This window comes from the organism of the source record quoted next, unplaced genomic scaffold (assembly GCF_019419815.1).
Source record: "Pyrus x bretschneideri cultivar Hongxiangsu unplaced genomic scaffold, Pyrus_bretschneideri_v1 Contig13, whole genome shotgun sequence".
Taxonomy (NCBI): domain Eukaryota; kingdom Viridiplantae; phylum Streptophyta; class Magnoliopsida; order Rosales; family Rosaceae; genus Pyrus; species Pyrus x bretschneideri.
The window spans coordinates 5,566,793-5,708,749 of record NW_025999424.1 but is presented as its reverse complement, the minus strand read 5'-3'; the positions used below and the strand labels follow the sequence as shown (position 1 = coordinate 5,708,749).

General features: G+C 36.0%; 14 protein-coding genes, 2 long non-coding RNA genes and 3 pseudogenes across 28 annotated transcripts; 15 read left to right on the top strand and 4 right to left on the bottom strand.

Moving 5' to 3' along the window:
• Positions 1-1,346: 1,346 nt before the first annotated feature.
• LOC103941967 (cytochrome b6-f complex iron-sulfur subunit, chloroplastic-like) lies at positions 1,347-3,738 on the top strand. Its single transcript, NM_001302291.1, is given in 5 exon segments — positions 1,347-1,385; positions 1,550-1,791; positions 2,589-2,706; positions 2,938-3,120; positions 3,419-3,738. Coding segments are annotated over 5 exon segments (684 nt in total). The 3' UTR covers positions 3,521-3,738.
• A 2,397-nt stretch (positions 3,739-6,135) lies between these two features.
• On the top strand, positions 6,136-10,147 carry LOC103941978 (equilibrative nucleotide transporter 3). 2 transcript variants are annotated; one of them, XM_009352185.2, is made up of 10 exons: positions 6,136-6,552; positions 7,582-7,662; positions 7,783-7,887; positions 8,061-8,216; positions 8,323-8,466; positions 8,576-8,681; positions 8,784-8,959; positions 9,053-9,213; positions 9,561-9,819; positions 9,902-10,147. In XM_009352185.2, exons 2-10 carry the CDS (start codon positions 7,621-7,623, stop codon positions 10,007-10,009), a joined length of 1,257 nt encoding a protein of 418 aa, XP_009350460.1. In that variant the 5' UTR covers positions 6,136-6,552; positions 7,582-7,620; the 3' UTR covers positions 10,010-10,147. The 2 variants fall into 2 exon arrangements, with proteins under 2 accessions (XP_009350460.1, XP_009350452.1); XM_009352177.2 differs by having other exon boundaries at positions 6,137-6,552; positions 7,596-7,662.
• Positions 10,148-11,285: 1,138 nt separating this feature from the next.
• LOC103941994 (uncharacterized GPI-anchored protein At4g28100-like) lies at positions 11,286-12,986 on the bottom strand. Its single transcript, XM_009352193.3, has 2 exons — positions 11,917-12,986; positions 11,286-11,831 (listed from the first exon to the last, which is right to left on the bottom strand). Exons 1-2 carry the CDS (start codon positions 12,565-12,567, stop codon positions 11,496-11,498), a joined length of 987 nt encoding a protein of 328 aa, XP_009350468.2. The 5' UTR covers positions 12,568-12,986; the 3' UTR covers positions 11,286-11,495.
• Positions 12,987-25,262: 12,276 nt separating this feature from the next.
• On the top strand, positions 25,263-27,487 carry LOC103928182. 2 transcript variants are annotated; one of them, XR_007256296.1, is made up of 5 exons: positions 25,263-25,505; positions 25,926-26,042; positions 26,505-26,613; positions 26,945-27,138; positions 27,289-27,487. It is a non-coding gene; the product is annotated as an uncharacterized LOC103928182 (long non-coding RNA). The 2 variants fall into 2 exon arrangements; XR_001951405.2 differs by having other exon boundaries at positions 25,265-25,505; positions 27,284-27,487.
• Positions 27,488-28,197: 710 nt separating this feature from the next.
• Positions 28,198-30,190, bottom strand: LOC103942001 (transcription factor MYB41-like). 2 transcript variants are annotated; one of them, XM_048579120.1, is made up of 4 exons: positions 29,587-30,190; positions 29,341-29,470; positions 28,580-29,184; positions 28,198-28,450 (listed from the first exon to the last, which is right to left on the bottom strand). In XM_048579120.1, the coding sequence occupies exons 1-4, from the start codon at positions 29,717-29,719 to the stop codon at positions 28,344-28,346; spliced, it is 975 nt and encodes a 324-aa protein (XP_048435077.1). In that variant the 5' UTR covers positions 29,720-30,190; the 3' UTR covers positions 28,198-28,343. The 2 variants fall into 2 exon arrangements, with proteins under 2 accessions (XP_048435077.1, XP_009350479.2); XM_009352204.3 differs by having other exon boundaries at positions 28,198-29,184; positions 29,587-30,189.
• Positions 30,191-35,572: 5,382 nt separating this feature from the next.
• LOC125475008 lies at positions 35,573-38,481 on the bottom strand (annotated as a pseudogene).
• A 1,663-nt stretch (positions 38,482-40,144) lies between these two features.
• On the top strand, positions 40,145-44,689 carry LOC103942056 (diacylglycerol kinase 5). Of its 2 annotated transcripts, none has more exons than XM_018646128.2 (13): positions 40,145-40,485; positions 40,837-41,046; positions 41,166-41,288; positions 41,390-41,518; positions 42,004-42,089; positions 42,399-42,522; positions 42,816-42,864; positions 43,076-43,158; positions 43,365-43,432; positions 43,524-43,604; positions 43,737-43,818; positions 43,932-44,048; positions 44,143-44,689. In XM_018646128.2, exons 1-13 carry the CDS (start codon positions 40,483-40,485, stop codon positions 44,464-44,466), a joined length of 1,479 nt encoding a protein of 492 aa, XP_018501644.2. In that variant the 5' UTR covers positions 40,145-40,482; the 3' UTR covers positions 44,467-44,689. The 2 variants fall into 2 exon arrangements, with proteins under 2 accessions (XP_018501644.2, XP_048435076.1); XM_048579119.1 differs by having other exon boundaries at positions 40,145-40,600.
• Positions 44,690-44,767: 78 nt separating this feature from the next.
• LOC103942051 (protein THYLAKOID FORMATION1, chloroplastic) lies at positions 44,768-47,402 on the bottom strand. The gene is made up of 5 exons (XM_009352246.3): positions 47,204-47,402; positions 46,345-46,612; positions 45,755-45,971; positions 45,472-45,587; positions 44,768-45,179 (listed from the first exon to the last, which is right to left on the bottom strand). The coding sequence occupies exons 1-5, from the start codon at positions 47,400-47,402 to the stop codon at positions 45,086-45,088; spliced, it is 894 nt and encodes a 297-aa protein (XP_009350521.1). The 3' UTR covers positions 44,768-45,085.
• Positions 47,403-54,707: 7,305 nt separating this feature from the next.
• Positions 54,708-55,289, top strand: LOC103942041. Its single transcript, XM_009352237.3, has one exon. It carries the CDS (start codon positions 54,834-54,836, stop codon positions 55,098-55,100), a length of 267 nt encoding a protein of 88 aa, XP_009350512.1. The 5' UTR covers positions 54,708-54,833; the 3' UTR covers positions 55,101-55,289.
• Positions 55,290-58,414: 3,125 nt separating this feature from the next.
• Positions 58,415-58,902, top strand: LOC103942030. The gene has a single exon (XM_009352228.3). It carries the CDS (start codon positions 58,489-58,491, stop codon positions 58,759-58,761), a length of 273 nt encoding a protein of 90 aa, XP_009350503.1. The 5' UTR covers positions 58,415-58,488; the 3' UTR covers positions 58,762-58,902.
• A 1,544-nt stretch (positions 58,903-60,446) lies between these two features.
• On the top strand, positions 60,447-60,978 carry LOC103942011. The gene has a single exon (XM_009352215.3). The coding sequence runs from the start codon at positions 60,471-60,473 to the stop codon at positions 60,741-60,743; it is 273 nt and encodes a 90-aa protein (XP_009350490.2). The 5' UTR covers positions 60,447-60,470; the 3' UTR covers positions 60,744-60,978.
• Positions 60,979-68,909: 7,931 nt separating this feature from the next.
• On the top strand, positions 68,910-69,485 carry LOC103942971. Its single transcript, XM_048579117.1, has one exon. It carries the CDS (start codon positions 69,000-69,002, stop codon positions 69,279-69,281), a length of 282 nt encoding a protein of 93 aa, XP_048435074.1. The 5' UTR covers positions 68,910-68,999; the 3' UTR covers positions 69,282-69,485.
• Positions 69,486-70,396: 911 nt separating this feature from the next.
• On the top strand, positions 70,397-86,811 carry LOC125468119. Its single transcript, XM_048579116.1, has 2 exons — positions 70,397-70,813; positions 86,578-86,811. The coding sequence occupies exon 1, from the start codon at positions 70,457-70,459 to the stop codon at positions 70,811-70,813; it is 357 nt and encodes a 118-aa protein (XP_048435073.1). The 5' UTR covers positions 70,397-70,456; the 3' UTR covers positions 86,578-86,811.
• On the top strand, positions 86,167-86,811 carry LOC103942064. The gene has a single exon (XM_009352266.3). It carries the CDS (start codon positions 86,221-86,223, stop codon positions 86,575-86,577), a length of 357 nt encoding a protein of 118 aa, XP_009350541.2. The 5' UTR covers positions 86,167-86,220; the 3' UTR covers positions 86,578-86,811.
• Positions 86,812-106,037: 19,226 nt separating this feature from the next.
• On the top strand, positions 106,038-106,608 carry LOC103942084. Its single transcript, XM_009352290.3, has one exon. It carries the CDS (start codon positions 106,115-106,117, stop codon positions 106,385-106,387), a length of 273 nt encoding a protein of 90 aa, XP_009350565.2. The 5' UTR covers positions 106,038-106,114; the 3' UTR covers positions 106,388-106,608.
• Positions 106,609-116,272: 9,664 nt separating this feature from the next.
• On the top strand, positions 116,273-119,345 carry LOC103942110 (vesicle-associated protein 4-2). Its single transcript, XM_009352321.3, has 7 exons — positions 116,273-116,860; positions 117,602-117,672; positions 117,893-117,974; positions 118,107-118,228; positions 118,689-118,766; positions 118,875-118,994; positions 119,108-119,345. The coding sequence occupies exons 1-7, from the start codon at positions 116,587-116,589 to the stop codon at positions 119,165-119,167; spliced, it is 807 nt and encodes a 268-aa protein (XP_009350596.2). The 5' UTR covers positions 116,273-116,586; the 3' UTR covers positions 119,168-119,345.
• A 9,042-nt stretch (positions 119,346-128,387) lies between these two features.
• LOC125474890 lies at positions 128,388-131,556 on the top strand. 9 transcript variants are annotated; one of them, XR_007256295.1, is made up of 9 exons: positions 128,653-128,780; positions 128,887-128,960; positions 129,188-129,256; positions 129,474-129,697; positions 129,795-129,835; positions 130,015-130,109; positions 130,396-130,504; positions 130,584-130,673; positions 131,542-131,556. It is a non-coding gene; the product is annotated as an uncharacterized LOC125474890 (long non-coding RNA). The 9 variants fall into 9 exon arrangements; XR_007256291.1 differs by lacking the exon at positions 131,542-131,556 and adding an exon at positions 131,013-131,189; XR_007256294.1 differs by lacking the exons at positions 128,653-128,780; positions 130,396-130,504; positions 130,584-130,673; positions 131,542-131,556 and adding exons at positions 128,388-128,415; positions 130,177-130,322 and having other exon boundaries at positions 130,009-130,109.
• An 832-nt stretch (positions 131,557-132,388) lies between these two features.
• LOC125475061 lies at positions 132,389-132,508 on the top strand (annotated as a pseudogene).
• A 4,861-nt stretch (positions 132,509-137,369) lies between these two features.
• Positions 137,370-137,489, top strand: LOC125475064 (annotated as a pseudogene).
• The last annotated feature ends 4,468 nt before the right edge of the window (positions 137,490-141,957 follow it).

Sequence of the window (141,957 nt, the reverse complement as noted above, 5' to 3'; positions counted from 1 at the left end):
TTAGGTCCAAAAATATAGATGATTTTTAGGAGTGAGTCCAGTTATCTAATTAAATGTTTTTATTTCTTTTATACTCATTTTATATTTTTTAAAAATATCAAAAATCAATTAAAAATCTTCTAATATTATGCATTTTTCAACTCCAAAAAATCTAATTAATATCTTACAACAACAAAAACTAATATACTAACATAAATTATCTACAAAACATTCTACCTTAACTCAAGAAACAAATATATGAATATATATTATACCTATAAGCGAGATATGAAACATAACTAAAAGGTAGGAAAAAACATAATATACCTATAAGCAAGACACGTTAATTTGTGACACGTTGATTATAAAAAAGAATCTGTCATATAGATACATAAAAATAATTAACTCAAGTAACAAATATATGAATATATATTATACCTATAAGCGATATATGAAACCTAACTAAAAGGTAGGAAAAAACATAATATACCTATAAGCAAGACACATTAATTTGTGACACGTTGATTATAAAAAAGAATCTATCATATAGATACATAAAAATAATTAACCTGTGATATAGGTTGATTATAAAAATTAAAAATAAAATCTATAAATGGGGTTTAAAGCAGGAGGAAGAACAATAAATAATAAAAAATAAAAATAAAAAGAAATAATCAAAGAGATAATTATGAAGAAATTTGATTTTTATAATAAATCTTATCATTGAATAGATAATTATTGATAATAAAATAAAATTTAAGGAATTGGACCTATTTTAATAAATTGGAGTATTCCTACCATTGGCTAAAAAAATTGGACTTATATCAAGTTTTCCCTAAAAAAAATATGCCTCCTTCTTCATCACAACCCCAGTGAGTTCAACTTCTGTCTCCACCACTATTTTGTATGATGACCAATCAATGAATTAACAAGAACGCAACACGAATATAAATGGTTAAACTCAAACCTGACCCCATTGCCACCATACTTCGAAACTTTTGGAAAGGCAAAAAAGTGAAAAGCAAAAATTTCCGTTCTCAGGGCAAAGCCCAAAGCCAAACCACTAATAGCCCAATACTACAATTCGCAATCTTTGTTGACAAATATATTTATAGCCCATCCCAATCTTGGGTAAGTCGGCCCATCATTGCTGTTTTTTAATTTTTCAAAAGAGTCGTCAATTTATGTTATTTGAAAGTTTATTGTATAGAGAGGAGGGGAAAAAGGAAAATTCTTGATCATGAACATGTGGTTATGTGGCGCCCTTTTGGCCATGCGCCTTATCCACCAATGGCTGTGGTCGTTACAAAACCATACTTCACACAAAAAAGAAGCTAACAGTTCTGTCTCCAAGCAATCTCGTTCCAATGGCTTCCTCTACTCTTTCTCCTGCTACCACTTCCCAGGTAATAAAACCAAAAACCAACTCTCCTATTGCTTACTTGACCATTGATTAGTACTGATTGATCTCTTTTAATTGATTTCCCTGACGTGGGTTTGGAGGGTTAAGGCCAGGATTAATGAAAAATCAGCTTTTGTTGTGTTTGATTTATTTATTTGTTTATTTCAGCTATGCTCCAGCAAGAGTGCAATGTTTTCATCAGCGCAGGGCTTTGCCGTGAAGGGCAAGAGGACACAGATGATGGGAAATGGGAAGGGAATGAGAGTCACGTGCCAGGCAGCCAGTATTTCTGCTGATAGAGTGCCAGACATGGAGAAGAGGAAGCTTATGAATCTGCTTCTTCTGGGTGCCATCTCACTTCCCAGTGGCTTCATGCTGGTTCCTTATGCCACGTTCTTTGCCCCACCTGGGTGAGTTTTCTTCCTTCCCACCTTACCCTTTTCCCAATTTTTAGTTTTTCTTAAACAAGACGATATATATATACTAAACTATTCTAATTTAAGAAGATGTGGTTGAACTGTAGCTAATTGACATAACTCATGTCTACTTTTTGCCCCTTTCTTTCATTTAAGTATTTGTGTCGATTGGTGGTGGTACTTGTTATTGGGGTTTTCATTGTATTTGGATTATATCTTGTATATCATATTGAACCGTTGAACTCATTAAGACCAATCCAAATGCGGCTTAGGATTCACTTCAAAGGTTTCATTGATTTTTGCGTTAATGTATTTTCATAAGCTATTAGTCTCATTGGTCCACTGATATCGACTGAGCTTTGCTTAGCTGCAAGAAGTCTATTTTTTCTTCAAATGTTTTACAGCCAAAGTAGAAGTTATAGAACCTCTATATGGAACCACGTCTTGAATGTTAAAAGTTGAACTGATCCCCCATTGAGAAGTTGATACCAAATAGAAAACAATAATGTCATTTAGACACGCCAAACTAACAACATTTGTTGAGACACTGTCTAAATAGCATTCATTACCCAAGAGAGAAACTCCTTTCTTCTCGCACTATATGAGTTTTTTCTTCACCACTGAACTGTTCAATAAGAACTCTTGATTTCTATTAGTGAGTGTTTGTTAGGATGTGAGTGAACAATCATGTTATATCCCAATGGTCATCATACTCACAGTAGTGTATTGGCATGAAATAATTTATCCATAGCTCTTTGATATGGCTACGATTGCTTGGAAAAACATTATAGCTCCGGTTCCGGCTCTGCTGGTCAAGTTGCTAAGGATGCTCTCGGAAACGACGTGATTGCAGCTGAATGGCTTAAGACTCATGGCCCTGGTGACAGGACCCTCACACAAGGATTGAAGGTACTGATACATGTCACTGATGAAGCTCAATATCTTAGATTATCATATCCTCATTTCAATTTGTATTAAAAGTACAAGTCTGACTTCCAATACAATCAGCAGCATTATGGGATTATGACCTAATGATACTTTTTGTTGTGGTCAACCATTCTGAAAATCGAATTGAGAAATTTGGGATGTATATTATTAGAAGGTATTAAATTATCTCGGATTGTTTGCTGTGCTTGTCAGGGTGATCCTACATACCTTGTTGTGGAGAAAGATAAAACTCTTGCCACGTACGGAATCAATGCCGTCTGCACTCACCTTGGCTGTGTCGTGCCATTTAACAAGGCGGAAAACAAGTTCTTATGCCCTTGCCATGGATCCCAGTACAATGACCAAGGAAGGGTTGTCAGAGGACCTGCTCCTTTGGTGAGTTCATTTAGACTTTTATTGACTCTTGCTAGTTTAAATTCTTTTTCTTGAAGATATATTAACCAAGTATGTACCGAGCTTGGTAGCGTAGGGTTGTAACTAAGTAAGGCGTTAAAGTGATTGGTTTTATGATGAAGGCTAACCGAGTATACAAAATTGCTATGTCCACAACGGTTTTTAAAGCTGCAATATGCATATATTTATGTCGAGTGCTGCATAATACATACGATAAAAGTCTGTTTCTTTACCTCCTTTCTGAAATAACCAATCTTTGAAATTTTACTTGCTGGAACAGTCTCTGGCGTTGGCTCATGCCGATATTGATGACGGGAAGGTGGTGTTTGTTCCATGGGTTGAAACCGACTTCAGAACCGGCGAAGATCCATGGTGGTCTTAAACATCACAAAGCAACTCTTATGAAAATATGTAATTTGAATTGTTTCGCTATATCTTTCTTCGTTCATAAACAACCTGTGTCATAAGGTTACTCTTTGCTGAATTTGAAGCATTTATTTGTGTCCAAGGAGGACCTAATTTTTTGCCATTTTCTGTTCTTCTCTTCTTTATGTATTAATACTGGCTTTTGCAAAACCTGTTGTATTGTATTGTCTTGTAGTTGATGGTTCCATTGCGTATGGGAATTAAGATCTCTAAGGGTTGTGAGGATGGGAACTTCTTTAATTATCGTGCACTAATCGTGACAAAATTCTATCTCCGTCACTGACTGCAAATGTGTCGTATTAAGTTAAGTCGCATAAAAATTTATTTATAATTTGTTGAAATACCAGATTCAAATTGCTGTATTATTTGACAATTCATATAAGTGACGCATTTTAATTTGAAGAGCTCAGTTTTTATCCAATGCAGAATTTAGACCAATTAAATGAAGCAACATAGACAATGTTGAACAACTATATAACTTTGTCCAACTTGAACACCACCACTAACCAAATTTATGTCTTCATACATGATGGCGACATAGCTTTGAACAACCATATAACCTTGTCCAACCTGCCCAACGATTTCAAATCAGGGGTCGGAATTTACGAAACCCTCGAACATTTAGCCAGTCGGACGTCCGACCTAATGTGACTCTGAAGATTTGTGATACCATAACTACGTGACATCAGTCATGGTTTTAGACTATCTTTAAAGGAGATGTTAAATATGTCAAATAGGAGACGTCCGACCTAATGTGACTCTGAAGATTTGTGATACCATAACTACGTGACACCAGTCATGGTTTTAGACTATCTCCAAAGGAGATGTTAAATATGTCAAATAGGATTAAAAGATATTTAGGTGTTCTTCAATAGATATGTCATATATGATGTGGCATGTGAGTCATTGGACTCTTTGCTTTCTAACTGCATTTTTTTTACAGCAAACAAAGAATAAGTCAAATATATTTAATTGAATTTTTTAATACATGGGTCCCATTAACAACCAATAAAATAAAAACTACAATTAATTTTGATTGTTTTTTAATAGTTAATGTAACTCTAGGCCCAATAAAATAATAAAATAAATATTTGACACATCCATTAGAAAAGAAGAGAATTTAGCACTTGTATTCAATTTGTCATATTAGTCATCAAATAAAATTTTGACATATTATATTTGACATCTCCTTTGGAGATGCTCTTGACATGAACCTCCGGCCAGTAGTCATCCCGTGTTTAGATAAAGCCAACAACTCTCCAATAAAGATAGGATTCATATGATAGTGAGTCATATTTCTATTATAGAGATAATACAAATGTGATATGTAGTATTATTCAGATAAAATAGAATCACGTCAACATATGATAAATGTAGCATTACTTAGATAAAGTGCAACCATGTCGACCTGATACCACATCAGCCTCCACCACCTTATGATGCAACTCGGGAGACAAAGCGAAAACCGGGTAATTACTCGTGGGAATAGACCTAATGTTCGACGGAAATATCCCGGCTAATCAAGGAGAAGTTATGAATGAATTTTGGAGTTACTCTCGATGATGGTGTACTTGGCTTTCCGATTGTGAAGGTGAAGACGGTGGTGTCGACTAATGCAATAGTTGGTAAATGTTGAAATCCAAGTGCGTTAGAGCTTTTCTTACCACCCCGAAGTCTTGTCCCAAGTGATCTTCTTGAGATTTTTTTTATTTTTTATTTTTATTTTATTTTTATTTCTTTTATTTTTTTATCGAGGTCGATATCACTAGCGTATTTCTTTCGGTTTGCCATTTTCTAAAGACAATATTTTATCATTTTTAGCGCTAGTATTTGTACGACATTTGATTTATGTCCAATAATATTTAATCAGGCAGCATGTCTTTAAAATAAGACGTAATTTTAGTTTTTAATATTAAGCAATGGTCTCTCAACTTTAATTCAATTGGAGCAATGGTCTCTCTACTAAAAATCAATGACCATTGGTCTCTTAACTCATAAAAACGTGTAGTTATGATCATTTTCGTTAACTCCGTCAGAATTTCATTAAAATGAGTTATGTTGGAAAGACCACTGCTAAAATTGAGTTAAAATTGAGGAACCATTGCTCTAATTGGGTTAAAATTGAGAGATAATTTCTCCAGTTGGGTTAAAGTTGAGGAATCATTACTACAATTTTTCGTATTTGGTTTTCCATATTTGCCCCTCAATTTAGCTTCATGTGCGTAGCACATGACTCATTTTGATGGAAATTCTAACGGAGTTGAAGAAAAAGACCATAGCTACACGTTTTGAGGAGTTAAAGGACTAATAGTCATGAATTTTCAGTTAAAGAATTATTACTTCAATTAGGTTAAAATTGAGGAACCGCTGCTATAATTTTCTTTGTACTATTTTATGATGTCTAATAAAGCATCTAATCAATAATAAAGAAAATAGAATATTACCAATGTGCACGTGGAAGTGACGAAGGAGAAACAGACGCCGTGGCGGCAGAGTCAACACCCCCTAAATTGTTAACACTTGCGTCCCTTTTCAGGAGAGTTTCACTCGTTTCTGTCCTTTTATAGACCCAAACAACTGGCTATGAACGTCCAGTCCTATTCAAATTCAAACTTTTACAGTTCTTTTTTCTTTTATTTCTTAATTTTCTGCGACTATTGAGAATCTGAGATGTTTTCGGGTGAAACAAAAACGGGTTGAGATTTGATTTTGTTTATGGATTGAATTGGACTGGATTATTATTTCATTGTGATTCCTGAATCCTCACGACCTTGTTGAATGCGGTGCAACTCCGGATGCCACAAAGCCAGAAAAAAGTTGAACAAACATAGGATTTGAGTTTTACGCGTGCAACCAAACATCCGCGAGTTCTTATTTCTGGGTTTGCACAGTAGCCGACGGCTAAAGTTGGAATCTTCATCGAAAAGGGTCCTCTCACACTCACAGTCCAATCCATACATATCCTATCCTACCCACCATCTTCTAATAGTAAGTTTCTATCTCTCTCTCCTTTTGTGGATAAATCTTTGGTTTTGCATGTTTATGAAAGATAATGATGAAGGAAAGTCAAATGTGATCGCTTGGGTTTTTTGTTTCTTCTTGCATCATAGGATTCAAATTTTATACGTTGGGAATATCATATATTGTTTGTTCTTGCGAACAGATATTTATATCTAAATTAATCTAATTTACGGTTTGAACATGAACGTGTAAGAGTGGTGACACATCGCCCTATTCAACGGAGGTGGATTTTCTACCTCCCATTTCCATACTCTTCTCATGCCCTCCTGTGATGTATGGTCACGATTAAACCACGTCAACATTTTATATTAATTTTTTATAGAAATAATAAAACAAAAAGTAATAAAAATATAAAATATTGACGTGATCACACAAATAGGAGGGCATGATGAGAGTATGGAAATAGGGGGCAGACATTCCACCTCCCTATTCAAGGAACCCAACTCCTATCTTATAATGAATCTTCTGGCGAAAAGTCTACAACTTCATTTTTAACGTTCGAACTAATTTATAGATACAAGGTGGACAAATTATGTACTTAAATGTCTAATGCCTTGTCTGGTTGAATCTAAGAAAATCTTAATCATTGAAGGGAGAAATTTTTTCCTGTGATGAGAACACGATCTGGTACACAAAGTGCTATAATACAAGTAGTTGAAAATTTTTCTTTTTAAGTATCTAACCACTTGTATTATGATACTCGGTGTACCGTGTTCCCGGCTAACTGAAATCTCTTCATTGAAGTGGGGTTGACTCTGATTATTGTAGCGACAGATTCACAGTAGGACTTTATTTCTAAGTCTTATTTTATGTACTCAAGAAATTTAATGATTTGCTAATGACAAGATTGAGCAGAAAGTTCGTGGCCAGAGCAGAAAAATTTAAGAGGAATAGCCGAAGATCATCAATTTAAACTAGCCATTAATAAATAATTTCCAAAAAACGACTTCTAATCACGTGGGTTATTATGTATTGGTGTGCTAATTTGCCATAAAGGCGTCGCTTTGTAGGGAAGCTGGTTGAAAGGAAGCAGTCATGGCAGGCATTGATGTGAATGCGCCCCCTCCAAATCTTGAGGTTTGTTGCCCCTTCTTTTGTTTCCTTTACGCTAGCACGAATTTGCACCCAAATTCGAATCCCTCTCGCTTAAATTAGCGTGGAACCAATTTCTAATATGGATGTGTTCTCTAATTGTAGGGGAAGTATGCTGCAATGTTAGTGTGTTGGCTTCTTGGAAATGGATGCCTCTTTTCATGGAACAGCATGCTCACAATTCAAGATTACTATGTTAACTTGTTCCCGGTAACTGCCTGAAGAAATCATTTTTTGTTCTCACTGTTCCTGTTAGTTCATAATCTCCTGTATTTGCTTTTGAATTATGTGACAGTAGGCAGTGTGTTTGGACAGTTTGTTACCTTTGAAGTTGGATAAATCCCTCGGGTTTGTTTCTTTTTTTTCTTTTTTTCCCGCTGCAGCGGTACCATCCCTCGAGGGTACTTACACTGGTATACCAGCCATTCGCGCTTTTAACGATCTTTGCACTGTCATACCATGAGGCGAAGATCAATACTAGGAAGCGAAACCTATTTGGATACATTCTGTTTTTCCTAAGTTCTCTGTTGGTGCTCGTTGTAAGTTCCCATCAAATCTTCAAAGACTATAATTTTTAGTGTACTTCTTAATTTCACAATGTTAGCATTGGTTTAAGTCTCTAAAATGTTCTTGATTCTGGCACAGTTGGATTTAGCTACATCAGGGAAAGGAGGTTTTGGAACTTTTATCGGAATTTGTGCAATTAGCGCTGCCTTTGGAATTGCAGATGCTCATGTGCAAGGTGGAATGGTTGGAGACCTCTCTTTCATGCCAGTTGAGCTCATCCAAGTCAGTATTGTCTTTCCACAATTTCATGTTCGATGCTTAATATTTGTTTTCCTTTGTGTTTTCGAAATTGTTATCAGTTTCTGAGTTTCTCTTGTTTCAAACTTTTCAGTCTTTCCTTGCTGGTTCGGCTGCATCAGGAGCTCTAACCTCTGCTTTGAGGCTGATTACAAAGGCGGCATTTGAGAATTCCCAAAATGGTCTTCGAAAGGGAGCCAGTAGGTTCAAAGTTCTCAGTTTTTCATATTTTGTTGAACATTTTACTGTTTTCTTTTGGATCTCTTACTATAGGCTGTTTATTTTTTCACTGTCCACTGCAGTTTTGTTCTTCGCCATCTCTTCATTCTTCGAGCTTCTCTGCGTTCTCCTCTATGCTTTTTCCTTTCCAAAGCTGCCAATTGTTAAGTACTATCGCTCAAAGGCAGCTTCCGAAGGATCTAAAACTGTTTCAGCTGACCTTGCTGCCGGTGGCATCCAAAAATTGCCAGAAGCAACAGTATGTTATTCTGTCCAATACTTGCTTAAAAAGTTTCCCAAGCATTCATGTTCTAATGTTAGACAAAAAAAAAAACGCTGCAATGTGATGCAGGATGTGGAAAATCGAAAAGAACCTGACCGACTTGGGAACAAACAGCTATTGCTTCAAAACATTGATTATGCACTTGGCATGTTTCTAATCTATACGCTCACTCTGTCAATTTTCCCCGGATTCTTATCAGAAGACACTGGATCTCACAGTTTGGGAACATGGTATGTACTGAACACAATCTATCACATGACATGTTTGCGCCTTGGATCTTACCAATACTCCCTGAACTTATGTCTCCCCTTCGGTTTTCAATCTCAACTTTCGTTAGCTTTCCCACCTTGAATGGACGAAAGTACCTCTCAGTTTACAAAAAAAATTGACAGATTTGGAGCATACCGGAACCTATTAAATGATCAGGGAGCCTCAGAACAAACTGAAAGTTAAAGAGGCAAATTGGAATAGGGAACTGAGTTTAGAGGCATTGTTAAAATTTTCCCTTTGCCTTAATGTTCCATTCACTTCCCGCTCAGAGTACGCTTACATGAGTGTTCGTACTTTTGTTTGTCAGGTATGCGCTCGTTTTGATTACAATGTACAATGTGTGTGATCTCATCGGAAGATACATTCCGCTAGTGAAATTCCTGAAGATGGAATCGCGCAGAGGGCTCATGATCGTGATTCTTTCACGCTTCTTACTTGTCCCGTGTTTCTATTTCACGGCCAAGTATGGTGACCAAGGCTGGATGATCATGCTCACATCCTTCTTAGGTTTAACCAACGGTTACCTCACTGTCTGCGTCCTCACTTCAGCACCTAAGGGCTACAAGGTTTGTGCACTTCAATTTACTTAAACCTAACAGTTTTTTCGAGTTGAAAGCAAAGACTCATCGGAGTTTTTTGGGTTTGCAGGGGCCGGAGCAAAATGCTTTGGGAAATCTTCTGGTGATGTTCTTGCTTGGAGGTATATTTGCAGGGGTGACACTTGACTGGTTGTGGCTTATAGGGAAGGGCTGGTAAGGGATGGATATGATACTACTTAGGTGATTTGAAGATTGTGATTTTCTGTTGGTCAAGTTTTACAGGGCAAAATAATGGATTTATAATTTTTTTAGTTTGGTGATTCATTAAATAATGAGGAAGAAAAATATTTTTTGATATCGATCATGTCAACCCCTAGTTCAACCTTCCTGCAATTTCGGATTTCCGTCGAACTCATTCACTTTTTTATTATGTGACAAGCGGAAGACTACTCTTATCATTCTATGCGACTAAACCCATCAGAAATCAATTTTTCTTCGTAATTACATGGAATTAACGAGAACACGCTTGTCACATGACAATTATTCAATAGAAGAGCGAATGGATTTGCCATTTTCACACAATTTGCGGTTTGTTTGGTTAACTAAGAAATGTTTAATGCAAGTGGAGATTGCACAAAGATGAAATAACTTAGAGCATTTGTGCAAAATTTACCAAACAAGCTAAATCAAACCCAACCAAACCAAAATTAACCCGAACACGATTCTCAATGCGAACACAAAAACAATTATCCAATGGAGGAGCAAGACAATGATACATCCGCAATTCGTTCCCTGTAACATGTGAAACTGTATTTTAATAGTCCAGATTCCAAAAACAATTTATTAATTAATCCATTTCTATTACTTCCTCAAGTTACAGTGTCCTGGGTTTTATAATCCGAAACTGTTAGGTCCAAAATTTTGCATTTACTATTCGACCAACATCCTCAGTTTTGGGGAGTTTCTATGTTATAAATGAGCCTTGGGCACCCCCAAATGATTTACCATTAATGCAACTCCAGAAATTCCCACCACCCATGAATCTAATCAATCAAATAGAATATTATCACCCTCGGATTGGATAGCCCGAGTCCCAAACCCATCTGTTTACTTTATTTTCTTACCATAGATGTACTCCAAAAAAAAAAAAAAAAAAAAACAAATATGCTAAGTAGAAGGCAGTGTCCTAAACCCGTTTATTTACCTTATTTTCCCTCCATTCACGTGAGTGACTAGACCCTCGCAATGCTTGCGGCCAAAAACAAGACCATGCTTGAAGAGACTTGTATAGAAGAGAAATGTCAAAGAGACGGTACCTTAAACCGACCGCTACACATCACCACATGTTTTAACTTTTCACACAACTTCACGTGATTAGTTTAAAACACTGTCAGTTTAGCATTCTCGTTTCATATAAGTTATTTTTGCGTAAATGACTTAAAACACCAACCCAGAACCACTGCAGATTGCTGTGGCATCCTGTGTCTACCGTATTGGAAGTGAATCTCTCCCCATGTGAGGAACGAATTATTACTCACTACAATTTTGACTACAATTTCGAAACCGAGCTGAAATCTACAGGGGGCAAAATGACAAAAACAACCCAACAGCCCCGTCTTGTCCACTTGCGTCACGTGACCCGACACGACAGGGTGTCAGGGACTACCCAAAAAATGGGCAAAACCTCACACACCCGGATTCCCCTAAACAAACAGAGACGCCCAAATGATCAGAGGGAGAATCGGTAACAACAAGATGGACGGCGGCGATGCGGCGAAACCTTGCCCGTTCTCGATCTGCAGCGAATCCACGGCCAGCGGCATGTTCTCCTGGTCCGGGCTACACGTGTTCTCGTGCGGCGGGTGCGCGCTGTACATTATGGCGCGCAGCACGGCCGAAACGGTCGGAATGTACGCCGTTTTGTTCCGGGCGAGGAGCCATGTCAGCCCCATTAGCTGGCAGTCAAGGTTGAACATCTTGTTCGCTCTCTCGCTCGTGCTCCTGTCCCCCGCCGTTCCGTTCTTGCTCCCTCCCTTGAGCTGTAATTACGCTCAAGTCACAGGGCATTCTTGTAATCTAAAAAGGGGGAAAATTCGTATTGAAATATGAAAAGACGAAACTGACCTTCTGGAGAGCGCCCAGGCACTTGGTGCATCCAGAGTACGAAGAGTTGCGACAGTTCTTCTCGAGATTCCTGACGGCGGCGGTGGGGGTGGCGTTGTGAAATCCTCGCGACACGTTGAAGGCGGCGGGGCAGCTCAAGGAGCCGATCTGGTGGAGCCGGATTCCGCAGAAGCACAGAACCGCGTCGCAGCTGGCGTTGGGCTGAGGAATCCTAATGTTCCGGCTGACGAGCGAGGACTGCAGCGAGTTGACGCACTTCTGCGAGTCGTCCGGCATCATCGGCTGGTCGGGCACCGCCGACGGAGCCGTATCCGACGAGGGGAGCTCGAGGGCTGATCCGGCGTGGGCGGCGAAGAGCCAGGCGGCTAAAACAGGGCAGCACCGGCTCCGGTCGAGGTCTCGGCCGCATGCTTGGCTGACGCCGCCGAAGAGCTCCGCGGAGAGGTCGAGGTGGCAGGTTTGGGTCTGGGTTTGGGACGGGAGGGCCGGGATGGTGTTGGGGCTGGAGTATTCCCCCGGTTTGAGCGGCTGGGGGTGACCGGTCACTGGTTCGGCGAGTAGACCGGCGAGGGAAATATGAAAGCTGGATATTAATAAGAGGAGGAGGAGGAGGAAAAATGTGAGAGTGGAGGTGGGAAGAAATGATGACATTTTGGGAGTAAAGTAAGCTTGTTTTGGAGAAAAATGATGAAAGGTGAGGACTTTGAAATCTGGTTTTGTTTTTTGTTTGAGAAAGGTGACAACTTTATGGTGGTGTTTTTTGAATTATGAAATGGAAAAAGTTGGAGAAAAGAAAAAAAACAAAGTAAAGGGAAGAGATTCTGAAAATATTCAGAGCAGAAGAAAAGGCTGCACTTTCTCTCTCCTCAAACCCTAAGCCACAAACTTTGAACAGAAATTAGAGTGAGAAATGAAATTAGTAAAAAGCCAGATGGAAAGATTGGTTTTTTTCATCTTTTTCTTCTCTCTCTCTCTTTCTGTAGAAGTGGGAGTTTTATCTCTCTAGAAATGGTGTGATGTGATGTCGATGGGGATTATGATCCAGATGAAAAGGAACCGTGACCTCTCGAATTACGCAGAGAGACGCTCCGTGTACTGTGTGTGTGGAGTTTCACGAAGTAAAGTGGGCACTCATAATACAGTAGTTTATAACTACTTTTGGGTTCAATAATTTTATAAAAACTAAAGGGCAATGAGGGTCCGTGAAAAATAGAAGATATTCGTTTGGGGGAACCCGAGAGAGAGAGAGAGAGAGAGAGAGAGAGGTTTTTAAGTACTAGTGCTGGGTTTTTGTATGATAAGAAAAGGCTGTATAAAGATTTGGAAGGATGTAGTGTCATTTTCCTTTTTTCATTCTCTATCCTCTTCAAACACTGATAGGAGGATTCTCCCCCCTCATTCCTCCCCTGCCATTCCCTTCTCTTTTCTTCTTTGTTGTGTTACGCATGTGAAGATTATTAAGCAAATTTATGAGAACGACGATGCAATTCAAAAATTATTTTCAATCTTTCTAGCAACTCTGAAATTTTCGAGATAACTGCCAAATTTTCTTATGGCTTCAAGATCGACATGAGAAGCCAACCTTGACTGCCATGTATAACGAGGAAGGTAAATGGTGGTCTGAACATGAGTAGAAAAGAGCAAGGATTGTTGAACAAAAATAAGAAAAAATAAAATGAAGCTCAGTAAATATGTGGCACAACTTCAAGCCATTAAATATGATGAACTTTGTCAAAATTTCAGTGTTTAACTTGATAACATAGTTCATCTATTTGTTGCATGTCATTAGACGACTAAATGATTAAACTTGAGTTTGATTTACACTCTATGTTTGAGAAATATTTACCATCTGGAAAGAAGAAAAAAACAGGGTCTTTGTCTAAAGAAATGCCTTGAGAAAATGCAGATATGTAAATTATAGAATCTTTTAACTAGATAATACTTTGGGGTGTGCTATCCACACACTCCTTTTTACTTCTCACACACCCCTTGTTAATTTCTGTTCGTTGATCTTCTTCAATTCATCCAACCCGACGGTTAAAAATCAAAAAGCTGTGGGAGAAGTAAAAAGGGATGTATGGATATCACACCCCTAATACTTTTTTGGTTAATTTTTTTTAAGTAGAGTTGTTCTTTAAATGCTGACGTAGAAAACAAATGGGTTGAATCATAACACTACAAGTGAGAAAGTCAAGTACGAAAAAATGTGAATTTTCAAATAAAATATTGCTAACATTCCTCGTTTTAATATTGGTAATTTGGGTATACTAGTGTACCTCAACTCTATACCATGTCAATGCATAACATATATTGTTGAATTAATGACTGAATATGCATTAACGTTTTTTAGAATTTCAATGAGTGGATTAATTCGAGCCACTTACGACACTGATGTATGGTAGCATAACTCCTGAAGCAAAGATTTCCTCTGTTGCTACGTAAGGTCATAAGGAGATAAACTTGTATACATTGTGTGCATTCTCCTTTTCTCCCTCTCTCTCTCTCATCATGACTGAATATAGAGATAGGAATAGATTGGATATGTATCTGGTATTCTCGTGCCAAGTTAGTCACAAGCCTAATTAGTCATATTTTCATATTATTCATATATAATTATAAATGGGCAATTAACATGGCCCAAGGTTAATAACATGCAGCTAAAAAAAAAGATAAAGGTGCAAAAAGAAAAGAGAAAAGAGGGAAAGAGAGTTATGTATATTGAAACTTGTGCATGAAAAAGGAAAGCAAATTGAGCAGTTTCGGTGTTGGAAAGGAAGGGCATCGTTCTAGGGATTTGACCGTTTCTATGATGAACTCATTCAATCAAGCAGCATATGCGTGACCTTAAGCGTGTGATAGTAACTGGTTCATTTACTGGGTAACAGCTCCTCTTCCGACCCAAGTCGTGTGTGCCTGTGGTACAGCCAAACTTTTTCCACATACATTATTTTTCTAAAGATAACATAAAATAATATAAATTGCTCAGAGAGAGAGAGAGAGAGAGAGAGAGAGAGAGAGAGAGAGAGAGAGAGAGAGGGGAAGGGAAACATTACACTGCAGTTCACATGGAAATCGAACGCCCACCCACCAAACTTTCAAAGAGTGTTTGTATCAATTTTTCTTGGGTAATTTTACCATTTCATAAATGTAGATGCAAATTTTTGTTTTTCCTTAATTAATGAATCTGCACCTGCAAAATAATAACACCTGCAAATTTTCGCCTTTACTCGTAGGCTGCCGATTAAACTTGAGCCGGATTATGCAGCTGCTTATCCCATTCTGCTATGCTACCTACTCCAATATGAGGTGGAGGATGCTCCTTGCGGGCCTAACCGCGTATGAACACTTCGCCTAGAAGGTTGTCCATGTTGATTATTGGAGTGTGGCCCTAAACATAAATGTATGCTCGTCCGGGGGCCTAAATGAGAGTGCACGCTCCTCCACGCGCTAAGATGAGAGTCTACGCTAGTCGAAGGGCTGCTTGCTGGGATGCCATTGGAGAGAAATGTCATCGCCTGCCCTTGTCCTACTCCGGGATGCCTCGTCTGGGGCACGCTGCATATCGGTGCGTTGCCAGAGCTGACTCACCAAGGTAGTCTGCTGCGTGAGGGTGCTTGTGAGTTTGGCGACTTGTCGAGATATGTGTTGTTCGCCATTTAGAATGGAAGAGTTGGGATGGTAGACGTCTGCTTAAGTTGTGGAAGTGTAATGGACTCTAGGTGCAAAGCTTGAGCTAACATGGGTCAGATTTGCAGTAAGGTGGGGTAAAAATACCCTTGGTTCAACCGTCGACCTTGGAATCTAAATTTGGGCTGGTTGAACTGGTATGGGACTATGTTGGACCGTCTGGAGGGTTGTGGGAGCAGGTCGGGCGTATGGGCGTTAGGCCACCTCGGTTGGCATGGCTTGGACTGCCTCGGTCTAGGCAGTTGGCATCCAAGTGAAGGTGGCAAACGCCAAAAGTTGATGCCGAGGACAAGCAGCTGTTTGGGTCTGCGCCTGTTGGCTACTTGCATCGTGGGCCTCCTACCCTAGGGTTTCCTCGTGTTGAGTGGAGGTTGTCCCGTGGGCCACTACAGCGGCGGTTGCCGCTGTTGGCATAGCCACGGTAGCTCGTGGTGGCAAAGGTGCAGTCTTTGCCGTGGTAAACCTTGAAGAACGACGGCGTGGAGCCACGTCGCGATCTCCACCGGTTGGGCCATGTCCTTCAACATAGGAGGTCTCATTGGTTGTGGTTTCTGAATTTCCTGACATTGTAGTCGTGGATCTACGAACGAAGAAAGTTGAAAGCAAGAGTCTTCTTCAAGCCTTCGAATCAGAACTCTCAATGAAAGCACCAATTTGCGGATGCAAATTTTTGCATTTCCTTGATTGACGAATCTGCACCTGCAAAATAATAACATCTAAGATTAAGGTCAAAAGCCTCACGCGCCCACGATAAATGGAGGGACTTTGGTCGAAGAGTCTTTAATACCAAAGTTAGAATTCTGAAAATAATGTGTTTTGAGTGTTTGTGGGAAGCAAAAAACCTCTTTAGGGGTAGCTAAAGTTTCCCCAAATTTTGGAGATAAATGGAGTATTTATAAGATAAATGGAGGAGATGGGCCAGCCCTCTAGGGTTTAGATGTGGCTGGCCCTTGGGTGGAATTTGGTTGAGAATATTCTAAGATATTTGTGTGAATAAATATCTTAGAATAATTAGGTAAATATCCTAAATAAATGGGATTAGGATAACTTACTTGAAAGATGTCTTCTTTGATTAGGAGCACATTTATGATAAGAATAAGGGATTATTATATCATAAATACCCTTAATTTTTCCTACGGGCAGAGGTGCCTTGAGCAGTCGTTGATCACTACCTGCTCTACCTCAGCTGCGCGTGGTGAATGAGGTTGATCCTTGCTCACTTAATAAGGACAATCTTGTCTTTCTTCGGAAATAATTCACGTGTCAGCTCCGTGATGTTTTGGATTATTTTTTACTCCACAATGAAGTCCAATGATTATTGGTCACTTATTTTAAGTTGTTGGATTAACGGTTAAAATGAGTCGGAGTTGAGTGCCTGTACTCAAGAAAAATAAATTTTGTACATATAAGCAAAAAGAAAAACTGTAAAATGTCTCAAAATGGTGTCCGTTTAATTCATATATAATACTTGACTTTCGTACATATGAAGTTATCGTGCTAACAAATCACAATTTGATATGTGTATAAAAATTATCATTTCTAATTTTAACGAACTATTTTTACATATATTTCATACTCTAATTTGCAGATAACGAAACAAATGAGTCAAATAATGTTCATTCAACTAAGCTAGGGTTAATAACCTAAAAAAAATATTTCTAGGATTAAAAGTGAAATTTCCTTTCCACAGAGGACAAATTAGCACAACCCCAAGTAGGTTCCAACTCACGGAAGAGATAAAAGACTGTAGAGATTATACATACGAGGGAAAAGCAACAGTCCAAACCACAAATGAAAAAATATTAACTTGTTACTAACACAAGACAAACATAAAAGGGCCAATCAAGCAAAAATTATTCCGACCAAAAGTTCCTTTGGGAAAAGCTAATCCTCTCTCGTATGCCCCCACAGACTTTCTTTACCTGCATTTTAATAACTTTGATTTGTTAAAGCTTTAAGCCTTTTATTTTTAGAAAAATTAATTAAAATAATTTGAAAACTTTAAGTTTTAACGTTAAAAGTAAAATAAAGGGTAAAGTAAATAGTACAATGATTGACTTTTTAATATAAAAATATGATTTTTCGTTAAAGTAAACAGTACTGGATCTTTTCATTAAAGTTTTTTTTTTTTTTTTTTTTTTTAACCTCCTTTGGGCGTTGGGATGGGTCTTCGCCAAAGACTCGTTGGGTCCTCCCATTTGAAAATTATTGTGTAGAGAATACTACAACTGCACAACGTAGGGTATCAGTAACAAACCACTTCGTCTTAAAGAAAACAAATGGGCGTAGCTCTTTGAGTCAAGATTATTATACAAGAAGATTAGGTTTAAAAGCAAAAAGAAGATTCTTGCAAAGTTAGCTTATTGGTATTGGAGATTCAAAAGCAGCAGAGAAAAAGCGTAAAAGGTTTAATCATGGTGTTGCATGGATCAGGATTCTCTTATTAGCAAAGGATGAGAATCCTTTTGACTAAACCTATTGGATCGTTGAAATTTTATCCAACGGTTATAATTATTATAATTTTTAGAGAAACCCCTTATTTATAGTCATTAGATAAAATTTCAACGATCCAATAAATTTGATCAGGAGGATCCTCACCTTTTGCTCAGAAGAGGATCTTGATCCGTGTTGCATATCTAGACAATGGGGTCAAGTCTTAATTTGTACAGTATACTCCTAGTAGTAGTACGGTTGTTGTCGGGTATTCGCATGCTGTACGAAAAGGAAAGGCATGGTGTCTTGTATTTCTGCTCCTCTCTAAGCTTAGCTTTCAGGAGATCATCCTAGCCATAAGAATAAGTGTGTGTATATTGTCACATGGAAGTGATTTTAACACATTGTTTTTCTCCTTTTTCACAGTTGCATAGTGTTGCATAAGAATAAATCGATGTTTCAATATCATTTTTCATTGGCATAATAAAAAGTTAGTACTATTCACACATTTTTTTTATCTTCCATAGATTCTTGTTAATTTTTATTCATTGATTTTTCAATTCATTTGATTCGATAGTCAAAAATTGAAAGAGGTGTGTGAAATGTAAAAATAGGTATGTTGATAGCACTACCCAATAACAAACCTTCAAGAGTGGGATCCTTTCATTGGATATGAGGTGGTTGATTGACAGGTGCAGGGTCGGCCCTGGCCTAGTAATGTCCAATGTCACATCCCGAGCGGGACCACTTCCCGGGCCCGTTCCACCACCGTAGCACGATATTGTCCGTTTTGGGCCCCGACCACGCCCTCACGGTTTTGTTTCTGGGAACTCACACGAGAACTTCCTGATGGGTCACCCATCCTAGGAATGCTCTCACACGCTACTCGCTTAACTTCGGAGTTCCAATGGAACCCAAAGCCAGTGAGCTCTCAAAAGGCCTCTTGCTAGGTAGAGATGAGAATATACATATAAGGATCACTCCCCTGAGCGATGTGGGATGTCACAATCCACCCCCCTTAGGGGCCCGACATCCTCGTCGGCACACCACAGCCAGGGTTATGCTCTGATACCAAATTGTCACATCTCGGCCTGGGCGGGACCACTTCCCTGGCCCGTTCCACCACCGTAGCACGATATTGTTCGCTTTGGGCCCCGACCACGCCCTCACGGTTTTGTTTCTGGGAACTCACACGAGAACTTCCTGATGGGTCACCCATCCTAGGAATGCTCTCGCGCGCTACTCGCTTAACTTCGGAGTTCCAATGGAACCCAAAGCCAGTGAGCTCCCAAAAGGCCTCTTGCTAGGTAGAGATGAGAATATACATATAAGGATCACTCCCCTGGACGATGTGGGATGTCACATCCAAGGCCTCACCAAAATTACTAGGGTGATATATTCATATATGTTTTCCTAAGAGTATAAATTTATAAAATTTGGTTAAATAATCAATAAGTTTAACTAGAATTAGTGGTTTCTATTGCTTAAAATTAATTAGGAGGTCGCGGGTTTGACACACTATGTGTGTTTATCTACTTTACAATTTTTACAAATTGTTTTCATAAGAGTATAAATTTATAAAATTTGGCCAAAAGATTAGAAAGTGTAATCAAAAGTGGTGGTTTATGCAATTTAAAATTAACCAGGAGGTCCTGGTTTCAAAATACTATGTTTGCTTTTTTATTTTCAAATTTCTACTAATTTTTTTTCATAAGAGTATGAATTTATAAAATTTGGTTAAATAATCAAAAAGCTTAACTAGAAGCAGTAGTTTTTGTTGTTTAAAATTAACGAGAGGACCTAACCTCGAAATACTATGTGCATATTTATTCTTTCCAATTTTTTTGAACTTCTGTTTCATTATTAATTTCTTTTTAATTACTAGAGTAGCTATGTGGGTTACAATTTTACTTTTAAGCCATTCATCTTCAAGTCTAACCTTCAACAAAGACTAATTAATGTAGACCAGATTTTTAGACCAAATTTGCAAATCATATTATGTGTCACCAATAGGTTTAATTTAGTGCTCATACAATGCTCATACAATGCTTACATATATATATATATATATATATATATATATATGTGTATGTGTGTGTGTGTGTGTGTGTGTGTGTGTGTGTCAATTAAAGGGTAAAAAATATGATTAATTTTTTTTAGTCCCACATTGACAAGGAAACAACTCAAGATTTATATAAAAACACTTTAAAAATTCAGATAGAAGGAAAACAAAACTCATCATCTATCTACTTGTAAACCCAAGGTTTTTTAGTTCCCTTCTCTCAATAAAAAATAAATTAGTTTTCTGTATTTCTAAATTATTGAGTTTTAAGTGTTTTTCTAAGCATAATCTTATGAGTTAAAAATTTCTTATATGAAGTTAGGACACATTTTTGGCCGTTGCCCTGGACCTCAAAAATCTTGTAACCGACACTGGATAGGTGATGTGTTGTCAAAACAAAGGTTGTCTCACATCCTACTCAACAAATTCTCATTCATGCACCGAGCATGTAAAGTTGTAGACATCATAATATCAAATGTAGCCAAGTGAGAGATCTAAGGTTTAGTTCTCACCAAAGACGAATTTGAATCATATTATTGCTAGCCACTCTCCCCCCCTCCCAACTCCCCCCACACCCTTAATGTAGAAATATTTTTTTTTCAAAAAAAAAAAAAAAAAATTATCGATTGTACACTACATCATCAAATCCAAATTATAATTAGATTTAAAAGGAGTTAATTTCAATTCGATACCCTAAACTTTATCCAATAAGACATGTTAGTACCTGCCTCTTGGATTAACAGTTTAGTACCCGGTACGTTGTGAAATTTTGACAAGCCGACTACGGCTTTAGATTGATCGTTATAAATTTTATTAAGTGATGACGTGTCAAACAAATTGAATGAAGAAAAAAGAACTGAGTAACATTTAGCAACTTTAAAATGGGCCTCTTCAAGCTAGACTGGGGTAAATGAGCAGGTTGGGCAAAGGCTGATGCCAGCACTGGTCCTCCTACTTTACTATCCTAATCCGACCAATTTTCAAGCTTTAACAAGCCTCTTTCTCACCCCTGTTGAAGTAGCTTTTTTGTTATCTATTTTTATATATCTTTCCCCTTGCGATCCAATTAAAGTCTCCTTGCATGTAAGTTTCGTCCAGTTCCCTCTCAGCTCTTTCCCGTAAAAATGGATAATATTTTTTTGGGTAGTGTAGAATATAAAAATATAAGTATAGGCTTTCTTCCAATATAAACTCCCTGGGCAAGAGTAATATAAGGCAAGTAAGTTATAGGTGTAAAGCCAACAAATCTCTTACCTATCCTTCGCCCTCTTCTTGTTTAGTAGAGTCATTTTCATCCCCCTTAACGCGAGTTATAGTGCCCTGTAATCGAGTTGGATTCCCTTTTTGGTTCCATTCTTCCTATTGGCTGAGTAGTTTAAAGTGTAAATTGCAAACAAAATAGCTAACAAGTCAGTGTAAGAAAGAGAGTGAGTGGGATAATCAATAGAAAATATCCATTCATTCGGACTCCCAGTAAGAAAACGTATTCATATTGCTTTATATTGGGCCATAGCTAGCAACTCACTGTACCATGCACGTTCACCCCGGAAGGATACCCTTTGTCTATGTCAGCCAAACCAGATGGGACGAGACTAGTCCGGTCAAGAGATATAAGATGATCATCTAGCTATAGCTCTTATTATCTTAGTTGCTTTTTAGTCTTCACATGAAAGGTGCTATTAACTAGAAATAAGATTAGTACAAGCAAGACTTTCATTTTCCTATTGTTATCCCAAGAGCACATTCTACTTGAGAATAGTTAGTAAGACTAATTTGAGTAAGCAAGTCCAGTGCTATCGGTTACAAGTGCCTCTTTCGCCATCACCCATGGTACCAGTTCATATTTGGTTACCCGAAACTCATATAGAGAATAGAACTTGAACGAGGCCTTCCCGACTTTACCATCTCAAGCAAGCCTGAACGACCTTACTATCTCAACCCTGACTGACGACTAGCTTTACTTGATAGAGTTGCCTTCCATGCCCGGTTAAGTTCACCTTTAGGGGAAAAGGCCTTTCCTTGCCTTACCGGACAGTAAGAATTTAATTGCCGTGAAAACAAAACAGAAGTACTACTTTGGATATGCTATGATTCGCATCTCTCATTAAACTTTTATAATACAATTGATGTCCTACTCTTTTAGTTTTAGCTTTCTTCATTGAGTAAAAGGAAATTAGCCTTTCAAACAGAAGGCATATGATAGCTCATTCCTAGACTTATTCATATCGTAAGAGAGAGAGAGAACCTCCTATGCCCAAAGACTCCCATGCTTTCCATCGGTCAACAACCAACCACGACTCACTATAATTCTTCACTACTCGTACAGGAAGGTAAGAAAAACTTGCTTTTCTGGAGGGAATCAAAATGACGTAAATCCCAATTTTATGACCCAGGAACATATTTTGCTATTACAAGTAGAAAAAGAATTACAACTCGAAAAGGAAAAGCAACTAGAAAAGGAAAAACTATTAAAACTAGAAAAGCTATTAAAATTACAACTAGAAAAGAAATTAAAAGTAAAAATAGAATTACAACTCAAAAAGGAGAAACTCTTAGTGGAAGGCCTTGTGCATGTTAAACACGCCCCCCACTCCATCACTGTCATCACATACATTATAGCTTCTGTTTTTTCTTTTCTAGCCAACAAAAAAATAGTTTTATTGACCCATATGTGCACTTTTTCTACACAAAAATGGAACACGTGAAAAATAAAATTAAGAATCGACCAATCAAATCAAACCGCCAATGCTAATTTTGCACTGATTCGCCCACTGGTTTTTTCGTCCACTATTTTTGACCTAGACATATTCGTTTTGAGTTTTTTGCTTATGGGGCAATAAATGTGTCATGCTTTGCTTGGTTGTTTTGAGTTTTTTTTTTTTTTTTTTTTTTGTCGGTGGATTTTTGTTAGATTGGATGTTAGATTAGCCATTGATAAAGTTCGAACTCATGATGTTATGTAAGGATTCAGTTCATTTCCACCACTGTTATAAAGGGTCGCTTGCAAGAACAAATTTGAGTTCATATCCTTTAAAAAATATATTAAATGTATCGGATATTCGTTAATTTTGCCCCCACTTCAAGTGGGCGAAAACTCATTGTTTGAAGAGTAATGTTAGAGAGACTAAATTTGCAAACTAAATGATATGTCACCAATAAGAATAAACATGTTTATCAACGTTTAAGTAATAAACCAATCATCAACTTCCATATCTTTTAGTTTTCAAAATTTTACTTACAAATTTAATTTCCCTATCATTACTCTCGTTTGAAATATTACAAGGATAGTGACCGATAGCAATTATCGTTTGCTTGACTGGAACAAATTAAATGTACCTTTTCTATTGTCGTGAAGAAAATGAAAAGATGACTGCGAGCGTTTTGAAGTCAAAAGTCTCGCTTTCTCTGTGTGAATTAAGAAGATAATTAAGCACGAGGTGATGGAGGTTCAACTAATCTCATAGCCCACTTTTCAATCTTAAACAAGTTAATCAATTTGAACCACATTATTGTTAACTTATTGTGAGGCTAGTCCACCCCCTCCTTCTTAATGTAGATAATATCGTTTGTCAAAAAAAAAAAAAAAAAAAGTCATTTTGTGGCATGCTTACTTATAAAGAACGAATTTGTAAAGAATGAGAGCTTGTTTAGAATATGCTTTTAAATGACTGAAAACGCTTTTAGAGAAAATATTATCATGTCCTAAAGCACTTGAAATGCTTCTGCAAGAAGCACATAACTGGTGTTTTTTTTGTAGAAAGCACTTTAAGTGTTTTTCCAAGATTAAAGACTTAGAAGTAGATTGAAGCACGAAATGTGTGTAGCTGCTCTCTTGACCAAATTGAAAACAAGAAGCTTCATTGTCTTCCATTCGGCCAAGAAAAGAAGGTAAAATTTCTTCTTCCAGATCAATCATTCATGGTCATCGTTTACTAGGCAGCTGGTGGAAAGAACTCAATAACAAACAATCGTTATCAGAGTTCTACCAAAGTTACATTTATATGCTGCTAATTATGCAAATGCGTAGATATATTAGACGAATAAATGAAGAACAGATAAAAAGGGAAATATACTTGTGTTTGCCTTTTGTTGATTTGAGTTGTAATTACAAAATTAGGAATGCAGAACTTGTCTCAACTCTCCCTACCAATCACAGCCAATTTACAAGATCCAGCAATAAAAATGTGCCAAACCAAAGCCGCTCGGATTAGTACCATCGGAGAATAGAGTACCGTACCACAAGATAAATTACAACTTATATCCAATGTTTTACTCACTGAGACATTTTGTGATAAAACCCAACATCTATCGGGTTCTGCAGGTGGTTAAGTTAGGATAATATTAGTGTAATTCTGAGCCGTTGGCTTAACTGTAAATTCTTAACAAATTAATACTACCCAAGTGGTGAGTGCGGGTACAAAAATGAGTTACAATTAGGTTGGAATAAGGGGTTTTTTTGGTAGTTAATTGATTTATTTACTAGATCTGGAGTTATAAATTTGGTTTGTTCAGTTAGAATTTCCCTATATGTTTCTTTGTTTACTAGTTTTCCAATTCTTTGTAGGATTTGGAATGTTAGGATCGCTTCCTTTATAATTACTCATTTTATCAACTAGTTTTCCAATTCTATGTAGTTTTCCTCTTTCTTTTAGCCAATAATATAAACTTCAAAGTTTGCAATTAGTTTGCTTATTTCTCTCTTTAATTTGCTAACATGATTCCCTTACAATGTAACAAATGGGTTTTGTTTTATTAAGTTGGTAATCAACATAAACTAAGAAAAGGAAAAATAAAGGATCACTACAAAAAAAAAGGGCTTTGGATACAAAATTAAGGGCACAAATAATTATTTTGTGGGTATAGAACAAATTTTACACACAAAAAATTGTATTTGTTTCCTCTTCTATAAGGGCACCAACTAATGTGCTCATTCTCTACAAAGTTGGCACAAATAATTTTCTCTCTCAACTTTTTCAAAACAATGGATTCAAATATATTTATTTGTGTCTATATATTACTTCAAAAGACACAATTAATTTTTTTTATTATTTTTTTCTAAGACTTATGACTCACACCTTACTTTCTCTCCCTCTCTTTAACCCACCGACACCCTTAACCAATCCACACCCCATTCTCTCTCTCTCTCTCTCTCTCTCCCTCCTTCCCTTAACCCACCCACCACACACTCTCTCTCCCCTCCTTAACCCACCCACACCCACTTCTCTCTTCCATCCGTTTCTCTCTTTACCAAATGGATTACTTTGGTCTCAAACATATATATTAATCCTTAATCCTCAGTCTTCACTTCGTGAATTCGTCCCCTGAATCGCGATTCCACCCACAGTCCACACCACCTTGCCCGAATCGAGCTCTCAGTCTTAGTCCTCACTCCTCCTCACTCCACAAGGTAAGAATATCATGCAATAAACTCAACCAAAGTTCATGGATATTGTTTTATTTTGAATCTGGTTAGTGATTTTGAATATGGGTTATGAATCAGAGCTTTTGAAAATGGTCTCTGAATTAGGGATTTTGGATTAGGGTCTCTCTATACCTCTCTCTCTCTCTCACTCCTCTCATATCTGGGTTTTTCCTTTGTTTTTTTTTTCTTTGAAAAACACCAACACCACCCATGCATCATATTTGAGTTCGTGTTTTTTCGTTTCGAGTTTATATCTTATGAGATCTGACATGTATATTTTGTATCTCGCCTTGTTGCTTATGGATTTGAGTTTTGAAATTATTTTACATTTTTTTTTCATACTTGCCCGTTGCATGCAATTTTGGATATGAATATGATGGATTTTTGGTTATTTCATACTGTGAGGTTTCTCGGTGACTGGTTTGGTCGACCCGATCCAACTCATATTGGAGCAGTTTAGAGCCTTGTTCACTCTGTCTCTGCAACCTCAAAGGCCCTGGCCTTGTCACGCCCCCATTGCCGGTTCGTATTCTTTATTTGTATGGAAGAATTTCATATCTATTATTATATTTACGGAGCCATGTTGCTTAGAATTTTAGGATTTTGGATCTTCAATTTTTGGAAAAGCGTAAGTTTTTTTTTATTGATTTATTAGGAGTTGTCTTGATTCCACCCCTCCCCCAATAATTATTTATTCGTTTTTTGACTTTTCTTTTATGGTGTGGTAGCATTGAAAGAAGAGGATTTAGTAATTGGATCTAGGTAGAGATGAAATCAGAAGTGAAATACAAAAAAATGTATTCAAATGTGAAGTTCTTAAGGTGCTAATGTTTAATCATGTTAGTACAAGTTTCATCATGGAAAATGTAATATCGTTATACTGTCTATGCTAACTTAAACAAATATTTACCAGGTATGTGATTAAAATAAGCAACTCACTTTGGCCATAAATAATATACATACTTATATATTTCTGTGATTCAGGTGAGTCAGGTGACCATGAGCTGAATGTATTATCTCCAACCCAAAAATTGCTTTTACAACCCGAAGTGAGGAATTTGAATCTTTGAGATGGCAGATCTGGAACTTGTAGGTATTGATTTTAATTAACTCTGTGTAGGTATAATTTTGGACTGATTGTGTTTTGAATTCGACTATATTTGTGTTGGCTTCTGATGAATATAGTAGTCTATGTTAGCTGAGTGAGTCTTTTCTCACTGGCATCAAGCTAGAGATTATGTCGGTCTTCAACAGTTTTTGGCCATGGTCGCTGTTAATAGCATTAATTCCATTTGGTCAATTTCTATGGTTTGTTACAAAATGTACCCTGGTCTTTGTGTTGGAATACTAGAATCAAAATGAAGATGATAATATTTCTGCACCAAATCTGAACCTTGAGCAATTAGCCATGTAATCTTATGCAGAGTGTGATGAGTCTGAACAATGTAGTAATGCACAGTCAGTTGTTATGGAGGGTGGACTTATTTTTGATGAGGAATATTTGTATACTTTCCGCATCCATTGTTGGTTGTTCTGGAGGGTGGAGTTGTTATATAAGAATCATCTTAAAGCAAGTGGTGGAAAGACCCTTGAAGCAAATAAGAGTCCTCCCACAAAGGTATTCCCTTCTTACCTTCTTTATCCCTTCATTTTCTTTGCTCCTGTAAAGTGTGTGGTTTTTCTTTTTCTTTGCATTTGTTATTCATGACTTCTGTGAGAGTCCATATATTGCATGTCATCTGATTAATTCGTTTATGGAGCAGCAAAGATTTGATGAGGTGCAAGGCCTGCTGGGAAGATGCATCTATCCAAAAATGTTTGCTTTCAAGTTTTTTTTTTCTTTGGGTATTAGAGAGAAAATATGTAACACAACAATATATGTTTGTGAGATTCATAAAGTGAAAGTTGGTTTCATGGTTGTAGGCATTCTTCATTTCGTGAAAATTTAAATTTTTGCATTTCCTCAATTTAGATTCAATTTTTCAAATTTTGATTTTTTTTATTAATTAATTCATGTTGGCACAATTACAATATAAGTGCCAACATAGTTGGAAAAGCTGATTTGAAAAGTTGTCAGAACGGGGCACAAATGGGCCATTATTTGTGCTGGCCTCTCTGGCACAAACACCCCTATTGTGCCCTTTTAGAAATGATGACGCCCATAGAGGGCACAGACATAGAGATAGTAGCTGCATTGTTGCTATTGGTCTATGAGCACAATTGTCAGTGCTTTTTGGCCTCAAAGGGCACAGATAATTTATTGTGTGCAATGCTCATTTTTCTTGTAGTGGATCCAGTACTACTGTACGTAGAGATGTTGGAGATAGTATCGAATGAGAATTTAGAAATCTTCAAAGCAAGAAAATCAAAGTGCTTTCTCATTTGCTTCTCTGTAATACATTTGACTTTGTAATTGATGGTCCTACTGCCCACACTACAGATACCAACAAGATAATAGTACCCAATAATAACAGATGAACTCTCAAAAAAGTACACATTTATATATAAGATTAATTTGAAAAAATATTATCTATAGTTTGGCAAAGAAAATGATAACATTATATATGCTTATACTTTCGTCGTCGTGCATGGAAGAACCCTAGTTAGTAATTAATGCGCATGCAAGCCCTACCTTTTGATCGATATCTAATATATATATAGGAAACTGCTATTTTAATTAGTACGTACAAAAAACAAAGACTGTAGTATTAATTAACAATGAAAAAAGAATTTCAGTATCAACATCAACTACAAGAAAAAACAAAACTACAAACACAAAGTACAAGATTATTAAGCCTAGCTACGAGCTACCACCAAGAGATTTTAGATGATATCACTGATGTCCAAAGTACCCTCTGGGATTTCAAACTTTAACCAGCTGCTGCAATAGCTTTCCTTCTCATCCTCTGTGCTGCTGTTTATGTATGTACCTGATGAATTCAAAGGAGTCGGGCTTGAATAAGGCGTTGACATAACTGAATCGAAGCTGAAATCGTGGTTCTTGTTGTAGTTAAAAGATTGGAAATATGAATTTTCCGGATAATCAGGACTAGGGTTACCAGAAGTAGTACTGCAAGGCACATAGTTTGGTTGGGAGACCGCTGTTTGATGATGATCGGCACTCAAATTCGGAGGGACTATGTTTTCTTGGGAAAGGGGGCAGCTCAAGTTGGTCATGTTTGGTGAGTAACCTTTCACATTGATCTGTTGCATCAGATGTTTTGCCATGTCAGCAGAAAAGTCTCCCCCTTGGATAAGATTTTGAAACTGATCATTGGATTGTAAAGGTGGGAGAACTTGATTATTTTGTTCCTGAGAATTGGAAATCTGGTTTTGATGGAGATTATAATTTTGGGAACACATTTCCGGGTTTTCTTGTTTGATTGATAACAGACTTGTTGCTAGCCTTAACATTTCTGGATTAACAAGTGGTTGTTGCTGCTGGGTACAATTCAACAAGTTTGACAAATTGAGTAGTGCAGCAGCTGGGTTGTTGCACACATATGAGCTGAGAATTGAGGACAGATCAAGAAGATCGATGCGTGGAGCATGAGTCACGGGATCAATTCCCATTCGAAGGAGCCTTTTTCGGATGTGCGTGTTCCAGTAGTTTTTTATTTCATTGTCTGTCCTTCCTGGCAAGCGAGCAGCAATAGCTGACCACCTAACATTATTGGAAAAAGAAAATTGATCAGAAGACGTAATATAATTATTAATTACAAATCATTTTGATTTTGGGAGGTCAGAAATCCTAAAATACTTCAACAACTTGTTTAGCGATTTGTACGGTTAATTAAATTTCAATTAAACATAAGCTTACTTGTTTCCAAGGATGCTATGTAGTTGGATTATAGTCTCTTCTTCTTCAAAGGAGAACCTTCCTCTCTTTATATCAGGTCTCAGGTAGTTAGTCCATCTGAGGCGGCAACTCTTCCCGCATCTCTGGAGTCCTATACAATTTTCCATAACAAATCATTAATTAAATTGATAGTTCAAATCTCATCGATGACAGTTTGTTTATTATTAACAAAAGAAAAAAAAACTGTTTGATGAACATTGTGTATACCTGCATTCTTTGGAAGGTTTCTCCAATTTCCAGGTCCATGCTTCTGAATATAATTCACTAGCATGGCATCTTCTTCGGTTGTCCATGGACCTTTCTTGAGTCCATTTTTATCACAGCAAGGAGCTCTTCCCATATTTGCAGTGGTACAACTGATTCTGTTATCTAACTTGATGTGGAGGTGGAGAGATGAGTTTCCAAAAGTACTTACTAGGATAGAAAAGGGTACTTTGTGACTTTAGAATCAGAAAGTAGTTTAAGTTGCTGATCAAAAGGGAAAGATGAGGCCTTTATATAATGGAAAGGGGTGAAGTTTCAGAAACATTTTTGAAGTCAAAAGGGATTTGGCGCCGGCCTGAGGACACATGTCCATTTATCTGCAGTACAGGGAATATGAATGCAATATGTATAATATTTAGTTATGGATCATAAGCCCACGTTAAAAAAATAAATAGAAAAAGAAAAAAAAAAAAAAGAATGAACCCAAGTAAATTAAGGGAATCATGCTTGGATATAATTGTGCCCGAGAAGTCACAGCAGATAATACTACAAACTACGCTGTTGGGGTTGACCTTTTTTTGTTTTTCTCCATCATTAAACCCTAATCTTGTAGCTTGTTAAAGCAGTACTCATGAAAAGGATAGGACGGTAAGGTTGTTAGATCTGCTGATCAACAACAAGAAAAGCTTGATCGACCTTCTGTTTTTTGCAATTTCGTGTTTCATTAAGTGTTTGATCCTTTTCTATCAACTTTCTGATTCTGAGATTACTTGCTCATGAAGGCTAGGAAGCCAAAGCTTATTAACTTTATTTACGTCGGGCTATCATCAGCATGGTCAATGATGCTAGCTCCTAGATCCACAATTATTTATGTCTAATTAATCAAAATACATTTTTATTTGTTGTGTTAAAATACATTATATAAATGAAAGGGAAGAAAGCGAAACCTTTGATCGATGTTGTGTTTTTTTTCATGATAATATTGAATATTTTGACCATCTTTTAAAACATTGTCATTTATTTCTAAAAGTGCAGTTAATTTCTTGATTGGTTGGAATCTACTATGAATAATTGAAAATAACTTCTCTACTTGGTCCTACAACAATTGACAAAATTTCAGTTGTATGTTGACATATTTAGGAACATACGGTAATGTTTGCCATGTTTTAAGATTGATTGATTGGAGCCCAACCTTTTTGTGTGTTTCGTTAACCAAAGAAAACAGAAAGAAAAAGAACTACATTCCAACAATTTGTGTCCATACTCTCCTATCACTATACTCGAAAAAACCAACATGCATGCATTTGTATCTCTTCGTCTCTATTTCTCTATGGAATCTACATATGTATGCCATTTTTGTCGTACGGGTAGAAGAAATTTGAACTTATTGTTAAAATTTCTCTACATTTGAAACTTATTGCTCTTGTTGGCTATAATATACTTACAATTAGATGATAAATCAACATTCTATTTTTACATATGACGGACTATAGGTGACAACAAATCCATATATTGAGAAAAGTTTTGGCAAAAAAAATGATAAATCTTGAAAACTCGCAAGTGATGATCTATTTGGATGAATAGAGTGTTCCTCTTCAACTCACTGTATTTAGTTTCAAACCCTCTAATTCTTGTAATATAGATGAATTGAGTTCAAGTTATCTTATTATTTGTGAAAATAAAGTCTTGAAATTAAAAGTTAAAGATGAGTTGAAGATGATGTGTCGTCTTTGTTTACACATGTTACACCTCGTTGCTAACTTTCCAAGCTGGAACGTATTCTAAAACGCACCATTACGATGAAGCCACATAGCAAGGTGTACTTCCTACTTTCCAACAATAAAGTCAACCCATATCAAAGCCATCTCAAAACTGACAAATGTCCTCTGTGCGTAAAGTTTCTGTCATCTGCGCGCAGTAGCATTGTAAGGGCAAGGTACTCTCTCTCCATCTGCAAAATCAAATGAGTCATTGAAAATCAGGTGCTACAGTCCATCCACCTCTATCTAACATTACCCGAATTGGTCAAATACTATCTTATAATATTTATCTACTAAGATTTTGCATCGAGAGGTCAAAATGCTGCTGCAGCTTTCTTGCTTGTTTCACTTTGCTTTGCAATTTTCACTATCTTTCTTCTTTCTTCCCAAAAGAGAAAATCTAGAAGAATATGAATATCGATCTGCTGTTTTTCTACCCCTTAAAATATTCGTATGTAACTATATAAGGATCATTTGTTTCAAATATATGATATCAGCTGTTGAATTTCAAAGAAGAAGCTGCTAGTTCAATTCAGCTCATACTTTATAATAAAATAATTTTAAGCAAATCATAATTTTATCTTTGTCCCCTGTTTGGTGTCTATTAGACATACATGTTAGCCATCACTTGATTTAATTTTTATTTAGATTAGAGGTCCATCAAGCTTTCAATCACACGTTTATGGCCGTAGACACGTGCCCGAAACTGTTTCATCAATTTGGCCAGATCATGCATACCTATGTATCATAAATCCATATCTGTGGTCGTGGAAAGTTTTCCAAGTCGTCCTTCGTCACTATATTTGCTTTCAAGAGTTTACGATCATGAACTTGATGCATGCCTTATACTAGACGTACACATTATACCAGTTTAGGTAATTACTTGTCAAAAATCTAGGGTTGGTAAATTACTATATAAAATTTGGTAGTTAATTAATTGTATCGTATGATCGTTGATAGCTAACTTTTGTTGATGTGTGGCCTCCAAAATTCCCAACAAACTTTGAATATATATCAACTGGTTCTCCTTATCTTGTATCTTCTGAGGGCATGATCGATTTAGGGTTTTTAAATGAAAAATGTGATCTAAGTTTTGTGGACGTAATAGAATCACAGGTCGATCCCTGAATTTTCTATACATCCATGCACATTAGTTATAAGTAGTTGCTGTGTATGACAGTATGAAATCTACAATTGTATACTACAAATTTGAGGATTGAATAATTACAGACTAATATACAGAGAATCTGCATGAAGAGTTGACCCCCCTCATGAGGCCTCAGCTGTTGTCACTTGTAAACACGTGGATTAGAATTGTGGTACCAAAATTGTATGCGATGCATGGCAAAATTACACGCAACTGATCGACGTTAGTGGTTGTTCTGGTGTTGATCAACCTTTTTAATTTTGTTTTTTGTTGGCCACCGTGCTGTTCCTTCAAATATATTGTGATGATGTGGACAGTGAGATCATGGATATATAATTGATTATATTAATGCATGGGATCAGTGGTGTGGGAAAATCCGAGTATTAATATAATAATATGTATGGGATATGGGGCCTTGCAAATTATTAATTGATTAAGAAAATGTATGAGATGCATGGGATTGTATTTTAATCTCTCATTATTGTCTTTCACATAATTCCTTCTATTTTTTTTATTTGCTTCAATATGGTCGCACTTTTATCGACTTTTTCTTTTGTTTTTTGGTTTCCATAGTGGCATGCTGAATGAATGGAAGCTGGTCTGTGTCCAACCTCTTTTTTGTTTTCCTTCACTAGGCTCTGTCTTAATAATTGGTTAAACTAATTAAGCTAAAATATATATATATATATATATATTTTTTTTTTTTTTTTGAACAAACAACATTAACTAAGTTCAAATATTAGAGAGCAAAGATTTAGTATTTTATTATGCATGTAGCATCTGAAGCCTTTTTTTGTCCGAAATATTTCAGAAATTGGTCAAAATGATTATTTTACAAGTCTCAATGAAATTATTCGGTTTTCACATACTTTCAATATCAAATCGTTTAGTGAATACTTGATTGTTATGTCACCGGTAATTAATGTAGGACAAGATATAGGTCAATGCCGACAAAAAAAATAAAAAATAAAAAAGTTTCAATTTCTAGAAAAGAAGAATTAAAGTGGAAATACTAGGTTCAATCGATATGACGACAAAAAATATTCTACTGTTAGAATTGAGCGTATAACAAGTCAGCTTGGAATAAATTTCGGATCCCTCTACTCGTGTTGCGTCAATTGGCAATCAATCGTGGGATCAGCAACACCCTAAGCGACTTTTTTTTTTATGTTTAATTTACTATTATTAAGGGGGAGGGAGGAGAGTTCGAGCCTATTACATTAATTTAGGAGAGGGGATGTTTCAAACCCGGGATGCATGGGTATAAACTCAACACCCTATCCACTAGGATATTGGACCATATGCAACCGACGTTTGTAAGGGAGTACGAAATATTGAAGATGAACACGGTATGAGATTCACTCACAATCGACGTCATCTATTGATGTTGAAGATATTTCTATTTTCCTGGGAAGTGATTCCATTGAAGATTTTCTCTTGTGGGTCTTTCAAGACACAACAAATTCCGGAAAGGAGGATGGTGAAAATGGTTGCTTCTTGTTTAGATGGTGATGTGCGGTTATGGTCTAGGCAACAACTAGGTAAAAATTCTATCAAAACTTGGCGTTGGTTGAAACAACTAAGGGTTAAATAATTCTTTCTCAAATTCTATAAATTGTATTTACAAATGATGGGTAAAGCGATCATTAGAAAAGAAACTAAAATGATGGAGACTGATATTTCATCATGCCAAGAAATGGTGGAGGTCAAGGTGGAAGAAAAAGAAAAGTAATTTGGCTTGTTGAGAATCTTGTTGTAGGAGAATGATCTCCCAAAACATGACAACTCAACAAGGGGAGACTCAAATATTCAAGGTATGGGTGATTCTAAATGTTATGGCTATGAAGAATCAACAATCTAATAAATTGGAGTTAAATTCCATTGTTGACCAAACAAGAACATTGGGGAAGGAAAAATATTTTGATTATTGATTGGCATATTTTAATCTTGTTTATGGAATTAATTTTGTGATTATTTCACCTAAGTATACTGAAAGTTGGGGTTTCTCGAGTTGAAGAATTTATTTGCTTTACAAGGGAGTTGTAGTCTACTGCTATCAAGATCGTTTCAAGTAGAGGAATCAGATGTAAGACAAGATATGGGTCAAATCTGATGGAGAAATGTAAAGAAAATAAAATGTTTCAAATTTTGAAAAAAAAAGCTAAAGTTGGAAAATATTGGATTCAATCAATATGGTCACAAAAAAGGCAGCAAGAAATATTCTGGTGTCAGAATTGGATGCTCGTTTTATAAGAGAATTGCGAGCAGAACAAGACTCATGATTATATTGGGGGCCCCTTTGTTAAGGCCATCCGAAGATTTAGACTTCTAAAACTACAAAATAAAGTTTGTAATAAATTTCAGACTTTTTAAATTTTCATCTAAATTCATGTTGTTTAATTTCCCAAGGCTCCTGAGCTTCCCCAGTGTAGTGCTTATGTCTTTTTAAGTCGATTTGTAATTCATCTTTCAATCATTAACCAAACAAACTTTTTGATATTTCTCTCAAAAACTGGATGGACTCCAGAATTCATCTTTCAATCGTCAATATTTAATATTGGTAAGCAAAAATTGAGAGTTAAATTATAATCATTTTAGCCAATTTTTCAATATATTTCATTAAGAACATGCAGAGTCAAGGCATCAGAAACAAGCCTCAATTCAAGCGTATTAAGGTCCACAAAAAAGGAATCCAGAGGTGCTAAAATAGTCATAGAAGCATAGAACCCACAATTAGGCCTATCAAATAACAAACCAGAAAACATAAGGCAATGACCCTAAACATTAAGCCCAACAAAGAGGCATAAAAACCCTCATCCTAGCAGCCATTGCTATGAAGACCGTCGCATCAACCACCATGAGGCACTAACGGCAGCACCATAACAGCGCCAAGCCCCCATATATATATATATAAAAACCCTAAGAAAGCAAAACCCAAGAACCAGACTCCATTCAAGGAGATGATCCAAAAGGATCATGCTCAAATGCCCCCAAGAAATATTGCATGACTGATTATTTTTTTGTACCTCTGTCACACACTAAAATTTCTCTCAAATGTAAATGAAATTAAAGCATCCATATTTTAGCAGAAAATTCGCAGACCTTGTTCAAACAAAGAAGTAAATGCATCCATTGTAGCCCTTGGTAGCGCCAAACCAACCTCAATGCCATCCTCCTCCTCATCTCCACTCACTGCAAGAGAAAAAACTGTTGAATTAACAAAGTGAACCACCTCCACTTTCTTTACTCTTCCCCATCCAAAATCAGCCCATAAACTCCCAACGTTGGCGATCTAGCAATGGCTACACCACTTTCTGCTACAACTAACTTCCCTTGAGACGGAACCATCCTCTTTAACCCTTCAAGATGTCCATTTTTCATTGCACCCTCCAAGGCCTTCACGGCCTTAACAATCCCATACTCCGCCACTATCTCTCGCTTTTTCTCTGCGACATAACATGCTGACAAGCAGTTTCCGAAATAGGTGATGGGCACTGGACTTTGAAAGAGGCCTCGGATATCTGCTGCAAACCTTATGCGTAAGAGGTCATCACCCTTCATTGAAGTCATCGCGGTTTCTCTACCATCTAGTGCCTTCATCAAGCATACCCACACAAAACCACATGTGACCACAAATTTTTTCAACCGCTTTGGGGTTCGTTCATTGCAATTCTTGCATTGAGTCAAGACAAACTGTTTCAGGGCTTGAATATTTTCTCTTCCTAGTACAAATGTTGCACGAAAATTGTATACGAAAATGGAAGAAGGCTTGCCCTTGCCATGATTTTTCCATGTTGATCTAAAACCGATGTATTGATTGAACAAAATCGGCTCATAATCTTTTGGAGTTCTAATCAAATCTCTATCATAGATAGGAGGTGATTCACTGATTCATGTATACAAGATAAGTCTCCTCCTGACTTTTAAACGGAAGCCCAACATTTCATGAAATGATTAGCAGTCCGTCCATCCACAACATGGCTATACGCTATGGAAATGCATAAGCCAGAGTTTGGGAAAATTGTTGCTTGTAATGCAAGAATAGGAAGTACAAATGTGGTTGTCATTGGAATTGGAATAAGAGTCCAAATTATTAAAATTGGGCAAATGGGGAACAAGGTGATGGAATTCTTGGATATGTCTTGCTTGGTTGCCTATAAGATGGGTGAAGTTGGCAGTGGACTCAACAATGGTGAATTTGACAGAAGACTCATTGGCAGCGTAGTGGATGTAAGGTGATGAGTCAATATTATATTACATATTTTACTCTATTCTTAGTATAATTTGGTAATTATTTTGGTAGAATTTTGATACTTTGCTTTATATTTTTAATATAGGACATTCGACTTCTTCTGGAGCGAAATATGATCAAATGGATGAATTTTGGAGTAATTCAAATTAGCAGACGTTCGTGTGTCTCTTGGCTTGTTCGTATCAAAATTTGGGATTTTTCTACCAAGCGGTTATTTTCTGGCGATTTATTAAAAGAGCAATGCGCGTTGCTGGAAAGTGACGTTTTTGGAGCCTAAGATGATCTTGGATGGGTTCGTAGCCTTCTAGAGAAGTGTTCAGAATAGTCCAAGCTTTAAATCCAGCTATTTTGGATTAGTTTTGGAGCTGATTTGGGTCTAAAACGTGGCTGTGCAGATTTTTGGGTGAATTTACCAAGTCAATTTAGGATTATGTTTTCCATTTTATTTCGATTTAGTTGGTTTCCTAGTTTGATTCTAAAACCTTTTACTAGGAGGATTTTAATTAGAGTAGTATAAATAAGCCTTTTTGGCCAGCCATAGCTAGAAGGCACGCAAGATTTGAGGGGCTAAAGCTTAAGAGATTTCAAGACTTATACTTTTAGGTGTTTTCATCCTTTCTATATTTTAATACAATTATGTTGATTTTAATTATGAGTATGCGTAGCTAATTTTCTTTTGCTAGGGCAAAACCATGAGCCTTAGTATGAATATGTAATTTTTATTTAATTGCTTATGATATTATGCATGCATGCTTTGAATTATTAATCACTGAGTTTTAAACTGTCTTTGTGTCTTAATGATTCGCAACAATTATGATGTTTAGATAAGTAATTGGATGCAATTCAGTTGGAATGTCACCAGGGAATTGGGTATTGCTTCTAGTGATTGATAGTTGTAATTTCACCTACAACGAATGCCACGTCGTAGGGGTTGCATAGTTTTTCAAAAGGTTTTCACAAAACATAATGAGTCATGCATGTTTATATTTGATCTGAATGCCGCAGACGGATTGCATGTTTGATATACGTTCTAGCTTGAATGCCACAAGTAGAATATGCATAAGGAAAACCTATCCTTCAAAGTTGCATGAATAATTCATAAGTAATTAGTAAATCTACATAGGATTGTTAAGGGGATGGTGGAACCATAGTGCCCTTCCAAATTTGTTTCTCAAAACCTTCTCTCTTTGGTTTGTTTCCTTTTTAATTGGTTATTAGTTGCTTTCCCTAAATTACTTTTATTAAAATTCGTTTATGTTATTTTTAAATTCAAAATCAACATTTTCCAATCTTTGTTTGCAAATAATTAATTAAATAAAATTTTGGTTTTTCATAATTTGTTTTAAATAATCCCTACGGAGAACGACCTTACTTGAGCCGTATTATACTACAATAACCTTGTTCTCTTGCAAGTATTTTGTGTGATTTTAACCTCTTTGCGCAGATACCTAAAAATCCTATCATAGGGCATGGAGGGAGGAGGGGGACAAGTGAGGTTTCCAGAGAGCGGGAAGAAGTGCTGGAGAGTGTGGGAGAGAGAGTGTTTAAGTGATGGAAGGAGAATTTGTACGAAATGATGAGATGGGTGAGGGGATTCATAGAAGTAGAGTCGTTGGACAGGTTTGTAGCAAGCCAGGCCAAGGTATGTCCAAAAATGTGAGGGGAAGAGAGGTTGTGGGAACTGAATCTTTTGGTGGAGAGACCTTGCATTGCTCTAGGATCTTAAATGTGCAAGCCATTAGACTAGCTTAGCTAACAATACTACAAATCAAAGTAATAAAGGGTTATTGTTCACCCAAAAAAAAAAAGAGTAGAAATATTTATAAACACAAGTTTCATCTTGCCAAGATAACATGAATTGCATAAATTCTTGATTTCATATTGTGTCATGGGAATCAAATGACAGTCAAATTATGGAAGTGGTTTGGTTGGTACAAATATATACCCTATATTTAAGGTCACGTATGTTTAATGCCTTTCAAACTTCATATGTGTAATGGGAGTGCTTTCATAGTCAAGGATGGAGGGATTGGATTGCAGATATTAAACGTGGTTAAGGTAATGCATTGGTAATTGCCTCCTCATCATGTCTGATTTGACTCCACCAGCGTAGTGGGATCAACTCCATCAGCTTCACCAAGTTGGTTGGCACGAACCTTCATCAACATTCGCCTTCACCGTGCGCTGATTTTTTGCTTGAGTGCATTTATCTTTGTTTTATGAAAACTTTAACGAAAAACTCTTGTTACTGTTTATTTTAACGGAAAACCTTATTTTTACACTAAAAAATCAATCCCGATACTATTAACTTTACCATTTATTTTGTCCTTATAGTTATAACTCAAAGTTTTCAAGCTATTTTTATTAGTTTTCCTTTATTTTTTTAGTTGACACGCTATGTTTACCTCCATTTAGCTAATTAAGAGGTTCTAAACAAACACTATGTGCCACTCGTACTGGTAACAAATCAATTAGATGGTTTGAGCAGATGGAGATAGTGACGAACAAGGTTCTTAAAAATGTTAGGCATTAGTCAGGTGACGGATTGGGGTTTAGCGTCTAGAAGGTTAGGCGGGTGCCTAGGTGGACTAGGCGGGTTTAAGTAAATAAATTATATTTCGTGTAAATAGTGCCTGTTTATACCTAATATATATATATATATATATATATAATTTTATCATAAACTACAAAATAAAATGACATATATATTATGAAGTATTAGAACATAATGAAAACATGGAGAACAAGCATATAATGTGTGTTCATTTAAATATTCAAAAAGTCTCTTACAATTTATTGAAAAAATAAAATGAAAAATGAAAGTTATATATTTTCTCTCTAGGTGAGTTGTTACTTAGGTGGGTCTGCACGGGTGTCTCAATAGGTCCAGACGCTCTTTATTAATTTTCAAACGCCTAGACATTAATCAGAACAGTGACCAGCCATCTAGCGCTTAGGTTTCGTCTAGACGGCGCTATGGGAGAATTTTTAGAAGAGTAGTGACGAAGTAACATAACTTGATGAAACTTCAAAACATGCGACATTGCAAGCTATCACTTTTGTTTTGTTTTTTTTGTTTTTGTAACATTACACTCACGAATGTGCAAATGTGTTCGCATTTATTTAATCTTTTAAATGATAAAATTTGAAATATGACTTAAAAATTAGGACATTCGAATCGTTCGCATACAATTGTGGACAATTCCGTTGGTAGTAGTACACTGTATAAACGTGTTCACCCAAAAGGTAACTTACTTTGTCAAGTATTGGGTGGGAATCTTAGTGGGAAAAATGAGCAAAGTTATTGGCCCCACCAAAAATTCCAAGTGGAATCCAATCCGACACGTCAGACCACAAATGAATCACAATGTCACATTCACAACGATTGGAGAAGCACAGAGGATTCCCCTATCGGACTTTTCCCCCACTCGTTCAAATCGACATGTAGATAATAAAAGATCGAGCGGTAAATTCCAATCCAAGAAACTTTCCCTGCCCTTCCTCCCGCAATAATTTCGAACACGTTTCAATGGCTGCGGTCACGCTTCGCGTTTTCTACGACGAAATAAAAATCTTCTGAGCTCACGAACCAGTCAACTATTCCGCGTTTCCTCTGCACTTTTGGGTTCATCCTTTTCGATCCGAAAGCCTTCTGGAAATCCGAGATTTCATCGACTTACCGCCCGCAGATCCAGTTTCTGGGTAGTTTATATACCCTTTTCTTCTAGCTTATTTGGATCATGGTTAGAGGCTCACTCTACTCAACTCACTAGATAAATTTTCCATTTTTTTGTACTTTTCATTTGCCAAAATTGAATATCCAGCACTTTTCTGATTGTATTTCCAAATGGGTTTTCTGTGAGTAAATTTTTGTGCCATTTGATATATGTTTATCCTGCAAAGACTGAATCTTTCAACTTGTTTATCACTACCAATGAAAAAAAAATTCCTTTTTTCCTTGGATTAATCACTAATGAAATTGCATGGTATTGGATTAGTTTTGTGAAATTTTGTATTTTGGGAGGACACGAATTCAAATTGGTTGTAGAAAACTGCTCTTTTCGCGGTTACTGATTATAATTTTTGTAATGCAGATAAGAGGCATACTGGCAAATTCTCACTTCGGGGAGGATTTCTTGAAGGATTTCAGAATTCCTAAGTATGTACTAGTGCCTGAATCAAAGAGTGAAAATGTTGCTGATGTACCGCAGTGTCCGGTTTTAGTGTTTATCAACTCCAAAAGCGGTGGCCAGCTTGGTGGGAATCTTCTTGTAACATACCGTTCCCTTCTAAACGAAAATCAGGTACTTTCTATAGGGTTGAATGTTGTTAGATTTCTTGTTTTGAATATTTGGTTGAATATAACGTTTGGGTTTTAGTTCGAAGTTTTTATGAACCTGACCTTGAACTAACTAATTTTTAGGTTTATGATTTGGGGCAAGAGGCTCCTGATAAGGTGCTGAGCCGAATCTATGCGAATCTTGAAATGCTCAAGCACAATGGGGATGAATTCGCTACAAAGATTCAGGAGAGATTGAGAATCATTGTGAGTTGAATTAAATCAACATTAATGGTGTGAATTTTCTATTTTTCATGACCTCGTGTGATGTTACCCTTTCATGTTTCTGACATGAATTGCCCCTCTAGGTTGCAGGTGGTGATGGAACTGCTGGTTGGCTTCTTGGAGTTGTTTCTGATCTCAGATTATCTCATTCGCCGCCAATAGCAACAGTACCTCTGGGAACTGGAAACAATCTTCCTTTTGCATTTGGATGGGTAAGGAATTTCCTGTCCTGATGGCTTCGTGGTCTTAAAATGGATATTTCATATTTGGAAGACTGGTTGAGTTGTACTGCATGCAAATTACAATATGCTTTGACATTATGCAGGCAGACGGTAGTTACAACTTTGATTGCTCTCATCTCTTTTTAAGACTTGTACTTTTTTCCCTTGTCTTTCTTAACTGTGAAGCGAGGCAAATCATGTACAATCTGAGTCAAGTAACTTCTGTGTATATACGTGTTTGTTATATTTTTATATCAGTAGTTCTTTTTTCATTGATATTATATATATGTGTGTGTGTGTGTGTGTGTGTGTGTGTGTGTGTATTTGTGTATATCAGTAAATTGAGGAGAAAACTTCTCCATTTTATCATTGAAGTTTAAATGTTATATGTAATTTGTGATTGTCATGGTAGTAAGAAATGCAGCAATTGATTGCTAGAATCGTGCATGCATGACGTGCTGTTTGCTAATATACAGGGGAAGAAGAATCCTGGGACAGATGCTCAATCTGTGAAGCATTTTTTGGACCAAGTAAAGAGAGCCAAGGAAATGAAAATAGACAGGTGAGACAGTCATCATTGTTTCCTTTCACATCTTAAACTTTGTAAATTCACCATCTGTAGATTCACAGCCCTGTTTCTAGATGTATCAAATGATCAGATCTCATCATTTTAAATCTACTCTTTATTGTTCGTATATCTTAGATTTACCTGTTTCCATATGATGGAGTGATGAATCATTATGACTAATTTGTTCACCCTTTTTCTTGTTAGGTCATTAGTGCATTTTATTTGTAGTTTTAACCAGCTGCCTCTCATTTTTCCCGTAAATAAAAGTTCTAGTTTTATTTTTCCTTCTTTATTCTGATATAGCTGGCACATTCTCATGAGGATGAGGACACCAAAAGAAGGTCCGTGTGATCCCATTGCGCCTCTTGACCTACCACATTCTTTGCATGCATTTGGCCGTGTCTCTGATTCAAATGAGCTGAACGTGGTAATTATCACTATTCTCAATATAGTAGAGTTCTGACTTATCTGGCTCATTAGCCAAAAGAACCAGTCTCAGGGATTAGCAGACAGATAGAATCAGCTATTGCTAAGTCAAGCTTCAGGAGCTGGGCCCGCTTGCTATTGGTGGCTGATTTTTTCTTTGCAAAACTAAGCTCCATGTCAAAATGTTACTTTAAATGATTGCATTACTTTTGTTAAGCTCAAAGCTCTTCTCTTTCTTGTTAGATACAAACTTTTGGGGACATTTTATAGGCACAAACTTTCGGTGTTTTGCAGGAAGGCTGCCATACCTTTCGTGGGGGATTTTGGAACTACTTCAGTATGGGTAGGAGTTCTTCCCTTGGAGTCCTGTCAAGTATTTTTGAACATAAATCTGCAAAGCTATCTTAATCATTCTAGTAAATCTCTCCTTTTGTCAGTCCATTTAAGTCCCACCGTTGTACATTCAAAATAAGCCGATTAATTGTTTATCAATATCTTCTCTCACTCAACTGTGTTTTCTGAAATGAACTCTACATGTTTGTGGTTGTGTTTAGGAATGGATGCTCAAGTATCATATGCGTTTCATACCGAGCGAAAGCTGCATCCCGAAAAGTTCAAAAATCAGTTAACCAATCAGGTATTTAGTTTCTGCAAAACCCAATTGTGTTAATGGACATCACATAGTAAACGAATGAAAACTATTTTGATCTTGTAACAAATTCATAATAATAACATAAGCTAAAAGGTTGCTTGTTTGTTGATCAGGGTATTCTAGCTCATTTTTATCTGTGTCATATACAGTAAACTATGCTTACTCCTGTGTCTTTTTAATTCTAAATACAGGCTACTTATGCAAAGATTACCCATTCACAAGGCTGGTTTTCTTCTTCTCCTTCTCAATCTACTTCATGGTGAGCATCTAGAGAGTTGCCCGTCCAGCAGGGAATCGCTTTCTAAAACATTCTTTACTGAATGTGAAGTTTATTATCTCTCTTGATATAGGAACATAGCGATAGCGGAGTTCGCAAAGGTGAAGATCATGAAAAACCATGGCCAATGGGAAGATCTCCAAATTCCTCCAAAGTACATTGCTTGCTCAATGCAAATTTCTTTGCACTGCTTGTTTCCCCCCGTTTTCTCTCCGGACCTTGATGTATTTACGTTTGATTTCCCCTTGCAATTATGTCTTATTAAACTTTCTGTTTCTATGTCCAGTATCAAGTCAATTGTGATCCTCAATTTGCCTAGCTTTTCTGGTGGATTTAATCCTTGGGGAGTCCCGGCTAGGAGGCATAATGTTAGTTCACTACACTCCCCCTTTCCTCCTTTTGTTTTAGATAAATAGTTGAAATACTCTTTATATTGGTATTTCTCAAATCTAACATATTTTGGTGGATTATGACTTTACAGGGAGGTTTTGCTCCAGCATATGTAGACGATGGTCTTGTTGAAGTTGTTGGATTTCGAGATGCATGGCATGGGCTTGTTTTGCTTGCGCCGAAGGGACATGGGACTCGTCTTGCCCAGGTATTTGATCAAGAAGCTGGATTTATGTTCATAAATCAACTGTACCGTCCAGCAGTGGGTATTTACACACTATTATATTTTTTATCAATGATAGGCCCACCGTATTCGCTTTGAGTTTCACAAGGGTGTAATTGATCATACGTACATGAGGATCGATGGGGAACCCTGGAAGCAACCCCTCCCAGTCGATGATGAAACTATCATGGTTGAAATATCTCACCTTCACCAGGTGAACATTCTTGCTCGACATGGCTGCAGGTCTAAAGGCGTTCACAATCCTGAGTCACATAGCAGCGAGGGAAATGAGGAAGAGGATTGGGATGATGAAGAAACTCGTGAATCGGCAGAGTATAAGAAGTTTGGTGCAGCAGACACCTTTAAGCTCCCGGAAGAGATTGATATTACGCACCTCAGTTAACTTCTTATTGAGTAATTTGTTTCTCAGTCCCGTCCAAATCCCCTTGTGAAAGTGAGATTTCTTTTGGAATTTCGTAACATTTCTAGCAGGAAGCCATGGAAGATCTTTCTATCAGTATTGTATTGTGACGGGTTGCTTTCTAGGGTTCCTACTTAGCAACCCCACTGTTATCTAGCTGTGCAGGATTGATTTATGTGAATGAATGCAAATAATTATTCTCAAACCCAATAGCATTGAATTAAATCGAGAATTGGCGACTGCGCTGACGCCATTTTTGTTGTTGTCTTGAGAAAGACAGAGAGACAATGAGAAATTTAGCTTTACTATGGGGAACTCGATCCAAATTTTGCACATCGAGAATTGTAGTTACAAGCTATAATACACTTCTTTTACGTAAAACTTAAAGATAATTGATGAGAAACAAGCATGTAAGATATGTCGGTACATAGGCTGTTGCTGGATCACCACTGCAAGCAATACACTAAAACTGCAAACGTACAAGCTGATGAACGGTACTTGCCCAAGTGTAAAAACTCCAACTCTACCTAAAAAACCTTAAAGATTTGGGGATCTTCAGCTTCGGGGAGAGTGATCAGCTTTGAAGGAGCCACCACTTCGATTACTGGCTAACGTGGTTATAGTCCCCCAAACATTTCGCAACTGTTTCACTGGCCTTCTGTGTTTCCACCCGTTCCTCTCTTTTCTTCTTCTCCCTGAAAGCCAAATTCAATGCATTCAAATATGATTGAAAGTAAGCACAAAAGCTTATCCGTCCTTGAATCATAAACTCCTACTAAGCTATAGATAATCGAACTGGAGCTATGAAATTTAATGTTAGATGGTATAGGGGATCAACCGGTTTGATGTTAATTTGTCAATTTGTGGATGTCGTCTGAATTGTGATTACGAAATCAGTCGATTTGAGGATTATTATCATGTCTATCTTATCTATCACATGTAATGCTATGAATTCATTAACTGCTGTGATCCTGAGGGATTTGTTACCTGGCCACATATTCCCTTAGCAATTCTTTGGCCTGAACCAGCTTGGAAAGCAGATTGCGGTACACATCAAGGTCCCGGTCCACACTTCTTTTGTCAATGTTTAAGGCTGCACATAACTGTTGAACAGAAACCAAAGTGTAAATGCTCAAACATTGCAACCATCATGCAGGACCATTCAATAATTTAATCCAAACAATCATTAACTCAAACAAGCTAGCAGTAACCTAATCACTTGGATGAATATCCATCGAGTTGCAATGTTCATAGGACTGGAAAGTCTAACCTTTTCTAACACTGTTGGTTCAGTTGCTTTTGCCACCTCAAGAAGACGAAAAAGCCCAATAGCAAAGAAACGACTGTAGCTAAAACTTTCTTTTCCTGCTGCCCTCTCTGCAATGTCCTTCAGTGCTGCCTCAACTTTTCCTTCTCTGGATGGAAACTCCACTAATGAACTGGAAGTTTGCGCCCGAGCCCACTCTTCCAACTTTTGTGCATCAATTCTGTAGTGCTTAGCATGGAAACTTATCTAGTAAAGATAGAGACTTTCTCAAACATATTAGAAAGAGATTGATCATATGTAAATTAGGATTCGTTTTCTTTTTCTAAAGCATCTTAAGCACATTATTTTATCAGTCAACCTTCTGCCATAAACTAGGAAATTCTGATGTAGAACTATGAAGTTTGTATGATTCTGATGACTGGAAAAGAAAATATCTTCTTAATGGGATTTTCCTTAGTTATCACAAAAAGGACTGCATCATTGCAATATCAGAGTCTCAATTTACATACCACATTGCTGCATTTGAAAAAGTTACGCAAGGCACTAGACAGAGAAAACGGATCCCTGAAGAAGAGAAAACACAAGTCACAAACCTGTATTGCTCTGGGTCCTCATTTAACGCTTTAACGTACGCTTGGAAGATTGCCACTCGATCCTCATCGCTGGGGTATCCATCCATGAGCTGATCGTATACAGTGACAAAACCAAGAGCGAACACAGGATCATACCGGTATGTCCTCTTGTACTTCATCAAATGTTGCTGCACAATCAGCTCCTGCAGGACACTGTTGTAAACGCTAGGGATTGGTCGCTTATACGCCTTCAAAAAATTCAACTTAGTATCCGCCACAGTCGGAATATCTGCAAATCAAGTAATCATACCACATAATGACCAAAAATGCTAAGCACAAAACTTTGACTAATAAAAACTCTGATTCAACTCAAACATAAAGAAAATAAAACGGAAAACCGGTGCTGAGCAGCTGAAGAATATGAACATTTAGCAATATAGTTAGCTTCATTAAGGACCCATTAGTCTTATTTCACATGATTACACAAAATGATTAGTGAAAATCCTTCATTTCCATATCTGTAAGTCAAAATTCCTACTTTTAACAAAAAAGACCATAATTTGCAGACAAAGGTTTAGCCATACTCCACCCTCTGCATCCATGTTCAAATACCGGCTCGTAGTTAAATGAATTTAGTGTAATTATCTTGTTGTTCGTCAAAAAACAAAAACGACCATAACTTGGAAAGAAAGAAAGTGCATTAAATATAATTAGATCGAACTTAATTATACTTTAAACATTGTTCAATGCACAATATTTTTAAAAATAAATCAAGCTTTGGCAGCAAACATATAAAATAAAGCTCCAGTCAAGTTCCTGAGAAAATGTAGCAAATTTAAACGATTAAATGGCACCAAACAAGTAACCAAGAAAAACCCACCTGACGACCCTGCCATGCAATGAACCACCATGCGAGAGCTCGAACTGGAAGCTCGAATTCCACCGTTATGGCTGGAAATGCTCGTACGGAATCGAAGGCCATCGGCGTTGGAAGCCAAATTCCGAGTGGACGAGACGACCGATTTTCTATCAGAGAATTGACTGAGTGCCGAGAAAGACAGAGCAGCAACAGCCGCCATTGGAGGGGGAGAGAGAGAATTTAGCGTTGAAAATTTTCCGGGAAAATTTTGAGCATGGTGGAGTGGGAGAGAAGATTTCGTGGGTTTTAGAATTTTAATTTATATATTAATTGTTGGTGAGAAGTGTGGGAGAGAAAGAGGTCCACGAAAGGAAGGGCTTATCCAGTGTTTGAAAGGATTTGTGAGCCAGTAGTTTTGTGAGAAGTGCCGTGTGGTGCACCTATACAAAACAGAAAATTGTAATGGGTTGAATTATTGGATTGGACCGGCCCGCTTTATTTTTTGGCAGACTGAGATTTTCGTTTCACTTTATGGGTCAATAAGTATGATTTAATTACTGTAGTTTAAGTAAAGTTTCACATTGATCTTTAATTGTTGCAACCTTCACTTGTAAATGAAATGTTTTAGGTTGGATTATCGTCAATGACGAATTTGAACCATATTATTGCTAGTCCGTTTGGTGTATTGTTTGTTAAAAAAAAAAAATGTTGTGATTTAGGTTTGTAGTTTAATAATTGTGTGATTGAAGGACAATGATTTTCTTAGAGTTTTTTTTGTAAGAAGTTAGCGAATTGAGAAGCGTGTGCGTTGTGTTACGACATTGAAAAGTCAAAATTAGAGATTGCGAAAAGAAAATAAAAAACACCAACCCACCTTTACATATGTCACATAACTAGTAGCGACCAACAAAACCACAATTAAGGTATTGTCCTCAAACAACAACAATTAATAAACTATAAAGATTGAAATCCCGAGAATTGAAACTACAACTGAAAGTGAAATTTTGCTCAAACTATAGGAACTAGAATCATATTTATTTATGGGAACTTTAACGAAAAGTTTCCGTTGCAATTTACTTTAACGAAAAATCATATTTTTACACTAAAAAGTCAATTTTGGTACTATTTATTTTATCTTTTATTTTGTTCTTATCGTTAAAACTCAATATTTTCAAACCATTTTTATTAGTTTTTCTATCTATTAATGAACACATTTTTTCTATATATGTTGCTCCCACAGACGTAGACATGGCTTACATTTATTCGCCAACTGGTCATCAATATAGATAGAGAATATGGTACAAATGGCATAGTTGTTTTTGAATAAGATATATGAGAATGCATGCATGAGTACATGACATAAATTTAAGTCTATGCATTATATGTAACAAATGATACATGATGATCATGAATGGCCCAATATTGTAGCAGATAGGCTGTTGGGTTTCTACGCATGCGTTCAGAGTTCAAAATCCCCTCCTCCTCTAAATTATTATAATAATTTCGAGCTTTCTCTTCTCTTCCTAATAGTAAAAAAAAAAAAAGGATGAATGGGGTGGAGTTGTGAAATCCCGTCCTTGGATTTCACTATTTAAAATTACGCATTTCGTATGTCATATTCGTATTCGTAGTTTTGATGCGTTTGTAGTTGCGGCGTATAAATTTCTCGATAAGTAAAATGATGAAAATGCCCTTAATGAACAAAAAAGAATTTTCGAGGATGTATTTGATCCTTTCATAATTTTTCAAATTTCTTTACATATTTGGATAGTACATGTCAATAGAAACGCGTGGCAGCAAACGGTTTGTAATTTGGAGTTATTAACAAACGAAGTTAGGGGCAAAATGGTAATTTAATTATTAATCTGGAAGGCTCCATATCTGTTGGAGAGTTGATATGTGCCACGTGTGTGGTTGTGATTGGAGACAGAAGAGAGAAATGAGGGAAATGAGGGAAATAAGGGGGAAACGGCCTAATCAGAAAAGGGGAAAAGATGGGACGAGAGAGAGGGGAGAGAAGCACGAAATCACCCCTAACCCATCTTCCTTGCGACCCGACCCGGCCGGAAACCATGAAATCCGATGGTTTTCTGGCCAATTTTCGACGAATTATGCTGGGACACCTCTTAGAATCAACTCCATGACCCTTCTTCTTGATTTTACACTCAAAACTTGATGAGTTTTCACTCAATTTGGCGAAGAACGGCGACGGGTGCGCTGAGGGTCCCGTGGCGGCGATCCGCCATTCCTGAAGCAAATTTTGTCAACTACCACCACCATTAAACTTCTCTCAACCTCAGGAACAAAGCCCATGCATTGGTTGAAGCGTTAGAGTTCGTTTTGGCATCGAATCGAGGACACCCATTTCTAGGGTTTTCGGCGAATCAAGAAGTTTTCAGGCCACTTCCCGGCATAATTGGACTTTGGCCCAGGTATGAAAATTTATCCCCTCATTGAGATCTACAATTCTATAAATTTTGGTAATTTTTGGAATTAGTTGATTTTTCCGGCGAGTCGGGGCAGCCACGGCTAGTGGGCCGATTCCATATGTGACTTCCGATTAAGAAAATACCATCGTTTGAACATAGTTTTGATAAAGGCCACCACTTGATCATTATATGCATCAACGATCCGACCGTTGGATTGATACCAAACTTTAATATGTTATTATACGTGGGAATCCGATGTACGGATATCTTCCCAAATTGAATTTCTAAGTTTGTAAAACCAAACGTTGACCGCTACTTGAATTGTGATTGACGAAGATCCGACCGTTGGATCATTCTGAATTTTAGGATATTGTTCTAGAAGATAAATGAGACTCTTGGAAAATTATAGATCGGAAATCAGTGAACGGATATTCTGGATCGAGTTACGTAGAGTTATGGACCCCACCGTTGACTGAAAGTTGACTTTTGGTTAGCTTGTCTAAAACTGCCTGAAATACTAAAATTAGTATTGCTAGGGACTCGGTGAGGCTTTGCGGACTTATCTCGGCAAGTGACTTTAATACATGTGATATAGTTATTACCCTGAAAACCTCCCATGCTAGTATACTTTGTGGATACAGCATATATTTCTAAATTATGTTTTATGTTAAATAATTGTTTTTATAAAGTTTGCCATCGATCTACTTTGTGAAATGTTATGTGACTTGCCTGATTGAATTGTTTATGAATTGTGTTTTAAAATATATATTTGAAATGTTTGAGAAACGTGAGGGTTAGTAGGGGACTGATACCTTAATTTCATGAGGTTAGGTGACACTGAGTTTGCACCATGTAGCAATGGTACATGGATAGTCCTGCTTGGTTAATCCGCGATGAGGGTCCATACTATTTATGGATCATGCTTGGTTAATTCGCGATGGGTGATCCTTATGGCTATACATACGTAGGGGTGATCATGTTTGGTTAATCCGCGATGGGTGATCACTGCCTAACAGTTCGTAGGTGTGACTCTGCTTGGTTAATCCGCGATGGGGGCCACTACCTACTTGGTTACCTTCTCAGGGGTGGTCCTGCTTGGTTAATCCATGATGGGGGGTCACTACCTACTTAATTACCTTCTCAAGGGTGGTCCTGCTTAGTTAATCCGCGATGGGGGGTCACTGCCTACTTGGTTACTTTCTTCAGGGTATCTCTGCTTGGTTAATCCGCTATGAGGGGCCACTTCCTGTTTGGTTACTTATGTAGGCTTCAGCCAAACTGTGTCCCTCTAGCCCTAGTTTTTAGTGTATTTATGAACGATAGTTTTTGAGAATCTTTGTGGTTGGAATTAGAAAAGTTGTTGGATGTCTAGGTGACTTATTCGGAGTTTTCAGTGACTTGACTATGATTTCCTAAAATAAGATTTTATATTTGAAGTTTATAAATCGTGATCGATGGTCTATTTTTATTGATTCATATATGTTGTATTATTGTCACTCACACGAGCTTTGCAGCTTATCCAAGTTCTTGTTACCCGGTGCACCATTTTCGTGGTGTAGGCACTGATTGTATAGATGAAAGGTCTAAGTAGATTACAAGCAGTCGCTTAGTATTTTTGGTTTCATTAAGTGGTCCGGAACCCTATGTTGTTGGATTTCGTTGAGTGGTCCAGAACCCCTACTCTTGCTCATTTCCATAAGGCTAATCCGACCCTAGATTCGAGTGAACATGAATTTCTCACAATAGATGTTGTGTTTATAAATTAGATTTATCAATTATTACTTGGAATCCAAGTAGGGATTTATGTAGGATTCCTTTATTAAATTTTGTGAATTGAAATGTGATCTTGTTGATTGATTAACATAGTTAAATGTTAATATCGTGCATCTTTGATTCTTTGGATTGATTAATTAGAGTGATTGTCGAATGACGTTGGATATGATTGTTATTACTATGATTAGATTCGTTGACCAATGTGGATAGAGAATAATATTGTGCTTCGTTGGTTTCTTTGAGATGTTGCATGCTATAAATTGTAGTATTATGTTGAAACATAGTGATTTATAAGATGGATGAAATGGAAATCTTGATTGTCATGTGGGTTTGTTTTGTAGCCTTGAATCTAATAATTCACGCTTGTCAAGTCCCAATAATTGATTGAGGAATGTTATGCCTTCCTATTAGAACGCATTGGGATAAATGTCTGAGTTTAGTGAATGATAACTACAAATGACTTGATCTCTTCATAGGGTACGTAGACAGTCTAACACTAAGGTTATATATAGCCATAAAGTATACAAAAATTATTACGCAATTCGAATCTTGATTTATGCTTTGTACATATCTCAGAGGCGAGGTCTATTGAATATACAGATATATAATGACGTCATGTGTCGATTCTGGACGTATATCGAGATCAAGGCATGACAGGAGTGGTAGTGAATCTAGTGATTACCTTCTAAAGTAGTGAGCAAAATCCAATACTTAAAAAGGAAGTTAAAGAAAGTGTGTTAGGTGTCAATCTTATCCCGTTGCAGAGCTAAACGTGTATATGCTAATCTTCCACCCATGTGATAATATGCCTTTCTTTGCTCCAATGTCGATGGAGGGAACGTGCACCCTATTGTTTTTTAGTTTCAGTCCACAACCATTTCCTTAATTAAACACCATAGGATCATATATTGTATACGAGAAGAGGAGCATAGCTTGGGAATCCATCAAAATAAACAAGCAAAGTGAGCGGAAAAAAAAAATGGTTTTATCTGTTGATTGCTATAAATTTGAAGCGAGTACGGAAACATAATGCCAAGTGGAACACCACAGTGCTGCTCCTTGATCCTCAATGTAATTAAATATTTGAATCACTCTCAATGTCATGTGGATTACTTTCCACTCGGCTTGCTACAGATAGCAAATCATATCTTTTTTTTACTTTTTAAAAGAGGGCCAGCTGGTGGGGAGATTTTCCAATGTGACTGATCGGAACACGAGGTGGTACATCACGTGTCACTATATAAATAATGGGATATGTATTCTAAAAAGTTAATAACTTAAAAAATAAAATTTCCAACCACTTATATAAAATCACGTGGTGTACTACCCGTGTTCTAGTAATGAAAAATTTCTCCAGCTGGTGCTTTTGCTACTGCAATCCACATTTATGGGGGTTGGAAAAACTTACAAGTCATATCTAATTATTAATTAGAATTACAGTTAAACTAAATTACTCCAGTAAAATTTTGCAGCTATTATATGCTAATGACCTTTTCTCTGCCTATATATGAAACTTGGTTTCCCAAGTTCTAAGCCACACCCCAACAACTAAAACACTACTTTCATTTGAAATGATTCAATTATCAGAAGCAATGCAAGGAAGAGGAAGCACTAATAGAGATCAAGCATCTAAAGGCAAGGCATGTCGCAAGGAATTGGCCACAGATTTTTCTGGTGCTGTAAACAAGAATAGTACCAGCAGCTGTGATCATCGGTGCAGGCTTAAACAGCAGGCTGAGGAATCTCTCCGGACTGTAATGTACTTGAGTTGTTGGGGTCCTAATACATGAGAGACGATGAGTCTAAATTACTATTCCTAATTACCTACTAATATATATCTGGAAATTCAACTCCCAATTATCCTTTGTTAATTAGCGTTTAATTAGACGGTCCATGCAGATGCGGTGATATGGTCATCGATCTGTATTACTAGTCCTTTTGTTTTCTAGTGTTAATAATATGTATAGCTAATTTTGTTGGATTAATTGTATGCATCAAGATCTTGATCTTCCCTCTTTCCCCGTGCAATGTTAAATATTATGTGTTTTTTATACGAGTTGCTATTGGTACTTTAAAAATGTCATCCTGCATCTCTATGTATAAATTTTCCTTTGTACTTTTATAAAAGTGAAGTACAAAATGACCTCTTTGGCGTCTCAAAACATTTCTTTTATATCATAAAGAAAGAGAGAAAATTTTGAAAGATGATGAAATGGGATGAAACAAATGACGGTTTTTAATTTAGTTCCTTTATTTCATTACCCTCCCATGCACAAGTTTGTATTTGTCAAGAACAAAATTGCAGAGTATGACAAGGCAAGTGTTTATATAATTAGTTATTTTGCCTTAACAAAAATTACATCCCATACGTGGGCTTGAATCCAAAACTCTCTCTTTCCAAGGAAGAAAGCTCAACTGCATAGTTCTAGCATAATAAGGAGGAGATGGTATACATTACATGCACGGTATACATATAGCTATTTTAGTACTGTAACGCGATCCGTCTCTCTTCCACTTCAACCTTCTTCGTCACGGCATCATAGATGGTAGGGAACCTTATTTCAGAAGACTTGTGATGATGATTAGGCATGATTGATGTTGCCTAGCTTCTTCTAATTTTTACAAAATTTGTTAATTTATTCCAAGAATGTGGCTTTTCGGATCATGTTAAACGGGTTTTGGTTAAATTTTGGGTTTCTTGATTGAAGTAATGGCTACTAGCTTTTAGAGTTCAAAAAGTACTGATGATATATAGATGAGTTTAAATTTGTAAATAATGTGATCACCAAGTGACATTTCATTTTCATCTTAAATTGTGTGGGGATGATGTTGATTGATTCTAACAACAAATAAGTGAAGTTATGGCCGCAACTTGATCGAGCAGAGGCAAGTATAGGATTATTGAAACCGTAATTTGAAAAGGGCAAAACGGATCAAGTTGGTACGAAGCATAACGATAAGATTATTTTGTTTCCTTCTTTTCGATAAGATGAAAACGGATCCGGTACACAACGTACAGTAGCACGAAATGGGTTGTATTCGTACTTATCAGGCACGCCATACTGAACGATGGAGATAAGACCATAACCACTAGAATATACAGCAGGGATGAATGGGTGCATGATGGCATGATAGCACGCAACTGAGACAAATAAGCTGAGATCAAAATATTGGGGTCCTCCTTCGGTTACTATTTTGATCAAATTTTGCAAAAACAAGGTGCAAGACCCCTGGTTTCTTCACTGAAAACCACTGCATAATTTGTCACTTCATATGTAAAAAACTTAAAAGGACAAAGCCAGCTTCCTGAAATATACAAATCCACAGCAACTTTGTATTTTTACCTTTCTGAATCCATCTGGTTTTAGCCTCATCTTTCTCCTATATATATTCACACCCAAGAAACTAAACTAGAACTAAGCTGTTTGTTCTGTTGATTATATTTCAAGATGTGTGGAACAAGAGGAGCGTGGATAGTAGCGGCTAGCGTTGGAGCTGTTGAGGCTTTGAAAGATCAAGGTTTCGGCAGATGGAGTTACACCATGAGATCTGTTCACCAGCATGCCAAGAGCAATGTGAGATCTTTCTTGCAAGCAAAGGAACTATCGCCTTCGTCTTCTGCTATGGTTTTGAACAAACTGAAATCCGAAAAGAAGAACCAAGCAGCTGAGGATTCTCTAAGAAAAGTCATGTACCTGAGCTGCTGGGGACCTTAATTATCTTCTTTTGTATAAAGCCAACAAGCCCAATGAACAGTGTTTTTTGGTGTAAAAAATAACGAATAGTGGTAGGGGTATTTTCGTTATTTTGACAATTTGTTTTGTATAGTTTTTATTTTTATTTTTATTATTAGTACATCACTATAGGCTAGCAATAATATGATTCTATCAGTTGTTCATTAAATATTCTCTATTTTTAAACACATTCAAAACATCTTGATAGACGTGTAATGTCGGTTATAAAAAAAGGTCTTTCGTACGCGCATAATAATGTGATTAAATTAGTTGTCAAATTATTGTTTTTTTTTTTTGAACAAACGATATTGTCTATACTTAAGGGGTTTCTTCTAACATGATCTAAGATTATTCATTTACTTCCAATATTTGATTTTCTTTTTATCAATTAACGCATATAAATTTATTTAAAACGTATAAGTCGCGCATAGCACGCCGTGACGCGCGTGCATGAAGGCTAGTTGACATAAATTGGAGCTCATGGTGAATTCATCAAGTCTTAAATTTGAGGATGTACCCACTTAGATTCATTAGAAATTGAATTGAAGTTGGCACATGTGACAATCACATTGAAAATTGCTACATATCCATGTCACTAAGTTAGTATTGAATGTATATTTAATCTAAAAATTCAACACATATAAGGTATGTGTAAAAATATGAATGACAAAGTCTCAGAGATGATGGACTAAATAATGTGTCGCCAATAAGAAATAAGCATGTTAATCAACACTTAGGTAATGCTAGGTAAACCAAATTTATAAACTAAACTTACAAACTAAATAATGTGTCAACAATAAGAAATAAACACGTTAATCAACACTTAAGTAATTTTCCAATTATCAACTTCCATATCATTTAGTTTATAAAATTTAATCTACACATTTAGTCTCCCTAGCATTACTCTTATTTTTAATATTGGTGAATTGTCACATGAACAATAATTCACTTAGTATAACAGTGTAGTGATATTTCTTTTCACTTGTAAACAAGAGGTCTTAAGTTTGACGCTTGTGAATTGCGACATTAATACTTAATTAGGCTAGCTCATTGTGTGGTTTAGGTATATCATTAAAAAAACATATGGACAAAACAATTATGATGACGTGGAGCGCGTGTGACCGCTGGACTTCGCCCAAAATTGAGTTTCCATCGTAAATTTAGTTAGTAACATAGAGAGTTGGCCAATTTACTTGCAAGCTCATGTAAGGACCCTCCACGTAATTTCCACTTTAAAAAATAGATAAAAATGCAACTTATTTTGTGATACTAAAGAAGTTTTTAAACTAATAATTACATAATTAAGAATTAATTGGAGTTTGATAATGAGAAGAAGATAAAATGCGGTTAGTTCATCATCAATCTTGAGCAGAGTTACAAAATACGAGTTAGGTTATGGTTAGATTAAGGCCATGTTTATGCACACGTAATCGGAATGAAAATAAGGAATCCGATTCTAATTACGGATAATTCTTGTGTTTACTACGATTTGGAGGAATCAATAGCATATGGGACCCACACAAAAAATGGAATTCAATTCCTGAAATTGGAGGAATTGGACTCCCTCCATGGGTGAGGTATTTGGATTTCTGGATGGTGAAGGAATCAGGAATGCATTTTTTTCTTCCTATTATGCCCTCATTCACATTATGCACAACTCCATGCATATGTCGAAGAGAAGAAACTACAATTTTGAGCGAGAAATTTTAAATATTAAAGTACATACTTAAAATTATTAAAAAAATAAACAAAAACATTTTAATGTGTTTATGAAATAAAAAAGCAATTTAATTTTTTTCTTACTATTATATATTATATCAAATTTTATTAGAAAAAGTGTATAAAATATTTGATTCGGGACAAGCGTATTTTAGTAATCATATTGGTTTATATTCCGATTATGCTGAATTAGTAAACAGTTTTATGGAATTAGTGTCATTTCTATTCCGATTCCATAACATTTAAGTAAACAACTTCAATAGGAATACGATTCTGACTCCTCCTCATTCCAATTCCTCCTATTTTCATTACGGTTACGTAAACAGATGCGAGAAATTAAAAGATATCCAAATTTTGTTGGAGGAAATGACCTCAAAATATCTACAATGGGCATTACATGAGTGAAAATTTTTTTTTTTTGTGTGTGTAAGAAATGCGTCTGCTATTCTTTGAAGCTTGACTAGAAGAAATTGTCCTTAAAATGTTGTCTTGTGCAAGTCACGTTGTTAACCTGAATGGAATTTTGAGTGAAAATTGGATTCAGGTAGCAACATTGTCAAAAGTTATTTTAGCCTAGATCGTCAAACGTAATCTAGTGGTAGAGGCACAAAAGTGAAAAAAATTCAGGTAGCAAAAAAATAAAAAATAAAAAATAAAATAAAATTAAGGCGCCATATGCTTGCAAGTTTTTTCAAAAGAAATTTGGAAGTAATGATCTGAAAATAATAGAATATATATAAGGCATCTCAAAATCCATATATATATATATCATATCTAGTAATACTACAGAGACCAATTATTTTAATCGTGTGTGTGTGTGTAATATATATATATATATATATATATATATATATATATATATATATATATATCATATCAAGTAATATTACAGAGATCAATTATTTTAATCAAGTTTTATAAATTATTTATGACGTGGTTATCAATGATTGAATTATTACTTAAATGTTGATTAACATGCATGTTTTATATTGTTAATACATCACATGGTTCACATTAGAATATTAATATACAACATTACTCATATCATATATTTATCTGGTCTATTTTCTCTCCCTAGCTTCTCTATATTTTATAATGTATGAGTTTGTTTTGTAATTTTCTTTTTTCTCAGTAATAAAAAACAAAAATTTGAGTTCCTTGGTAATCAGTAGAATAGCTTGTCTTGATCTACGGCATACGTATGTAATTTTCCCCAAAAAATCATACATAGGATAAGTTAGACACGTATGATTTAATAATCGGTGGAGGATCTTCTTTAAGATTTGTATCATCTTTAAAAAAAGAAGGTTAGCTTGTCAAACAATGTGACAATTTCCACGCATACAATCCTTCCCATACTTGAGGCTTAAATGGTTTTTATAAGCAAAACCGTATGCTCATTTGTAATCCAGTGGGCAGTGTGTGTCATTTCCTCCACCCAGCCGAATTTTGTCTCCATCAATGATTGTGACAAAAGAAAACAAATACCATCGGCTCTACACTCTCTAAACGCCCCTAGTTTTGGTGACAAGGCCCACCGTCTGTAATCCCCCTATATAAAGAGCACTTGGTGCTCATCTTGTTCATCAAACGCTTAAAACATTCACAATCACTACTACAGGAGTTCAGAAGATCAAAGAGAAAAGAAATCATGAGTTCATCAAGTGCGAGCAAGGCTATAGTGGCAGCAAGTGTTGGAGTTGTAGAGGCACTCAAGGACCAAGGGATTTGCAGATGGAACTCTGCTTTGAGATATGCAGGCCAGCAAGCCAAGAGCCAAGTGAGATCATTTTCTCAGGCCAACAACAAACTCTCTTCTCCTTCTGCTTCAGCTCTGAATAAAGTGAGAGATGAGAAGCTCAAGAAATCAGAGGAGTCTTTGAGGACGGTCATGTTTTTGAGCTGCTGGGGTCCCAACAACTAATTGAATGATTCATTCACAAAAACAAGAGCAAAGATTAGGGTTGTAAATTACGGCAACTAATGATGTTTGCTTGGGCCTAATTGATGTAAATTTTGTTTCGTTGTAACAATTACCATATAGAACAGAAATTGTTGCTGAGAATTTCTACCTTGATCTCTTTTATTTTTTCATCCTTAGCCAGTAGTTTTTTTTTTTTGAAGTTCTCGATGGATTCATTTCATTTCAAAAACAGAGTTACAAGGCCCTACATCAATTACAAAACAGCTTCGTCAAACAGTAAAATTGAGATGAGGTCCGGAGGTTTCTCAAACCCGTTACATGACGAACTTGAAGTAAAGGCAAACTGTGAAAGGCGATGAGCAATACCATTGGCTTGGTGACGAACATGGTAGCATAAGCTCTAGTGGTTGAAGACAGGATCACACGCGAGTCTTCAAATAAGAGTCCAATGTCGGACAAATAATTGAAAGAATTATGTAGAAGCGTCACAATCTGGAATGAATCACTCTCGAGGATATTGTTTTGAAAACCCCCTAGCTTTAAGGAAATGGGCAGGAGGGCGGGACCACCTATGAGTGACTTGGGGACGAGTAGCGAGTCTCAGGGGGAAGCGGGGAAAGCAAATCTCTCGAACTCTTGCCACCAAGAGAGACCCCGAGCAGCGATGATGTCAGGAGAGTCCATACAGTCATTCCAGAGACGGTTATTTCGTGCACCCCAGATTGCCCAAAGCACCATTAAACCAAGAGCAAAGTTCGATGGATTAAGGTAAGAAGTCCACTTCAGAATCCAATCCAACATCGAGAGGACATAAGGCGGAGAAGGAGGGATACCAATCGGAGTAGCAAGCCAGACACATTTAGCAAAGGCACAATCGCGGATAAGGTGAATTGTAGACTCACCCAGGATTCCGCAGAGGACACACTTAGTGATGGAGTTTTGAGCTCCTATTATCCCACATCGTGAAACAACAATTTTTCAAAAGCCTTTATATAGGTCAAGTCCTTTTAGTTGGCAATTAGGGGTTGGACGATTTGGATTAAGTTTGTTTTCGTACTTACTTTCTTAGATATTTATTTATAAGAAGGGTGGTGCTAGCCATACATCAATTTTTACCTCTTGTACACTCTCTTAATTTTTGAACGTTGGATTGAATGAATAAAAAAGATTAATGAACAAAAACTTCTTAATTTCTGACCGTTGGATCGAATGAATAAAAAAGATTAATGAATAAAAACTAATAAGAGTGAGTAGAAGTTAAAAATGGATGTATGTATAACACTATTTAGAAAAATGAAATCTAAAATCTTTGAAATCTGAGTTAATTAATTTTTATCCCAAAAAAATATTGGATAAAGTTGTTTAGCTGAATAGATTATATTGTCTTGGAAACAATTTGACAATTTCCCACTAGAACAAACAAAAGCAAGTGGTGTTTCCTCCCATACCTGAGGCTAAGGTGGGTTTTATAAGGAAAACCGTGTGCTCATTTGTATAGTTAGTGGCAATGAGTGTGACAAAAAGAGAAGAAAAGAAATATATACCTTTGGCTTTACGCTCTCTAAACCGCCTCTAGTTATTGGTGGAAAGGCCCACCCTTTCTAATACCTATATAAAAAGCACTTCATGCTCATCTCCTTCATCAAACACTTAACATTCACAATCACTACCAAAAGAATTCAGAATACCCAAAGGAGCGAAAAGAAATCATGAGTTCATCAAGTGCAAGCAGGGCTATAGTGGCAGCAAGTGTTGGAGTTGTGGAGGCACTCAAGGACCAAGGGATTTGCAGATGGAACTCTGCTTTGAGATATGCAGGCCAACAAGCCAAGAGCCAAGTGAGGTCCTTTTCTCAGGCCAACAACAAGCTCTCTTCTCGTTCTGCTTCAGTTCTGAGTAAAGTGAGAGATGAGAAGATGAAGAAATCAGAGGAGTCTTTGAGGACGGTCATGTACCTCAGCTGCTGGGGTCCCAACAACTAACCCAATTATTCATTCACAGAAACAAGAGCAAATTAAGATTGCATGTTTTTGTGTAAGCGCTTGCTGATGGAACACCCCATGAAGGGGTCCTTGAGTTATTAGCAAAGGCTATCGTTTGGGATCGTAAGTGGCAGGCAATTGATGTCTGCTAGGTCCTGGCAAATTGATGTAAATTTTGTTATGTTATGACACTTGCCATGTAAATTAAACATATAAATCTGAGAATTGCTGATCACTATTGAGTTGAATTTTTTTTATTTTCACAACGGTACATTTGAAGAAGGGCTCTTATGGAATTTGAAGTTTAAATATTGCCCCCACAAAAAATGGTGCTATGATGGATTGACATGTTGCTGAACGTAGTTAGGTGATTTTCAAATTTGAGACAAAATTGTTTGTATCTCGTTTTCTCCAATGTGGCTGCCTCCGTGGTCGCTTGCAAGACGTTCAACCATTCCAAAAGAGTGATTAATTGATTCAAAGACTTAGCAAATCCAACCATACCAAAATAAAAGGGAGCAAAAACATTCCATTAGGCCAAAAGAACAGAAATAGAAACAGTCTGAAATAGGACAGAAGATTAGCCGCGATTATAGGGTTGTTCAAGATCCCTTTCAAACCGCCCAAACCGACTGAACGAATCTGATTCAGTCGGATTTTGGTTTAGAAATTTGGTCTCTCTCACATTACTCTTATTTGTTTAATGGTTTTATCCCTTGTAGGCATTTAGTATGACTCTCAAACCTAAATATTTTCTATGAATCGTTCTTCTAAATTTACGAAAATTGTTGGGAGGAAGAATCTCACATCGAAAAATAATAGACCTTGTATGTGCTTATGAAAAATTGAGCTAACTCCCAAATTAGTAATTAAATTTATGATAAAAATCCTAGCTTCTTTTAAAAATGACATCTCTAATTCTTAAAACAAAAAACCGAGTCACCGTTTTAGCTCCATAAATTAAAACAAGGAGTGAGGATCCCAGGGATCCTTAAATCAAATCTGTTTATCGTACATTGTGCAATCAGAAATCATTGTAAATTTTTTATTTAAAATTTAATATAAATAGTACCTTACAAAAACTATCAGCACGATATACGATGAATGAATGTAATTGAAAGATCCCCGGAATCATCACAAAGAGAATTCGGCAAGGATCCCCTCTCTAAAACAAGTCGTATCTACTCCCATACTTGGGACTTAAATGGATTTTTTTAAAGGAAAACCGTGTGTTTTTGCTTGGTCCTACCCAACCTAACTTTGTCTTCTCTGTTAATGAGTGTGAGTGTGACCAGCTAAGAGCAGTTCCACCATGAGAAGGGCCCCAGGGCTATTCACTATTTAATCCACCTAGTGAATAGTAACTACCCTTAATAAATAGTAAATGTCTTTTGCATCTTCACCCTTACACTTGAACAGCCCTAGCAATAGGTAATAAAATAATAGTATTTTTTTTATTTATAAAATAATACTAAATAATTTAATTTGTAATTTCAAATAAGATTTTTAATCGTTCTCCTTACGTCACGTGTCATTATCCAAAAAGGTAATTATTCGTGATGGATTTCGATAAGATTTTTATCCAATGTCATCGTGCCACGTGTCGTTATCTTTTCAAAAACGTTGAAGATAGATTTCCGATAAGATTTTTAACCAATCACGTCACGCAACGTGTCACAATTTGTTTACAATCTTTGAGGATATATCTCAGTTAGATTTTTAACGAATGACGGCATGTCACGTGACATTATCTACAACATAATCCTTTCTGAATCCTCCATATAATCCACCATCCATCCTCAGAAATCTCATACCAATTGTCTCAAGATCTCTATCATTATTCATAGTTTTTGCTTCATTCTTCACCAAAATCAAAATATGTATTTTTGAAATCCCGTTCCCGGATTACATTGTTATAATCTACGTATTTGTATTATTGAGATTTTATAGTATTTTTCAAGAAAGTATACTAATTTATTTGAAACTAGATTTCAATTAAACTAGTTACGAAAAGTCAAGTTTGGAAAATCATTATTTACTCGTGGACCTTTTGAAGTCACAAGTAACATTTTCGAATGGATCTCGAGCCCACGAACGCATAAGCGAAAGCCGTTTGCAAGTCCAAATTATAATGGTATAGTTACAGACGTTTGAAATTGTGAACTATAGATTGTGGGAATTATTTAATTTCCGCGTGTGGGTTAAAGGTTAAGTTAGTTTAATAAAAAGGGAACCAATCAGATTTTTAAGAAAGGGGAAACAGCCCAATCATAGGAGGGCAAGGAGAGGGAAGGGAGTGAGACCCGAGTTGGGTCATTTTTACCCGCAAAACTCCAATTTTGACCCGGCCATATCTCCTTCATCCGAACTCTGTTTTGGGTGATCTTGGTGTCCATGGAAAGCCCTTGATGAGCCCTACATCCTTGTAGTGTTAGATTTCCCAATTTCTTTTTCATTTTTCCAGTTCGAAGCCACAAACCCACAGGTGTTCCGGCAGCTTTATCCCTTTTCCTGGTGGCTCCGGCAAGTTTCACCATCCATGACCACCACCAAAAGACTCCCCTCAACCCCAGGAACAAAGTCCAAGTGGTTTTGGAGGCATTGGAGTCGATTGGAAGCCAAATTCGAAGCACACCGGCGGTTCGTGGCCAGTTTGGGGTGTTTTCCGGCCAAATTGGCCTTGGCCGCAGGTATAACGTTTATTTTACTCATTGAGATCTTCATTCTTGTAAATTTTGGCAATTTTTAGAAATAGTTGGATTTTTCCGGTGAGTCAAAGCGGCCGATCGCCACCCACGGCGGCGCGTGGCCCGGGGGCCGTCGATGTCATTCTTAGGCTAAATTAGATGTCTTGAGCTCAATTTTGGTAATTGTATGACATAAGTTGATAGTTGGAACCTAAATTTTCTACGATACGTTAATTGGTAAAAGGGTGAATCGACGATCCGACCGTTGGAACGTCACCAAACTTTAACATTTGTGATATGGTTATTAACTTAATTTCGTATATTAGTATCATTTGCGAATATGAATTGGTATTATAATTATGATTTCTATTGAAATGTGAATTTTATACATATATATATATATATATGTGTGTGTGTGTGTGTGTGTGTGTGTGTGTGTGTGGGTGTGTTTGATTAAATTTTTAATAATGCGAATGATAATTATGATGAATGTTATGACAATTATAGGATCTAAATATTGTTTGATAATCATTTGGATATGCTTGCCAACTGAATACCTATGTGAACTTGGCATTACTACCTAGCATGAGATGAAGATGGAAGTCAGGAGATGAGTTGGGTGTTCTATTAGATTTTTAGTAGAATTAGTAATTAAGGGAATTCCTTGTGTTGTGCTCCATATAGTTGGATGGTGGTTGATATGTGGAATCAATAGCAGGTATACGTATAATTATGTTGAATGTGTGATGATGAGATTGCACCATATAGTTGTGGTACATGGATGGTCCTGCTTGGTATATCCGTGATGGGGACCATATGTATTCAGGAGTGATCATGCTTGGTATATCCGTTATAGGTGATCATTGCCTGCACGACGAGTTTATGCCTATGGTCTTGCTTGGTATATCCACGATAGGGGACCATACGCATTCTAGAGGTGATGATGATTGGTTGTACATGGTACATTTTTAGGCGATCATACTCAGTTTGGTTCCGTTAAGTGGTCCGGAACCCGAGGTTGTTGAATTTAGTGGAGTGGCCTAAAATCCCATTGTTTGGAGAAGTAGGCTTGGCCTAACTATGTAACTCTAGCCTTAGTTATATATATATATATATATATTTGTGTCAATGGTTTTGAGAGTATTGTGAATTGAGTTAGAAAAGATGTTGGACGTCTGAGTGACTCATTCGGGATTTTTCATGATTCGATTATAATTTCATAAGGTATGAATTTAGAAGATATGGGAATGATTGTTATTACTTTGATCAATTAATTAATTAATGTGGCTAGAGAATGGTTTTGTGTTTCGTCGGTTCTTAAATATGATATATGTTGTGAATTGTGATATCATGATGAGACATAATGATTTATATGTTGGATGTGAGCGAAATCATGTTTTCATGGGGGTTGGTTATGTAGCTTGAATCCAGGAATTACATGTTGTCAGGTTATAATAAATGATTGAGGAATGTTATGCTTATCTGGTTGAACTTAGTAGAATAAATGTCTGGTTTTGTGCAAATGAACTATGAATGGCTTAATCCCTATTGAAGGGTATATAGACAGTCTAACGAGAAGGTTAGATGCAGCCATAAGGTAAACGAAAGATTTCTTTGCAATTTGATTCTCGAATTATGATTGCCATATTCCTAAGACAGGGTATGTGAGTTATACGAGTATTTGGGTAACGTCAAGTATCGAGTCTGGACGTATGTCGGGATCAGAGCGTGACAATATTATTATTCATAGTTTATGCGTCTTTCTTACAATGTTTTCTTCTTCAAGGATGATGTGGGAAATCGATTAGCAAGAGGAAGAATTGTTTAACCAATCAGAATGAATGTACAATCTCCAGGTGGCCCAAAATGAGATGGAAGATGATGAGGAGCGTAGAAGGAAAGATGACGAAGCAAGAATGGCCAGAACCTCACATTCTCGTCGAGTCATCCAAGCTATGGCTCAAATCTGCAGGCCCAACCGTTTCGCAAACCTTGATAAAAGTAGGCAATGACGAGGTACGGAACTCTTGGACGATTATTTTGTCCGTAACAGTGTATTCCCTGATACGTACTTTAGACATCGTTATAGAATGGAACGACATTTGTTCAACAAAATCATGATTTTTGTTTGCAACCATGATTCTTACTTTGTGCAAAAGAATTATGTTTTTGGTGTTATAGGTCTCATTCTTGAGCAAAAAATTATTGCTGCCTTGTGGATGCTTGCATATGGAGCATCTGCAGACCAAGTGGATAAGATAACGAGGATGGGGAAATCAACTATTCTTAAGTCCCTGATGAGGTTTTGCAGAGCAATCGAATCTATCTACATCGCAAAGTACCTCCGGAGACCTTCTGAGATGGACTTGCAAAGGCTTTTGAAGAAGGGCGAGATGCAAGGTTTTCTTAGGATGATTGGAAGTACCGACTGTATGCACTAATCCTGGAAAAATTGTCCAAGTGCATGGAAAGGCGCTTATGGGGACAGAAAATAAGCAAAAAGTATCATTTTGGAGGCAATGGTATCTTTTGATATATGGATTTGACACGCCTTTTTCGGTGTTCCGGAAGCTCAAAATGACCTCAATGTCCTTGCCCCAATCCCCAGTGTTCAACGATGTCCTACAAGGAAAGGCACCAAAAGTCAAGTACTGGGTCAACGGACATAAGTATGATGGGCTATACTACCTAGCAGACAACATTTACCCAAGGTGGTCATCGTTTGTCAAAATAGTGCCACGTTCGTAAAGTGCAAAGGAAAAACACTTTGCAAGCTATCAAGAGGGGTGCAAGAAGGATGTGGAGCGTTATTTTGGTATCCTCCAAGCTCGCTGGGCGATTGTTAGGGGTGCTGCCAGAATGTTTAATTTAGAGTCGCTCCAATCCATCATGATGACGTGCATCATTCTGCACAACATGATTGTGGAAGATGAGTACGATTATGATGCCGTTGATGAATATGAGCTAGACACGATGAACAAGTCCAAAATACAAATATATTGTGCTCATGACGCCACCGAAAAACCCGTGCAACATAAGCCATTAGAAATGGATGAATGTTACAATGAAAGGCTCATTCAACAATATACTACACTTCAAATGCCATATATGCACAATGCCCGACAAATTGACTTGATAGAGCGCTAATGGGAATTGAAACATGCTCAAGATACTTAAGTTCATTTAGTGTGTTTGTTTTTATTTGGTGTGTTTATTTAATTTTATTTGCTGTGTTTTTTTAGTTCATTTAGTGAGTTTTTTATTATTTGGTATGTTTATGTAATTTATTTGGTGTGTTTATGTCATTTGAATAAAGATTCTCTTAGTATAAATAAATTACCAAATTAAATAAATTTACTCTCACTTTAAATAAAGTGCTAAATTCAATAAATTGAAAACAACATAAAGTACTTTATTCAATAAATAATAAATTACAATCCAAAGTGATTGGAAAATTATGGGCTCCGATTACTAAAAGTACTACTATATTCATCATCACTTAACCAATTTGTGGTGCTAGGATGATCTTCTCTTGTCATGCTAGGACCATCTCTTCTTGCTCTCGCTTCTCTTGCAAGCCTTCTTCGCGCCACGTCCGCTTTCTCCGACTTCCAAAAATATTTAGAATTTGGAGACTTCCCTTCTAAAGGCGTGTTTATAATGTCACGATCTCGTTGAGCCATTCTTTCTTCTCTAACATGTTCCCTTTCTTGCCTAAGTAGCTCTCTTTCTCTTTTATTAGCTTGAAATGCTCTCTCAACAGTTATAGCTTTTGCCTCCTCTCTAGCCTTATCAGCCTCAAATTTCGCCATTTCCATCGCCAAAGTCAATTCACCTTAGCGAGCAAGTTCTTCCATATACTTTGCATAATCATTCTTGGAAGCACTCTTTTTTCTCTTTGAAGTCTTCTTACCTTGAGGCCTAATTGGATAACTGGTCGACCCTGATGATTGTTCAGGGGGGTGTTTCGGGCACTTCTTCTGCATCATCTTCATGAATATGCAAGGCATGATCGGGTGTAGAGTGTAGAGGGGTGATGTTTATGAAAACTTCAAGATCGACAGGCACAACTCTGAATTTAGGACAATCTTTGACAATATTCCAACATTCCCACCAGTTGAATGATTTGTTTTAGCTTTTGGTTTTGGCATTATACCAAGCTTGTGCTTGAAGTTTCTACGCAATGCGGGAGAAGAAATCATTATAATGAAAGTAGGTAACAAATAAATAATACAAACAAATAATTATAATCAAAGCAACTAACAAGTAAATAATACAAACAAATAATTATAATCAAAGTAGCTAACAAATAAATAATACAAACAAATAATTATAATGTAAATTTGGGTATAGTACCAACAAATAAATAATATATTGTTACCTGATCCGCTAAATTTTCCCCACTTCGAAGATTACTACTAGCTTGTGCCAAGGCGTCTCTCCACGTACTAAACAATTGGCTAAGTAATTTCCAACAACTGGACATCGATTCTTTGGTTCTTTTCCCGCCAATTTTCTCAAGAAAATTGGTATGAATAAGACTCCATATTTCTCGCAACTGAATCTCATTACCCGTAATCAGATCATGAATAACTTCAACCCAGCTAGTACACAACGCAACATCTTCAAAAAGCGTCCAATTCATACATGCATCAGTAGTCATTTTGTTGGTAAAAAATTGGATTGAAACTTTGAGAGAAAGATCGGAATGTGGTTGAAAGTAGTTGAAAAAATATGAAATTATGGTTTAAGGTAGAAGATAATGAGAAGGTATTTATAGAAAAATAAAACCATTTTTTTTTTGGATTTTTATTAATTTTTTACATTTTTTTTAAATTTTTTATTCACCTAATTAATCTCTGTGGTTGGATTAAAAAAAAAATTGAATTCCAACACTCCAGATTGTGCCACGTGGCACAACGGTAATATTTCAAAATTATAAACTGTTTTTTTTTTAATTTATAAAGGCAAATAACGTGGACCGTTGATCTTAGATCCAATGGTCCACAAATTGTTGCCGTTGAAATCCAACGGACAAGGGGAAGCCATGTGGCCTCCCAACAGTAACATTTTCAAAGTGCGTCGCAGGCCCTAGCTTCTGAAATCCTGTCGGACGACGCACGCCAACCTATGCTTGAAGCCCACACGCCTAACAGAAAAAATATAAAAAAAGTTGCATCACGTTGCCTTTGGGCTCTTGGGCTGGCAACTCGTGCCAGGCCTCTCCCTCGGGCCCACTCAGGCTCCATTGCCAGCACACACTGGAACAAGTCGCTCGAGCTATCTAGCCCTATTCCAACGCCAGTCCACCAAGCAATAGCTCACAATGGAATTGCTCTAAGTAAAACATTGGCTTAATTCCCATGGTTTTTCCCACATTTTATGGGCTTCCACTTTCCTCCTACATTCATGAACTTAGTTGAACTGTCACTCCCTTCATATAAAAGCAACACCCACTCACCATTTTCTTCATCAAATCAAAATTCAAACACATCAAACAAACATCAGTTTTCATTACTTGCAATTTTCCATCAAGAGTTTTGTTTTAAAAATATATACAGAAGAAAATATGACTATTTCATCAGCAGCAGCAAGGAGAGGTTGGGTAGTGGCAGCAAGTGTTGGAGTTGTGGAGGCCTTGAAAGACCAGGGGATCTGCAGGTGGAATTATACTATGAGATTACTGCAGCAGCATGTCAAGAACCAACTTGGGTCGTTTTCTCAGGCCAACAAGTTCTCTTCCTCATCTTATGCTTTGGTCTCAACTAAAGTTAGACAAGATGAGAAGATAAAGCAGTCTGAGGAGTCTCTCAGGAAAGTCATGTACCTCAGCTGCTGGGGTCCCAATTGATCATTCATCCAGCCACTCTCTCAATTTTGATACGCAAGAAATCGTTGGCCATGGTTGAACAAATTGTAGACTGTAGCCTGAATGGAATTTGTAATTTTTCACAACAAATTGATTGTTAATTTTAGATCTCTGAATTTTCTGTATGTATATACAATTAATGTATGAGAACTAATTCATCATGTGATCAACATTAACATTAGCCTCTTTTTCTCTCTTTGCTTTGGTCCATGGACTATTTGTATGCCCTTCCCTTCCAATTTCACTGGTGAACAAAAAAATTTTAATCGACTTTGCAGTCAACAAGTCCCCCTCTACCAAATTCCTTACATTCAACTAGTTTCTTCTTATGAATGAGGATATAATTACTGTGTTGATTTATTACCATCAAAATTACTCATTTGCCAAATATGGAAGTTATCTATTTTTTCTGTGGTTCATGCACTTAAAGATTCAAGTAGCTAGAATTTGTATATATATATAAAAAAAAAAAAACCTAGTGTGTATCGATATGTTAGTATTAATATGTGTTACTTTTATTGACATGTTATTGACACTTTATCTATACTAGCCGATGAGCACACACTTTGTGTGTGTGAATAATTTCATTTTGTTTTTTGTTTTTTGTTTTTTTTTATTAAGGAGTGTGATTAGTTTTTTAAATTTTAAAAAGAGTGAAAAAATGATAGTGGAACAAGTTCTCTTAATAAGTGCATATTTTATCTTAATATTACATACTTACTGTTTTGTCCTCCTTATGTAAATATTATGTATCAAAAGAAAGGGTAAAATAGGAAAAATAGGGATATGATTGTCATTTTCTCAAAAGATATAAAATTACTATTTTGCTCTCATAATGTATATATTGCATATCAAAAATGAGGACAAAATAGAAAACAAATGTAAAAATTTGACAAAGAGGGTTCTCTTAATAATAGTATACATATGCATCCACATTTTCACTGTAACAAACAAAAGCAAGTGGTGTTTCCTCCCATACTTGCGGCTTAGGTGGATTTTATAAGGAAAACCGTGTGCTCATTTGTATAGTTAGTGGCAATGAGTGTGACAGAAAGAGAAGAAAAGAAATATATACCATTGGCTTTACGCTCTCTAAACCGCCTCCAGTTATTGGTGGAAAGGCCCACCCTGTCTAATACCCCTATAAAAAGCACTTCATGCTCATCTCCTTCGTCAAACACTTAAACATTCACAATCACTACCAAAAGAATTCAGAATACCCAAAGGAGCGAAAAGAAATCATGAGTTCATCAAGTGCAAGCAGGGCTATAGTGGCAGCAAGTGTTGGAGTTGTGGAGGCACTCAAGGATCAAGGGATTTGCAGATGGAACTCTGCTTTGAGATATGCAGGCCAACAAGCCAAGAGCCAAGTGAGGTCATTTTCTCAGGCCAACAGCAAGCTCTCTTCTCCTTCTGCTTCAGTTCTGAGTAAAGTGAGAGAAGAGAAGATGAAGAAATCAGAGGAGTCTTTGAGGACAGTCATGTACCTCAGCTGCTGGGGTCCCAACAACTAACTCAATTATTCATTCACAGAACAAGAGCAAATTAAGATTGCATGTTTTTGTGTAAGCGCTTGCTGATGGAAGAAGGGGTCCTTGAGTTATTAGCAAAGGCTATCGTTTGGGATCGTAAGTGGCAGGCAATTGATGTCTGCAAGGTCCTGGCAAATTGATGTAAATTTTGTTATGTTATGACAATTGCCATGTAAATTAAACATATAAATCTGAGAATTGCTGATCATTATTGAGTTGAATTTTTTTATTTTCACAACGGTACATTTGAAGAAGGGCTCTTATGGAATTTGAAGTTTAAATATTGCCCCACAAAAAATGATGCTATGATGGATTGACAAAAGCGCCTATTATACTCTCACTTACCTTGAAATGTCGCTGACCGTAATTAGGTGATTTTCAAATTTGAGACAAAATTGTATGCATCTCGTTTTCTCCGGTGTGGCTGCCTCCGTGGTCGCTGGCAAGACGTTCAACCATACCAGAAGAGTGATTAACTGATTCAAAGAATTAGCAACCTCCAACCATACCAAAAGAAAAGGGAGCAAAAACTTTCCATTAGATCAAAAGAACAGAATTAGAAACAGTCTGAACTAGGACAGAAGATTAGCCACGGTTCAAGATCCCTTTCAAACCGCCCAAACCGACTGATCCAATCTGGTTCGATCCGATTTTAACGGTTTTGGATCCCTAAATTTCAAACCAACACGATTGAATCAGATTGGATGACTTCACTAGTGAGAATCCAGTCCAATCCACTTTAGTCTGTTTCATGGTGTTATCCCTTTATGGCATTTAGTATGAGACTCAAACCTAAATATTTTCTAATAACCATTCTTCTAATTTAGGAAAATTGTTGGAAGGAAGAATCTCACATCGAAAAAGAATAGACCCTGCATGTGCCTATGAAAAATTGAGTTAGCCCTCATATTACCAATTAGTTTTATAATAAAAATCCCAACTTCTTTTAAAAATGACATCTCTAATTCTTATTAAAAATAAAAAAAAATAAAAAATAACTGAGTCCCTGTTTTAGCTCCATAAATTAAAACAACTGGTATCTCCTCCCATACTTGAGGCTTAAATGGATTTTTTCAAAGGAAAACCGTGTGCTTTTGCTTGGTCCTACCCAACAAGTTTGTCTCCTCTGTCAATGAGTGAGTGTGACCAGCTAAGTATACCATTGGCTTTATTCCCATGGTTTTTCCCACATTATATGGGCTTCCACTTTCCTCCTACATTCATGAACTTAGTTGAAGTGTCACTCCATATAAAAGCAACACCCACTCACCATTTTCTTCATCAAAACAAAATTCAAACACATCAAACAAACATCAGTTTTCTTTACTTGCAACTTTCCATCAAGGGTTCTTTGTTAAAAATATATACAGAGAGAAAATATGACTATTTCATCAGCAGCAGCAAGGAGAGGTTGGGTAGTGGCAGCAAGTGTTGGAGTTGTAGTGGAGGCCTTGAAAGACTAGGGGATCTGCAGGTGGAATTATACTATGAGATTACTGCAGCACCATGCCAAGAACCAACTTGGGTCGTTTTCTCAGGCCAACAAGTTCTCTTCCTCATCTTCTGCTTTGATCTCAATTCAAGTTAGACAAGATGAGAAGATAAAGCAGTCTGAGGAGTCTCTCAGGAAAGTCATGTACCTCAGCTGCTGGGGTCCCAATTGATCATTCATTCAGCCACTCTTTCAATTTTGATAAGCAAGAAATCGCTGCCCATGGTTGAACAACTTGTAGACTGTAGCCTGAAGGGAATTTGTAATTTTTCGCAATAAATTGATTGTTAATTTTAGATCTCTGAATTTTCTTTAATGTATATAAAATTAATATGATAACGAATTTATCATGTGATCAACATTAACATTAGCCTTTTTTCTCTCTCTCTCTTTGCTTTGGATTATTTGTATGCCTTTCCCTTCCAATTTCATGGGTGAACAAAAGAATTTTAATCGACTTTGCAGTCAAACAAGTCCCCCTCTACCAAATTCCTTAGATTCAACTAGTTTCTTCTCATGATCAACGAGGATATAATTTCTGTGTTGATTTATTACCATCTAAATTACTCATCTTGTCAAATATGGAAGTTGTCCATTTTTTCTCTTGTGCATGCACTTGAAGATTCAAGTGTCGGAAAATATTAGTATTTTATGATTATTTGAGTTGCTTGTTAGTTAGTTTATGGGTCTAGCCCATCCAAATTAGGGTTTTTAAGTTTTTCTCTCTATAAATATATCTTATAGTTTAGTATGAATAATAAGTTAGTCACGATGTAGCCTTTTGGGATTTTGTAACCGTTTCGGAATTCTTGTTTGTTTAATAATATTCTTATTATTTTGTAGTCTTGGTTATCACGCACATTGATATTCAACTTAGTATAGAGCAGGTTTGATTCTTCGGGATTGAATCTGTTCTTGGTAGCTAGTTTGTATTTTTTAGTTTGCTCGGTATTAGTTTTGATAAGGTATTGTTTTAGAAAAAGGTTTGCGTCTGTTTGCCCCAGCCTGCTAGTACCATCGGTGCTGCTCAACCCGCAGCAGCATGTCCACTACCAGATCGACCCACCTCTGACCTACACCCTCGCACCACCTCGCCGCCCCGCAATCACGACTCCACTACTTGAATCGATTCCGTCGCTATCCAAGCACTTTGCCGTAGTCTCGCACCCGCATCGACTAGTCTCGTACCCTCAATCGACTCCAATGAGTCGGATCTGTCGAACCACTGCAACCCTGCCGCTGCTAGTTTGAAAACCTTATTCTTGCTGTTTTTTGTTGGTCCGACGATTGCACTGGAGTTTCAATGCAGTTTGATGATTGCTGTACTAGTTTGCAGTTGCACAGAAGAGCATGGAAGAAGGATACAGGAAGAAGGAAAAAGAAAGAAGACGTGCTATGAAGAAAAAAAGAAAAAGGAATTATTGGATCGTCTCCTAAGATCAAGATCCTCCTAACCCACTAACACAACCATTAAATTTTGATCCAACCACTATAATTATTATAACTTCAAAGGAATCCTTTGTTTATAGTTGTTGGATCAAAATCTAACGATCCGTGTTAATAACTCAAGACGATTCAGATCTCATGCTCATGATCCAATTCCCAAAGAATAAGAGAGAGAAAAAAGTAGAAAATAAAAAAGAAAATAAACGTTGGCTTTTTGTTTGAAGGCCCTCACAAGTTGGCTTTGTTTTGAAGTTTGGGTATCTGCCGTTGCCGTTCGCAATGAATTCTCAAATGTTTGGAGTGCTGACCACTCAAGTGATAGTTACTAGAATTTTTCGGCGTTGTTCGTTTGTAGGTACAATTGAGATATGGAAATCTCGTCCGTATAGTGACGGGTTCTTTCCATACTCTCAACACTATCAAGTCAGAATCAATTCATAACTTCGCAAGTTCGCCAATCAAGTCAAGTCAAGTCAAGTTAAGTTTGCATACCTGCCAGTCCGCCTAACGAAGCCAATCCACATCTGCTTGTTTGCAAACCCATGTCGTATGTTGGAAAATATTAGTATTTTATAATTATTTGAGTTTGCTTGTTAGTTAGTATATCTGAATTAGGGTTTCTAGGTTTTGCTCTCTATAAATATAGCTTATAGTTTAGCATGAATAACAAGTTAGTCATGATATAGTCCTTTGGGATTTTGTAATTGTTTTGGCATTCTTGTTTGTTTAATAATATTCCTATTATTTTGAAGTCTTGGTTATCGCGCTCTTTGATATTCAACTTCAAATAGCTAAACTTTGCTAATTAAAACAAAACTAGTGTGTATCGATATGTTGGTATTAATAAGTGTTGTTGTTATTGATATGTTATCGACACTTTATCTATATATTATTAATAAAATTAACTCGTACTGAGGTTCTAAAAATAATATTCATTTACATACAGAGTTGTTCTGGCAAAATGGATATATAACAAGGGACAAGTGTTGGAATTTGATGTTGCTATTGCAACCTCATTAATTTCACTAAAATAATGATCACTAGGAGTTAGAAATAACCAACATGTATTTTAGTCAAATGAATTAGCAGTCCTTATCCTAACAGTACTGAATCAGAGTTATAAATCTGTAATTCTGTAGAAAAAGATGAATCGCAAAAGAAGAAAGTAAGAGAGAGAGAGAGAGAGAGAGAGAGAGAGGAATCACTAAATTCCAATTAATGAACCGAAGGCAATACAATAGTGTATGTATTAGTGTACAGTGATAACTACCAAGACGATGTGGCAACACAATCCAATCTTAATTAGTTCTTGGAGAGGAGGAATGCACTATGAGTAGGAATCGAACCTGCATTAAGTCGCATAAATATAATTATTTTCTATTATTATGATAAAACGTTGTTTACAGGGAGAATTCAAGTATTATCAAGTAATTAATTAGTAAATAACTTAGTCAAAATTCCGACCTTCCCCTTCATCTTCTCCCTACTGTTTTTTCACCTCCATAGTTCTAATCAATCCATCTTCTACCTAATCCCAATTGGTTCAGTCTTCCTTCACTCCCAAAAAATTCCATATTTGTAATTGCTTCCCTTCTCCGCGTTTGTGGATTTATCGGATGATGCATAGAGCACTGGCTCAGGTGTTTACACCACCACTATCCAGTTGTCTACCATTCTCGACACTGTTGCTTGTGGAATTTTCCACTGGCTTCCTTTCCTTTGTGGTTGCGATTTGGATATTTATGGTTCTTGTTGCAGGTCGATGGAGCCTTCTTCTTTTCGTTTTCAGGTTGTTGCCTTGTTGGATCTTCGGCATCTACAAGGGAAGCTGGTTCTTGGTGGATGGTTGGTGCTCCGGCGGCAGCAGAGGGAATTGGCTGCTCGGGTTTTTTAGTATTGTGCTTTTCTGTTTTGGGCTCCAAAGTTTTTTTTGTTTGTCAAAGAGTAGAATTTATTGAAGTCTAATAGAAATGTTTACATCATTCGCAAGTGTATTAAAGAGAAATTCAGGGCTCAAAAGTTTGGGTTGGACTCTTTTTTGTGTTGTTGTGGAGGTCTATATCTCTGTGTAATTGGGCATCCATCTATATACATATATTTCCTTGGTAATAACATTTACCTTTGATGAAAATAAAAATAAAAATTTAGAGAAAATGATGTATGCACTATGCAGTGATGATGCACATGCAATTTTCTTAATGTTGTGCACGGTGTAAAGTTCCATTCCATATTAGTCTGCTGCTTAAAAGCACTATTTTATTGACGAAACAAAGTGCGCGTGTGAAAACCAGCAGAAAAGTACTAAAAAATTAAACAAAAACCAGTGGATTTCCTTGGAAAACAAGCAGCAACTTCTGCAACCTCTGTTTTTTCCCCAATATTTTTGGCTTTGCTTCCATCCATTCGTGTATCCAAATCAAACTAATCAACCTTAATATCCCATCTACATAATACATCCTCCTTGCCAAATATTTCAACTCAACCTTTCTCAATTCCCATACTTTGTTCAATACAAATCAAAAGAGAGTCCCAAGGAAAAAAAGAAAATTTAGATGATGAGTGCAGCAAGTAGCGCTTGGATCGTGGGGGCAACGGTTGGAGTTGTGGAAGTACTGAAAGACCAAGGGGTGTGCAGGTGGAACGACCCCATAAGACTGATGCACCAGCATGCCAAGAACCATCTCACCAGGTCGTTTTCTCAGGCCAAGGAGCTGTATTCTTCTCCTTCCTCTGCTGCTAGGGTTTCAAACACAATCATGCGAGAAGAGAAAGCAAAGCCAGCAGAGGAGTCTATGAGGAAAGTTATGTATCTAAATTCTTGGGTTCCCAACTGAGGCCAAATTAAACTCAGCTTGAGGTCACTGTAATCTGTACATACTTTGGAAACATTTTCTTCTGGCACGTAAATATTTATTCCCTACAAAGTTTGGAGATTCATCCATAAATTGTTATTTTCATTAACTGCATTTTATTAAGTGAAGAAATATAGAATTGATGACAGAAATTAGATGAGAAGAGAAGATGAAAGCAAGGAAAGGAAAGTCTACGTAAGACTCTTTGATAACAGAGGAATCGGAATTTAGGAAATAGTGACAATGATTCACTAATTATACAAGAGACTTAACTACACCAATCACATAAGGACACTCGTCAATAAATTTTGGAGGATACATTTTTGTTCACCGTTATGTTAATTACCGTTAGATCAATTCGATTCTGTAGTTGGAGATGAGAGAAAGGATGTGTTTGAGTTTAAGGTGGAGTAGTGACTAGAGAAAGTGAGTTGGGTTTGGGCTGAAATGGGAACAACTAGTATAAGTGTGTCATGTGTGTGTAAAATGAAATGGGCCTACGGACCGGGCATTCTAGGTTTTAAATGAGACGTGCCTATGAGCCGAGCCAGGCCTCAAACACCATAGCACAAGCCTAGCTCTCTATATAACGAGACTGCCCGGCCCGTATCCAATAATGAATCGGGTTGGGCTTTTTCCGATGGGCCGGACAGGCTCATGGCCCACGTGCCAAATGAAGCCCCCTAATTAACAACATGATCGAAGCCACTTTCTACACAAAGTGGGAGAATCTTCTTCTTCGACAAAAGAATGGTGTCAAAGAAGAAGGGGACTTTGAAGCAATCAGAAGGACCACGTAGACTAATATGTACTTGAGTTGTTGAGGCCCAACTGAGCTGGAAAGATCCTATTCCTGCCCACTCCCATGTTTATGAAATCATTACCAAGCGTTACGTATGCTGTGTGTTTGTAGTCTTTTAATATGATATCCTTTTAATTTGTTCAGAAAGAAGGAAATCACATATTTCTGGTCCTCCTCTTTTAGAGCATGACACATACAAGAGCAAATAATGAATTGAATTTCATCTTTAACAAAAATAAAACAATAAAATATGAATTCTAATTGGAAATGGTCCCAAATTACGGAAAACTCATCAATTTGGTTTCCCAACTTAAACTTCAAAGTCACTCAATGTCGTCATCCTATTATCTGACATGACATTAGTTATGTGCCCTTTAAAATTAATTATACATATTGAAGTATAAACGCGCATCGAGCGATTTGGAAGTTGGAGGACTAAATTGATGTGTTTAACATAATTAAGAGAGAGAAACCCTTAAATCTTAAATTTCACTAGTCAATTATGTTGGTCCAAGCAATTAGCCATTGGGTCGATCAACTTATTATATAAACACAGTGAGAAAAATAAAGGGAACGGAAGTAACTTTACACAAAAGCTGTTTGAACTTTGATAATCATAATTGTCATAACAATCATCAATTTAGTCTAGGCTAGATTAGAATATCTCGCCTTGTCTGTTCAATGAAACATGCCGAACTCAGGGTGTTATTATTGTTGCATGTACAAACGAATTATGTCAAGGGTAGGGCGTTTATAAGGGGTAGGGTTTGGTTTTAATCTCACGTATCAGCCATGGTTCGTCGTATGAAACATAGGTGACAGGGGTAAGGCATTTATAAGGGGTGTGTTTAGTTTTAATTACAAGGGTCAACCGTTGTTGCCTGCATGAAGCATCGGTGTCGGAATAGGGCATTTATAGGCCGTTATCAATAGGGGGTATGGTTTCGTTTTAATCTTAAGGGTCAACCATAGTTGGCCAGACAATGCATTGTTGCCTGGGGTAGACATATTATAAGTCACTATCAACCATGATAGGATACGCACTAAAGTCATAAGTAGTAACATAGTAACCCCTATTTAAGGGGAAAAAAAAAAACATTTCTCCGCTGTGCTGTGGCGATGGAAAAAAATTTGAATACGCTGGCCAATGAAACATGCCGAACTCAGGGTGTTATTATTAACACGCCACCAAACACTTGAACTCATGGTGTCACTATTCACATGCCCCTAAACACTAAACCTCATAGGCCTCCATTGCTTCTACTGCGCCTTGAGCTTTCTAGTGGACCGCATAAGTTGGGGCTTGAGCGTGAGTTTGGACTACATCTTCCTGCGTCTAAACCATTAATTTTATTTATTTTAAGTTTTATTTTTGTTAAATTTTTGTCTTACCCATACCACAACACGAAACTATCATCTTCATGTTCTACAAAATGTAATTTTGGTGAAAATTTTCTTATAATCCATGTCAAAAAATTCGAAAATAAGGATATAAATATAAAAGGTGTTTGAATCCAAATAAAGTAAAGCAAGAAGAAAAATAAATTCAATGGAAAAAGAAAAAGAAATAAGGAGGGGTAAAAATGTTACGATCGGTACTTTTATTCCTATTGCCCTTGAAGGAAGTTGCTAGTAAGATAGCGATCATATCAATTATGATCGCTAGATAACTAGCAATTATACTGAAACAAAGTCGCTAATTTCATACCGATCCTCCTCTTTTCAAATTTTTTTATTATTTTTTTTCTCTTACCCTAACTACAAACTATGAATTCATGTTCTTCAAAATATATTTTCCCATGCTAAATCTATTATAATTAATATTTAAACAATTGAAATTAACTATTTAAAACCTTAATTTAAAGATATTCTCATATTTTCCTATTTAAAAATCAATAAAAAATAGTTTTAGGAAAAGAAATTCAATGGGAAAAAAAAAAAGGAGGGGTAAAAATGTTACGATCGGTACTTTTAATCCTATTGTCCTTGAAGGGAGTTGCGAGTTCGATAGCGATTACGTTGAATAATTATCGCTAGATAGCTAGCAATTATACTGAGATACAGTCGCTAATTTCATACCGATCCCCCTCTTTTCAAATTTTTTTTATTATTTTTTTCTCTTACCATAACTACAAACTATGAATTCATGTTCTTCAAAATATATTTTCCCATGCTAAATCTATTATAATTAATATTTAAACAATTGAAATTAACTATTTAAAACCTAAATTTAAAGATATTCTCATATTTTCCTATTTAAAAATCAATAAAAAATAGTTTTAGGAAAAGAAATCAATGGAAAAAAAAAAAAAGGAGGGGTAAAAATGTTACGATCGGTACTTTTAATCCTATTGTCCTTGAAGGGAGTTGCCAGTAACATAGCGATTAAGTTGAATAACGATCGCTAAATAACTAGCAATGATACTGAGATACAGTCGCTAATTTCATACCGATCCCCCTCTTTTCAAAATTTTTTATTATTTTTTTCTCTTACCATAACTACAAACTATGAATTCATGTTCTTCAAAATATATTTTCCCATGCTAAATCTATTATAATTAATATTTAAACAATTGAAATTAACTATTTAAAACCTAAATTTAAAGATATTCTCATATTTTCCTATTTAAAAATCAATAAAAAATAGTTTTAGGAAAAGAAATCAATCGAAAAAAAAAAAAAAAAAAAAAAAAGGAGGGGTAAAAATGTTATGATCGGTACTTTTAATCCTATTGTCCTTGAAGGGAGTTGCTAGTAAGATAGCGATTATGTCGAATAATTATCGCTAGATAGCTAGCAATTATACTGAGATACAGTCGCTAATTTCATACCGATCCCCCTCTTTTTGTGACATCCCGTCCCGGAAATATTAAAACGTACATGTGAATTGTCAACTTTGCCCCTAGTTCGTTTTTTTTGACGTAATTGGTTGTTTTGTGTGTGTGGCATGTGTTGGACCACACCCACACCTGCACACACACTGTCTCACTCTCCCTCTTCCTCTGTCACTTTCCCTGTCTCTCTCTCTCCCGAGTCCTCTATTCTTCTTCTTCTTCCTGCAACGTACGGACACACACACAACTAAACCAAATCATCACAGATCGAAGAAACTAAGGCCATATTCGAGCTCGTGAAGCTCGTGGGAGTACAGCTGTACCATTTTCAGGTGAGAAACTAGTCGTTTTCACGTCGATTTCTTAAGCTCCGATTTGAGTACTGTTCATGCAAATTTAACCTAGCTAGTTTTTGGGATTTTGAAGCTTGTAGTTGTGTTTGTGAGGTTCCCAGGAGCCTCGGAGTGCTTCGTTGGACAAATTTGGACGTCGGGAAAGCTTGGTTCGAAGTTGGCCGGTTTTTAAGTTTGAAGACAGGTATGATCGCGTGGTTTTTAGCCTTTAAAAGTAGTCTATCGTGATTCTTCTAGGTCTAAGCTTCATTTTGGTTCAAGAATCATGAAAATTGGTTGAAAAACGAAGGAGAATAGTGAGTTTAAAGTTTTCCCAGTTTTCCGGTGACCGGAGTCCGGCGAGGGTAGGCCGGAGAAGAAACAGGAATATTCCGTTAATTTTAACGGAATATTCCTAACGGCAGTAACGGTATCCGGTTAAGTTTAACGGAATATTCCTGACGGCGTCAATTGACACCGTCAGTGTGCACGGCACGTGGCCGCGCGTGGGGGCGCGTAGGTCTGTGCCTATTTTGGCGCGTGGGGGCGCATGAGAGGTCCAAAAATTATTTTAAAAATATGGTTGTGATCCTGAGGTTGTGAAGAGCACGTTGGTATATTCATTTGTCCATTTTGAGCAATGTATGAGAAGTTATTTTGAACGGAAGGTTATGTGCTTTAAAGTTAACGTTTTTATAGTTAATTCGCATATAGGTGATTCCTATCCCGAGGACGAGCGTGCACACTCGAGGCAGGGGGGCTACGACCCTTCCACATACCAGTGAGTGGGCTTTTGGTTTTCCGTATATACCTATATACATATAATTCCCAGAAATTAGTATAAATGCTTATTCGTTATATGCCGTTTCTTTTATATAATTGGTGGTTATGCATGATTAGTTGCATCTACGTTTATTTATAAATTCAGTTATGTGTATGTATATATATTTAATGGTGCTGTGGAGGCACAGGTAAGTGCCAGGTAAGCGTTATTTCATATATGCATTCAATAGTGATTAGAGATGCTTAGAGAGCTCATAACCTGCACCCCCGGTGTTAGTGCTCCCGCCCAGAGTAGGGCACAGTCCTTCACGTGTTGTTCACCTCCCGCACCACACGCTCAGCTTGGATCCAAGTTAGGTGCACAGTCCTGTCGTACAGACCACTATAGGTGGTTCCGACTCGTAGGTGACCCGCGATTATTCGCACAGTCTTCACGTGATCGTAGCACTAGAGCGTTTATATGTATCGCACCCAGGCCTGTCGTAGAGACCACTATAGGTGGTTCCGACTCGTGGGCAGGTTTAGCTGTTGAGATTGAGATTTGAGCTCTAAATTCAGCCGTACAGGTCACTTTAGGTGACTCCGGCTGCCAGTGATAAGTTTTGACACGGTTTATACCTGAGCACTTGCATATTATTATGAGGTTTTGAGCATGACGGCATACCTTTGAGCATGATGGCATACCCTTGAGCATATTTGGCATATTTATACCTACGTATATATGTTTATTTTCTGGGAAGTATACAGGTTTTACGGCGAGGGGTTAGAATGTATTTTATGAAATGGTTTTCAAAGAATTTGTTTTTGCCCACTCACGCTTTTGTTTTGCGCCCCTCCAGGTTCTAGTAGCTTAGCGGGTTCGGTGGTTTTCCCAGAGGATGTCCCGGCATTTCTGACAGACACGCACCGATGTAGGGTCACCTTCGGGTGCACTATTGTTGTATCTTTTCTTTGGACTGCTGTAGTCTTTAGGCTCTGAATTCAGCGTCTCACTTACGCTAGCACTTATTTTATCGCATTACATATGCTAGTTTTAAATTATTCGTACTTTTATATTATTTCCTTTAGCTTCCGTACTGTGCACATGGCTACGTCACCTCCACGTGACGGCCAGCATGCCCTGATCTCGGTTGGGGTGTGTCACTTTCAAATTTTTTTATTATTTTTTTTCTCTTACCATAACTACAAACTATGAATTCATGTTCTTCAAAATATATTTTCCCATGCTAAATCTATTATAATTAATATTTAAACAGTTGAAATTAACGATTTAAAACCTAAATTTAAAGATATTCTCATATTTTCCTATTTAAAAATCAATAAAAAATAGTTTTAGGAAAAGAAATCAATGGAAAAAAGAAAAAAAAAAGGAGGGGTAAAAATGTTACGATCGGTACTTTTAATCCTATTGTCCTTGAAGGGAGTTGCTAGTATCATAGCGATCATGTAGAATCGCGATCGCTAGATAGCTAGCAATGATTCTGAAATACAGTCGGTAATTACGTACCGATCCCCCTCTTTTCAAATTTTTTTTATTATTTTTTTCTCTTACCATAACTACAAACTATCATATTCATGTTCTTCAAAATATATTTTCCCATGCTAAATCTATTATATTTAATATTTAAACAGTTGAAATTAACGATTTAAAACCTAAATTTAAAGATATTCTCATATTTTCCTATTTAAAAATCAATAAAAAATAGTTTTAGGAAAAGAAATCAATCGAAAAAAAAAAAAAAAAAAAGGAGGGGTAAAAATGTTACGATCTGTACTTTTATTCCTATTGTCCTTGAAGGGAGTTGCTGGTAAGATAGCGATCATGTCGAATCATGATCGCTAGATAACTAGCAATTATACTGAATTCAGTCGCTAATTTCATACCGATCCCCCTCTTTTCAAATTTTTTTATTATTTTTTCTCTTACCATAACTACAAACTATCATATTCATGTTCTTCAAAATATATTTTCCCATGCTAAATCTATTATAATTAATATTTAAACAGTTGAAAATAACGATTTAAAACCTAAATTTAAAGATATTCTCATATTTTCCTATTTAAAAATCAATAAAAAATAGTTTTAGGAAAAGAAATCAATGGAAAAAAAAAAAAAAAAAAAAGGAGGGGTAAAAATGTTACGATCCGTACTTTTAATCCTATTGTCCTTGAAGGGAGTTGCTGGTAAGATAGCGATCATGTCGAATCATGATCGCTAGATAACTAGCAATTATACTGAATTCAGTCGCTAATTTTATATTGATCCCCCTCTTTTCAAATTTTTTTATTATTTTTTCTCTTACCATAACTACAAACTATCATATTCATGTTCTTCAAAATATATTTTCCCATGCTAAATCTATTATAATTAATATTTAAACAGTTGAAAATAACGATTTAAAACCTAAATTTAAAGATATTCTCATATTTTCCTATTTAAAAATCAATAAAAAATAGTTTTAGGAAAAGAAATCAATGGAAAAAAAAAGGAGGGGTAAAAATGTTACGATCGGTACTTTTAATCCTATTGTCCTTGAAGGGAGTTGAAAAAAATATGAAATTATGGTGTAAGGTAGAAGATAATGAGAAGGTATTTATAGAAAAATAAAACCTTTTTTTTTTTAAATTTTTTTTTTATTAATTTTTTACATTTTTTTAAAATTTTTATTCACCTAATTAATCTCTGTCGTTGGATTAAAAAAAATTTGAATTCCAACACTCCAGATTGTGCCATGTGGTACAATGGTAATTTTTCAAAATTATAAACTGTTTTTTTTTTTTAATTTATAAAGGCAAATAACGTGGACCGTTGATCTCAAATCCAATGGTCCACAAATTGTTGCTGTTGAAATCCAACGGACGAGGGGAAGCCACGTGGCCTCCCAACAGTAACATTTTCAGAGTGCATCGCGGGCTCTAGCTTTGAAATCTTGTCGGACGATGCGCGCCAACCCGTGATTGAAGCCCACGCGCCTGACAGAAAAAATATAAAAAAAGTTGCTTCACGTTGCCTTTGGGCTCTTAGGCTAGCAACTCGTGCCAGGCCTCTCCCTCGGGCCCGCTCGGGCTCCATTGCCAGCACACACTGGAACAAGTCACTCGAGCTATCTGGCCCTATTCCAACGCCAGTCCACCGAACAATAGCCCACAATGGAATTGCTCTAAGTAAACCGTTGGCTTAATTCCCATGGTTTTTCCCACATTTTATGGGCTTCCACTTTCCTCCTACATTCATGAACTTAGTTGAACTGTCACTCCCTTCATATAAAAGCAACACCCACTCATCATTTTCTTCATCAAGTCAAAATTCAAACACATCAAACAAACATCAGTTTTCATTACTTGCAATTTTCCATCAAGAGTTTTGTGTTAAAAATATATACAGAAGAAAATATGACTATTTCATCAGCAGCAGCAAGGAGAGGTTGGGTAGTGGCAGCAAGTGTTGGAGTTGTGGAGGCCTTGAAAGACCAGGGGATCTGCAGGTGGAATTATACTATGAGATTACTGCAGCAGCATGCCAAGAACCAACTTGGGTCGTTTTCTCAGGCCAACAAGTTCTCTTCCTCATCTTATGCTTTGGTCTCAACTAAAGTTAGACAAGATGAGAAGATAAAGCAGTCTGAGGAGTCCCTCAGGAAAGTCATGTACCTCAGCTGCTGGGGTCCCAATTGATCATTCATCCAGCCACTCTCTCAATTTTGATACGCAAGAAATCGTTGGCCATGGTTGAACAACTTGTAGACTGTAGCCTGAATGGAATTTGTAATTTTTCACAACAAATTGATTGTTAATTTTAGATCTCTGAATTTTCTGTATGTATGTACAATTAACGTATGAGAACTAATTCATCATGTGATCAACATTAACATTAGCATTTTTTTCTCTCTTTGCTTTGGTCCATGGACTATTTGTATGCCCTTCCCTTCCAATTTCACTGGTGAACAAAAAAATTTTAATCGACTTTGCAGTCAACAAGTCCCCCTCTACCAAATTCCTTACATTCAACTAGTTTCTTCTTATGAATGAGGATATAATTACTGTGTTGATTTATTAACATCAAAATTACTAATTTGCCAAATATGGAAGTTATCTATTTTTTCTGTGGTTCATGCACTTAAAGATTCAAGTAGCTAGAATTTGTATATATAAAAAAAAAAAAACCTAGTGTGTATCGATATGTTAGTATTAATATGTGTTACTTTTATTGACATGTTATTGACACTTTATCTATACTAGTCGATGAGCACACACTTTGTGTGTGTGAATAATTTTTTTTTTGTTTTTTGTTTTTTTTTATTAAGGAGTGTGATTAGTTTTTAAAATTTTAAAAAGAGTGAAAGAAATGATAGTGGAACATTTTCTCTTAATAAGTGCATATTTTATCTTAATATTACATAATTACTGTTTTGTCCTTCTTATGTAAATATTGTGTATCAAAAGTGAGGGTAAAATAGGAAAAATAGGGATATGATTGTCATTTTCTCAAAAGATATAAAATTACCATTTTGCCGTCATTATGTATGTATTGCATATCAAAAAATGAGAGCAAAATAGAAAAAAAAAAAAAAGGTAAAAATTTAACAATGAGGGTTCTCTTAATAATAGTATAGATATGCATTCACATTTTCACTGTAACAAACAACAGCAAGTGGTGTTTCCTCCCATACCTGAGGCTAAGGTGGATTTTATAAGGAAAACCGTGTGCTCATTTGTATAGTTAGTGGCAATGAGTATGACAGAAAGAGAAGAAAAGAAATATATACCTTTGGCTTTATGCTCTCTAAACCGCCTCTAGTTATTGGTGGAAGGGCCCACCCTTTCTAATACCTATATAAAAAGCACTTCATGCTCATCTCCTTCATCAAACACTTAAACATTCACAATCACTACCAAAAGAATTCAGAATACCCAAAGGAGAGAAAAGAAATCATGAGTTCATCAAGTGCAAGCAGGGCTATAGTGGCAGCAAGTGTTGGAGTTGTGGAGGCACTCAAGGACCAAGGGATTTGCAGATGGAACTCTGCTTTGAGATATGCAGGCCAACAAGCCAAAAGCCAAGTGAGGTCATTTTCTCAGGCCAACAGCAAGCTCTCTTCTCGTTCTGCTTCAGTTCTGAGTAAAGTGAGAGATGAGAAGATGAAGAAATCAGAGGAGTCTTTGAGGACAGTCATGTACCTCAGCTGCTGGGGTCCCAACAACTAATCAATTATTCATTCACAGAAACAAGAGCAAATTAAGATTGCATGTTTTTGTGTAAGCGCTTGCTGATGGAACACCCCATGAAGGGGTCCTTGAGTTATTATCAAAGGCTATCGTTTGGGATCGTAAGTGGCAGGCAATTGATGTCTGCTAGGTCCTGGCAAATTGATGTAAATTTTGTTATGTTATGACAATTGCCATGTAAATTAAACATATAAATCTGAGAATTGCTGATCACTATTGAGTTGAATTTTTTTATTTTCACAACGGTACATTTGAAGAAGGGCTCTTATGGAATTTGAAGTTTAAATATTGCCCCCACAAAAAAATGGTGCTATGATGGATTGACAAAAGCGCCTGTTATACTCTCACTTTCCTCGAAATGTCGCTGAACGTAGTTAGGTGATTTTCAAATTTGAGACAAAATTGTTTGCATCTCGTTTTCTCCGGTGCGGCTGCCTCCGTGGTCGCTGGCAAGACGTTCAACCATACCAGAAGAGTGATTAACTGATTCAAAGAATTAGCAACCTCCAACCATACCAAAAGAAAAGGGAGCAAAAACTTTCCATTAGATCAAAAGAACAGAATTAGAAACATAGTCTGAACTAGGACAGAAGATTAGCAACGATTGTAGGGGTGTTCAAGATCCCTTTCAAACAGCCCAAACCGACTGATCCAATCTGGTTCGATCCGATTTTAACGGTTTTGGATCCCTAAATTTCAAACCAACACGATTGAATCAGATTGAATGACTTCACTAGTGAGAATCCAGTCCAATCCAATTTAGTCTGTTTCATGGTTTTATCCCTTTATGGCATTTAGTATGAAACTCAAACCTAAATATTTTCTAATAACCATTCTAATTTAGGAAAATTGTTGGAAGGAAGAATCTCACATCGAAAAAGAATGGACCTTGCATGTGCCTATGAAAATTTGAGCTAGCCCCCATTTACTAATTAGTTTTATGATAAAAATCCCAACTTCTTTTAAAAATGACAGCTCTAATTCTTATTAAAAATAAAAAAATAAAAAATAACTGAGTCCTTGTTTTAGCTCCATAAATTAAAACAAGTGGTATCTCCTCCCATACTTGAGGCTTAAATGGATTTTTTCAAAGGAAAACCGTGTGCTTTTGCTTGGTCCTACCCAACAAGTTTGTCGCTTCTGTCAATGAGTGAGTGTGACCAGCTAAGTATACCACTGGCTTTATTCCCATGGTTTTTCCCACATTATATGGGCTTCCACCTTCCTCCTACATTCATGAACTTGGTTGAAGTGTCGCTCCATATAAAAGCAACACCCACTCACCATTTTCTTCATCAAATCAAAATTCAAACACACCAAACAATCATCAGTTTTCTTCACTTGCAACTTTCCATCAAGAGTTATTTGTTAAAAATATATACAGATAGAAAATATGACTATTTCATCAGCAGCAGCAAGGAGAGGTTGGGTAGTGGCAGCAAGTGTTGGAGTTGTGGAGGCCTTGAAAGACCAGGGGATCTGCAGGTGGAATTATACTATGAGATTACTGCAGCAGCATGCCAAGAACCAACTTGGATCGTTTTCTCAGGCCAACAAGTTCTCTTCCTCATCATCTGCTTTGATCTCAATTCAAGTTAGACAAGATGAGAAGATAAAGCAGTCTGAGGAGTCTCTCAGGAAAGTCATGTACCTCAGCTGCTGGGGTCCCAATTGATCATTCATTCAGCCACTCTTTCAATTTTGATAAGCAAGAAATCGCTGACCATGGTTGAACAACTTGTAGACTGTAGCCTGAAGGGAATTTGTAATTTTTCGCAACAAATTGATTGTTAATTTTAGATCTCTGAATTTTCTGTAATGTATATAAAATTAATATGATAACTAATTTATCATGTGATCAACATTAACATTAGCCCTTTATTTTTTTTCCTCTCTCTTTGCTTTGGATTATTTGTATGCCTTTCCCTTCCAATTTCAAGGGTGAACAAAAGAATTTTAATCGACTTTGCAGTCAAACAAGTCCCCCTCTACCAAATTCCTTAGATTCAACTAGTTTCTTCTCATGATCAACGAGGATATAATTTCTGTGTTGATTTATTACCATCTAAATTACTCATCTTGTTAAATAGGGAAGTTATCCATTTTTTATCTTGTGCATGCACTTGAAGATTTAAGTGTTGGAAAATATTAGTATTTTATGATTATTTGAGTTGCTTATTAGTTAGTATATGGGTCTAGCCTATCCGAATTAGGGTTTCTAGGTTTTTCTCTCTATAAATATATCTTATAGTTTAGCATGAATAATAAGTTAGTCACGATGTAGCCTTTGGGGATTTTGTAACCGTTTCGGAATTTTTGTTTGTTTAATAATATTCCTATTACTTTGTAGTCTTGGTTATCGCACACATTGACGTTCAACTTAGTATAGAGCAGGTTTGATTCCTCGGGATTGAATCTGTTCTTGGTAGCTAGTTTGTTTTTTTTTAGTTTGCTCGGTAATTGTTTTGATAAGGTATTGTTTTAGAAAAAGGTTTGCGTCTGTTTGCCCCAGCCTGCTAGGACCATCGGTGCTGCTCAACCCGCACCAGCATGTCCACTACCAGATCGACCCACCTCTGACCTACACCCTCGCACCACCTCGCCGCCCCGCAATCACGACTCCACTACTTGAATCGATTCCGTCGCTATCCAAGCACTTTGCCGTAGTCTCGTACCCGCATCGACTAGTCTCGTACCCTCAATCGACTCCCATGAGTCGGATCTGTTGAACCACTGCAACCCTGCCGCAGCTAGTTTAAAAACCTTATTCTTGCTGTTTTTTGTTGGTCCGACGATTGCACTGGAGTTTCAATGCAGTTTGATGATTGCTGTACGAGTTTGCAGTTGCACAGAAGAGAATGGAAGAAGGATACAGGAAGAAAGAAAAAGAAAGAAGACGTGCTATGAAGAAAAACAGAAGAAGGATAGTCTCCTAAGACCATAATCCTCCTGACCCACTAACACAACCGTTAAATTTTGATCTAACCACTATAATTATTATAACTTTCAGAAAAATTTTCTGTTTGTAATCGTTGGATCAAAATTTAACGATCCGTATTAATGAATCAGAAGGATTCAGATCTCTTGCTCAAGAGAGATACAATTCTTGGGCAGGATCCAATTCCAAAAGAATAGGAGAGAGAAAAAAGTAGAAAATAAAAAAGAAAAAAAAAACGTTGGCTTTTTGTTTGAAGGCCCCCACAAGTCCTTGGCTTTGTTTTGAAGTTTGGGTATCTGCCGTTGCCGTTCGCAATGAATTCTCGAATGTTTGGAATGCTGACTATATGAGTGATAGTTACTAAAAATTTTTGGCATTGTTCGTTTGTGGGTATAATTGAGATATGGAAATCTCGTTCGTATAGTAACGGGTTTTTTCCATACTCTCAACACTAGCAAGTTAGAATCAATTCACAAGTTCGCCAGTCAAGTCAAGTTTGCATACCTGCCAGTCCGCCTAACAGAGCTAATCCGCATCTGCTTGTTTGCAAACCCATGTCGTATGTTGGAAAATATTAGTATTTTATAATTATTTGAGTTTGCTTGTTAGTTAGTATATCCGAATTAGGGTTTCTAGGTTTTGCTCTCTATAAATATAGCTTATAATTTAGTATGAATAACAAGTTAGTCATGATTTAGCCCTTTGGGATTTTGTAGCTGTTTTGACATTCTTGTTTGTTTAATAATATTCTTATTATTTTGTAATCTTGATTATCGTTCACTCTAATATTCAACTTCAAATAGCTAGACTTTGCTAATTAAAACAAAACTAGTGTGTATCGATATGTTGGTATTAATAAGTGTTGTTGTTATTGATATGTTACCGACACTTTATTTGTATATTATTAATAAAATTAACTCGTACTACTGAGGTTCTAAAAATAATATTCATTTACATACAGAGTTGTTCCGGCAAAATGGATATATAACAAGGGACAAGTGTTGGAATTTGATGTTGCTAGTGCTACCCCATTAATTTCACTAAAATAATGATTACAAGGAGTTAGAAATAACCAACATGTATTTTAGTCAAATGAATTAGCACTCCTTATCCTAACAGTACTGACTCTTATAAATCTGTAATTCTGTAGAAAAAGATGAATCGCAAAAGAAGAAAGTGAGAGAGAGAGAGAGAGAGAGAGGAATCACTAAATTCCAATTAATGAACCGAAGGCAATACAATAGTGTATGTATTAGTGTACAGTGATAACTACCAAGCCCATGTGGCAACACAATCCAATCTTAATTAGTTCTTAGAGAGGGGGAATGCGTACTATGAGTGAGAATCGAATCTGCATTAAGTCGTATAAATATAATTATTTTCTCTTATTATGATAAAGCGTTGTTTACGGGGAGAATTCAAGTATTATCAAGTAATTAATTAGTAAATAACTTAGTCAAAATTCCGACCTTCCCCTTCATCTTCTCCCTACTGTTTTTTCACCTCCATAGTTCTAATCAATCCATCTTCTACCTAATCCCAATTGGTTCAGTCTTCCTTCACTCCCAAAAAAATCCATATTTGTAATTGCTTCCCTTCTCCGCGTTTGTGGATTTATCGGATGATGCATAGAGCACTGGCTCAGGTGTTTACACCACCACTATCCAGTTGTCTACCATTCGACACTGTTGCTTGTGGAATTTTCCACTGGCTTCCTTTCCTTTGTGGTTGCGATTTGGATATTTATGGTTCTTGTTGCAGGTAGATGGAGCCTTCTTCTTTTCGTTTTCAGGTTGTTGCCTTGTTGGATCTTCGGCATCTACAAGGGAAGCTGGTTCTTGGTGGATGGTTGGTGCTCCGGCGGCAGCAGAGGGAATTGGCTGCTCGGGTTTTTTAGTATTGTGCTTTTCTGTTTTGGGCTCCAAAGTTTTTTTTGTTTGTCAAAGAGTAGAATTTATTGACGTCTAATAGAAATGTTTACATCATTCGCAAGTGTATTAAAGAGAAATTCAGGGCTCAAAAGTTTGGGTTGGACTCTTTTTTGTGTTGTTGTGGAGGTCTATATCTCTGTGTAATTGGGCATCCATCTATATACATATCTTTCCTTGGTAATAACATTTACCTTTGATGAAAATAAAAATAAAAATTTAGAGAAAATGATGTATGCACTATGCAGTGATGATGCACATGCAATTTTCTTAATGTTGTGCACGGTGTAAAGTTCCATTCCATATTAGTCTGCTGCTTAAAAGCACTATTTTATTGACGAAACAAAGTGCGCGTGTGAAAACCAGCAGAAAAGTACTAAAAAATTAAACAAAAACCAGTGGATTTCCTTGGAAAACAAGCAGCAACTTCTGCAACCTCTGTTTTTTCCCCAATATTTTTGGCTTTGCTTCCATCCATTCGTGTATCCAAATCAAACTACTCAACCTTAAAATCCCATCTACATAATACATCCTCCTTGCCAAATATTTCAACTCAACCTTTCTCAATTCCTATACTTTGTTCAATACAAATCAAAAGAGAGTCCCAAGGAAAAAAAGAAAATTTAGATGATGAGTGCAGCAAGTAGCGCTTGGATCGTGGGGGCAACGGTTGGAGTTGTGGAAGTACTGAAAGACCAAGGGGTGTGCAGGTGGAACGACCCCATAAGACTGATGCACCAGCATGCCAAGAACCATCTCACCAGGTCGTTTTCTCAGGCCAAGGAGCTGTATTCTTCTCCTTCCTCTGCTGCTAGGGTTTCAAACACAATCATGCGAGAAGAGAAAGCAAAGCCAGCAGAGGAGTCTATGAGGAAAGTTATGTATCTAAATTCTTGGGTTCCCAACTGAGGCCAAATTAAACTCAGCTTGAGGTCACTGTAATCTGTACATACTTTGGAAACATTTTCTTCTGGCACGTAAATATTTATTCCCTACAAAGTTTGGAGATTCATCCATAAATTGTTATTTTCATTAACTGCATTTTATTAAGTGAAGAAATATAGAATTGATGACAGAAATTAGATGAGAAGAGAAGATGAAAGCAAGGAAAGGAAAGTCTACGTAAGACTCTTTGATAACAGAGGAATCGGAATTTAGGAAATAGTGACAATGATTCACTAATTATACAAGAGACTTAACTACACCAATCACATAAGGACACTCGTCAATAAATTTTGGAGGATACATTTTTGTTCACCGTTATGTTAATTACCATTAGATCAATTCGATTCTGTAGTTGGAGATGAGAGAAAGAATGTGTTTGAGTTTAAGGTGGAGTAGTGACTAGAGAAAGTGAGTTGGGTTTGGGCTGAAATGGGAACAACTAGTATAAGTGTGTGATGTGTGTGTAAAATGAAATGGGCCTACGGGCCGGGCATTCTAGGTTTTAAATGAGACGTGCCTATGAGCCGAGCCAGGCCTCAAACACCGTAGCACAAGCCTAGCTTTCTATATAACGAGATTGCCCGGCCCGTATCCAATAATGAATCGGGTTGGGCTTTTTCCGATGGGCCGGACAGGCTCATGGCCCACGTGCCAAATGAAGCCCCCTAATTAACAACATGATCGAAGCCACTTTCTACACAAAGTGGGAGAATCTTCCTCTTCGACAAAAGAATGGTGTCAAAGAAGAAGGGGACTTTGAAGCAATCAGAAGGACCACGTAGACTAATATGTACTTGAGTTGTTGAGGCCCAACTGAGCTGGAAAGATCCTATTCCTGCCCACTCCCATGTTTATGAAATCATTACCAAGCGTTACGTATGCTGTGTGTTTGTAGTCTTTTAATATGATATCCTTTTAATTTGTTCAGAAAGAAGGAAATCACATATTTCTGGTCCTCCTCTTTTAGAGCATGACACATACAAGAGCAAATAATGAATTGAATTTCATCTTTAACAAAAATAAAACAATAAAATTTGAATTCTAATTGGAAATGGTCCCAAATTACGGAAAACTCATCAATTTGGTTTCCCAACTTAAACTTCAAAGTCACTCAATGTCGTCATCCTATTATCTGACATGACATTAGTTATGTGCCCTTTAAAATTAATTATATATATTGAAGTATAAACACGCATCGAGCGATTTGGAAGTTGGAGGACTAAATTGATGTGTTTAACATAATTAAGAGAGAGAAACCCTTAAATCTTAAATTTCACTAGTCAATTATGTTGGTCCAAGCAATTAGCCATTGGGTCGATCAACTTATTATATAAACACAGTGAGAAAAATAAAGGGAACGGAAGTAACTTTACACAAAAGCTGTTTGAACTTTGATAATCATAATTGTCATAACATTCATCAATTTAGTCTAGGCTAGATTAGAATATCTCGCCTTGTCTGTTCAATGAAACATGCTGAACTCAGGGTGTTATTATTGTTGCATGTACAAACGAATTATGTCAAGGGTAGGGCGTTTATAAGGGGTAGGGTTTGGTTTTAATCTCACGTGTCAGTCATGGTTCGTCGTACGAAACATAGGTGACAGGGGTAAGGCATTTATAAGGGGTGTGTTTAGTTTTAATTACAAGGGTCGACCGTTGTTGCCTGCATGAAGCATCGGTGTCGGAATAAGGCATTTATAGGCCGTTATCAATAGGGGGTATGGTTTCGTTTTAATCTTAAGGGTCAACCATAGTTGGCCAGACAATGCATTGTTGCCTGGGGTAGACATATTATAAGTCACTATCAACCATGATAGGATACGCACTAAAGTCATAAGTAGTAACATAGTAACCCCTATTTAAGGGAAAAAAAAAAAAAAAAAAAAAAAAAAACATTTCTCCGCTGTGCTGTGGCGACGGAAAAAAATTTGAATACGCTGGGTAATGAAACATGCCGAACTCAGGGTGTTATTATTAACACGCCACTAAACACTTGAACTCATGGTGTTACTATTCACATGCCCCTAAACACTAAACCTCATAGGCCTCCATTGCTTCTACTGCGCCTTGAGCTTTCTAGTGGACCGCATAAGTTGGGGCTTGAGCGTGAGTTTGGACTACATCTCCCTGCGTCTAAACCATTAATTTTATTTATTTTAAGTTTTATTTTTGTTAAATTTTTGTCTTACCCATACCACAACACGAAACTATCATCTTCATGTTCTACAAAATGTAATTTTGGCATGTCAAAAAATTCGAAAATAAGGATATAAATATAAAAGGTGTTTGAATCCAAATAAAGTAAAGCAAGAAGAAAAATAAATTCAATGGAAAAAGAAAAAGAAATAAGGAGGGGTAAAAATGTTACGATCGGTACTTTTATTCCTATTGTCCTTGAAGGAAGTTGCTAGTAAGATAGTGATCATATCAATTATGATCGCTAGATAACTAGCAATTATACTGAAATAAAGTCGCTAATTTCATACCGATCCTCCTCTTTTCAAATTTTTTTATTATTTTTTTTCTTACCATAACTACAAACTATGAATTCATGTTCTTCAAAATATATTTTCCCATGCTAAATCTATTATAATTAATATTTAAACAATTGAAATTAACAATTTAAAACCTTAATTTAAAGATATTCTCATATTTTCCTATTTAAAAATCAATAAAAAATAGTTTTAGGAAAAGAAATTCAATGGGAAAAAAAAAAGGAGGGGTAAAAATGTTACGATCGGTACTTTTAATCCTATTGTCCTTGAAGGGAGTTGCGAGTTAGATAGCGATTACGTCGAATAATTATCGCTAGATAGCTAGCAATTATACTGAGATACAGTCGCTAATTTCATACCGATCCCCTTCTTTTCAAATTTTTTTTATTATTTTTTTCTCTTACCATAACTACAAACTATGAATTCATGTTCTTCAAAATATATTTTCCCATGCTAAATCTATTATAATTAATATTTAAACAATTGAAATTAACTATTTAAAACCTAAATTTAAAGATATTCTCATATTTTCCTATTTAAAAATCAATAAAAAATAGTTTTAGGAAAAGAAATCAATGGAAAAAAAAAAAAGGAGGGGTAAAAATGTTACGATCGGTACTTTTAATCCTATTGTCCTTGAAGGGAGTTGCCAGTAACATAGCGATTAAGTTGAATAACGATCGCTAAATAACTAGCAATGATACTTAGATACAGTCGCTAATTTCATACCGATCCCCCTCTTCTCAAATTTTTTTTATTATTTTTTTCTCTTACCATAACTACAAACTATGAATTCATGTTCTTCAAAATATATTTTCCCATGCTAAATCTATTATAATTAATATTTAAACAATTGAAATTAACTATTTAAAACCTAAATTTAAAGATATTCTCATATTTTCCTATTTAAAAATCAATAAAAAATAGTTTTAGGAAAAGAAATTCAATGGGAAAAAAAAAAGGAGGGGTAAAAATGTTACGATCGGTACTTTTAATCCTATTGTCCTTGAAGGGAGTTGCGAGTTAGATAGCGATTACGTCGAATAATTATCGCTAGATAGCTAGCAATTATACTGAGATACAGTCGCTAATTTCATACCGATCCCCTTCTTTTCAAATTTTTTTTATTATTTTTTTCTCTTACCATAACTACAAACTATGAATTCATGTTCTTCAAAATATATTTTCCCATGCTAAATCTATTATAATTAATATTTAAACAATTGAAATTAACTATTTAAAACCTAAATTTAAAGATATTCTCATATTTTCCTATTTAAAAATCAATAAAAAATAGTTTTAGGAAAAGAAATCAATGGAAAAAAAAAAAAAGGAGGGGTAAAAATGTTACGATCGGTACTTTTAATCCTATTGTCCTTGAAGGGAGTTGCCAGTAACATAGCGATTAAGTTGAATAACGATCGCTAAATAACTAGCAATGATACTGAGATACAGTCGCTAATTTCATACCGATCCCCCTCTTCTCAAATTTTTTTTATTATTTTTTTCTCTTACCATAACTACAAACTATGAATTCATGTTCTTCAAAATATATTTTCCCATGCTAAATCTATTATAATTAATATTTAAACAATTGAAATTAACTATTTAAAACCTAAATTTAAAGATATTCTCATATTTTCCTATTTAAAAATCAATAAAAAATAGTTTTAGGAAAAGAAATTCAATGGGAAAAAAAAAAGGAGGGGTAAAAATGTTACGATCGGTACTTTTAATCCTATTGTCCTTGAAGGGAGTTGCGAGTTAGATAGCGATTACGTCGAATAATTATCGCTAGATAGCTAGCAATTATACTGAGATACAGTCGCTAATTTCATACCGATCCCCTTCTTTTCAAATTTTTTTATTATTTTTTTCTCTTACCATAACTACAAACTATGAATTCATGTTCTTCAAAATATATTTTCCCATGCTAAATCTATTATAATTAATATTTAAACAATTGAAATTAACTATTTAAAACCTAAATTTAAAGATATTCTCATATTTTCCTATTTAAAAATCAATAAAAAATAGTTTTAGGAAAAGAAATCAATGGAAAAAAAAAAAAAAGGAGGGGTAAAAATGTTACGATCGGTACTTTTAATCCTATTGTCCTTGAAGGGAGTTGCCAGTAACATAGCGATTAATTTGAGTAACGATCGCTAAATAACTAGCAATGATACTGAGATACAGTCGCTAATTTCATACCGATCCCCCTCTTCTCAAATTTTTTTTATTATTTTTTTCTCTTACCATAACTACAAACTATGAATTCATGTTCTTCAAAATATATTTTCCCATGCTAAATCTATTATAATTAATATTTAAACAATTGAAATTAACTATTTAAAACCTAAATTTAAAGATATTCTCATATTTTCCTATTTAAAAATCAATAAAAAATAGTTTTAGGAAAAGAAATTCAATGGGAAAAAAAAAAGGAGGGGTAAAAATGTTACGATCGGTACTTTTAATCCTATTGTCCTTGAAGGGAGTTGCGAGTTAGATAGCGATTACGTCGAATAATTATCGCTAGATAGCTAGCAATTATACTGAGATACAGTCGCTAATTTCATACCGATCCCCTTCTTTTCAAATTTTTTTTATTATTTTTTTCTCTTACCATAACTACAAACTATGAATTCATGTTCTTCAAAATATATTTTCCCATGCTAAATCTATTATAATTAATATTTAAACAATTGAAATTAACAATTTAAAACCTTAATTTAAAGATATTCTCATATTTTCCTATTTAAAAATCAATAAAAAATAGTTTTAGGAAAAGAAATTCAATGGGAAAAAAAAAAGGAGGGGTAAAAATGTTACGATCGGTACTTTTAATCCTATTGTCCTTGAAGGGAGTTGCGAGTTAGATAGCGATTACGTCGAATAATTATCGCTAGATAGCTAGCAATTATACTGAGATACAGTCGCTAATTTCATACCGATCCCCTTCTTTTCAAATTTTTTTTATTATTTTTTTCTCTTACCATAACTACAAACTATGAATTCATGTTCTTCAAAATATATTTTCCCATGCTAAATCTATTATAATTAATATTTAAACAATTGAAATTAACTATTTAAAACCTAAATTTAAAGATATTCTCATATTTTCCTATTTAAAAATCAATAAAAAATAGTTTTAGGAAAAGAAATTCAATGGGAAAAAAAAAAGGAGGGGTAAAAATGTTACGATCGGTACTTTTAATCCTATTGTCCTTGAAGGGAGTTGCGAGTTAGATAGCGATTACGTCGAATAATTATCGCTAGATAGCTAGCAATTATACTGAGATACAGTCGCTAATTTCATACCGATCCCCTTCTTTTCAAATTTTTTTTATTATTTTTTTCTCTTACCATAACTACAAACTATGAATTCATGTTCTTCAAAATATATTTTCCAATGCTAAATCTATTATAATTAATATTTAAACAATTGAAATTAACTATTTAAAACCTAAATTTAAAGATATTCTCATATTTTCCTATTTAAAAATCAATAAAAAATAGTTTTAGGAAAAGAAATCAATGGAAAAAAAAAAAAAGGAGGGGTAAAAATGTTACGATCGGTACTTTTAATCCTATTGTCCTTGAAGGGAGTTGCCAGTAACATAGCGATTAATTTGAGTAACGATCGCTAAATAACTAGCAATGATACTGAGATACAGTCGCTAATTTCATACCGATCCCCCTCTTCTCAAATTTTTTTTATTATTTTTTTCTCTTACCATAACTACAAACTATGAATTCATGTTCTTCAAAATATATTTTCCCATGCTAAATCTATTATAATTAATATTTAAACAATTGAAATTAACTATTTAAAACCTAAATTTAAAGATATTCTCATATTTTCCTATTTAAAAATCAATAAAAAATAGTTTTAGGAAAAGAAATTCAATGGGAAAAAAAAAAGGAGGGGTAAAAATGTTACGATCGGTACTTTTAATCCTATTGTCCTTGAAGGGAGTTGCGAGTTAGATAGCGATTACGTCGAATAATTATCGCTAGATAGCTAGCAATTATACTGAGATACAGTCGCTAATTTCATACCGATCCCCTTCTTTTCAAATTTTTTTTATTATTTTTTTCTCTTACCATAACTACAAACTATGAATTCATGTTCTTCAAAATATATTTTCCCATGCTAAATCTATTATAATTAATATTTAAACAATCGAAATTAACTATTTAAAACCTAAATTTAAAGATATTCTCATATTTTCCTATTTAAAAATCAATAAAAAATAGTTTTAGGAAAAGAAATCAATGGAAAAAAAAAAAGGAGGGGTAAAAATGTTACGATCGGTACTTTTAATCCTATTGTCCTTGAAGGGAGTTGCCAGTAACATAGCGATTAAGTTGAATAACGATCGCTAAATAACTAGCAATGATACTGAGATACAGTCGCTAATTTCATACCGATCCCCCTCTTCTCAAATTTTTTTTATTATTTTTTTCTCTTACCATAACTACAAACTATGAATTCATGTTCTTCAAAATATATTTTCCCATGCTAAATCTATTATAATTAATATTTAAACAATTGAAATTAACTATTTAAAACCTAAATTTAAAGATATTCTCATATTTTCCTATTTAAAAATCAATAAAAAATAGTTTTAGGAAAAGAAATTCAATGGAAAAAAAAAAAAAAAAGGAGGGGTAAAAATGTTACGATCGGTACTTTTAATCCTATTATCCTTGAAGGGAGTTGCCAGTAACATAGCAATTACGTCGAATAATGATCGCTAAATAACTAGCAATTATACTCAGACACAGTCGCTAATTTCATACCGATCCCCCTCTTTTCAAATTTTTTTATTATTTTTTTCTCTTACCATAACTACAAACTATGAATTCATGTTCTTCAAAATATATTTTCCCATGCTAAATCTATTATAATTAATATTTAAACAGTTGAAATTAACGATTTAAAACCTAAATTTAAAGATATTCTCATATTTTCCTATTTAAAAATCAATAAAAAATAGTTTTAGGAAAAGAAATTCAATGGAAAAAAAAAAAAAAAAAGAGGGGTAAAAATGTTACGATCGGTACTTTTAATCCTATTGTCCTTGAAGGGAGTTGCTAGTAAGATAGCGATTATGTCGAATAATTATCGCTAGATAGCTAGCAATTATACTGAGATACAGTCGCTAATTTCATACCGATCCCTCTCTTTTTGTGACATCCCGTCCCGGAAATATTAAAACGTACATGTGAATTGTCAACTTTGCCCCTAGTTCGTTTTTTTTGACGTAATTGGTTGTTTTGTGTGTGTGGCATATGTTGGACCACACCCACACCTGCACACACACTGTCTCACTCTCCCTCTTCCTCTGTCACTTTCCCTGTCTCTCTCTCCCCGAGTCCTCTATTCTTCTTCTTCTTCCTGCAACGTACGGACACACACACAACTAAACCAAATCATCACAGATCGAAGAAACTAAGGCCATATTCGAGCTCGTGAAGCTCGTGGGAGTACAGCTGTACCATTTCCAAGTGAGAAACCAGTCGTTTTCACGTCGATTTCTTAAGCTCCGATTTGAGTACTGTTCATGCAAATTTAACCTAGCTAGTTTTTGGGATTTTGAAGCTTGTAGTTGTGTTTGTGAGGTTCCCAGGAGCCTCGGAGTGCTTCGTTGGACAAATTTGGACGTCGGGAAAGCTTGGTTCGAAGTTGGCCGGTTTTTGAGTTTGAAGACAGGTATGATCGCGTGGTTTTTAGCCTTTAAAAGTAGTCTATCGTGATTCTCCTAGGTCTAAGCTTCATTTTGGTTCAAGAATCATGAAAATTGGTTGAAAAACGAAGGAGAATAGTGAGTTTAAAGTTTTCCCAGTTTTCCGGTGACCGGAGTCCGGCGAGGGTAGGCCGGAGAAGAAACAGGAATATTTCGTTAATTTTAACAGAATATTCCTAACGGCAGTAACGGTATCCGGTTAAGTTTAACGGAATATTCCTGACGGCGTCAATTGACACCGTCAGTGTGCACAGCACGTGGCCGCGCGTGGGGGCGCGTAGGTCCGTGCCTATTTTGGCGCGTGGGGGCGCGTGAGAGGTCCAAAAATTATTTTAAAAATATGGTTGTGATCCTGAAGTTGTGTAGAGCACGTTGGTGTATTCATTTGTCCATTTTGAGCAATGTATGAGAAGTTATTTTGAACGGAAGGTTATGTGCTTTAAAGTTAACGTTTTTATAGTTAATTCGCATATAGGTGATTCCTATCCCGAGGACGAGCGTGCACACTCGAGGCAGGGGGGCTACGACCCTTCCACATACCAGTGAGTGGGCTTTTGGTTTTCCGTATATACCTATATACATATAATTCCCAAAAATTAGTATAAATGCTTATTTGTTATATGCCGTTTCTTTTATATAATTGGTGGTTATGCATGATTAGTTGCATCTACGTTTATTTATAAATTCAGTTATGTGTATGTATATATATTTAATGGTGATGTGGAGGCACAGGTAAGTGCCAGGTAAGCGTTATTTCATATATGCATTCAATAGTGATTAGAGATGCTTAGAGAGCTCATAACCTGCACCCCCGGTGTTAGTGCTCCCGCCCAGAGTAGGGCACAGTCCTTCACGTGTTGTTCACCTCCCGCACCACACGCTCAGCTTGGATCCAAGTTAGGTGCACAGTCCTGTCGTACAGACCACTATAGGTGGTTCCGACTCGTAGGTGACCCGCGATTATTCGCACAGTCTTCACGTGATCGTAGCACTAGAGCGTTTATATGTATCGCACCCAGGCCTGTCGTACAGACCACTATAGGTGGTTCCGACTCGTGGGCAGGTTTAGCTGTTGAGATTGAAATTTGAGCTCTAGATTCAACCGTACAGGTCACTTTAGGTGACTCCGGCTGCCAGTGATAAGTTTTGACACGGTTTATACCTGAGCACTTGCATATTATTATGAGGTTTTGAGCATGACGGCATACCTTTGAGCATGATGGCATACCCTTGAGCATATTTGGCATATTTATACCTACGTATATATGTTTATTTTCTGGGAAGTATACAGGTTTTACGACAAGGGGTTAGAATGTATTTTATGAAATGGTTTTCAAAGAATTTGTTTTTGCCCACTCACGCTTTTGTTTTGCGCCCCTCCAGGTTCTAGTAGCTTAGCGGGTTCGGTGGTTTTCCCAGAGGATGTCCTGGCATTTCTGACAGACACTCACCGATGTAGGGTCACCTTCGGGTGCACTATTGTTGTATCTTTTCTTTGGACTGCTGTAGTCTTTAGGCTCTGAATTCAGCGTCTCACTTACGCTAGCACTTATTTTATCACATTACATATGCTAGTTTTAAATTATTCGTACTTTTATATTATTTCCTTTAGCTTCCGCACTATGCACATGGCTACGTCACCTCCACGTGACGGCCAGCATGCCCTGATCTCGGTTGGGGTGTGTCACTTTTCAAAATTTTTTATTATTTTTTTCTCTTACCATAACTACAAACTATGAATTCATGTTCTTCAAAATATATTTTCCCATGCTAAATCTATTATAATTAATATTTAAACAGTTGAAATTAACGATTTAAAACCTAAATTTAAAGATATTCTCATATTTTCCTATTTAAAAATCAATGAAAAATAGTTTTAGGAAAAGAAATCAATGGAAAAAAGAAAAAAAAAAAGGAGGGGTAAAAATGTTACGATCGGTACTTTTAATCCTATTGTCCTTGAAAGGAGTTGCTAGTAGCATAGCGATCATGTAGAATCGCGATCGCTAGATAGCTAGCAATGATTCTCAATACAGTCGGTAATTACGTACCGATCCCCCTCTTTTCAAATTTTTTTTATTATTTTTTTCTCTTACCATAACTACAAACTATCATATTCATGTTCTTCAAAATATATTTTCCCATGCTAAATCTATTATAATTAATATTTAAACAATTGAAATTAACTATTTAAAACCTAAATTTAAAGATATTCTCATATTTTCCTATTTAAAAATCAATAAAAAATAGTTTTAGGAAAAGAAATTCAATGGAAAAAAAAAAAAAAAAGGAGGGGTAAAAATGTTACGATCGGTACTTTTAATCCTATTATCCTTGAAGGGAGTTGCCAGTAACATAGCAATTACGTCGAATAATGATCGCTAAATAACTAGCAATTATACTCAGACACAGTCGCTAATTTCATACCGATCCCCCTCTTTTCAAATTTTTTTATTATTTTTTCTCTTACCATAACTACAAACTATCATATTCATGTTCTTCAAAATATATTTTCCCATGCTAAATCTATTATAATTAATATTTAAACAGTTGAAATTAACGATTTAAAACCTAAATTTAAAGATATTCTCATATTTTCCTATTTAAAAATCAATAAAAAATAGTTTTAGGAAAAGAAATCAATGGAAAAAAAAAAGGAGGGGTAAAAATGTTATGATCCGTACTTTTAATCCTATTGTCCTTGAAGGGAGTTGCTGGTAAGATAGCGATCATGTCGAATCATGATCGCTAGATAACTAGCAATTATACTGAATTCAGTCGCTAATTTTATACTGATCCCCCTCTTTTCAAATTTTTTTATTATTTTTTCTCTTACCATAACTACAAACTATCATATTCATGTTCTTCAAAATATATTTTCCCATGCTAAATCTATTATAATTAATATTTAAACAGTTGAAAATAACGATTTAAAACCTAAATTTAAAGATATTCTCATATTTTCCTATTTAAAAATCAATAAAAAATAGTTTTAGGAAAAGCAATCAATGGAAAAAAAAAAGAGGGGTAAAAATGTTACGATCGGTACTTTTAATCCTATTGTCCTTGAAGGGAGTTGAAAAAAATATGAAATTATGGTGTAAGGTAGAAGATAATGAGAAGGTATTTATAGAAAAATAAAACCTTTTTTTTTTTTTAATTTTTTTTTAATTAATTTTTTACATTTTTTTAAATTTTTATTCACCTAATTAATCTCTGTCGTTGGATTAAAAAAAATTTGAATTCCAACACTCCAGATTGTGCCATGTGGCACAATGGTAATATTTCAAAATTATAAACTGTTTTTTTTTTAATTTATAAAGGCAAATAACGTGGACTGTTGATCTCAAATCCAATGGTCCACAAATTGTTGCTGTTGAAATCCAACGGACGAGGGGAAGCCACGTGGCCTCCCAACAGTAACATTTTCAGAGTGCATCGCGGGCTCTAGCTTTGAAATCTTGTCGGACGATGCGCGCCAACCCGTGCTTGAAGCCCATGCGCCTGACAGAAAAAATATAAAAAAAGTTGCGTCACGTTGCCTTTGGGCTCTTAGGCTACCAACTCGTGCCAGGCCTCTCCCTCGGGCCCGCTCGGGCTCCATTGCCAGCACACACTGGACCAAGTCACTCGAGCTATCTGGCCCTATTCCAACGCCAGTCCACCGAACAATAGCCCACAATGAAATTGCTCTAAGTAAACCGTTGGCTTAATTCCCATGGTTTTTCCCACATTTTATGGGCTTCCACTTTCCTCCTACATTCATGAACTTAGTTGAACTGTCACTCCCTTCATATAAAAGCAACACCCACTCATCATTTTCTTCATCAAGTCAAAATTCAAACACATCAAACAAACATCAGTTTTCATTACTTGCAATTTTCCATCAAGAGTTTTGTGTTAAAAATATATACAGAAGAAAATATGATTATTTCATCAGCAGCAGCAAGGAGAGGTTGGGTAGTGGCAGCAAGTGTTGGAGTTGTGGAGGCCTTGAAAGACCAGGGGATCTGCAGGTGGAATTATACTATGAGATTACTGCAGCAGCATGCCAAGAACCAACTTGGGTCGTTTTCTCAGGCCAACAAGTTCTCTTCCTCATCTTATGCTTTGGTCTCAACTAAAGTTAGACAATATGAGAAGATAAAGCAGTCTGAGGAGTCCCTCAGGAAAGTCATGTACCTCAGCTGCTGGGGTCCCAATTGATCATTCATCCAGCCACTCTCTCAATTTTGATACGCAAGAAATCGTTGGCCATGGTTGAACAACTTGTAGACTGTAGCCTGAATGGAATTTGTAATTTTTCACAACAAATTGATTGTTAATTTTAGATCTCTGAATTTTCTGTATGTATGTACAATTAACGTATGAGAACTAATTCATCATGTGATCAACATTAACATTAGCATTTTTTTCTCTCTTTGCTTTGGTCCATGGACTATTTGTATGCCCTTCCCTTCCAATTTCACTGGTGAACAAAAAAATTTTAATCGACTTTGCAGTCAACAAGTCCCCCTCTACCAAATTCCTTACATTCAACTAGTTTCTTCTTATGAATGAGGATATAATTACTGTGTTGATTTATTAACATCAAAATTACTAATTTGCCAAATATGGAAGTTATCTATTTTTTCTGTGGTTCATGCACTTAAAGATTCAAGTAGCTAGAATTCGTATATATATAAAAAAAAACCTAGTGTGTATCGATATGTTAGTATTAATATGTGTTACTTTTATTGACATGTTATTGACACTTTATCTATACTAGTCGATGAGCACACACTTTGTGTGTGTGAATAATTTTTTTTGTTTTTTGTTTTTTTTTATTAAGGAGTGTGATTAGTTTTTAAAATTTTAAAAAGAGTGAAAAAAATGATAGTGGAACATTTTCTCTTAATAAGTGCATATTTTATCTTAATATTACATAATTACTGTTTTGTCATTCTTATGTAAATATTGTGTATCAAAAGTGAGGGTAAAATAGGAAAAATAGGGATATGATTGTCATTTTCTCAAAAGATATAAAATTACTATTTTACCGTCATTGTATATGTATTGCATATCAAAAATGAGAGCAAAATAGAAAAAAAAAAAGGTAAAAATTTAACAATGAGGGTTCTCTTAATAATAGTATAGATATGCATTCACATTTTCACTGTAACAAACAAAAGCAAGTGGTGTTTCCTCCCATACCTGAGGCTAAGGTGGATTTTATAAGGAAAACCGTGTGCTCATTTGTATAGTTAGTGGCAATGAGTGTGACAGAAAGAGAAGAAAAGAAATATATACCTTTGGCTTTACGCTCTCTAAACTGCCTCTAGTTATTGGTGGAAGGGCCCACCCTTTCTAATACCTATATAAAAAGCACTTCATGCTCATCTCCTTCGTCAAACACTTAAACATTCACAATCACTACCAAAAGAATTCAGAATACCCAAAGGAGAGAAAAGAAATCATGAGTTCATCAAGTGCAAGCAGGGCTATAGTGGCAGCAAGTGTTGGAGTTGTGGAGGCACTCAAGGACCAAGGGATTTGCAGATGGAACTCTGCTTTGAGATATGCAGGCCAACAAGCCAAGAGCCAAGTGAGGTCCTTTTCTCAGGCCAACAGCAAGCTCTCTTCTCGTTCTGCTTCAGTTCTGAGTAAAGTGAGAGATGAGAAGATGAAGAAATCAGAGGAGTCTTTGAGGACAGTCATGTACCTCAGCTGCTGGGGTCCCAACAACTAACTCAATTATTCATTCACAGAAACAAGAGCAAATTAAGATTGCATGTTTTTGTGTAAGCGCTTGCTGATGGAACACCCCATGTTATTAGCAAAGGCTATCGTTGGGGATCGTAAGTGGCAGGCAATTGATGTCTGCTAGGTCCTGGCAAATTGATGTAAATTTTGTTATGTTATGACAATTGCCATGTAAATTAAACATATAAATCTGAGAATTGCTGATCACTTTTGAGTTGAATTTTTTTATTTTCACAACGGTACATTTGACGAAGGGCTCTTATGGAATTTGAAGTTTAAATATTGCCCCCACAAAAAATGGTGCTATGATGGATTGACAAAAGCGCCTATTATACTCTCACTTTCCTTGAAATGTCGCTGAACGTAGTTAGGTGATTTTCAAATTTGAGACAAAATTGTTTGCATCTCGTTTTCTCCGGTGCGGCTGCCTCCGTGGTCGCTGGCAAGACGTTCAACCATACCAGAAGAGTGATTAACTGATTCAAAGAATTAGCAACCTCCAACCATACCAAAATATTTTCTAATAACCATTCTAATTTAGGAAAATTGTTGGAAGGAAGAATCTCACATCGAAAAAGAATGGACCTTGCATGTGCCTATGAAAATTTGAGCTAGCCCCCATTTACTAATTAGTTTTATGATAAAAATCCCAACTTCTTTTAAAAATGACAGCTCTAATTCTTATTAAAAATAAAAAAATAAAAAATAACTGAGTCCTTGTTTTAGCTCCATAAATTAAAACAAGTGGTATCTCCTCCCATACTTGAGGCTTAAATGGATTTTTTCAAAGGAAAACCGTGTGCTTTTGCTTGGTCCTACCCAACAAGTTTGTCGCTTCTGTCAATGAGTGAGTGTGACCAGCTAAGTATACCACTGGCTTTATTCCCATGGTTTTTCCCACATTATATGGGCTTCCACCTTCCTCCTACATTCATGAACTTGGTTGAAGTGTCGCTCCATATAAAAGCAACACCCACTCACCATTTTCTTCATCAAATCAAAATTCAAACACACCAAACAATCATCAGTTTTCTTCACTTGCAACTTTCCATCAAGAGTTCTTTGTTAAAAATATATACAGATAGAAAATATGACTATTTCATCAGCAGCAGCAAGGAGAGGTTGGGTAGTGGCAGCAAGTGTTGGAGTTGTGGAGGCCTTGAAAGACCAGGGGATCTGCAGGTGGAATTATACTATGAGATTACTGCAGCAGCATGCCAAGAACCAACTTGGATCGTTTTCTCAGGCCAACAAGTTCTCTTCCTCATCATCTGCTTTGATCTCAATTCAAGTTAGACAAGATGAGAAGATAAAGCAGTCTGAGGAGTCTCTCAGGAAAGTCATGTACCTCAGCTGCTGGGGTTCCAATTGATCATTCATTCAGCCACTCTTTCAATTTTGATAAGCAAGAAATCGCTGCCCATGGTTGAACAACTTGTAGACTGTAGCCTGAAGGGAATTTGTAATTTTTCGCAATAAATTGATTCTTAATTTTAGATCTCTGAATTTTCTGTAATGTATATAAAGTTAATATGATGACTAATTTATCATGTGATCAACATTAACATTTGCCCTTTTTTTTCTCTCTCTTTGCTTTGGATTATTTGTATGCCTTTCCCTTCCAATTTCATGGGTGAACAAAAGAATTTTAATCGACTTTGCAGTCAAACAAGTCCCCCTCTACCAAATTCCTTAGATTCAACTAGTTTCTTCTCATGATCAACGAGGATATAATTTCTGTGTTGATTTATTACCATCTAAATTACTCATCTTGTCAAATATGGAAGTTGTCCATTTTTTCTCTTGTGCATGCACCTGAAGATTCAAGTGTTGGAAAATATTAGTATTTTATGATTATTTGAGTTGCTTGTTAGTTAGTATATGGGTCTAGCCCATCCGAATTAGGGTTTCTGGGTTTTTCTCTCTACAAATATATCTTATAGTTTAGTACGAATAATAAGTTAGTCACGATGTAGCCTTTTGAGATTTTATAACCGTTTCGAAATTCTTGTTTGTTTAATAATATTCCTATTATTTTGTAATCTTGGTTATCGCGCATATTGACATTCAACTTAGTATGGAGCAGGTTTGATTCTACCGGATTGAATCTGTTCTTCGTAGCTAGTTTGTTTTTTTTAGTTTGCTCGGTATTAGTTTTGATAAGGTATTGTTTTAGAAAAAGGTTTGCGTCTGTTTGCCCCAGCCTGCTAGTACCATCGGTGCTGCTCAACCCGCACCAGCATGTCCACTACCAAATCGACCCACCTCTGGCCTACACCCTCGCACCACCTCGCCGCCCCGCAATCACGACTCCACTACTTGAATCAATTCCGTCGCTATCCAAGCACTTTGCCGTAGTCTCGTACCCGCATCGACTAGTCTCGTACCCTCAATCGACTCCCATGAGTCGGATCTGTCGAACCACTGCAACCCTGCCGCAGCTAGTTTGAAAACCTTATTCTTGCTGTTTTTTGTTGGTCCGACGATTGCACTGGAGTTTCAATGCAGTTTGATGATTGTTGTACTAGTTTGCAGTTGCACAGAAGAGAATGGAAGAAGGATACAGGAAGAAAGAAAAAGAAAGAAGACGTGCTATGAAGAAAAAAAGAATAAGGAATTGGATCGTCTCCTGAGATCATGATTCTTCTGATTCACTAACACAATCGTTAAATTTTGATCCAACCATTATAATTATTATAACTTTCAAAGGAATTTCCTGTTTGTAATCGTTGGATCAATATCCAACTGTCCGTGTTAATAAGTCAGGAGGATTCAGATCTCCTGCTCAACAGAAGATCCAATTCCAAAAGAATAAGAGAGAGAAAAAAGTAGAAAATAAAAAAGGAAAAAAAACGTTGGCTTTTTGTTTGAAGGCCCTCACAAGTTGTTGGCTTTGTTTTGAAGTTTGGGTATCCGCCGCCGTTGCCGTTCGCAATGAATTCTCGAATGTTTGGAGTGCTAACCACTCGAGTGATAGTTACTAGAATTTTTAGCATTGTTCGTTTGTAGGTACAATTGAGATATGGAAATCTTGTTCATATAGTGACGGGTTCTTTCTTTACTCTCAACACTAGCAAGTGAGAATCAATTCATAAGTTCACAAGTTCGTCAGTTAAGTCAAATCAAGTCAAGTTTGCATACCTACCAGTCCGCCTAATGGAGCCAATTTGCATCTGCTTGTTTGCAAACCCATGTCGTATGTTAGAAAATATTAGTATTTTATAATTATTTGAGTTTGCTTGTTAGTTAGTATATCTGAATTAGGGTTTTTTGGTTTTGCTCTCTGTAAATATAGCTTATAGTTTAGCATGAATAACAAGTTAGTCACGATGTAACCCTTTGGGATTTTGTAGCTGTTTTGGCATTCTTGTTTGTTTAATAATATTCTTATTATTTTGTAGTCTTGGTTATCGCGCACTCTGATATTCAACTTCAAATAACTAGATTTTGCTAATTAAAAGAAAACTAGTGTGTATCGATATGTTGGTATTAATAAGTGTTGTTGTTATTGATATGTTATCGACACTTTATTTGTATATTATTAATAAAATTAACTCGTACTACTGAGGTTCTAAAAGTAATATTCATTTACATACAGGGTTGTTCTGGCAAAATGGATATATAACAAGGGACAAGTGCTGGAATTTGATGTCGCTAGTGTCATTAATTTCACTAAAATAATGATTACTAGGAGTTAGAAATAACCAACATGTATTTTAGTCAAATGAATTAGCACTCCTTATCCGAACAGTACTGAATCAGAGTTATAAATCTGTAATTCTGTAGAAAAAGATGAATCGCAAAAGAAGAAAGTGAGAGAGAGAGAGAGAGAGAGAGAGAGAGAGAGGAATCACTTAAGTTTCCAATTAATGAACCGAAGGCAATACAATAGTGTATGTATACTAGTACAGTGATAACTACCAAGCTCATGTGGCAATACAATCCAATCTTAATTAGTTCTCAAAAAGGAGAAAGGCGTACTATGAACGGGAATTGAACCTGCATTAAGTCACATAAATATAATTATTTTCTGTTATTATGATAAAGCGTTGTCTACAAGAAGAATTCAAGTATTATCAAGTAATTAATTAGTAAATAACTTAGTCAAAATTCCGACCTTCCCCTTCATCTTCTCCCTACTGTTTTTTGACCTCCATAGTTCTAATCAATCCATCTTCTACCTAATCCCAATTGGTTCAGTCTTCCGTCACTCCCAAAAAATTCCATATTTGTAATTGCTTCCCTTCTCCGCGTTTGTGGGTTTATCAGATGGTGCATAGAGCTCTGGCTCGGGTGTTTACATTACCACTATCCAGTTGTCTACCATTCTCAACACTGTTGCTTGGAATTTTCCACTGGCTTTGCGATTTGGATATTTATGGTTCTTGTTGCAGGTAGATGGAGCCTTCTTCTTTTCGTTTTCAGGTTGTTGACTTGTTGGATCTTTGGCATCTACAAGGGAAGCTGGTTCTTGGTGGATGGTTGGTGCTCCGGCGGCAGCAGAGGGAATTGGCTGCTCGGGTTTTTTAGTATTGTGCTTTTCTGTTTTGGGCTCCAAAGTTTTTTTGTTTGTCAAAGAGTAGAATTCATTGAAGTCTAATGGAAATGCTTACATCCTTCGCAAGGGTATTAAAGAGAAATTCAGGGCTCAAAAGTTTGGGTTGGACTCTTTTTTGTGTTGTTGTGGAGGTCTATATCTCTGTGTAATTGGGCCTCCATCTATATACATATCTTTCCTTGGTAATAACATTTACCTTTGATGAAAATAAAAATAAAAATATAGAGAAAATGATGTATGCAGTGATGATGCACATGCAATTTTTTTAATGTTGTGCACGGTGTAAAGTTCCATTCCATATTAGTCTGCTGCTTAAAAGCACTATTTTATTGACGAAACAAAGTGCGCGTGTGAAAACCAGCAGAAAAGTACTAAAAAATTATACAAAAACCAGTGGATTTCCTTGGAAAACAAGCAGCAACTTCTGCAACCTCTGTTTTTTCCCCAATATTTTTGGCTTTGCTTCCATCCATTCGTGTATCCAAATCAAACTACTCAACCTTAATATCCCATCTACATAATACATCCACCTTGCCAAATATTTCAACTCAACCTTTCTCAATTCCCATACTTTGTTCAGTACAAATCAAAAGAGAGTCCCAAGGAAAAAAAGGAAAATTTAGATGATGAGTGCAGCAAGTAGCGCTTGGATCGTGGGGGCAACGGTTGGAGTTGTGGAAGTACTGAAAGACCAAGGGGTGTGTAGGTGGAACGACGCCATAAGACTGATGCACCAGCATGCCAAGAACCATCTCACCAGGTCGTTTTCTCAGGCCAAGGAGCTGTATTCTTCTCCTTCCTCTGCTGCTAGGGTTTCAAACACAATCATGCGAGAAGAGAAAGCAAAGCCGGCAGAGGAGTCTATGAGGAAAGTTATGTATCTAAATTCTTGGGTTCCCAACTGAGGCCAAATTAAACTCAGCTTGAGGTCACTGTAATCTGTACATACTTTGGAAACATTTTCTTCCGGCACGTAAATATTCATTCCCTACAAAGTTTGGAGATTCATCCATAAATTGTTATTTTCATTAACTGCATTTTATTAAGTGAAGAAATATAGAATTGATGACAGAAATTAGATGAGAAAAGAAGATGAAAGCAAGGAAAGGAAAGTCTGCATAATACTCTTTGATAACAGAGGAATCGGAATTTAGGAAATAGTGACAATGATTCACTATTTATACAAGAGACTTAACCACACCAATCACATAAGGACACTCGTCAATAAATTTTGGAGGATACATTTTTGTTCACCATTATGTTAATTACCGTTAGATCAATTTGATTCTGTAGTTGGAGATGAGAGAAAGGATGTGTTTGAGTTTAAGAGCAACTCCAGCGTTGAAGCCCTCCCTCCAGGCTATGCACTATTCAATCCACATAATGAATAGTAACTGCCCTTAATGAACAGTAATAGCCCTAACAATAGCATTTGCATCTCCACCGTTACACTTCAATAGCCCTGGCAATAGGCAATTAAATATTAGTATTTTATTTATTTATAAAATAATACAAAAATAATTTTAATTGTAATATCGGATAAGATTTTTAATCGTTCTCGTCGCGCCACGTGTCATTATCCGAAGTATTATTAAATAATACAAAATAATTTTATTTGTAATTTCGGATAAGATTTTTAATCGTTGTCGTTGCGCCACTTATCATAAAATCCGAAAAGGCAATTATTGGAGATGGATTTTCGATAAATTTTTTAATCGTACTCGTTATGCCACGTGTTATTATCCGAAAATACAATTATTGGTGATGGATTTCTGATAAAATTATTAATCAATCACGTCGCGCCATGTGTCATAATTTGTTCACAATCTTTGAGGATAGATGAAGAAAGGAATGTGATTGAAAGTAATTGAGAAAATATGAAATTGTTGTGTAAGGTAGATGATAATGAGAAGGTATTTATAGAAAAGTAAAAACAATTTTTTTAAAAAAAATTCAGATTTTTTTTTGAATTTTTTACAATTTTTTTGAATTTTTATTCAATTAATTAATCTCTGCCGTTGGATATAAAAAAATTTGAATTTCAACACTCCAGATTGTGCCACGTGTCACGACGGTAACTTTTCTTAATTTTAAAACTATTTTTTCTTTTATTTTTTTATTTATAAAGCATATTAATATCCACCGTTGATCTCAGATCGAACGGTGGATATTAAATAAGACTTTTTTATTTTTTTTGACCGTTGAGATTGAACGGTCCAAATTAAATATCCGTTGAGATCGAACGGACCATGGGAAGCCATGTGGCTTCCCAACGGTAACTGAAAAAGTTAAATTTTATTTTTTTTTCTGATTTTGTGTCGGCGACGCGCCCCCACACGCGAGTGGGGTGCATGCGCCTGACACAAAAAAAATTAAATAATGCTTGACGCCAGGCTAACGTCAGCGCTGACGTCACATGGCCTCAGGCTCTCGGGCTGGCAATTCTCCACGAGCCCAGTGCTCGGGCCTGCACCTTCACTTGGGCTTGCCCACACTAGAGCTGGTCCACGGGGCCTCAAGCCCCTGTTCTATCCCCTGTCCCCCGAGCAAATGCCCACGCTGGGCTTGCTCTAAGGTGGAGTAGTGACTAGAGAAAGTGAGTTGGGTTTGGGCTGAAATGGGAACAACTAGTATAAGTGTGTCATGTGTGTGTAAAATGAAATGGGCCTACGGGCCAGGCATCCTGGGCTTTAAATGAGACGTGCCTATGAGCCGAGCCTGGGCTCAAACACCGTAGCCCAAGCCTAGCTCTCTATATAACAAGACGGCCCGGCCTATATCCCATAATGAATCAGGTTGGGCTTTTTTCCAATGGGCCAGGCAGGCCCATGGCCCACGTGCCAAATGAAGACCCTTAATTAGCAACATGATCGAAGCCACTTTCTACACAAAGTGGGAGAATCTTCTTCTTCGAAAAAAGAATGGTGTCAAAGAATAAGGGGACTTTGAAGCAATTAGAAGGACCACTTAGACTAATAATGTACTTGAGTTGTTGAGGCCCAACTGAGCTGGAAAGATCCTATTCCTGCCCACTCCCATGTTTATGAAATCATTACCAAGCGTTACGTATGCTGTGTGTTTGTAGTCTTTTAATATGATATCCTTTTAATTTGTTCAGAAAGAAGGAAATCACATATTTCTGGTCCTCCTCTTTTAGAGTATGACACATACAAGAGCAAATAATGAATTGAATTTCATCTTTAACAAAAATAAAACAATAAAATTTGGATTCTAATTGAAAATACTTCCAAATTATGGAAAACTCATCAGTTTGGTCTTCCCACTTAAACTCCAAAGTCACTGAATGTCGTCATCCTATTATTTGACATGGCATTAGTTACGTGCATTAATTATGTATATCGAAGTATAAACGCGCATCGAGCGATTTGGAAGTTGGAGGACTAAATTGATGTGTTTAACATAATTAAGAGAGAGAAACCCTTAAATCTAAAATTTCACTTGTCAATTATGTTGGTCCAAGCAATTAGCCATTGGGTCGATCAACTTATTATTATAAACACAGTGAGAAAAATAAAGGGAACGGAAGTAACTTTACACAAAAGCTGTTTGAACTTTGTGATTTTCCCAAGTGCAAAATGGCAGGTCAAAATTATGGTGCATGAAATATGGGAAAAAGATGAGATGCCTTTGAAAGAGCCACTGGGGAGGGGGCCGCATGGGAATATCAGCGGAGTTGCTGATTGCTGCATCGTTATCTTTAATGGCACCACCAGGAGAACATGTTCTAATGCTCTAAACATGATTAGCCTATTTTAATTATGGCCTCATGCGATTGATCCATTCTTTTAAAAACAAAAGAATAAAAAGAGAGATGAAAGGAAAAAAGAATCATGCGAAGATTTGAAAGAAAGTGCGGATTTGGTGCATGTCCATGTCGTATCCAAAGCTATAGTTCTTCCACCAACGGTTTGGGTATATTCTTCCTAGTTGTCAATTTTATGTTTGGACCAAGCTATCAATTTTTCTTTTCCAACCGATATTATTGCTTCAAATTATATTAAGGGGAGAGGTTGAACGTGAAGTACAATGGATTGAAGAGAAAATGTTATCTACTAAAGGAATCGATCAATAAGAATTATTTCGATAGCGAGAATGTGATAACTTATGTATATAACATATGAATTTTTTTTTTTTTGCCACTTAATACTACGGACTAGAAATATTCATCTTCATTTGTAAATGAGTCTTAGGTTCGATTCTTGCCTAAGACGAGTTTGAACCACATTATTACAAGATCATCCCCTTCCTTTAGTGTAAATAATATCGTTTGTAAAAAAATAAAAAAATAAAAAAATAAGAAAATAAAAACATAAGAATTTGTTTTTTCCTTTCATAGTAATATAACAGACCTAAAAATATGTAACAATTAAACGGCTAATATTTTAGATTAAGAAAAACTTATGAAAAATCTGCAAATTTTTTAATCACACATAGAAGTTAAGTGTATGAGTTAAACACGTACATTTTGTAAGATTTGTATCTTATTTATCTTAAACTTTACTATGATATTTGACTAGGTATTTTTAAATTGCTCTAACTTACATGAAAGACAATCGTACTCAGATGTAAGAGAGTATGCACACTAATCCGGTCAATTGGCATGATTCTTATGTGCTGGTATTTTCGAAATTTGTAGCTCTAGCATTCATTACGTGACAATGGAAATTAAAAAACAAAACTAGAGATTGAAATGGTGGAGCAATGGAGGACAGATGCAGGATTTGTTTATGTGGTTTGAAGTTTGAATATGCGAGTAAATTTTCTATGAGGCAACCATGGGAGGATGAAGAAAGATCCAAAAGTTGGAGAAGGAAAGGGGAGAGGGTAAGGAGGAAGGAGATATTCAGGAGAAGGAAAGGAAAAATAATTAATGATGGTGGAGAAGGAAAGAAATCGTAAAAAAAAAAAAAATCAAATTAATTACCATGTTGGACTAAAATATAGTGTCATGGAATATTTCTATATTTCTATATATATATATATATATATATGTACATGTATAAAATTGGTGACACCCAAAAATCAAATTAGCGTAAGATTCGACAAAGGAAAAAACATACAACTATGCTCTTATAATTCAATAATTTTATTTTGGCATAACCACTTTAATTAGGGTAATGTATCCCTCTTTCAATCCAAATTTGAATTCCCTCCCATTGTTTGAATTAAATTACGACGTTAGTTAGACAAAAAATGATATTAGATTAGGATATTACTTAAAAAAGAAATATATGGTCCAATAATTTGTATGAAATCGATATATATAGTCCATATGTTGCCCACAATAAGTTTTTAAACTTTGATCCACATCTGCCAACTGACAGCCAACAACGACAGAAGAGAACAGAGTGGAGTGAGCAAAAGTAACCACCGCCAGTTCCGACAATCCAAAAAGTCCAGAAAGAAAGGTCGCATTCATCCACATTTGGCATTCGCACCCCATAAAGGCCTCCCACAAACACTACTTGCCACCAAAGTCTCAATCTTTCAGCTTTCTCCTTCAATCCGCGTAAAAACAAAATTTCTCTTTTCACTGTTTTCCCCACCATCTCTGGCGAAACCCACTTGCTAGCGACGAGAAGTGATTTCCGGCGAGTTGGTCGAGAATGGCTGTGGAGGCTGAGAAATCTGGGCCTGACGGGAAGCTTTGGAGTCTATTCAAAATGCCGTTTTGGCAGTCTGGGAACGCTTCTTCGTCGTCGTCCTCGACCTTGTCTTCAATGCATCACAATGTTCACCACCAGCTGGGTCAGATTCACGAGTCTGCGGCGGAGCGGATGGCTCTTCATTCCGCCAGTACTGTGTCGTACGTGACCAAGTCTTTGCTTCCGGCTAGGAGAAGGCTGCATCTTGATCCTCCGAATAAGCTCTTTTTTCCATGTAAGCCCCTTTACTTGCATCTTTCTAGTTATCTTTGTTGTTATGTAATAATTGTGATCTGGGTTTTTCTGGTTTCTAAGAATTTCAATGGAAAAAGTTGACCTTTGTTTCTTTTGGGTTGTCTAATTGGTTGCGTGAAATGTCGTGCTTTTAAGCTTAGACTCTGTTTTTCAATGACAAATGTTTAACTGGGTCTCCAACATTTAGTACATAAAACATAATGCCACATTTTTTGTTCTTTGATTTGCTTAAGTTGCATGATTTGTTAGTTTCATGAGTTAAACTGTGAAAGTCTTGGGGACCGTTTGGTGATGCTTGGATGAGAAGCATTTATGCTTATAAGTACTTTTGCTAGAATTGTTTTTACATGAAACCCGTCAAAGCACTTTAATTTTTTCTGCCAAACGTAGCCATAAGCTGTTTTTGGTTGTTAGAAAGCGGTTTTAACCATTCTACAAGCAGACCCCAAACAAGCCCTTATAGTAGTTCCAAATGTTGTTTCTTTTTGCTGATCTGGACGGTTCTAAGTGGTGTCTGTACATCTGATATGCTCTGTTCTTTGATAGTTTGTTTTTAAGTATCCACTTGTGTAGTTTTGTTCCACTTGGGATTTCTTATAAGCTTTTCACTCAGAAATATTTGCTAATCATTATAAAAGTGTAATGTTGGCTGAGTTCCTTCGCTGGTAGATGATTCAAGGTAGATATATTTGGCCTCACATTGTGATTGTTTCGTCTGAAGATGAACCCGGTAAACAGGTCAGGAGTGCAATTGGGATAAAAAACACAAGCAAGTCTCTTGTAGCTTTCAAGGTATGGATTGATCCTCTAAGTTCCCCTGTTATGTATTTTACCTCTAACATTATCGAAACTAGTCATAGCTAATTGGACAAACTGACTGTTCGACTAGATTTACGACCAAATTTGGTTAGCATAGTTTTGAAAATTGTATAGCATGGGATGACAGTATCAGGAGTTTTCCTATTACAAATTTGATACGGCTATCTAACTGCTTACGTGTTGGTTGCTTTAGTTCCAAACAACTGCACCAAAGAGTTGTTACATGCGTCCTCCTGGGGGTATACTTGCTCCTGGTGAAAGTCTTATTGCAACTGGTAATTCATTTTTCATGATCTTCCATTATTTCAGGTTATATTTCACATCCATATATTTGCAATGAATAACATACTAGCTAGTCATATTTTAGCACGTTCATTGTTGAAAATTGTAATATTAAATCTTGACAGTTTTCAAGTTTGTGGAACCTCCGGAGAACGATGAGAAACCAGCTGTAGACCAGAAGAGCAGGGTGAAGTTCAAGATCATGAGCTTAAAAGTGAAGGGAGATATGGACTATGTACCAGAACTGGTATAGTTGCAGGCATTTCGTATATAACTTTTACCATATTCATTTACGTTGTTTTTCCACAGTAACATTTTTACTTTCCCTCAAGATAATATCAGTAAATATTGTGAGTAGACTTTGAGATATCAAATTTGAGGTTGTTTTCTCCAGTGTGTGAAAATTGGGAATATTCTTGCAATTGTGAAAGCACATGCTGTCTATAACCTTCTGCGCCATATGTTAATAAGTGAAAATTCAGATGTCACATACTACATTAGCAAACATTTGTCATAATTTCTAATTAAGGCTTCCTTATAATTTGTTCAGACCATATATCTTTCTTCTGCAACAGGTTTGATCTTGCTATATATCCGATTTATGAACTGAAATCTGCTGTATATTTTTTACTTTATGACAAGATAGAAACCAGTGTGCATCATAATTCAAAGATATTAAACATCAACTGTAACATTTGTTTATGTAGTTTGATGAGCAGAGGGACGAAGTCGTGGTTGAGCAGGTTTTGCGTGTTGTTTTCCTTGACCCTGAGCGCCCTACCCCTGTAAGTAGATGGACCAATTTGCCATTTCTTGCACAATACATACTTTTTTGGTTGTCTTAGCTTTAGCCTCAGTAACAAGCCCTTTCACTTTCAAATTTGTTTTTTAAGGCAATGGAAAAACTTAAGCGGCAATTGGCCGAAGCTGAAGCTGCCCTTGAAACACGAAAGAAACCTCCAGAAGAAGCAGGCCCCCGGATTGTTGGGGAAGGACTTGTCATAGATGAATGGGTGAGGCACTCAACTTGTTTTTGTTTCTTTTGGTAGAGTGACGGTGTTGTGTTTGTTTAGACCATTCTTCTTGTGCACATTCTTACTTACGGTATGTGTGGTTTCGTTTGTAGAAAGAGCGCAGGGAAAGATACCTAGCGCAGCAGCAGGTTGAAGGGGCTGATTCAGTGTAGAGTTGTGTTTGTTTAGGGCATTTCTTTCTAATTGGAAGCATGTTTCAAGAGAAAAATTATAATAAAGTACTGTTTCGTTCGGGTCCCCATCTCTACCTTATAACCTGTAGATAGTATAAATGAATGTTTTAAATTTGACAGAAATATAATCTCTGTTCTGGCTGGTTGTTTTGCTTCATTTTTTGTCTTGAGACGTGCAGCATGAACACCTCTCGATACGGCGAATTTACGGTTTCCTTGCTGAATTTCCAAAAACTATGTGCAATTATTTGTTCCATGTTGACATACACTTTAAGCATCATGATATATGTGTATGTAATGATCTGAAATGATCTTGATTCAGATTACTAATGACTTCATGGAAGTTGTGGCTCTAAACACATACAACTATACTTTTGCTATTGTTCAGACTTCAGAGTTGACAGCTTGAAAGAGAGCAATACTGAGGCTGCTCTCCATTTCCTTATTATATGGAATTAGTGGAAAGTGGATTGAGATCTGAGTTTAATTCTTATTTTTTGGTCCACTAACCATAAAACAAACATATTAATACCAAACTTATCCATCAAAGACCATTTCTTGGTATCCCTTTTATTTTCATGGAGTATCTTGCTCATGATCTTTGAGATTCTAGTTTACAATTTTTTAGTCCCACACAAAGAGAATAAAAAACTCAGGCTTAAAGAATAAAGAAATACAAATAGATAAAACTTACTTTTTGCAAATATTCAGTAGGAAATTGAACTTTTCCACTAAGGAGACACTAAATACAATACAAATAGATAGAACTTTTTACAAATAACTTTTGAACTTTTTTCATTAATAAGGGACACTAACGGTACATTTAGAAATACTTTTAAAATGATTGAAAGCGTTTTGAGAGAAAATATTTTTGAATTTCAAAAACACTTGAAGTGTTTCCTAAAAAAAAAGTCAGTTACGTGTTTCTTTTACGATACACTTCAAATGTTTTTTCAAAATTCACCTGATTTCAAAAACATTTTATTAAAACACATCCAAAAAATTCTTAAATCGTTTGTAGTCCCCTTTAGCATAAAAAGTTCCAAGTTTAATTGAAGATTTGTAAAAAGTTATATCAAAGTGTTTATCGGAAGAAGAGGTGTGCAGTAACTTGAGCTAGACAGATGGCAAAGTTATCCTCTAATATAAAAGATTATATATATGATGTGGAGAATAAGAGGAGATCTTATATTTTAAACGAATCTTAACAATGAATTGGTATGTAAGCCAATGACAATGATAGGTAACTGCCTCTAATTAGTATAAATTAATCCCCAACTAAGTATATATTATCGGTATCACAATGTTCTTTAACAATGGAATACCTGTCTGTAATTACAAATAATTAAAAAGTTATCATTATCCAAAGTTCCAAACTCCTTAATTCCTTTTTGGAAGATCTTATGTATGTTCAATCTCAAATTTATTATCCGAACTACATATTAATAGAACTTTATTTGTCAACTAAAGAAGTGTGAAAAGACTATTTAATTTTTAATCACAACAAAAAAGTTAAGGGCAGTAACGTAATTTCATAAAACAAAATTTTATTATTATTTATTTTAGCATCACCTACAAGTGATTTTAACGTTTATAATTTTAAAAAATAAATAAATAAACCAACCTCTCTCATTCTTTCTTTGCTTTCACATTCTCTCTCAGTCTCTTTCTCTCTCCTTGAATTTTAAAAATTAAAAAAAAAAAAAAACATTTTATGCACACTTTGTGTGTGAGCATATACTAGTATAATATTGATAAAGCTTAAGTGATAGCAAATGAAACCCACAAAGAATCAAAAATCAATTAACCATCTTCATTAGTGGATTATACAAAGAACAATAATCTCCAGTAGTGCAAAATCTATCAAAAAAAGGAATGGATACATCTAAAACATTTGGTTTCCAATACCAGCAGCAGCACAGTTGGGTTTCTTTTCATTCTCTCTTTGTTGACAAAGTCCAAAAGCGAATATTGTAAAAGCACTTTTGGAACTGTAGATATAATAGATATCTCTACAATGGGGACCAGTTCTTGTTGTTCAATTTCCACCAGCTTCCCCACTCTGATAATGACTAGAGAGGATATAGTAAACACAATTATTATTCTCAAAACTGATGCCTGATGGGTGGTGGACCTCCTTAGTGAAATGGAAGTCCCACTCTATATAATGTGACCCATCTGCAGTAATGATAAAAATAAACAGAATGTAAATGGTGGGAAGCAAGTTGTAATTTGATCCCCATCCATTGTATGTGACAGCCATGATGAATCTTCTCATCCTAAACTCAATCCTAAGATCATCTTCAACCCTGATCTATAACCTATTTTCCCCCTTTTATTCCTCCCCTTCCCCCAAATCCAACCCAACACAAGCTTAAAATTCGACCTAAAACCTATAACCTAAAATAAAGCCAAATTTAACCCAGGATTAGTGGGGCTGGCCCACCTTATATGTATATTTTATTTAGTTTGATATTTATAAATTCATTAAATCCAATGGTTAAGATTTAATTTGATGAAATTCAACGGTAAAAACAAAAATTTAACGGTTCAAATTTAAATCTAACGGCTAAAGTAATTAAAAAAAAAAACTTTTATGTGTTTCGTATTTTTTTCATAGTGTTTAACGAGTTTCATGATGTCGGTTAATGATTTTTTAGTATTTTTCAGAATCTAAATATTTTTAGGTTAAAATGTTCATAAAATTAAATTAGGATAGTCCATAGATTTTTTTTTCTTTTAAAAAAAGTCACTTTAAGAAAAAAATTTAGCCAAAATTCATTCTCTAATAATTTGGGGCTAAAATTTTAAGCCAGAAAAATTGTTTCTGGGTTAAAACCTAAATTTTCTGAGCTAAAAATTTTAGGTTTTAGTCCAAGGGTTGAAGATGGTCTAAGAATATCTAACAACTGAAAATAAGTGATATTCGAAGACATAATCGAATATAAAACTGTTGTAATGTTTACAACTCGAACTACAATCCATTTGTATTTCACGATTTATCCTAATGTGTGGGCTAGGAAATGCCTACAATCGTAAGCCACCTTTCCTCTTCCTCTCCACATTCAAAAAGGTCATTTCTCTATTAACTTGGCAATTTCACTCAGTTAGTATCTCTATATCTTCATTATCACCACATACATATATAGGGTTATTGCCAACCATTCTATATTTAAGTACACAATCCCAATCTCTCTAACAATGTATCTACAATTATTTCATATAGATTCATACTATACCATGTCAACTAGTTAAACTTAACCCGATCAGAAAAATATCTCTTTTGATCACCTCTCAATAGAGGTGAGAATTCAAACTTGAAGACAGTTTTCAATTGTAATAGAGATTACAACTAGCCAATACCTAATTAGTTATACGGTAAAACCTCTATATTGTCATAAAGTTGTGACCAAACAAATTTTCCAACTCCAAAGAGGTTATTTTTTAATAGATGTGTGATTGAAAAAAATACTATTGACCTAGAAACATTTTGAGAGGTTAGAAGGGGAAGGAGATATTCTTGAGGATGCAATATGGATATATAAAAGTTTCATGTCCCTGTAAACATGCTTCAGAAGTTAGAAATTATTTTTCTTTAGCAAGAAAGTTCATGTTAACGAAATATTATGTATTCGTAAATTCGAAATGTGACATTAACTCTAAAAACTAAAATATTCTCCTAAACAGTATAAATATGAATATACAATCCTTTCAAGCAAGTTTTCTTTGCATAAACATGATTGATGATACCGTACAACCGTAACCAAATTTTCCCAAAATTTGTATCCGTAAATATATCGGCATGATACAATACAACTCATACGAGGTCCAGACAAAATTTTCTCGACACAAATGAAATGAAAATTTGAAGAAAAAACAAAGTTCTGTTACAAAAATGAAAGTTTAATGTCGTCGGTCGAGTTTCAACAGAAAAGGGAAAAAGAAGTGACCGTCGGATGATCAACCGACTGATATCAGACACCGTTCGTTCGCGCTGCATGAAATCTCACCCGTCCAAAAAGCTCAAAGATCAGAATACTAAAAACAAAAGCAAAAAATTATTCATTTTAAAAGCTTCAAAACCCGAGGATTATAGAGACGACAGACCCCATGTCAAAGCACGTGATGGCCATGCATGCCCCCATGAGCATGACGACCCAATGGCGCCAAAATGCACAAAAGGACCACTGGCACCTGCCTGCTCACGTGTCCCTCTCCCCCCGTAACCTCATCCGCTCTCCGATCACATCGGAAAGACGAAACTACCCCTGTGGTTATATAGGATAACTGGGGGAAGAGGACAAGGGGCGAGCCCCATGCTGAAAGAGGACGTGAGGGTAGCAGGGGATGATGAAACGATGTTGTACGTACACGTGTTTGCACTGGCTGGATGCACGAGCGATGAGTCATGAGATTGAAGGGGAAAGTTCGGATAAGCACGACACCTGTTTGCCCTCATTGGCTGCCTTCTAGCAACTACAAAGATTCTTTTTCTCTTCATTTCTTCTTCTAGGGTTCATCATTGCATATCGCGATCGATCTCATCCAGCTTGTTAGAAAAGTCTGATAAGGAACAGTGTATGGTCCAAACAATGTTGTTATTAAATCAAAAGATAATGAATAGTATAATCTAATGATTGTTACGCGTTATGAGTGGTGTCCCGAATTCAAATGTTTATCTCCAGATGTAACTTGTAGCAAAAAAATTTTAATACATAAAAGTAGAAATTTTTCTTTGAGTACTCAATCTAGTATTTAATTATCAACTTTTAAAAAGATAATTAGCTTTATCTTTCATATTTTCTTAACAATAATGCTTATGTCTCTCCACGGGAATTTACTTGTTCTATCACTCATGATTAATGAACTATTACAATCCAAATATTATCATCGGAATCATTTTTTTTTTTTCATCATCTACAGATCATATATATTTGAAAAACAATTATTCAATTTAGAAATCGTTTAGTTATCCAGATATGTTAAACTAGTCAACTGTTTGGTAACTATTAGTATCTTCATGATAAATGATCCATTTATTTTATGCATATAAATAGCTTAAAGATCTCTAATTTAAATATAATTATTTCATATATAATGGTAAAGAAAAGAAACAATTATGATTATGGTATTTGGATTGTAAAGGTTTGTTAATCCTAAGTGAAAATGTACAAGTAAGTCCCTTGGTGAGGAGCACAAGACCTGACAAATATCATAGTCGTACAAATTTTATAATCAGAATTGTTCCATTTCTTAATTTTTATTTGTAAATCACCTATAGAAAATTATATTTCAATTGGATATTAATTAAGCATCCAAATTTACATAACAAAAAGACATATAGGTACAAAGTATCATTTTCATAATGAACTATCTATTTATATGATACGTTTATATGAATAAATATTCTCCAATTTAAATGATTTTAGTACGTGTGATCTTTAATAAAACTTAATAAATTGAATGATTTTGATCAAGCACATCATTCGTAAATGAAAGAATATGTACATCCTTCTCATAGACGGGATGCAATTATTGTCGTTTATACAATTTCCACTTGCGTTTCAAAAGCACACCAATCTTCTAATCACCATGCTTCGTGTCTGTGATAGTAACTCAATTATTTGTACTACTCACAATCGTCTATAACCCACACGTAATTGACTTGACTCGCAGAATATTGTTATGATTAAGTATGAACAGTTTTGATTATGAAGTTTGTTTAATAAAGCTACATGTAAAACATAAGTACTATTCATTTTGAAAAGATAATGTTTGTGTTCTTCCGAGGGGGTGATGACCTACTTATCCCCCATTTATAATTAACGTATATTTACCGGATCAACTTTATAATTGGATGTTAATTTTCAATATCACTATTTAAAAATTATATTTGTCAATGATCAGTCACTTAAGAGAACATGTAGCAATTCATATACATCAACAAATATATGACTCATCATGAGTACATTATTTGTTATCCAAACTATTGATCAATTGATATGCACGAATGATTAAATTATCTTCGAACTAAATAATTTTTTATAGATATAATTTTAAAATAATAATTAAGAATATAACAATTCCAATTACAAAGTTTATACGTTACCGAAACACACCTCAGAATCAACAATAAATAATCTCCTAAACCGAATGAACATAATTAACATCAATTTGCAAAAATAAAAAAGAATATTAACATCACATCACAAATCAAAATCGGCGAGAAACTGAGGATAAAATGACAATGTGAAGTTTGGACACAATCAATTATTAAATTTTGGGAATCATTGATACCTCCAAAGCAAAAGAGAAAACGCCAAAACAAATGGGCCACCACGCCTAACTAAAGTCACCACTTATCTCCCAAAACCACTTCCCACTCACCCATAGACCACCGGTTTCACGAAACGCGGTATCACTTCCCACCTTTGCCTATAAGTAACCGCCTTTGTCTCCTCAGTACAACACTTAAACCAACCTCTCAAAAACACACATCAACAAACAAAACGATCATCTCACCTTCAATTTTCAAGTTAAGAGATCTTTGTACGATGAATCAACTGAGTCGAGTGTGGATGGCGGCGAGCGTGGCGGTGGTGCAAGGCCCTGTCGACCATGGACATAAGTGGAAATCCGGCCTAAAATCCTTTCAGCTAAACCGGGGGCGATCATCTTTCGCTGGCGGCGACGCATCATCGGATCTCCGACCGTTATCCGGCGCAGTTGGGTCGGATTTCTCCGGAGTGTTGGGGAATTGCGAGGAGAGACGGAACCACGCGGACGAGTCTATCCAAAAAGTCATGTACTTGAACTGTTGGGGTCAGGGCTAAGGCAGCCGGAGATTGGAAATTTTCCGGCGGAAAAAAGTTAAGAGAGTTGATCGGGACTCGGGAGTTACTCCGTTGACGAGCGTCATGGAAACAGATAGTTGAAACGGACAACTCAATTATTGAGTTAACTCGGATGGAATCATTTATGTAAATTGTACAAAGATTGTGGAGATAAAATGAAAACCATCAATAAGAGAACGGCTTCGGTATTTCAATTTATTGTGTTTATTATTTACTACAAAGAAAGTAAAATTAGGAATTGAATTAGTTTAAATACGCCACTCCATTGGATATATGGGAAAATAAATTGACTATTTTAACCATATGGTAATGAATTATTTTATAAATTATTCTAATTCGAATGAACTCGTACGTTTCTGATAGTATAGTGTTTGGCATTTTTAATTTTTTGAGCTTGATCTCCGTTTCTAATGGACTAGTACACATTCATTGGAGTACGCATATGTTTCTGTTTAACCTAAACTATGTATAGCTAGGATGCTATCACATAAAAGATGGAGATGATGAATATTATGTTAATTTTATTTAACCGAGTCACAGACTGAAGTTTAATCATGCAAAATTGATGGTGATCACTCATGCAACTTTATCAGTGTACCCAAGTTATATAATTTACTTTCTTATTTTTTTAGGCATACTATCAAATAAACTATGAGAAATACCAAAAAAATGTAAGACCGCTGGTAATTGTCTCATGCAACATTGATCCACAAAATTATACCATGGCCTGCAATGAGCCCTTTTTCAAATAAACTTTTGTGTTCTTTGTTTAAATATCCACTTCTCTTTTGAATATTTACCAAGCCTTATGTAATTGTTTTGATATATGTAATTCATGTGAGCTACCATGTTGGCTTGTGAAAGCGTTCTTCGTAGGTCTTAGATTCTGAGGCAGTCATCAACAGGTTACTTTGTGGGTACATGAGCTGCTTTGTGCACGAATTATTGTCCGGTTAAGCAAAAGAGAGGAATGATTGTGTTTAGTTTATGAGATCCTTCATGTATGAATCTCTAAGGGAAAAAGAAAAACTATGGGAAAAAAAAACCTTAGCAGCTATCACAGGGAAACGAAGACCATTCATTATACAAGTCATATGTAAATGTGTCAGTTCTTCGATGTGAAATTCTTGTATAATTTAAAAATTATTACCTCATTAAGCTTTATACAACCTAATTTAGTTACAAACTAGGTATCAAAATCGAGTGACATAATTGACTCGATCTAGGTATGTGAGTGTATGAAAACTGTTTACAATTAGATTACCAAACTAAAAGATCTGTAGAAGTATATTTAAAAAAAAAATAGTAAATTTCATGTAGTTTCTACTAATCAATTAAACTCTAAGAAATCTACAAAAGTCTGTCGCACTCTCTCCCGCTTGGTGGACGAAATCTTCTCTCCTTTTTTTTAGAATTCTTTCTCTATCACATAATTTTTTTTTGTTGCAAAAGTCTAAATAAATCTGAATACAATACATCGCTAAACTGACATTTAGGCAGATTCCCTGTGATCGGTCTCAGCCACTTTTGCAATATCTTCTGTTGGCTACAGAATCACCATCATCGTCGAAGTAATTGTAAATTTTGTTCAATTCATGGGCTAAGAGTTCTGAAAATGTAAAGTAAAACTAAGAACTCAAACTAAAAGATTGAACGTCAATTTTAATCCCGTTTTGTGCAAAGAAATGATAAAAAACAAAGCACAATAGAAAAATACCAAACATACAAAAATTAGCTTTACAAGGGAAAATCCTCAAAGAAGAAAAACCCTTGCGCAAGATTGCCAGCAATAATCAACTAGGGAAAAGATGAAGACTTTCCAAGAATAAGACCCAGGTACACAACCAAGAGAGCCTTGTTAGGGTCGCACACATCGGATTTGAACAAAGTGCAAAACGGCTTCCTTTGCTCACTCAAATGCAATATGCATATTTTGCGTTACAAAAGATGTCCTCCCTTGAGTGTGAAGGACCAATGAAATAGGTGACCTTACACACTTTTCCAGGACTAGAAAGTCCTTCCTCCTCAAGTAATCTTCACGTCCAATCCCTTTATTTTATCCAGCAATCACTTGATGAGATTGTCATCATCTTTCGACTAACCAATTACTTTAGTTTAAAGAAAGGTTTGAAATTGGCACGATAAAAATGAACAGTGTTTCAATTCGAATTTCAAATTAATGGTGCCTTAGATTTTCTAATAGTTTAGTATGTTAGGTCGTGTTTTGGGGGGGTTTCCGATTTTATAGAGAGATGGATAGGGAGATAGAGATAGAGAGAGGAGAAAGCATGGCTGTGTGCATTTTTTGGGGTTAATTGATGGGTTAGTGCGCAGGGTTAGTGAGGAGAGAGTGACAGAGGGGTGTATGGCAAGGTATGGGTTTTCAGTTTTTCCCTCTGATTCAAGGAGGCAGATTGTCTGCCCTCCTGTTTGGGTGTTTTTTCCATCTCTTTTTATTTTGTACGGTCACGGTTAAGTTAGATTAACATTTTATATTGATTTTTTTATAGAAATATTAAGATAAAAAATAATAAGAATATAAAATATTGACATGACTTAAGCGTGACTATATAAATAAAAGGGATGGGAATATCACCCAAACATAAGGGCAGACAATCTGCCTCCCTGATTCAATAGGTTATGCACTGTTTGAAAATAATTGTTTATTGTTTTGTTTTCCGTTTGCTTAACCATCATTCGAATTTTTGGGTTTCACTGTGCTTCTTCAAAATTTTCTGGTGTTTGCTTCTCATTCCTCTGTTGGTTGATTTTTTTTCCCATTTCTTGGTTCCTTATGTATTCCTTAGTTCTGTCTAATTTTTGGCTGTGGGATGATGCTTGCAGGTGAACTATATGCACAGTTTTTTGGGACGAGTTAGGAAGATCCACCTGAAAACTGCATACAAGATAGAGAACTGGTATGCTGTTTTGTCTTTCTGTTGGATTTTGATGTTTATGTTCTGCTACTAAGAGGATTTTATAGTGTTCTAAATCTATTTTGTGGTTTATTGAACTGAAATTTTGATATGTGCTGATATGAATTGGATATGTTGAATTAGAGATGTGCTACTTTGAATTGTATAATTTGACAAATGACAAACCATGGAATATTGACTGTTTTTTTTTTGCCCCAAATTCAACAAAGTCCGAGTCACCGAGCTTCAGCGCATCATTCACGACCTCCGAGCGGAAACGCTTCTCCCAAGCCCTCCAGGTTTCCATCTTTCTTTCTTACCTTGCAATTTGTGTTATCCCCTGTTTGGTTGCTCAGAAAATGAAAGCAAATTGAAAGAAGCATCAAAGTAATTAAATTTTAGTTAAAGAAAGTGAGTGAAAGAGGGAATTAGGATTTTTGTTAGTTAATGTGTTTGTTTGTATCATAAGTAATTGGAAATTCCCCTGCTTTCGTAATAATGTGTTATAGGTTGCAGGTTTCAGAGTGGATGAATCAGAAGGGGATATGCATATTTTCGCCGGTTGAGCATGCCGTGCAGCTGGATTTGATTGGGAAGGAAGAATTTTGCACCAATTGCTGTGAAATAAAGCCAGTTTGAGTCTGTGGGTCGACATTGTTGCATCATGGAGCATGTGATTGCTGGGAAGTTTAAGCTGGGGAGGAAGATTGGGAGTGGGTCTTTCGGAGAAGTCTATTTAGGTTTGGTAATCAGTGCTTGATATCCTTTTTTCCTTAGAAAATTATTCGTTGTGTTAATTTAATGTGTTTTGTAATGAAATTGCTCTTCTGGTGTTAGGTGTAAATGTACACAGTGGGGAGGAGGTGGCTGTTAAGCTGGTATGTGATCGATCCTCAAATCATAGTGTTCATTCATAACATATTCACCATTTGAATTGGGTTGGTTTGTGGGTGCGGATTTTCAAGATAAAAGATTTATGTGGACCAGTTTATCTTTTTTTTTCTTTGGAAAAATAAAATTTGAATGTCGTTGAATTGTATTACTCATCAAGTTTCAGGGCATTTTGCGTTTGAAGGATTTGAAACTGCTGTAAGCTAAATGGGTGTGAAACAAGATGGTGGCACTATTGACACTGTGCCTGCAATGGAACAGGTACACCTGAAAATCAACTGATATTATTTTATTAGGGAAATCAACTGGTTTATATTTTTTGTAGCAGTCCCACAAGATCTGCTTGCAGTCATGATTCTACTCAACCTCATTGAAAATATGTTTTTTAGATGTTTTGTTAGGTGGAGATTTTCGAGTTTTGATATTTTGGTATTTTAGTTATGATAGCTCTGGATTAAGCTCTCACCTTTTTTACATTGCACTGTTTAACTCACCAACGTGAGAGCCGAACTTTAGGCTCTTATGTGCACATAATTTTCTTAAAAAGGGAATGAGAAAAAAAAATGGGCAGTACCTTAATTTGCTGGAGAAGATTTCTGATGAGTTAGATAAGAGAGTGAAGAAGTTTCTTAAGAGGAGCAGAAGCAAATTTGGAGGTATGGCCTAGAAACCTTGAGCTTTCATGAAACTTATACATGTTTATTTGTCACTGCATCTTGGATGTTGTGTTTTCAGGGCTTGAAAGATAAGAAATTGAAGGGTCAACTTGCTGTTAGAGAAGAATTGTATGGAAAATCTGCACAAGCTGCTGCCAAGGCTGAGAAGGTGATTTGTTTTCCTTAATGTGATATGTTGGTCTGTTCAAACTTTAACGGAAGGGAAAAGAATCTTACATAGAGTCATGCTTAAGCAGTAGACTGGATTTTGTACTCTCTTTTCCAGTCGTGTATTGTTGTATTACATTTTTCTCTGATTTACTGGATTTAGTTTATACAAGCGATCTTCTACATGAAATCTTACTTCTCCTGTTCTTTTAGTCCATGTAATACTGATAACAATTGAAAAGTTGACGTTTTCAGTCATTTGTCTTAATTAATCAATGACTTAGTTTTTTACCGTAATAAAATTTTTAATTATAGTTTTTGTGCCCTGATTTCATATTAGGCGCCTTATCTTCATATGAAACCACCATTTTCAATTTTTTGGTAATGTTAGCAGGTGCTTCTCGAATTCTCTCTCTCTCTCTCTCTCTCTCTCTCTCTCTCATTTACCATCTTATGATTCATAGCGGTTGCGGATTATAGCAGCACTGTGTTTTGATTTGTAAACAAACTGTATAATTTAATCTTTGTCTTGGGTTATAGTATAACGTTTAATGATTGAATTTGTAAGATGGTTTATGTAAGATGGTTTAGTAATTTTTTCAGAAACTTACTATTCATGCCAGATGCCCATTCTGTCTTCTACTTTTCTACTTCCCTTTTTTGTGTTCTTCCATGTAGTAGACTGATTACTTGAAACTATGATATTGATGACACATTATGATCTACAATTGGATGTTTCTGATAGGATGCATATCCATATATAGCAAGCAAAATTTGGCTTCATTGGATCTTAGGTATTACGTCGTTTTAGTTACTTTGTGCGGAAACTCATCATCTGTATTCTATGTGATTCCGTTTTGTGCAAACAGTTAAAGCTGCCATGCTTGGTGTGATAATCGATTACTTGAAGTTAAGGCTCCAAGTAAAGGTAGAGTTGTTTCAACTATAATTTATGTTTTCTTTTTCACTTGAATGATAGAATTCCTAATTACTCAATCCTGTCATCTATGTCTATTGTATTACATTCAATTATTTGCTGAAACCTTTCTGTTCTTAATATGGTCATTAATTTTAAACGATTGTTATTCCATACAAGCTTTCTTTCCTTTGATGTTAACATTTTCTGATAAAATGGTAGAAATCCACTTGCCTTTGACAAATAATTGTCATCATTTTAGCAGTACAATGCACATCCACATAATTGAGCATAGTAAAGAAAAAATTGAATACTTCTTAATATAGACAATTTTTTTCAATACTCCCAGACCTTCTTGCATTGTACAAAAGGTTCGGAATTTCTTTTTAAATGTGTCAATACATTATTATTATTTTTTCTTTTGTGCTTTGGCAATGTGACTTATCTTGCCAAAAGATGTATGTGGGTTTTAAGGGTTCAGGGATCCCCTTTTCACAAGATTACTGGATTGGTCCTTACCTCCATGTGTTGTTGAGTCTATTGAGATCTGGTATGCATGAGAACTTTAAGTAATCATTGCCATAAAAGGTAGAAGTGATAGACTCACACTAGGAATCAGTTATCTCATTAGGAACTTTATTTTTATCGAAGATCAACTTTGATACCTGTAGGTGTATATAGGTTAAAACTCCGCCTGTGTAAGTTTATCTTACATTGCCTGTCCCAAGCCCGGATAAAGGAGGAGGGGGAGGGCATCAGGTAGCCGACAGCCGACACTCCTATCTTACGTCGAATTCTTAGGATGTAACTCATACCAACTCACATGCACCGGATCCCATCCAAACTCCAACGTTAAGCAAGTTTGGGCAAGAGTAGTACTAGGATGGGTGACCTCTTGGGAAGTCCTCGTGTTGCATCTAGCCGACCCCACTTGGTGGGAAAAGGCTTTGAAGAAGTAGAAGAAGAGGTGTATATAGGTTAAATCGATTGTTAAGATGGCAATTTAATCACTTTTCAATGTTTGATATCTCCATCTCCCTATTTTGGATTTTTACTTACTTGAAATGAATAGATTATGGGCGTTTCGTTTAGCCAAATGAGCAGTGGATAGTGCTAACTCATTTTTTTTTACATTCACAGCAATATGGGCACTTTTCTTGGTAATACAGTGCTTAGCTTAAAATTAGAATGTGATTTAGTTGTATTGAATTTGTTCGATTAACCATTGGTCCATTTATAGTTCATTTAATCTTTTGAATTAGTAAGCTACTGTGTTGTGTCCTTTAGAGTTCTTATTATGCTTTTGATATGGAAAACATCATCTATCGGATTTGAACAAAGTGCAAAACGGCTTCCTTTGCTCACTCAAATGCAATATGGATATTTTGTGTTACAAAAGATGTCCTCCCTTGAGTGTGAAGGACCTATGAAATAGGTGACCTTACACACTTTTCTTGGACTAGAAAGTCCTTCCTCCTCAAGTAATTTTCACGTCCAATCCCTTTATTTTATCCAGCAATCATTTGATGAGATTGTCATCATCTTTCGACTAACCAATTACTTTAGTCTAAAGAAAGGTTTGAAATTGGCACGGTAAAAATAAACAGTGTTTCAATTCGAATTTCAGATTAATGGTGCCTTAGATTTTCTAATAGTTTAGTATGTTAGGTCGTGTTTTGGGGGGTTTCCGATTTTATAGAGAGATGGATAGGGAGATAGAGATAGACAGAGAGAGGAGAAAGCATGGCTGTGTGCATTTTTTGGGGTTAATTAATGGGTTAGTGCGCAGGGTTAGTGAGGAGGGAGTGACAGAGCGGTGTATGGCAAGGTAAGGTATGGGTTTTCAGTTTTTCCCTCTGATTCAAGGAGGCAGATTGTCTGCCCTCCTGATGGGTGTTTTTCTTATCTCTTTTTATTTTGTGCGGTTACTGTTAAGTTAGGTTAACATTTTATATTGATTTTTTATAAAAATATTAAGATAAAAAATAATAAGAATATAAAATATTGACATAACTTAAGCGTGACTATACAAATAAAAGGAGATGTGAAGATCATCCAAACATAAGGGCAGACAATCTGTCTCCCTGATTCAATAGGTTATGCACTGTTTGAAAGTAATTGTTTATTATTTTCTTTTCCGTTTGCTTTCTTAGAACCATCATTCGAATTTTTGGGTTTCACTGTGCTCATTTCTGTGCTTCTTCAAAATTTTCTGGTGTTTGCTTCTCATTCCTCTGTTGGTTGATTTTTTTTCCCATTTCTTGGTTCCTTATGTATTCCTTGGTTCTTTCTAATTTTTGGCTGTGGGATGATGCTTGCAGGTGAACTATATACACGGTTTTTTGGGACGAGTTAGGAAGATCCACCTGAAAACTGCATACAAGATAGAGAACTGGTATGCTGCTTTGTCTTTCTGTTGGATTTTGATGTTTATGTTCTGCTACTAAGAGGATTTTATAGTGTTCTAAATCTATTTTGTGGTTTATTGAACTGAAATTTTTATATGTGCTGATATGAATTGGATATGTTGAATTAGAGATGTGCTACTTTGAATTGTATAAGTTGACAAATGACAAACCATGGAATATTGACTGTTTTTTTTTTGCCCCAAATTCAACAGAGTTCGAGTCAGCGAGCTTCAGCGCATCATTCACGACCTCCGAAAGCGGAAACGCTTCTCCCAAGCCCTCCAGGTTTCCATCTTTCTTTCTTACCTAGCAATTTGTGTTATCCCCTGTTTGGTTGCTCAGAAAATGAAAGCAAATTGAAAGAAGCATCAAAGTAATTAAATTTTAGTTAAAGAAAGTGAGTGAAAGAGGGAATTAGGATTTTTGTTAGTTAATGTGTTTGTTTGTATCATAAGTAATTGGAAATTCCCCTGCTTTCGTAATAATGTGTTATAGGTTGCAGGTTTCAGAGTGGATGAATCAGAAGGGGATATGCATATTTTCGCCGGTTGAGCATGCCGTGCAGCTGGATTTGATTGGGAAGGAAGAATTTTGCACCAATTGCTGTGAAATAAAGCCAGTTTGAGTCTGTGGGTCGACATTGTTGCATCATGGAGCATGTGATTGCTGGGAAGTTTAAGCTGGGGAGGAAGATTGGGAGTGGGTCTTTCGGAGAACTCTATTTAGGTTTGGTAATCAGTGCTTGATATCCTTTTTTCCTTAGAAAATTATTCATTGTGTTAATTTAATGTGTTTTGTAATGAAATTGCTCTTCTGGTGTTAGGTGTAAATGTACACAGTGGGGAGGAGATGGCTGTTAAGCTGGTATGTGATCGATCCTCAAATCGTAGTGTTCATTTATAACAAATTCACCATTTGAATTGGGTTGGTTTGTGGGTGCGGATTTTCAAGCTAAAAGATTTATGTGGACCAGTTTATCTTTTTTTTCTTTGGAAAAATAAAATTTGAATGTCGTTGAATTGTATTACTCATCAAGTTTCAGGGCATTTTGCGTTTGAAGGATTTGAAACTGCTGTAAGCTAAATGGGTGTGAAACAAGATGGTGGCACTATTGACACTGTGCCTGCAATGGAACAGGTACGCCTGAAAATCAACTGATTATATTTTATTACGGAAATCAACTGGTTTATATTTTTTGTAGCAGTCCCACAAGATCTGCTTGCAGTCATGATTCTACTCAACCTCATTGAAAATATGTTTTTTAGATGTTTTGTTAGGTGGAGATTTTCGAGTTTTGATATTTTGGTATTTTAGTTATGATAGCTCTGGATTAAGCTCTCACCTTTTGTACATTGCACTGTTTAACTCACCAACGTGAGAGCCGAACTTTAGGCTCTTATGTGCACATAATTTTCTTAAAAAGGGAATGAGAAAAAAAAGTGGGCAGTACCTTAATGTGCTGGAGAAGATTTCTGATGAGTTAGATAAGAGAGTGAAGAAGTTTCTTAGAGGAGCAGAAGCAAATTTGGAGGTATGGCCTAGAAACTTTGAGTTTTCATGAAACTTATACATGTTTATTTGTCACTGCATCTTGGATTTTGTGTTTTCAGGGCTTGAAAGATAAGAAATTGAAGGGTCAACTTGCTGTTAGAGAAGAATTGTATGGAAAATCTGCACAAGCTGCTGCCAAGGCTGAGAAGGTGATTTGTTTTCCTTAATGTGATATGTTGGTCTGTTCAAACTTTAACGGAAGGGAAAAGAATCTTACATAGAGTCATGCTTAAGCAGTAGACTGGATTTTGTACTCTCTTTTCCAGTCGTGTACTGTTGTATTACATTTTTCTCTGATTTACTGGATTTAGTTTATACAAGCGATCTTCTACATGAATTAGTTTTTACTGATAACAATTGAAAAGTTGACGTTTTCAGTCATTTGTCTTAATTAATCAATGAATTAGTTTTTTACTGTAATAAAATTTTTAATTATAGTTTTTGTGCCCTGATTTCATATTAGGCGCCTTATCTTCATATGAAACCACCATTTTCAATTTTTTGGTAATGTTAGCAGGTGCTTCTCGAATTCTCTATCTCTCTCTCTCTCTCTCTCTCATTTACCATCTTATGATTCATAGCGGCTGCGGATTATAGCAGCACTTTGTTTTGATTTGTAAACAAACTGTATAATTTAATCTTTGTCTTGGGTTATATTATAACGTTTAATGATTGAATTTGTAAGATGGTTTAGCAATTTTTTCAGAAACTTACTATTCATGCCAGATGCCCATTATGTGTTCTACTTTTCTACTTCCCTTTTTTGTGTTTTTCCTCCATGTAGTAGACTGATTACTTGAAACTATGATATTGATAACACATTATGATCTACAAGTGGATGTTTCTGATAGGATACATATCCATATATAGCAAGCAAAATTTGGCTTCATTGGATCTTAGGTATCACGTCGTTTTAGTTACTTTGTGCGGAAACTCATCATCTGTATTCTATGTGATTCCGTTTTGTGCAAACAGTTAAAGCTGCCATGCTTGGTGCGATAATGGATTACTTGAAGTTAAGGCTCCAAGTAAAGGTAGAGTTGTTTCAACTATAATGTATGTTTTCTTTTTCACTTGAATGATAGAATTCCTAATTACTCAATCCTGTCATCTATGTCTATTGTATTACATTCAATTATTTGCTGAAACTTTTCTGTTCTTAATATGGTCATTAATTTTAAACGATTGTTATTCCATACAAGCTTTCTTTCCTTTGATATTAACATTTTCTGATAAAATGTTAGAAATCCACTTGCATTTGACAAATAATTGTCATCATTATAGCAGTACAATGCACATCCACATAATTGAGCATAGTAAAGAAAAAATTGAATACTTCTTAATATAGACATTTTTTTTCAATACTCCCAGACCTTCTTGCATTGTACAAAGGGTTTGGAATTTCTTTTTAAATGTGTCAATACATTATTATTATTTTTTCTTTTGTGCTTTGGCAATATGACTTATCTTGCCAAAAGATGTATGTGGATTTTGAGGGTTCAGGGATCCCCTTTTCTCAAGATTACTGGATTGGTCCTTACCTCCATGTGTTGTTGAGTCTATTGAGATCTGGTATGCATGAGAACTTTAAGTAGTCATTACCATAAAAGGTAGAAGTGATAGATTCACACCAGGAATCAGTTATCTCATCAGGAGCTTTATTTTTATCTAAGATCAACTTTGATACCTGTAGGTGTATATAGGTTAAAACTCCGCCTGTGTAAGTTTATCTTACATTGCCGGTCCCAAGCCCGGATAAAGGAGGAAGGGGAGGGTGTCAGGTAGCCGACAGCCGGCACTCCTATCTTATGTCGAATCCTTAGGATGTAACTCATACCAACTCACATGCACCGGATCCCATCCAAACTCCAACATTAAGTGAGTTTGGGCAAGAGTAGTACTAGGATGGGTGATCTCTTGGAAAGTCCTCGTGTTGCATCTAGCCGACCCCACTTGGTGGGAAAAGGCTTTGAAGAAGTAGAAGAAGAGGTGTATATAGGTTAAATTGATTGTTAAGATGGCAATTTAATCACTTTTCAATGTTTAATATCTCCATCTCCCTGTTTTGGATTTTTACTTACTTGAAATGAATAGATTCTAGGCGTTTCGTTTAGCAAAATGAGCAGTGGATAGTGCTAACTCATTTTTATTTTACATTCACAGCAATATGGGCACTTTTCTTGGTAATACAGTGCTTAGCTTAAAATTAGAATGTGATTCAGTTGTATTGAATTTGTTCAATTAACCATTGGCCCATTTATAGTTCATTTAATCTTTTGAATTAGTAAGCTACTTTGTTGTGTCCTTTAGAGTTCTTATTATGCTTTTGATATGGAAAACATCATCTATATGTTCTATTTATCGCTTGATATAAGAATCAAAGTAGACTTGGCATCCCTTTTGTGGCCTTTTTTGTGTTAGCAGATGCCCTCAGATAGGCAAAAACATATTGACTACAAAGTGCAATGAATGCTATAGGTTACTAAGTTTAGCCATATGCCTTCATTGTGGCATTGCCCTTTCTGCGACAAGTAAGCATTATAATTTCACTTTGTGGAATGATATTAAGTTGACTTATGGAATAATATAGGGTTGTGTCATGCATGAAAACTATGAATCCATTTCATCATGCATTTTTAGTTAAACTACTATGTTTTTGTTCAATTGACTGCAACTCATGCCGTAGTTTGCTTCACAAACCTCTATGGTTAGCTTCCATACAGTATGTTACAAGTTTGAGGATATCTCTACATCTTAATTTCTGCTCTCTCTGGTTGCTTCAAGTTTGTAATTTTACGTGCTACACTGCCACTTGATTTGATTATAAAAATGTAAAACAAAATCTGTCCATGATTTACAAATTTGTATTCAATTTTTGATGTTTTTCCAGTGTAAGGCATATGTTGCACAAGCATGTAAATGGTACAAATTATTTGGTTTTGGACAGTAAGCTTTGAGTTTCACAATCCTTGCAAGGGGATTGTGACTCAGGTGAACAAATTTACCATAGGAGAAGTTATGCATGCATTCTTTTGGCAATTCTTTCCCAGAACCTGTAGTGATCTTGATATGAGTCCAACTCTGCCAGCAGAAGCGCGACGTTCATGAACTATTTTCTTTCAATTGCTCCTTAAACATAAGAGGGCATACTAGCATAAACTCTTTGGCACAAGGTAGCATAAATTGCTTATCTTATCGACCCCATTCACTCATGGATCCCTCAGTTTATTCATAATTGTGTTGAATTTATTCAACTTAAATGTGTTTCATTCGTTCGATTACACCTGAAACAAATGGTTCCGCAGCAATGCGCAGACATATTTTCTAGTTTAATCCTAGAAGGCTGGACTAATGAAACTAATTGAGACGAGATCTTGTATGATAATTACAAGAACAATTGCATACTCAATTAAATATAAATTACAATTTGTCAAAAAAAGCCAAATTAAGTCACATTTACAACTTCGGGCATTGGAGATGGCACACACCACATCTAGGGGTGGGCACGGGCTGGGCCGGGCCCAATTTTGAACGGACCGGATCTGGGTTTAAAGAAAATAGGCCAGAGATTACAATTTCTAATATAGGAACTGGGCCTTACCCGGCCCGATTGAAACGGGCCAGGTCCACGAGTCCTTTTTTTTTTCTTTTTTTTTCTTTTTTGAAAAAAAAAATAATAAAATTTGCATTGCAGACTGCATAGATTTGCACAATTTGCAAAACTGCACAGATTGCAAACTGCACAGATTTGCACAGATTGCAACTGCAAACTTCTGTGCCTTCTTGTTTCTAGAATCATCATTCTAGGTACTCAATTTAAGGCAGTATTACAGTGGGATTTCCATTTACAATCTGCAAAAACGGCTTTAACATTGGGTACAAGTAGACATTTTCATTTAATTACAGAAATAAAAATTGCATTAACTCTCTCCTATATACTTTTCTCTAGTGAACTCCCAAATCTCACTTGTGTATTTATATACAGATAATCAAAACAATATTTCAAAGCAAAGTGAGATTTGGCAGGCATTCATGTAAATACTAAATACATGCATATATGAGATTCCTATGTGCTGAGAATAATCAATTGTATGTAGAACCAGTCCAACCAATCTGAACTTCAAGGACAATTGGTAATAAACCAAATACAGAAGTAATTTATTAAACTATTAGGCAACGCTTAATATGCAAAGCCAAAAAAGAACCAAACTTTGTTATCAGTATTACAATGGAAAAAAATTGGTAGATGCGAAGAGAAGAACCGTAAATGGCGGCAACATATCAATCATCACTCTACAAATTTTAAGAAAACCGTAAATGGTGGCAATAGGATTCAATCATCAATCTACAAATTCTAACCTAAAACCCCTAAAATCCCTACCCCAGAATCCCAGATATTCACAATTTCACATTAATAATAAAACCTAATTCAAAATAACCTAAATTTTAGAGGGATGATGGTTGGTAGTGGTATTGGACCACTGGTGGTAGCAGTGTCCTCAACGGTGGTGATGGGCTGATGGTGGTCGCGACAGCAGAGGTGGTGTTGTTGTGTTGTTCGCGACGACGCTATGAGAGTCTGAGAGTTGGAGCTCGATGGGGTGATGGTGGTCGTGACGGCGGAGGTGGTGTTGTCTTGTGTTGGTCCCGACAGCGGTGAGCACTGTGAGTGAGAGTCTGAGTTGGAGTTGAGGGGAGGGACAAGGAAGGACGAGGGAGGGAGAGTATGAGAGTCTGAGAGACACTGAGGGTGAATACTGGAACTCAGGAGGTGGGAATTGGCTAGGGTTGAAACTAATGGTTGAGATTGGATGGAGATATGATATCTTAAATCTCGTCCGTCCATTGTAATAACAAACGGGCCGGTCCGGGTACCCGCGGTTCCTATACTTTTGGAATCGGCCCGAACCGCAAACTTCAAAGGCCCACCCCGCCCCTCCCCGTTCTGTTTTTACAAAATTAGGAACCGACCCTTACCCGCCCCGACTCACGGTTCCTGTACCCGTTTGCCCACCCGGTCCACATCTGGTCTACGTTCCCTCGTACCATTCACTCACAAACCACCCCTAAGTTTATATAAAACATTAATTTTAATTGCTTCCAATATCTCACTATAAGTTTCTAAAAATGAAATAGAATGAATTTGATCTTGCATCCTTTATTCTGTCAAGCGGTGCAATAGGATGAAAATGTATTAAACATAGGAACAAATTAGGTGTTGTCACATGTAAACAATGATAATCAGTATCATGTGAATGCTATTGCAATCATCTAAAAAATGCATGCAACGATGCTGTTTGAACAATATTCTTTAAATTAAGATACCACTTTTTCATGTAAAAGAAAAGAGAATAATGGGTAATATAGTTGTAGGATACCAAGTTAGGTAGCACAGGGGTGCCACCGTGATATTACTTGTCAATCATGCAATATTATGTAAAAAAAAAACAATCATTGTCGTAAAATATCACAGTGATAATATACACCAATGCTCGATGACTCCTTGGCTTATTTTAGCTATCCCTGTAACCCTATTTTGATTTTATTTTGCTCACTTTAACTTAAAAATCATCACTTTAATCTTTGAAACTTAAAATTCGGTCAGTGGACTCTCTCTTCTCCCAAAAATTTGTAAGTCACCTCCTAAAACATACGTGGGACCAAATGCCTATTAAGACTATGCTATATGTGCAATAAATTTAATCATAAATCTCCATTATATGTTAACATTCAACAATCAGAGTATGTAAGTTTAAAAGAAATTGAAGAGATGAAAAAATAAAAAAGAAATTGATTAGCTTGGCACACCTAAATCAAACCCACGTAAGAAATTAACAGATTTAAGACAGTGTGGAGTGAATTTTGAGTTTTATAGAAATGACTTTCAAGTTTTTGAGAGCAAAATGGGATCAAAATCAAGTTCCCCCCGTGTGCGCACGGGGGTGGGGGGCAAAGTGAAGGGAACTTTGAGTGTCAGGAAATCAAGTGACGACTTTTGAGTTAGAGTGAGATTAAAATCGAGTTCCAGAAGGTGTAACTAAAAATAAGCCTAAATCCTTCTTGTTGTAGGTCATTTCAGAAAGAAAGATATTAGGAGATTAAAAGATTTGGGGTGTGCTATCCATACACTCCAAATTACTTCACACACACCCCTTGTTAATTTATGTCCGTTGATTTTCTTCAATTCATCAGATCTGACGGTCAAAAATTAGAAGGATGTGTGAGAAGTAAAATGAGGTGTGTGGATATCACACCCTAAAAATTTTTAGCAAACAACAAGAAAATGAGACAAATGGGCGAGCAGGACATAGCAAATTATACAGAGGCAGCTAAGCCTGCCCAATGCGCAATATTCCTGAAACACACAACATGTTGTTCACGATCACAAAAACTGATTAAACAAAAATATA

What these genes read in the sequence shown, in the direction of transcription:
- LOC103941978 (XM_009352185.2), top strand. Translation starts at nt 7,621, where the DNA reads ATGGCAGGCATTGATGTGAATGCGCCCCCTCCAAATCTTGAG. An exon ending in TCTCACAGTTTGGGAACATG is followed by an intron (nt 9,214 to 9,560) that starts GTATGTACTGAA and finishes TTTGTTTGTCAG; the next exon opens with GTATGCGCTCGTTTTGATTA. An exon ending in CAGCACCTAAGGGCTACAAG is followed by an intron (nt 9,820 to 9,901) that starts GTTTGTGCACTT and finishes TTGGGTTTGCAG; the next exon opens with GGGCCGGAGCAAAATGCTTT.
- LOC103941994 (XM_009352193.3), bottom strand. Translation starts at nt 12,567, where the DNA reads ATGTCATCATTTCTTCCCACCTCCACTCTCACATTTTTCCTCCTCCTC. An exon ending in GCCTGGGCGCTCTCCAGAAG is followed by an intron (nt 11,832 to 11,916) that starts GTCAGTTTCGTC and finishes GCGTAATTACAG; the next exon opens with CTCAAGGGAGGGAGCAAGAA.
- LOC103942001 (XM_009352204.3), bottom strand. Translation starts at nt 29,719, where the DNA reads ATGGGAAGAGCTCCTTGCTGTGATAAAAATGGACTCAAGAAAGGTCCA. An exon ending in AAACCTTCCAAAGAATGCAG is followed by an intron (nt 29,471 to 29,586) that starts GTATACACAATG and finishes AAAATTGTATAG; the next exon opens with GACTCCAGAGATGCGGGAAG. An exon ending in CATAGCATCCTTGGAAACAA is followed by an intron (nt 29,185 to 29,340) that starts GTAAGCTTATGT and finishes CAATAATGTTAG; the next exon opens with GTGGTCAGCTATTGCTGCTC.
- LOC103942056 (XM_018646128.2), top strand. An exon ending in ATTCAAATGAGCTGAACGTG is followed by an intron (nt 42,523 to 42,815) that starts GTAATTATCACT and finishes GGTGTTTTGCAG; the next exon opens with GAAGGCTGCCATACCTTTCG. An exon ending in ATGGGACTCGTCTTGCCCAG is followed by an intron (nt 44,049 to 44,142) that starts GTATTTGATCAA and finishes TATCAATGATAG; the next exon opens with GCCCACCGTATTCGCTTTGA.
- LOC103942051 (XM_009352246.3), bottom strand. Translation starts at nt 47,402, where the DNA reads ATGGCGGCTGTTGCTGCTCTGTCTTTCTCGGCACTCAGTCAATTCTCT. An exon ending in GAGGACCCAGAGCAATACAG is followed by an intron (nt 45,972 to 46,344) that starts GTTTGTGACTTG and finishes TAAGCACTACAG; the next exon opens with AATTGATGCACAAAAGTTGG. An exon ending in CTAAGGGAATATGTGGCCAG is followed by an intron (nt 45,180 to 45,471) that starts GTAACAAATCCC and finishes TTTGGCTTTCAG; the next exon opens with GGAGAAGAAGAAAAGAGAGG.
- LOC103942041 (XM_009352237.3), top strand. Translation starts at nt 54,834, where the DNA reads ATGTGTGGAACAAGAGGAGCGTGGATAGTAGCGGCTAGCGTTGGAGCT.
- LOC103942030 (XM_009352228.3), top strand. Translation starts at nt 58,489, where the DNA reads ATGAGTTCATCAAGTGCGAGCAAGGCTATAGTGGCAGCAAGTGTTGGA.
- LOC103942011 (XM_009352215.3), top strand. Translation starts at nt 60,471, where the DNA reads ATGAGTTCATCAAGTGCAAGCAGGGCTATAGTGGCAGCAAGTGTTGGA.
- LOC103942971 (XM_048579117.1), top strand. Translation starts at nt 69,000, where the DNA reads ATGACTATTTCATCAGCAGCAGCAAGGAGAGGTTGGGTAGTGGCAGCA.
- LOC125468119 (XM_048579116.1), top strand. Translation starts at nt 70,457, where the DNA reads ATGCTCATCTCCTTCGTCAAACACTTAAACATTCACAATCACTACCAA.
- LOC103942064 (XM_009352266.3), top strand. Translation starts at nt 86,221, where the DNA reads ATGCTCATCTCCTTCATCAAACACTTAAACATTCACAATCACTACCAA.
- LOC103942084 (XM_009352290.3), top strand. Translation starts at nt 106,115, where the DNA reads ATGAGTTCATCAAGTGCAAGCAGGGCTATAGTGGCAGCAAGTGTTGGA.
- LOC103942110 (XM_009352321.3), top strand. Translation starts at nt 116,587, where the DNA reads ATGGCTGTGGAGGCTGAGAAATCTGGGCCTGACGGGAAGCTTTGGAGT. An exon ending in TGAAAGTCTTATTGCAACTG is followed by an intron (nt 117,975 to 118,106) that starts GTAATTCATTTT and finishes AAATCTTGACAG; the next exon opens with TTTTCAAGTTTGTGGAACCT. An exon ending in GACTTGTCATAGATGAATGG is followed by an intron (nt 118,995 to 119,107) that starts GTGAGGCACTCA and finishes TTTCGTTTGTAG; the next exon opens with AAAGAGCGCAGGGAAAGATA.